The 114,340-nt window shown below is 51.2% G+C and overlaps 3 protein-coding genes and 1 long non-coding RNA gene across 4 annotated transcripts; 2 read left to right on the forward strand and 2 right to left on the reverse strand.

Annotated features, from left to right (window-relative positions):
* The first annotated feature begins 2,257 nt into the window (after window positions 1–2,257).
* On the forward strand, window positions 2,258–13,669 carry CARD8 (caspase recruitment domain family member 8). The gene is made up of 16 exons (XM_048314723.1): window positions 2,258–2,346; window positions 4,426–4,457; window positions 4,674–4,739; window positions 5,274–5,324; window positions 5,778–5,807; window positions 6,724–6,771; window positions 6,860–6,903; window positions 7,017–7,066; window positions 7,752–7,972; window positions 8,050–8,300; window positions 9,374–9,508; window positions 9,746–9,884; window positions 10,636–10,689; window positions 10,798–10,881; window positions 11,454–11,723; window positions 12,762–13,669. The coding sequence occupies exons 1-16, from the start codon at window positions 2,318–2,320 to the stop codon at window positions 12,779–12,781; spliced, it is 1,524 nt and encodes a 507-aa protein (XP_048170680.1). The 5' UTR covers window positions 2,258–2,317; the 3' UTR covers window positions 12,782–13,669.
* Window positions 13,670–14,314: 645 nt separating this feature from the next.
* IL12A (interleukin 12A) lies at window positions 14,315–22,574 on the reverse strand. Its single transcript, XM_048314674.1, has 6 exons — window positions 22,513–22,574; window positions 17,986–18,118; window positions 16,846–16,953; window positions 16,683–16,724; window positions 16,480–16,584; window positions 14,315–14,964 (listed from the first exon to the last, which is right to left on the reverse strand). The coding sequence occupies exons 1-6, from the start codon at window positions 22,572–22,574 to the stop codon at window positions 14,773–14,775; spliced, it is 642 nt and encodes a 213-aa protein (XP_048170631.1). The 3' UTR covers window positions 14,315–14,772.
* A 6,150-nt stretch (window positions 22,575–28,724) lies between these two features.
* Window positions 28,725–112,919, reverse strand: SCHIP1 (schwannomin interacting protein 1). The gene is made up of 12 exons (XM_048314675.1): window positions 112,896–112,919; window positions 97,575–97,639; window positions 96,660–96,740; window positions 93,910–94,081; window positions 64,599–64,844; window positions 64,383–64,547; window positions 34,293–34,411; window positions 32,113–32,230; window positions 31,368–31,565; window positions 30,663–30,786; window positions 30,337–30,430; window positions 28,725–29,350 (listed from the first exon to the last, which is right to left on the reverse strand). Exons 1-12 carry the CDS (start codon window positions 112,902–112,904, stop codon window positions 29,299–29,301), a joined length of 1,443 nt encoding a protein of 480 aa, XP_048170632.1. The 5' UTR covers window positions 112,905–112,919; the 3' UTR covers window positions 28,725–29,298.
* Window positions 45,380–46,670, forward strand: LOC125330669. The gene is made up of 2 exons (XR_007205676.1): window positions 45,380–45,583; window positions 46,236–46,670. It is a non-coding gene; the product is annotated as an uncharacterized LOC125330669 (long non-coding RNA).
* Window positions 112,920–114,340: the final 1,421 nt, after the last annotated feature.

Here is a 114,340-nt window from a genome sequence, read left to right on the forward strand (position 1 = left end):
CCCTGCTACCCTCCACAAATTTGGTTCAGGCTCTGGATTTCTATGATTTATCCCCATTTTTAAAACTGGGATGGATGTGGTGCTCAGGAGATGGACCTGCAAAAACAGAGGGGCTGTAGGAGGATGTAGGAAGCACCTCTGGGTGATTTTTCCAATCCAGAGGCTGATTTTTAGGTGACGAATGTCTGGCAACCTGAGGCATCGCAGCCTCTGCTTTCCAACCCCTCCCCAGGGGAGCAGCAGGAAATCCCCTCGGAGCTGCCTGCAAGGACCTGTCCCGGGGTGCCACCAGCAGCTCCAGTTTCCCTTTCACAGAAGGGCCTGGTTTATAAAGTGCCGTCAAAGCTGTGACTTAAATCTGCCCCTGGCCTTGAAAAAAAAGCTGATTTATGCTTTCAGAAACGGAGTCCAACCTCCCTTCAGCACCTCGTGACTCCAGTCAAACTGGGGAAGGGTTGTTGATGTCAAACTGGGCCAGTTTTTGCCGGGGGGTGAATCAGACCCTCAGAGGAAAACTCTAAATTGGAGAGGTTTGGGCTGAGCTGCCGCAGCTCCACAAACAACAGGCGCTGGGCTGGGGCTGCCCCGGGGGAGTTCGTGGATCCTCGGGCTGTGACAGTTCACGGGATATTTACATTTACGGCTGGGAAATGATGGCTCGGCCATGCTTAGGAAGCTCTGAGCTGCATCCCAGGGATGGAGCTGGGAGAGACAAACCCTCCCGACCCCCTCTGCATCACCCCCACCTTCCCCTTCTCCTTTCTCTCCTGTCTTGCTTTCCTTTCCTTATTTACTCTCCATCGTGGGCAATTATTTGCACTCTCAACTGCCGCTGTGCCATGAACTTTTCCCACTTCCTTCACTTTGTTCCAGGCTGCATTTGCCGGTGCCTGGACAACGCCAGGGTGTTGTTTACAGGGGATTTCCTTCCGTGGCACTCCCATCTCTGCCCAAACCCATCCTTTAGGTCCCTTTTCCAGGGTGTCCCATTAAAAGCTGGTTCATTAGGTCGGGTTTCCATCAGTTTTACACACTCCCTCTACAGCCCAGCCATGACAGCTCGTTCCTGTGAGCTCTGCACATGGATTTTCTTGGGAATAGGGGATTTTCCAGAACTGTTTGGTGGCCTGGGACCCCAAGGATCTGCAACTGGGGGTAAGGGGCAGCTTCCAGTCCAGAATATTTCCAGGAGCTGGGAGCTGAGTGCTTGAAAGGCACCTGGAGCAGCGTTCTGAGCCTGTGTTTGCTCAAGTCCTTACGTTTGTTTATAGAGCTTATTTCTGTTTCTGCTCTGGGCCCTGGGCAGACGCACAAAAAGGGGCACCCCAGAGCCCACCTGCACCCCAGAGCTGCTCTGGGGTCGGCATAGGGGGACGGGGGTGATGCTGAGATGTGGATTTGGGCTGGATCAGCTCTTGGAATAAGAGAAATATCCTTAAACCAGGTATCTGACCCCACCCCTTTCCAAAGGGTTTCTCTGGGTACAAACCGAGGTGACTTTGGATGTTTCCAGTCTGGGAGGAGTCGGGGGACAGGGTAAGGGTCGAGAAGGGGTGTGAGGGGGGGGTTTCCCTGTCTGGAGCTCTGGAATTCCCCTCACCAGGGTTTGCAGGGACGCTGGGCTGCCCTGCAGGGGTGGGGGGAGGCGGGTGCCCCTCACTGCCGGGGCTCCGGGGTTTATTGCGGTGCTGAGATCCTCCAGGAGCCCTTCCCTACCAAAATGCTTCTGGGTGAGAAGCGTTTATTCCCTTTTTGTTTAAAACAAACAAACAAAAAAAACCCTGAATGTGCTGCAGTTTTGGGGCTGGTTTTTTCTTTTATTTTAACTTTTTCTTTTTTTTTTTTTTTTCCCCTAAGCAGCTCTGCCAGCAGGAGGCAGATCCTGGCGTGTCCAAGGCCAGGTTGCACAGGGCTTGGAGCAACCTGATCCATGGAAATTGTCCCTGCCCATGGCACCGGAGGGGGTGGAACGAGATGAGCTTTAGGGTCCCTTGCCACCCAAACCATTCCAGGATTCCAGAATGATCTCCTGTGTGTATAGAACACTAATATCCCAACAGATAACACCCAGTGCGCCCAGAAATGAACATCATCCATATATTTACGAATCACACCGTGTCTATCTGTACCTGTACCGAGGGAGGGTGTGTGCAGGAGTGTCATGTACCCACAGCACCTCGAGTTCGAGGCGGGGGGGACGAGAAAGCGGCGGCCGATCCGGAGCTCCGGGGTGGGGGGGAGTGTCCGGGGCGGGTCCGAGCGCGGCCCCGCCCCCACGCGCTGTTCCCGCGCGGTGCCGCCGAGCGGATCGGCCGCGATGTCCGGCCCGGCCCAGGAGCCCGACAGGTGAGCGGCCGTGGGGTGCCGGGGCTCCCCTTGTCCCCCGCCATCCTCCTGCAGCCTCCCCGCCGCCCCCGGGGCTGCCCGGCGTTCCCCGCCACTCTCCCCGCTGTCGTCCCCTCCCGCTCTCCCCATGCACCCCCTGCGCCCTCCCGCTGCCCCCCAGCCCGTCCCGCTGTCCCCCTGCGCCCTCCCGCTGTCCCCCAGCCCCGCCCCCGCATCCTCCCATCCCCCAGCCCACCTGCATCCCCGCATCCTTCTGCTCCTCCACCCCCTCCCGACCCCCCATTCCTGGGCACCGAGCCCGGAGGTTCCCTCCCGTCCCCAAACCCCCGTCCCCGGGCAGTTTGGGTGCCCGTGCCCGGCCGTGCACCTGCAGCGGGGGCTCCGGGCCCCGCCGGCCGCGCCGCGCCGCGCATCCCCCGCTGCTGCAGACAAAGCACCGGGCGAGGCAGCGCCGGCCCCGCACCCCCCGGCCCCGCTGCACCGCCCCCGGTGCCCCCCGGTGCCCCCCGGTGCCCCCCGGTGCCCCGAGCCCGGGCAGCGAGGCTCGTGCTTATCTCCTTCCCCGCGTTATCGCGCTCTGGGAACCGCTGCCCCGCCAGGCTCCTCCGCTCGGCAGCGCCCGTTGCCCGCCGCAGTTAATGGCTGCAGTTAATTAACTGCACAATGCCCGGGGCTTTGCCCGGGTGGGTTTTTTGTCTCTTTTTGTGCTTTCTCCCCCCGCGCCTGTGCGCTGCCGGAGCTGTTTGCCAGCGCGGGAGGAGGGAGATGCAGCTGCGAGGGGTTTGGAGGCGGCGCGGAGGGAAGCGATCCCAGTTTAGCAAGCCAGCACTTGGTGCAAGGGCTGCAGGGTTGCTCAAACATCGCTTGGCTCCCTTGCCGGCCCTGGAGAGGGTCCAGACTTCATCCAAATCCTCCAGATAAATAATTCTTGTGTTGTTTTTTTTTTCACAAGATACAGTTTGGAAGAGCAAACTGTTGTGTAATTCCTTGTGGGGGAAAAACCTTTCCCACTTCTTCCTGCCCTTGACCCAGAAACTTCTCCAGCCCCGTGCAGCCACTTTGCTGTGCTTTGCCAGGACGCCCCAGCTGACATCGCTTCCCTGAGTTCCTCAGGAATCCTCACTCGTTAGGGATTGATTTTCCTGCCTCTGCCATTCCCATCTATTTATTTATTTTTCAGTTTTGTGTCTGAGTGTCCCAGCGTGGCCCCGAGGCTCTGACCCCCGTGGTGGTGCCCACTCATTCCAGGAGCATCCAGGATGGCCGAAATCAGCCTCCTGAGCTGAGCAACTCCCACATCTTGGCTTCACCATCCCCAGCATCCCTCAGCATCTCTGGGATGGCCCTGTGACCCTCACCTACCTCCAAAAAAAAAGCGGGCTGGGTGCTTTTTCCCTGCCTGCTGTTCCAGCTGCCCCTTGGCAGGGCGGAGGTTCTGGAATATTTCCCGGTGCCACCACAGTGTGGGAGAGCTGGATGTCACCTGCTGGTTTATGGTGACTGCACCCAGGGCCATTCCTGTCCTCAGGGCAGCTTTTCTTTGCTGGATCTGCCTGACAGATGTTGTGGAGCTCTGTGGAGCTCCAGGAAAAGGTTTCCGAACAGGATCATGATCTGTGAATGATAAAACCAGCAGATTTCCCCTTTCCAGGGTGGATGGAGGCTGGAGGTTGGTGTGAATTTGCCACAAATGGGTCTGCTGGAGTTGTCTGCCACAGCTGAAGGCCAGAGTTTATCCAAGTTTCCTGCCTGGCTGGAGATGGTTGGATTGCACCCAAATCCAATGGGCGCCTGGCACGAAGTCCAGGGCTCGGCAATGGGGGCTGGAACCAGGAGCTTGTGCCAGTGGGAATTGTGTCCAGCAGAGCCAGGTGTCCTCAGAAGGGCCAGGAGAGAGCCAGGGTTGGGGTGATGCTGCAGGAGATGGATGTTTACTCACCAAGCCCCATCCCAAGTCAGCTCCCAGATTCCCGAGGCTGGGAGCGATGCCAGCGGGCTGGGAGTGGGGAATGCTGCCCCTGTGGAAGCGTGGGAAAGGGCTGGCACAGCTGCTCACGTGTGTCTGCTTTTGTCTTCCAGCGGAGCAGAGTCCCTCTCCTCGGATGAAAAAGGTACAGGGATTTTGGGAAATGCCCCTCCTTGGGAATGGGAATGGGAATTCTATAACTGGCTTTAAAAACCTTGGTGTAAACCCTTAGTTTATGGATTATTTTGGTTGGTTGTGCTGGTTTTTAAAATGCCTGTTCTTTTGTTGTTTATTCCCTTTCTCTGAGTACAAAATTGACGAGAGCCTTCTCCAGCTTTTATTCCCTGCTTTTCTCTGGCAGAGATGACACCCAACGGCATGGAGGGATCGGGATCGGGATCGGGATCGGCCGAGGAGCACCCGGAGGGTGAGCACACCATGGCTCAGGGATTTCCTCGCTCCTGCGGTGGTGTGGCTGGTCCTGCATCCCAAATTCCCCCACATCCACATCCCAAAGCACATGCTTGACTTTCCAGTGCTGGTTTCTGTTCAACTGACGTTTGTGAGAATAATTAATTAAAGCCACATTTGGTGCATCCGCACGAGCCACGCCTGGTGGGACACACAGCTCCCACCAGGGCTGCTCCCACCTGCCATGGAAAACCATCATTTAACTGGGATGTGCCATGGCTGAAGCTCCAAAATAATCCCAGGATGCATAAAACATGAAAATTAAATGTTCTAAAGACCCTTCAGAAGGGCCTGGGTGACCCCAAAGTCTCCCCTGGAGCTGGGATTTGATGCTCTGATGCTTCTCTCTGCCTCAGTGTTTTTTCTGCTCTGTCCCATTATCTAACCTGCTGGCTGGCCTGATGGATCCCAACCTGTGGATGGATCCCAACCTGTGGATGGATCCCTGCGCTCCCATCCCACCTGTGCCTAACGGGGTGTGGTTTTTAAGGAGAGGCCAGTTCCGAAGGCAGCTCCAGCAGCGGCTCGGAAGAGGAGTCAGGTGAGCAGAACATTGTGTTTGATCTGTAATCTCTTTTATAAAACTGCTGTTCAGTTTAAAGCAGCTGCTTCTCCTGGGAACAGTCTCGCAGTTATTAGGGAATGCTAACTCTGATTGCTTTCCCAATAAAACTTTTGGGAGCCAAGGATTTCCTATCAATGATCGAAGGGCAGCAGCTCGTGCTGCTTTCGCCTCCCAGACACAACACCCATGGATGTTGCAGACACAATGCCCATGGATATTTTTACACCACAGCAGTTGTCCAAACACCAAGAGGCCATACATTTCCTCAAAAGTTGGCAACAGAACTGGCCAAACAGGATGGACAGGAAAAGAATGAAAGGAAGCGCTTGCTGTTGGTGGGTTTGCACTTCCACGGGTTGTGTGCCAGCAGTTTATTGTGCTTTTGTGTAATGCTGATAATTAAACAATTCCGATGTTTTTGCTCCCCAGATGCCGAGGAGTGGCATGGAGGCAGGCTGGGTGAGTGTGGTTTGTTGTCCCTGGTAGCCCTTGCTCAGCGGGAGGAAGCCAGCTCGGATGAACGGCACCCGAGGCGTGCTGTGGGATGGCAGGAAGGATTTCCAGCCACCCCCTCTGTATCTTCTGGGAAAAGGAGCTGCTGGAGAGCATCCCTAGGAAGTGGGGGGTGGAGGCCACGAGCTTCCACGTGCAGGGAGTGTTCCTGGTGCCGTTCCAATCCTGCTGCAACTCGGGGATGGGATAGCAGGGCTTGGGAAGGCAGCCAGCTGCTGGCTGCTGTTTGCCAGGCTGTTTGCTGCAGCAAGGCCTTCTCTGGCTCTCCCAGCCCAGGAGGGTGTTGGAGTCCCAGGATAGCTCTGGGACAGCCTCCAGGATCCCTTTTTCCTGGGAGGGAGGGTGGGATGGGAAGCAGCTCATCCTGCCTCTTGGCACGGCGGCTCTGCCACTCCCCTGCTCCCAAATCCACCCTTCAGGACACAACCTTTGGCCTGAAGTGTCAGCTCTGGTGGAATTCTGTCCTGTAGGATTCGGCCAGGAGAATCCAGGCACTCTGAAATCGTTTTAGGGACAAACACATGGCAGACAATGTGGTGGTTGTTCCCTGGGAATGCTGTTCCCAGTTTCCATGCCGGGGGTTGTACTTTGTCCTTGGCACCATGAGGCTCATCCTGAGGATGAATCTTTAACTCCTCTGAAAATTTCCAGCAGTTTGGGCAACTTAGGAGCTGTTGGCAAATTTGTATCCTGATGTTCAGCTTCACCCCCAGACTGTGCAAGGCCTGCAAGGACTCTCAGGAATGTTCTCCTTAGGATTTGCTGAATTTAAGCAAATGAAATTGTGGGGTTGTCCTGGGTGAGTGTGGGAGCAGAAACCCTCTGGAGACTGAGGTGTTTACTCCAAACTCCTTTTTCCTAGAGGAAGAACAGGAGGAGAAGGAATCCCCACCTCACTGCAATGAGTCAGGTAGGAACAGATCTCCTGAGGCCTTTTTTATTCCTAGCTCTTTAATTACTTGGCTGCTCTTGAGCTCATCTTCCTCTTTTCCCACCAGGAGGGAGCTGCTTGCCACCCTGTGAGCACTGCAGGAGTGAAAATGTAGGTTTGTGAGGGAAAAGCCACCCACTTCTTTTGCATTAGATCATTTGCAATCTGTAATCCTAATTTCTTCTCACCTTTTTTAAGATAATTTTTTTAAAATCTGTTTCCAGGACCAGAAGGAGCAGGTGACCCCCAGGAGACTTGCTGGAGGACAATTTATGTATGAATTTTTTGAATATAATGGGTTTAAGTTTACGTTGTTCTGACCAAGGTGCTTCAGTCTTTGGTTGAAGTGGGAGAACAGCTCACTGTCTGCACAAATGCACCTGGATTTGTACTGGGAGGTGCACCCAAACCCTTAAAAATCACGGTTTAGAGCCTGTACTGCCTCCAGATCCTGGCCCAAGAGAACTCTTGGGAGGGTTTTCCAGGATGCTGCCTTGTCTTGCTGCAATAATTAACAGCCAGCCCCTTGTTATGTGCTGGTTTCAGCCTGGATGCACGTGAGGGGTCTTGCCCTGCTTCACCCTCCCCTTTAGCCCTGCATTTTCCCTTGGATGCAGCGCTGTTCTCCCTCTGTCTGCCTTGGAATTGTCACTGTGGGATGTCCATGTATCCCTTGCTGTTCTCCACGCTGGCTGCTGTTGTTATCCACGGAAAATGTTGGCTCTGACGCTGAGCCCTTCCCGTGAGAGCAGCTCCCGGTGCAGGAAGTTTTATGCAAAATGCTCATTTCCAGCTGTTTTGCATAGGCTGGGTGGGCCCTCAGTGGTTTTTACCAGCCCAGTGACGGCTCAGACCCAGAGAGAGGAGCACACTGTGGCCGCTGAGATGAAGCGGGAGGGAGCTGCTCCGTTACCCCGCAACTCCCGGTATTTTTGCCGAGTGCCGGATGTCCCTTGCAGGGCGCTGCTGGATGCAGAGGGCTCCTACCAGTGCAGCATCACTGGGCTCATTTTCGAGGTGACAGGCGCCGCCAGGATCACGTATTCCCTGTTATCCTGGAGCAAGTACGCCCAGCTGGTGGAAAAGCCCTGGATCGTGGGCGGGCCCCTGTTCGACGTGCGCTGCGACGCGCCCGGCGCGCTCAGCTCCATCCAGTTCCCGCACTGCCTCTGCCTGGGGGGTGAGTGTGGGGCCAGGGGCTGGGGATGGTGCCTGGGGATGCTCTGGAAGTGCTGAGCTCCGGGATGTCCCCCACAGATCACGGCGCTGGCGTGGCCTTCAAGGTGCTGCACATCAAGAGCGGGGGCGCAGCCATCGAGCCCTCGGCCGAGTTCTCGGCGTCGCACGTCAAGTGGGTGGTGAGCTCCCTGTCCCCCGTGGGACCCCTGATCCAGAGCCAGCAGCCCCTGCAGTACCACGGGGCCGTCATCCTCTACAAAGCCATCGATGAGCACCCCTCCCTGTCCTTCTGGGTCTACGTGGCCACCAACAACGACTCCTTCATAAAGGTACGGCCCGGGCTGGGAGCTGGGCCTGGGGAGGGTGGGGTTGGGAATCCTGGTGTGCTTTGTGTGGGAATGGACCTTAAATCCCATCTCTTTCTACCTTCTGCCATGGACAGGGACACCTCCCACTGTCCCAGGCTGCTCCCAGCCCCAATGTCCAGCCTGGCCTTGGGCACTGCCAGGGATCCAGGGGCAGCCACAGCTGCTCTGGGCACCCTGTGCCAGGGCCTGCCCACCCTCACAGGGAAGGATTCCTTCCCAATATCCAATCTAGACCTACAGTCTTTCAATCTGAGGCCATTCCCCCTTTTTTCTGTCACTCCATCCTGTGTAAATCGTCTCTCTCCAGCTTCTCCATTTCCGTTCTTTGTCCTGGTCTCTTCTCCCAAGGAATAAGCGACAGGACAAGAGGAAGCAGCCTCAAGTTGTACCAGAGGAGGTTTAGATTGGACATTAGTGAAAATTCCTTCAGGAAAAGGCTGGTCAAGCACTGGAACAGGCTGTCCAGGGCAGTGGCAGAGTCCCCAGTGAAAATTTGGGAATTTGGGAAAGCAGCTGACAATGAATTCATCCAGGTGCCACCAACTTTCCTGCTGCCAAGGACCACGTTGGCAATAACCTCAGAGGAGAACAGAGCCTGTCTGCAGAGAAAAGAGAGGCCATGGAACTAACCCTGGATAAAATTACAGCTCTAGAAAGTTCCTTGCATTGCCCTGCAGTGGGTTATAATTAGGAAATTGGGTTTGTGGGGTCATTCAGGAGCTCTGGCAGGAGCAGGACTTGAATTTACCCTATTACAATGAGGACAGTGACAAAACCCTGCCTTTTATTGGGGTTGCAAACTCTCTTATCTCATTTCACCCCCATGGCACAACAGCTGGAGAGGTTTGGTGATGCTTTTTGAGTGTGGTTATTCCACAGCTTTCTGGGAAGTTTGGGGTCGTGGCTGTGCTGTAGAGCTGGGGCCAGAGAACAGCCCAGGCAGCCACATGAACACAGGTTTTAAATGTTAATTCATCTACTGGAATGAGTAACCTTGAAATATTAACCTTGAAGTGGTATTTTTTAAATTTTAGGACATCTCAAAAGCTGTGAAGCACTCAAATAAGAAATTTGTTAAAATTGACAAGCCCGCCGTGTGCCAAAAATTACTGCAGGAAGGAAAGAAGTACAGATTGATCTGTGAGCCAGAAGCTGAAATAACTCCTGAGGTGAGTCCCTTACACTCACCCTTGCTTCCTGCATTGCAGCTGCCCTGGAAATGTGGCACAAAAAGGAGCCATTTGCCTCTTAGAGCCCTAAAATTTTGGGATGAAATCCTGATGCTGAAGTCAACAGCAAAACTCTGGGAGATGGGAGTTAGGCTCGGATCTGTCCCAACAGCCAGTTGCCTTCTCTTTAGTTTATCTTAGAGAAATATTTATTTTTGACATATTTCTGTTGTGTAGGAGATTGAATTTGTTGATGGATCACTCTTGAAGCTGAAGAGTTACTTTGAAGTGTACTTGGAGAAGCCTGATGACTTCACCATGTCCCTGGTGGAGCAGGACTCGGATGAGACCGTCTGGAAAGCCAAACTCCGAGAGAGTGAGTCCTTGGGAACCAGGGAGTGGTCTGGGATGGGACAGACCTTAAAGATCATCCAGTTCCACCCCCAGGGACCCCTTCCACTGTCCCAGGCTGCTCCCAGCCCCAGTGTCCAGCCTGGCCTTGGGCACTGCCAGGGATCCAGGGGCAGCCCCAGCTGCTCTGGGCACCCTGTGCCAGGGCCTGCCCACCCTCCCAGGGAGCAATCCCTTCCCAATCTCCCATCCAGCCCTGCCCTCTGGCACTGGGAAGCCATTCCCTGGCTCCTGTCCCTCCATCCCTTGTAAGTTGTCTCTTTCCATCTTTCCTGTAGCTCCTTCAGGCACTGGGAGGCTCCAGTTAGGTCACCCTGCAGCTTCTCCTCTCCAGGCTGAACAATCCCAGCTCTCCCAGCCTTTCCTCCCAGTAGAGCTACTGGTCATGGAATGTTTGTTTTTGGAAGGGACCTTAAAGACCATTTAGTTCCAACCCCCCTGCCTATTATTCCGTGTTGTAACATATTATTCCATATATTATCCATAGAACTGTATCATATAATATGAAATGGCATATTTTGCATTATAATTTGCAATCTCTCTGGCCTATTTGGGCCTGCTGCAGCACGTTGAATAAAAGGGGAAAAATCTCATTCTGTCAAACCTCAGGGGTTGGAATCCACCCAACAGCTTTGCTTTGTGCCTGGGAATTCCTGGAGGTGGGGCCCAGCACTGGGAATTCCTCCCTCACGTTTGTCTCCTGTGACCTTTCCCAGGGGATTGGATCCATTATGACCAGAACAAGAACGAGCAGAGGAGGAGCACAGCCAGTGAGTGACTTTGCAGAGAACTTGGGGTTGGGGTGGTTTGTTCCTTGTGCCCCTCTCTGCCTCTGGGGAGAGGTGACACAAGTGACAGCGCCTCTGATCCCTTCCCAGGTGTGAAGAAGCGGAAGCCAGCCCTCAGCATCCTGGAGGAAGAGGGGCTCCACAGCAAAAAGCAGAAGACTGGTGGCACTGCAGGTGGGGCCTTGCTGTGGCCTTGGGAAGAGCCTGGTTGGGGTTGTTTTGTGTCCTGGGAGTTGAAACCCAGCTCACTTTTTAAAAGACTTTTCCCTCTGGAATGGTCCAGGCTTGGGGGAGAGCAGCTGGAAAGGTGTCTGCTGGAAAAGGAGCTGGGGCTGGTGGTTGGCAGGGCCTGGACATGAGCCAGGGGTGGCCAAGGAGGTCCCAGCAATGCCCACAGACCCAGGGCAGTGCCCATCCCCTGTGCTGGCACTGCTGAGGCTCCTCCAGCCCTGGGGGCGGGTTTGGGACTCTCCCAAGGACGTGGAAGGGCTGGGGCATGTGCAGGGAAGGGAATGGGGTTGGGAAAGGGGCTGGAGCGGCTGAAGGAGCTGGGAAAGGGGCTCAGGCTGGAGCAAAGGAGGCTCAGGGGGGCCCTTGTGGCTCTGCACAAGTCCCTGACAGGAGGGGGCAGCCGGGGGGGGTCGGGCTCTGCTTGCAGGGAACAGGGACAGGAGGAGAGGGAACGGCCTCAGGTTGCAGCAGAGAAGGTTGGGGTTGGATATTGGGGAAAATCCAATGTTTTTCAGATGGAACGGGCACAAAAAGCTTAACGGACCAACAGCTGCTGGCGATCGCCAAGCTCCTGGACCGGCACTGGAGGGAGGTCGCCATCGAGTGTCTCCAGATGGAGATGAAGGACATCGAGAACATCCAGGCCATGGAGAAGGACGTGAACATGCAGAAATTCCTGGTGCTGAGGAAGTGGAGAGACAGGGAGCAGGGCAATGGATCTGCAGAGGCTTTGCAGAGAAGCCTCGGGGAAAAAGCGACCTACGAGATCCTGCAGACGCTGCAAGGTATCAGCTCCCTGGTTACTGAATCCATCCCTGGCTCAGCTGGACTTGGGAATTCCCATCAGGGAATTTACAAATCCCCAGTGCGTGGTTTATTATGGAGGTCAAAATTGTGTCCCTTCTGCTTTCAGCAGTGACTTGATGTTTTGGGGTGGTTGATCCTTCCCTTCGGAAATGGATACAAAATGAGGAATAGTTTTGCCCTGAGGATGGAGAGCACTCAGCATGACCTGGGTGTCCAGACTGGTTCCTGGGATTCCCAAGAAGAGCTGCTTGGGTCTTTATTTCAGGAATGGTTGATTAACACCTTCCCTGCTGGATGACTTGGTGGTTCCATCTCTTATGGGAATGGGTTTCCCAAGGGAGCTCCCCCTCCTTTCTGTGGAGCTCTTGTGTTCAGTTCGCCTTCTGCAAATCCAAATTATTCAGGGAGCTGGGAATTATCCCTGTCCATGGCAGGGGTTGGAATTAAATGACCTTTAAGGTCCTTTCCAACTCAAACCATTCCATAATTTTATGGACTCAGCCAGCCAAGGGCAACTGTCCTGAAAAATTAAATGTGGGGGTTTTTTTGCAACAGCAAAACTTTGATCTTAATTCCTTAACTCAGGACAAAAGGAAACGTGGGACAAAACTCCTCAGGTTGTGCCTGGGGAGGGTTAGATTGGATATTGGGAAAAATTTCTTCATGGAAAGGGCTGGGTACAGTCACCACCCTGGAGGGATCGAGCAGACGTGTGGCTCCTGGGGACGTGGGGCGGTGGTGGCCTTGGGATGGAGTGGGGGCATGGTTGGACTGGATGGTCTTAGAGGGCTTTTCCAACCTAATTCCATGGCTCATTCTCCCTGGAAACAACCTGGCTGGCAAAGGTGGAGAGCTCTCCCTCCCAGACTCTGCGCCACAGCCTCGTGCTGCCTCGGGGGGTTTAATACATTTATTTCTCAACTTGAATATTTTTAAATTCAGTTTCTTTCTCCACTTGGGTCTTGCAGGCACTTCCGGACATCCCATAATCCAGGTGTGTTTTTTCCTTCCCTCAGGTTTCTCGGCTCAGAGCTGAGCCAGCTGAAGGAGGAGGAGGGAGGGAGCTTCCCAATCCAACCATTCTGCTCCTCTGGAATCCTGCTGGGATTCAGGGAGGTTCAGGGCATCACCACTCAGGCAGGATCCTCCAGGGAAACGTGAATGGAATTTTGTGTAGATAGAAGCCACTTCCAAGACCTTCAGGAGAGGTGGATCCCGGAATTCCGGGCTTCACCCACAGGGAAAGACACGAACACTGGAAAAAACCAATTTGTCTTTTTCATCACTTGGGAAAGGTTTTTGTTTCCATCAGGGAAAAACAGGGAGAAAAATCACCCTGGAAACTTTCATCCCCTTCCAAAAAACATGGAACTGCCAGAATCGTGAGGTGCATCGGATTTCTCATGGATCAGGGAAGAATGATCCTAAACTTGCCACAAATTCCTTTGGATAATCACTGTATATGTGGAATTATTGTGCATATCCTGTACATTCAGTCCTTGTTAAGCTATGCTTCTGTTTCCTAAAATTTCCAAAGAAGGGGAACACCACTCTGAACTCCAGGCAGCTCGGAATTTCCCCCTGGAATTTCTTCTCCCCTCTTTTCTGTATAGTTTGTCTCCATTTTTTACGTTGTATAATTCTTTTTTGTATGAGCAACTTTTTATACTTCTTTTTTTTACTTGATTTATCGGAACTTGACTAGAATTTAGGTGCTGAAAATGGGAGGAGCCCAAATCCCTGTGCTACAGGATCAGAAAAAAATTGGGGAAAATGGTATTTGCAGAAGAGAGGAGGAAGCAGATCAAGGATTGTCTTGTTTTTAAGGCCGTGGGATACTTGGGATCATCTTCCTCTGTGTATGTTTGGGAAAGGAAAACATACTTTTAAAAAAGAAAGATTAAAACAGGAAAAATTTCCATTATTTCCATCTGATTTTTGATTTTTTGTTTTAGTTGGATGAAATGTTGGGAAGTTGTTGATGTCCTGGGAAGAGAGGAGAACTGGGAAGAGAGGATGGAACTTGTTCCTCAGAACCTGGAAAAGCTGGAGGTGCCACCAAAGGGGTCAAAGGGGTTTTTTGGGATGAAAGGGACCTTAAATCCCATCCCATCCCAACCCCTGCCATGGGCAGGGACACCTTCCCTATCCCAAGTTATTCCAAGCCTCGTCCAACCCAATCCAAGATGGAAACTTGGATTTTAAAAGACACCAATTATGGGGATGTGCCTTCCCATGCCAGCAATATCCAAAGTATTTAAAGGGATTCGTGTTGGATCCCAAGGGACAAAAAAATCACCTTGGTTTTGGAGTAAAGTTTGATTTTATTAGGCAATAAATAGAATATATAGGGAATATCGTCATAAATAAATCAGGGAATATCATAAATAAATCAGGGAATAGAATGGAATATAAATAAATCAAGGAATATCATCATAAATAAATCAAGGAATATCATAAATAAATCATGGAATAGAACAATATCATTAAAAAATCATGGAATATCATCATAAATAAATCAGGGAATAGAAGGGAATATAAATAAATCAAGGAATATCATCATAAATAAATCAAGGAATATCATAAATAAATCAAAGAATATCATAAATAAATCAGGGAATAGAACAGAAAATCATAAATAAATCATGGGATATCATCATAAATCATGGAATAGAATGGAATATCATAAATCATGGTATAGAATGGAATATCATCATAAATAAATCATGGGGTAGAATATCCTGAGTTGGAATGCACCCCCGAGGAAATGGATTATCATGAATAGGTCTCAATTCTCTCAATTCCTGAGAAATCAGCTGGATAAATGTGGATAAATTAGAGTTAGGAACATTTTGGTGCTCGGATGGAGCTTAAGTTCCAAAAATCTGGGAATCTATCATGGTTTAAAAGGCACAACTCCCTAAAAACGAACTCTGGGAAATTCAGAATTCCTTTGGAAGCCGGTGGGTGTTGATCCCACTGTTTTTCCTCCAGGATCTCCTTGGCTTCTGGGTGGATTCCTGGGATTCAGAGGGAGCTCAGGAAGCTCAGCATCCTGCTGATGGTGACGCTGCGGATGCGGAAAGCCTGGAGGACACTGCAGAGCCTCAGCCTGTCCGGGAACGGGGCCGATCCCAATCCCGATCCCAATCCCGATCCCAATCCCGGTCCCAATCCTGCCAGTGCCTCCGGAACCTTCCCAGTGCTGCTGCCCAGGGCCTGCACAAGGAAAAGGGTCACAGCCAGTCCAGAAAATGTCTAAACCAAAAAACCCCCTTGGAGTTTTACCCCCTCAGGGATGAATGGCAAAAGCGGGAAGTAAGGAGGCGTTGAGGGAAAAATTGGGGATGTTTAATTGGTGGTGAATAGAACGAGGGGAAAAATTGGAAATGTTGAATTGATCATTAAGAAGGTAAATGTTGAAGCATTGAATTTATCCTGAGTAGAGAGAGGGTAAAATTGGAAATATTGAATTGATCATTAAGAAGGTAAATGTTGAAGCATTGAATTTATCCTGAGTAGAGAGAGGGTAAAATTGGAAATATTGAATTGATCTTTAATAGGATAAAGTCTTAAATACTTAATGTTAGCATTAATGGGCTGGGGGTAAAATTTGGAGTGCTAAATGATAGCATTAATAGGTAAATTTTGAAATATTTAATGATGGCGTTAATAAGGGAAAATTGGAAGTGTTGAATGATATCATTATTAAGGTAAATTTTGAAATATTTCGTGTTAGCATTAATAGCCTAAGGGTAAAATTTGAAGTATTTAATGTTATCATTATGAAGGTTAAAATTTGAAATATTTAATGATTGTGTGAGTAGACTGAGGGTAAAATCAGAAGTTTTTGATGATATTATGAAGGTAAAATTTGAAATATTTCATGATAGCATTAATAGCCTGAGGGTAAAATTTGAAGTATTTAATGTTATCATGAATAGACTAAAATTTGAAATATTTATCATGAATAGAGTGAGGGTGAAATTGGAAGTATTTAGTGTTATCATTAATAGGGTAAATTTTCAATTATTTAATGATTGCATTAATAATCTGAGGGTAAAATTTGAAATATTTAATTTATCATGAATAGACTGAGGGTAAAATTTGAAGTATTCAACGATAACACTAATTTACTGAGGATGAAATTTGAAATATTTAATGATATTCTTAATAGGGAAAGTTTTGAAATATCTAATGTTAGCCTTAATAAACTGAGAGTAACATTTGAAATATTTAATTTCTCATGAATAAACTGAGGGTGAAATTGGAAGTATTTAATTATCATTAAGATAATTAAGATCACGAAAAGGGTAAATTTTCAAATATTTTATGGTTGGATTAATAGTCTGAGGGCAAAATTTGAAATATCAAAAGTTATAATTAAGGTAAATTTTGAAATTTCTCATGATAGCATTGCCAGACTGAGGGTGAAATTTGAAATATTTAATTTATCATGAATAAGGTAAATTTAGAACTGTTTAATGCTTGCATGAATAGACTGAGGGTAAAATCTGAAATACTGAATGTTATCATGAATGAGGCAAATCTTGAAATATTTCATGATAGAATTTATAGACTGAGGCTAAAATTCGAAGTATTTATCAACCTTTAGTCCAGCCTGTGTCACATCCAGTGCAGCAGGTCTGTTATATCTCAATATTTGGAGGAGAAATGGAGCTTTTTATTCCCTATTTCCTGAATTTTTGGGTAAATCCAGGCGGGAATCCTCACCTCCATCATCCCATCGAGAGTCACCAGGAGCTGGGGGTCGTTGAGGTTCCTCAGCTGTGCCCTGTAGGCTCTGAGGTCCTCAGAGATGCCCTGCAGGCATTTGCCCTGGGAAAAAGGGAATTGTTAGGAAATGTGGGAATGTGCTGCTCATTGAAACACACAACGAGCCAAAAGAAGGGATTTTGTGGGGAAATTGCATTTACCTTATCAAAAGTTGATCTTTCCAGGGCTGGGCAGTTTCCAGGCTGCAAATTAAACGAGAAATAGGATTTGTGATTTAATGGAGGTGTGGATTACGTATTGCATGAAACTAGGAGGTAAAAGTGACATTTTCTCTCGATTTCTCTCTATTTCTTGCTGGTTTACCCCTGGATCCTCAGCTGTGCAGGCTTTGATTGTGTTCATTTGGTTCTCCGTGATGTCCTCCAGATCCACCTCTTCAAGGGTGCACTCAAATCCCAGGGTGCCGAGTTCCTGTGGGGAAGAGAGAATAAAAAAGGGTCACTGACAGCCTCATGATACAGTTTATATATTTATATATATATATCTGTAAATACACAGAATAATTTGATGTATCTCAGCTGTCTGTGCTCAGATGAATCCCAGGAATGAGGCTCTGTGAGGACTGTGGTTAAATATGAAATACAGGAAATAGATTGGGAATAATCCCAGGTTTTGCACCAGTTTGTTTTATGTTTTATTGCGAATTGCTCTGCCTCCATGGCTTTAAATGATTCTGTCAGACGTGGAATTTAGGGAGAACTTTATGGCAGTAGAGTTTCAAATGGAAAGGATCTCTTAGAAAGAGAAAAATAGCAAATACGGGGTGGGGAACAGCACCTGTCTGGTGCTGGGGCTTTTGGGATCCTCTGAGATGAAGGGTGTGAAAACAGCAGGGAATTTTAGTAAAACTTTTAGCAAAAAAATAGGAAAAGAAAGAGACCTGAGCAAATCAGTCCTAAAGGGCTGATCAGGGCAGCATGAAAGCAGGGACAGGGATGGAGACTTGAAGGGAGGCTCCAGGGAGCGTCCACCCTGCCGGTACCCTCAGCAGCCTCTGGGTGCCCAGCTGGTGCCTTCAGCACCTCCTGGGGACTGCCCGGGGGCCGAAACTGCCCTCCCGGGGACCGAAACTGCTCCAGCATTTCCTGGCTCGGTAGCACCGCTGCCCCATCCCTGCTTTCCTGGGTGCCATCCCTACCCCATCCCTGCCCTCCTGGGTACTTCCACTGCTCCATCCCTGCCCTCCTGGGTACTCTCAGCAGCCCCTGGGTGCCCAGCTGGTGCCTTCAGCGCTGCCTGGGGACCACCACTGACGTCCTGGGTACAATAACTACCCCAGCACTGCCTGGCTTGGTACCATCCCCACCCTCCTGGCTCCTACCACTGCTCCATCACCGCCCTCCTGCATCCTCTCACCACCCCCATCCCTGCCCTCCTGGGTGCCCCCGCTGCCCCATCCCGGCCCTCCCGCATCCTCCCGCTCCCGTCCCGTTCCCTGCAGACCTTCAGCCGATGCAGGGAGGCGTTGGCGGCCTCCAGCAGGTCCCGGGAGCGGCTGAGGCGCTCGGCGGAGGGCTGGCGGTGGCGGGCCGGGGTGGGCAGTGCCCGGGGCGGGGTGGGCAGTGCCCGGGCCGGGCTGGACACGAGCAGGGGCAGGAGCAGCGCCAGGCACAGCAACGCCCGTGCGGCCCCGCCAGGCGGCGCTGCCCGCCCGCTCCCGGTGCCGCTCCCGGCGCCGCTCCCGGTGCCGCTCCCGGTGCCGCTCCCGGTGCCGCTCCCGGTGCTTCTCCCGCTGCTGCCGCTCCGCTCCATCCCGCTGCCGTCGCACCACGCCAGGGACAGCTCTTATAGGGGCGCCGGACGAGCGGGAGTTCCCCCGTGCGCTTCTCCTCCGCCCCCCGGCCGCGGAGAGCCGCGCTCATCCCGAGAGCGGCGGGGCCGGGAATCCCGGCGGGGCTCGCAGGGCGGGGATGTGCGGGGCACAGCCGGAGCTCCTTCCCTCGGAGCACAGAGCTGACAGGAAAATGGGGTTGGCTGGGAGTCCGCGCGCGGCACGTGGAGAAGTTTTAGCGGAATCACGAAAGCACGGAATGGTTTGGGTTCGAAGGGGCCTTAAAATAATCTCATTCCCATGGGCAGGGACACCTCCCACTGCCCCAGGCTGCTCCAAGCCCCAGTTTCCAACCTGGCCTTGGACACTGCCAGGGATCCAGGGGCAGCCACAGCTGCTCTGGGCACCCTGTGCCAGGCCTCCCCACCCTCCCAGGGAACAATTCCTTCCCAAAATCCCATCTAAACCTCCTGAATTTGAAGCCATTCCCTCTTTGTTCTGTCACTCCATCCCGTGTAAATAATTTCTCTCCAGCTTTTCCATTTCCATTTTTATCCTGCTCTCTTCTCAAGGAACAAGCACCAGGACAAGAGGAAACAGCCTCAGGTTGCACCAGAGGAGCTTTAGATTGGATATTAGAGAAAATTCCTTCATGGAAAGCGCTGGAATAGGCTGTCCAGGGCGGTGGTGGAGGGACTGAACAGCCCTGTGGACGTGGCAGTGCTGGGGATGGTTGCACTCGGTGACCTTTGAGATCTTTCCCAACCTAAACCATTCCATGATCCTCTGATTCTATAGTGACAATGTTTCATTCATGAATATTTGTGAAAACCTGCCTGGATATTTGATTCTGCTGAAATATTTGGAATAATTAACCAATATTTCAGTATTGGCTCCTATTGTTCGTGGCCATTCTCAGCCGGACCCAGAAGGCTGCAGAAAACCTTTCTGTGCATTGGGGATGCCGTGAAGTCACTGGGATTTTTGCTGTGAAACTGGGAGGGAGCAGGATGAATCAAGAGTCTTATATTGCATTTTCAGATTCTTTTTATTTTCTCTGTTTCCTATAAGAAGCCTGTGGCGTGTCCTGAGACTTCTTTTTGCCCCGATCCCAGCAGTGCATCATTTTCCAATTTCTCTGGGCGTTTTTCACTTCTGCCCCGTCATTTCACTGCGGGCTGTGGTTTCCAGCTCGTGTAGGAGCCGCGTCTTCCGGGAGCCAAAAGCGAAAGAGAATTTTGGGATGTGCTGAGGGGTGTTCCTGAAAGGCACCACTTTGGCTTTCCAGGTTTCCCTGCCCGGCTCTCAGGCCCTGCTCCCAGCAGGACACGAGGTTTCCCAGCGGGATCAGCATTGGGGTGGGATTTGGGTTTAAGCTGCTGATAAATTGGGATATATCCTAATGATATCCTATATATCTCTCCTATAATCCTTGCTGTGCCTGCTGCCCCTGCATCCCTGGAAGTGTCCAAGGCCAGGCTGGATGGGTTTGGAGCAGCCTGGGATAGTGGGAGATGTCTCTGCCCATGGGATGGGATTTAAGGTCCCTTCCAACCCAAACCATTCTGGGATTCTGGGGCTTTTAATTCCGGTGAGTGAATTTTTTTTCCTAATGGAAGAAGGAATCCATCTTCTCCTCCTCCATCTCAAAGCATCCTCTACTTGACCAGGTTTAGCCTGAATCTTGATAATTAATATTTATATTAATAATATCAGAACAGAATATTTTACATATTATAATATATTAAAATAAGATAATTACTCCTTGAGCAGCTTGGGGCAAGTGCATTCCCAGAGGAATGGGAAGCAGTGCTTGAATGGAATGGGAATAATTCTAAATCTGTGGGCTGGGCTGTGATGTTCCTTTGTGTTTATTCCAAAGAAACATAAAATCATGGAATGCTTTGGGTTGGAAGGGATATTAAAGCTCATCCAATTCCACCTTCCACTATCCCAGGCTGCTCCAAGCCCCGTCCAGCCTGGCCTTGGATACTTCCAGGGATCCAGGGGCAGCCACAGCCTCTCTGGGCACCCTGTGCCAGGGCCCCCCAGTATAATAAATATAATAAATACCATAAATATAATCTATAACTGTTAAGTTTTTCGAAGTGTTAGCAGCTGTATGATTTTCCACAAGAAAATGTAATTCTGCTGCCTGTATTTCAACCAGAACTTGCTCTTGTTGGAATTATCCTCCAGAGAAAAATAAGGACCGTTCTGGGTCTCTGTAAAATCGGATTTGATCTAATGCAGGCAAAATGAGGGGAATCCCTGCTCGGGGCCGTGCCCTCAGCCAAATCAATACCTAAAACTCCTGCCTGAGAAAGAAAGGGAGAACAGCAATAAGAAAGAAACCCAGTGAGAAAAGCCCCAAAGCCCAAGCCCTGTGCTCAGTTTGGTTTTGAGGCCTGGAGAGTCGATGATGAGAAACGGGACCCGCTCCAGCCACGCTCTTCTGAAAAAGCGGGAGGTTCCTGGAAATCTAACAGAAATCTCCTGGCTTTTTGTTTCAGTCTGGGCTCCTCTCCCCTCCAATAAATAGAGATTGAATTTTGGGCTTTCTTTTGGCCTAGGGAAATCCTTGTTTCCTGGTTTCCAGGTAACAAGCGTGGGCATCACCCTGTGCTTTGAGGGAAATGAGCTTTAGGGACATTTCCTACCAGCTGTGGGATGTTGTAATTTAAAATTCGATGGATTTTCCTCATTAACAGGCTCCAAACCCTTTGGGAAGGCCACGGAGTCACTTGGGACATCCTCAGTAGGAAGGGTTTGGGTCTTTGTAGGGCAGCCCTATTCCCTGGCACTGCAATTAGCAATAATTTGAGATATCTAATTAAGCAATAATTACAGAGAAATATAAATTAAAGCTGCAGGATGATTATATCCCACCCAGCTGTGGACAGGGATCATTGCTCCATTACAAAACTGGGAAAATATTGTGTGGGATGGGATTTCTGGATGCAATAAATAAAACCGATTCGATCCTATTTGCCACTCTCAGGACTTATGGAGCACTGAATCATTTTTTGGAACATTGAATAATTTGTTTTGCTCCTGGATCATTTTTTGGGGAAGATCCAGGGTTGGATTTATCACCAAAAGAGCCTCACTGGCAGAAGTTGCTTCTGATTTGGGTTGGGAACTGATGGCTCCATAAAATGGGAAAATAAAGAGTTGGGAGAAACTTTCCTGGTGTTTTTTGGGCTGTTGGTGCTTATTGATTGTGGAATTCCTGAAATTCCTAACCCAAATCCTCTGCTTGTGCTGGTATTTCACTGGGGGGGATTCAGTGGTGTTTCTGAAGCTTTTTTGGGGCGCTGGAACCTCTCAAATCCTGCCTCGATCCCCTGCATCTCTTGGCTCTTCTCTCTTCCAGCTGCCACCGGAATTCCTGAGATTTTCCCCATGATCCATGTTGGATTCCAGGGAGCAGCCTGGCAGCTCTGTGACCACCCAGACTTGGGATCTCCACATTCAGAGGTTATTTACAGGCTCCAAAGCTCCAGTCCTCCTGCCAGGGTAAGGGATTCATCCTGGGAAAGGGATGAAGCTGCTGGGAACCCCTGGATCAGGGTTGGGATTCCCTAAAAAGCACACAGGGTGCATTTTGGGCAGGGAATTTCTCCCACTGAGCTGGGAGGAGCAGATACCAGGGAGAAATTCTTCCCTGGGATGGTGGGGAGGCCCTGGCCCAGAGAAATTGTGGATTCCCCATCCCTGGAAGTGTCCAAGGCCAGGCTGGATGACGCTTGGAGCAGCCTGGGATAGTGGAAGGTGGAACTGGATGAGCTTTGAGGTCCCTTCCAACCCAAACATCCCAAAGCATTCCATGATTTTATGGTCCTGTGGAATAAACACAAAGGAGCATTGCAGCCCAGCCCACAGGTTTGGAATTATTTCCATTCCCTGCCCGTGGAACTGGGATTTAAAGTCCCTTCCCAACCCAAACCATTCCAGGATTTTATGGCTCCGTGTGGGTCCGTCAGCCCTGTGGGGTTCGTCTTAAAATTCCACAGAATTCATAGGAATAAAAACCTTCAGGAAGGGCCTCCACACCGCACAGAGAGGTGCATCCCCCATGGATTTTGGGAATCCTCTGAGCTCACCCTCCCTGCCCCAAAAGCACCCTGTGAGTAAGGAGGTGGTGCCAGCTGCGCCCGTGGTTTCGTGGCACTTTCGGGGAGATCTTTCTCTCTCACTTTCTGTTTTCACACTTGACAGAATTTCTCAGCTCCGGGTGCTTTTTCTGCTCTTTATCCATCCCTGGCTGTGGATGCTGGGCAGGAGGAGAGCAGGGATGGGGAAAAAGCTGGAATTTTGTCCTTGCTCGGGTTTGTGTTTGCCCTTTCAGCTCACGCTGGCTTTGCACGTGGAGAAAGGAAGGGAATTTGATACTGGGTGAGCAGGAGCTGATCACCAGGATGTTTTTTAGCATTTCTTTGCTGTAGCACAATTTTCCAAGCCCCGTTAATGATGGAATCCTCCATTCTATCCCCGGGAAGCACTGCCAGGCCAGCAGCTGGGAAACCCGAGGAGATGCAGAGCTCAGAGCCTGCAGTGCTTGGGGACACCCTGAGAGCTGCTGCAGTGACCCACGGGCAGAGAATTCCCCGGCTCCACTCCCAAGGATGTGGATTGGGCAGGAGTTATTCCCAGGAATGCTGTGCCCAGGATTTGACCAGCCTGGCACCTCCCCTCTCGCAGGCCGAGCACTCTCCTGGCAGGAATTTTCTCTGCAGGGCCACATTTGATGGTTTTGATGTGCCTTGTGAGGAGAAAAAGGAAATGAATGCAGTCCTGGTGAAGTGAGGGCCTGACCAAAAGGTAGAGTATGGCTCCCAGAGTTTTGTGGGGAAGGTGGGGAAGGTGGGGAAGGGACCAGTCCTATCCATTGAAGCAGTGGGTGGGAAAGCCGCAGGAAAGCCAGAGAGAGACCTTTGTGCAAGGGGGAAGGCTTCCCACTGCCACGGCTGGGTGGGAATTTGGGAGGAAATCCTTCCCTGGGAGGGTGGGGAGGGGCTGGGATGGAATTCCCAGAGAAGCTGTGGCTGCTCCTGGATCCCTGGCAGTGTCCCAAGCCAGGCTGGACTGGGCTTGGAGCAGCCTGGGATAGTGAAAGGTGTCCCTTGCCATGGGAATGAGGTGAGCTTTCCCTTCCAGCCCAACCCATTCCATGATTTTGGGATGGTTCCTGGAGCTGGGGGGGCTGCGGTGGCTCCAGCCCAGCGCGGAGCCCGGGGAGGGGCACTCGGGGATGGTTTGGGTGATGTGGAGGAACATCCAGGGCTTCCTGAGGGCACAGGGACATCCTAGTTTTAACACATCACGGGACGTGGGTGGCACTGGGGCCTTTGTCCTCGGCAGAGAGGCAGCTGCAGCCTCCAGAGGAGCCGGCAGAGCCCCGCAGAGCCCTCAGCCCTCGTGGCTTCCGCTGCAAAAATAAACACCGGGCTTTATGCAAAGCGCAGAAAACGAGAAGGGTTTCGCTCACGATCCCGTGAGCCGGGCACCGGGAGTGCCAGAGCTGCGGTGGCATTTCCCCACCCTGGGCTGGGTGCTCAGCGTGTGAATAAATCCAAACCTGGAGAAGAAATCCCATTTTTGCCGTGTCCAGAGGCGTTGGTGTCTCCTGGAGACATCCAGCTGTGGGGGTCTGTGGGAAACCCAAACCATTCCCAAGTGGGCTGAGCTGAGCTGAGCGGAGCAGCCCCAAAATGACTGCACAGCTCTGGTCCCATCTCCCAGCCCCAAACTTCTCCTGCAGGGCCCTGACCCTTGTGGGGACACGGGGATTGTGTCCCTTCTCTTCCCAGATTCCAAGGCAGTGGGAAGGTGCAGGATGAGGGGTCTGAGACAGTCATGGGGATCCCTTTCCCACTCCCAAAAAATCCATCTCCGTGTGGTTTGGGAGCTGCAGAGCTGTTTCCAGCTCTTATCCTTGCTTTGGGGGTCAGTCCCCTCAGCCAGGACTGGTTATTCCAGCAAAATCCGTGAACGTCCAAGGGGATTTTTCCCAACTAGTGTCTGGGGGGTATCAGTCTTTGTCCACGGCGGGATGGGGAGAGCCCCTGGGGAAATTTCTCCTCCCACAGCCCTGCCTGGAAGCAGAGGAGAGCTGAGCTGCCTGGAAACCGCTCCAGAGATCCAGCAAAACTCTGCAATTCTGTTTTCAGACGGATGGGGACACTTCCGTCTCCATTCAAGGTGAGTTTCTCCCCCAGACGTGCTGCCCTTGGGAAGCTGAGGGGCAGGAGGCTGTGGACACGATCGCTGTGGTGCCTGGGCTTTGCTCCCAGTCCTCCCTGGCAATTTCGCCATCAGCAATCCCAAACTAAAATCCATGGACCAGGAGAGGCTGGGACGGGTCAGAACAGTTTGCACCACCGAGAATCGGGGTAAATCCTTTTCCATCGATCCTTTTTTCCTTCCCTCCACAGCCAAGAGACTTTAAGCAATACTTCCCCCACTGGAAGGAGCTGCTGGTGGATCTGAGGGAAGAGGGAAGGGCTGATCCCACCGAGGCACCGGGAAAAGAGGCTTTAGCAGCACATTCGATCCCGGCTGGAAAAGCCCCTGGAATTCCTGCTGCTGTGGGATGCGGGATGTCCCTGGGCACCCCTGGAGCAGCAGAGGAGGAGGACGAGGCCCTGCACATGAGGCTTTCCTTTGGTTTATGGTAAGAGGGAAGAGAAACTCGGCGGGAAGGGCCGTGGGATGTGGGGCAGCGGGAGCGGAACTCAGCTCCCGCCCACGGAGCCGCCCTGGGGCTGAAGGGTGGCTTTGCTTCGGAGAGGGAAAATCTGCGAGCTGGTCACCTTCCCTGGAAGGCAGGAGAAGCAGCAGGGATGGTCTGGAGCGGGCTGGGGCAGGAGGCACCCGGAGGGAGGGTCCCCCCATCCCAAGGGTCTCATCTGAGCCTGCACGAGACTTAATTATCACAAGTTCATTAGTGCTTCTCCCTTGGAGGGTGAAAAGGGAGAGTGAAAGGCCATGTGTGTGGTTTTTATGGAATCATTGAATGGTTTGGGTTGGGGAGGGACGTTGGGAAAATCCTCTCATCCCACCCCTGCCATTCCAGGGACACCTTCCCCCATCCCAATATCCCAGGTGGTTCCAAGCCCCAATGACCAACCTGGCCTTGGGCACTTCCAGGGATGGAACAGCCACAGCTTCCCTGCTTTTCCCTGCTCCCACTCCATGGTGGTGCCCGTGTGTGTGGGCAGATGTTGCTCAGCACACCCAGGAGCCGCTGCGGGGGGGGGGGGGGGAGGAGGAGCCAAAAAAAGGGCAGAAAATCCCAAAAAGGGGAACCCAAACCGCAGGGCTTCCCTGACAAGAAGCAGCTGGGTCACAAAGCTCATCCCAGTTCCCAGGGGTGATGGAATCCACGTCAGCAGGGCCTCCTCTAGGGCATGAGGATGGTTTGGGGTTATTTTTTATTCAGTGCGGCAGTTCAGGCTCTTCAGGCACCCATGGGTTTAGGATGAGACCTAAAAATGTTAAGGAATGTTGTGGTGTGAGACCAGCTGGAAGCAGGCGAGGAAAAGCAAGGAGAATTCCTCCTGGATGGCCAGGATTGACTCTGGAAAGGGGCATTGGAGGGCAGCATGGTGGGGACAGGACAGGGAACACCAAGGAGCAGTTCCTGCCCTGCCCAGGCAGCATAAAAAATCCAAAATTATTTCCAAGCTTCACAAGGCTCTGCTCCCATCCCTTATCCCAAACTGTGGCCTTCCAATGCCTAAAGGGGGCTCCAGAAGAGCTGGAGAGGGACTGGGGACAAGGCATGGAGGGACAGGACACAGGGAATGGCTTCCCAGTGCCAGAGGGCAGGGCTGGATGGGATGTTGGGAAGGAATTGTTCCCTGGGAGGGTGGGGAGGGGCTGGGATGGAATTCCCAGAGCAGCTGGGGCTGCCCCTGGATCCCTGGCAGTGCCCAAGGCCAGGTTGGACATTGGGGCTTGGAGCAGCCTGGGACAGTGGAAGGTGTCCCTGCCCATGGATAAATCCCACCACTGGGTGGGATTTAAGCTCCCTTCCCTCCCAAACCGTCCTGGAATCCCATGACCCCTACCCTGGTCCAGCCCATCCAACTCTCAGCTTTCCTTGGTTTTTAAGTCTTCTGAACATTTTCTCCAAATGAACACATTTTCCCCCCCCCCCCCCAAAAAAAAATTCCAGGCAACGGGCACTGGGCACGGGGATTCCTTGGATCCAGGGGCTGGGTGCCAAATCCCAGTCCCCAGCCTGGAGCAGTGGCCGCTGTCATACCAAAAGCTGCTTCTTACTGTCCCTGTGAGCTCATCCCAGGGACCTTCTCCCTTTGAAATTCCAGTGGGGAATTCAGCTCTGAATTCTGTGGTTCTGAGATTCACCAGTGGAACCCTGTAAATGCCCCGTTCCTGGGAGAAAAGCATCCAAAAAATAAGAACAAAATTAAAAATTAAAGCTAAGTTGGAAAAAAAAAACCCAACAAATTCTCCACAGGGATGGGGCTCCCAAAAATCCCATATATTCCCTGTGGATTTCCACAGCTGCGTGGAGAGCAGGGAGCTGGGAATGTGGGGTTTGTGGGATCTCCATTCCCACAGCAGGAAGCAGGGCTGGGAGGTGTTTTTGCTGCCTCAGCCAGGTGGTTTTGGTGAGTTTTGGAGGTGCTTTTCCTACAGCAAAAAGGAAAACAATTCCCAGCTGGAGGATCCAGCACCTGTGGGAGACAGTTTATGTTTTTCTGGGAATCAAAATCCCACCCAGGAGGATGCAGGAGGCTCCAAGCAGGACCGAGACCCAGGAATAAACCACAAAACCAAAATCTTGCTCAGAAACCACACCAGACCCTTCTCTTTTGGAAATATCCTTTAATCCATCAGTTCCAGCTTTGCCCCCGTCCACAGCACCCCTCAGAACGTGGGACACGGAGCCAAGGAGACCCAGAACAGGATTTTTTTCCAGGGAAAACCCAATCCCCCAGGACAGGAGGGGGAGAACCAGCAGAGGGTGAGTAGAAGGACAAATTCTCTCCAGCAAGTCAAAGGTACTTAGCAAGGGAATGGAATTCCAGCCTTCCCGGATGCCTCATCCTGGTGCTCCAGAGCTGGATGGTGCCAGGGGGAGCTGTGGGATTCCCCAGGAGCAGCCAGGGGCTTTCTTGATTGTTTTTCTAATTTTTTATTCTTTTTTAAATTTTTTTTTCCTTAAAGCTGAGAGCGAACTTTGTGTGTTTGGGGCTTTTCATGCTTTAAATACAGCAGGAGGCAGCTCCTCCCTGAGGCCCAGAGCTGCTTCCGAGGGAGGCAGCGGACCCACGGAGAGGTTTTGGGGTCAGACACTGCAAATTTGGGGTTTTGGAGAGAAAATTCAAACCCAGCAGCTCTCCCCACATGCAGGAAGCCACCCAAGGGCTGCAGGGAAACCAACACCCCACATTTCTGTGTGTTTTCTGCACAGATTTAAAAGTGAGGAAGAAAAGGGTTGATGTGGATGTGGGCTGCAGGTGTGGGCTCCTAATCCATCCTTCTGCTCCCTGATCCCACTCAGGGCACACTGCCCAGCAAGAACACGGGATCCCATCCCCGTGGGAGCTGTGGGACAGGGAATAGCACTGGAAAAGCCTTGGGAAAGGCAGAACAGCCCTAAATTAAACCAACCCCCCATCCCAGCCCCCCAAACCCCTCCAGGGCTGCTTCCAGCCCTGCCCTTTCCGGGAAAAAAAGGGGGGGGAAAAGTCCTTTAATAAAAAAAAAAAGTCCTTTAATAAAAGACATTCCTGGCAGGGGATGAAGTTGGAATGCAGCTGAGGCTTTCTGCAAACACCCTGAGTAAGTCACCAGGCAGAGCCTTGGCTGGGATGGATTTGCCCCCAAGGAAAGGAGAATTAAAAGGTAAAAAGCTGCTGGGAGCACCAGGCTGGGGCTTTGGAAGGGCTGGCTGGGTTCTTCCAGCTTTGGAATCCAATAAAGGAGGGGTGGAGATGGACTCACTGTGTGCCAGTGTCCCCTCTCCTACGGCCAGCACTCAGCTCTGAGCCTCCCCCAAAGGCAGAGGGAGGGATTCCACGTTTAATCCATTTAATTTGCTGCCTGGTTTTTAACATAGATTACTCTTTTTCTTTCTAAAATTTCATTTAAATGTTCAGCCCAGACAATAAAATATAAAAAAATACCCACCTGGGCTATGTGTCTGCTGCTTCCAACCATCACAGATTTGGGGCTCAGTGTTACAGAAGAATCTTTGAAGTCCATGTGATACAGAATTCGGAACTTCCAAATAAATAACTCTGCAAAAACCCTCTCTTCTCTCAGTTTGATGTGATCAGCAGGGCCAAAAAAAAAAACAAAACAAAGCCTCTTTCTGGTGATGATAAATTGCACATTTTGTTGGAGGATCCACCAGCAACAAACAGACGTGGCATAGGAAACAATGGTGGTAATTTTTATTTTACAGCTTTATACAGAAAACTTCCAACTCTCTGCACCCCACCGAGTGTTAATAGCACACCTAAAAATGAATGTCAGGTAGTCAACATTCCCAAAAGGTCGAGAACTGAGTAAAATGTACAGATTACTGAAAGCTACGACGTCACTACGAGGCAGGCATGGATTTTTTGTTGACTTGAATAGCACCGTCAAGAACAGGTTCTTTATTTGAGAACTACAGTGAAGAATAAAAAAGTAGTCAATGGTAAAATATCATCCAACCCAAAAAAATCTCTAAACAACCAAAAAATAAAGTTAAACTACCCTCTCTTCTCGCCCATGATTTATAATGTTTTAAGTACTGTACAATTCTCTTTGTTTCTGTAATAATATTATTATTATTATTATTAAAATGCCTGATATTTAGTGGCACGAGTAAAAAAATTAAAATAAATTAAGAAGCAGAGGCCAATCACCGGACAGAAAGCTTCGGACATGGTCAATGAGCAACACTGGAATTCTGGAATTCCCTGGACACGGACAGAGGCAGGAGGAGGGCGCTCCGGGGTTCACTTGGCTGGCATCTTCTCTGCCATGTGCTTCTGCTGGCTCTCGGCGTGTCTGGGGACAGGGAGGGGCTGTTATTCCCCGTGCCAAGGAAAAGATGGAAAACCCAACCCATCTGCTCCGGCACCGAGCTGGGAATTGTGTTTTCCCAAGGAAAACACGAAGTTTTCTGGATCTCTGCCGGGGCTCCTTCCTGGCAGGAGGGTGGGTGAAGGGCCAGGCCTTTGGGTTTCTCCAAACCCCAAAGTGGTTTGGGGCAGCTGGGATTTTTCCCTTCCTTCCCACAGGGATGGCCAACACCTCTACCCCAAAAAAAAGAGGGATGGGAACAGCCAGTGCCCCACCATTCCCAAAAAATGCCATTTATGAATTGCAGGGAGGAAGCAAAGCACTTCCCAAAACACAGGAGGAGATCCCAGGATATGAGGTGGCACTGACACAGCTCCAGCTCCCATCCCAAACTTCCCCCTCACCACTTGCTCTTCATTTTTTTTCTGAGCTTTAATGCTTCAGTCTGGAATCACAGTCCTGGTGTGCTGATGCTACCCAGGGCCTCTTCTTTCCCAGCTCCTTTCATCCCACACCTTTACACTTCTGAATAAAATACTCAGAATATTTTGGAACACTTTCTATTTCAGAAGCGCATCCCCAGTCATCCCAAAGGAAAATGCTTCCTGAGCCTTGCTGCCAGAGGATGGAGTCCTTTAGGGAACCTGCCCATATCCTGCAAGGCTTTTTGTTTTAGCAGTTATTAAATATTAATATTTAAGTGGTTCCAAAGTTCTCCCCCTTGTCCAGCCCTCCTGATGGCAAAGACAGATCTCTGTCCAGCCTGGCCTTGGACACTGCCAGGGATCCAGGGGCAGCCACAGCTTCTCTGGGAAATCCATTCCAGGGCCTCCCCACCCTCTCAGGGAACAATTCCTTCCCAATATCCTGGATGGCAAAAGCTTTAGTCCCAGAATTCTGCTGGAAGAAAAGCCCCACACGCTGCTGATGGTAAATGGGGAGCTGTGAGGGGAAAGAAATTCCTGCTTCACCTGGTGAGATCCTCGATGTCCACCAGCATGGCATCCTGCTCCGTGTGCAGCTCGTCCCGGATCAGCAGCAGCTGCACCAGCTCCTCGTTCAAGCCTGCTCCAGGGAGAAATGGGGTGAGTTTGGGATGTCCTGGGGGGACCCCAGGTTGAGATTTTCCCCACCAAGTGCCACATCCACAGGGCTTTTAAATCTCTGCGGGGTTGGGGGCTCCATCACTGCCCAGGGCTGCACAGCCCTTTCCACTGAGAATATTTACATTTATCCCAGAGAACTGCTCTTAATTAAAGGAGACTGACCCCAGAATAATTAAGCAATTACCACTTACTTTCTATCTGTGAGTGAAGGTCATTGACTATCACCTGTAGCTGCCCGATGGTCATGTCCCTTAGGTCAGTGGGTTTTAAACTTCTCTTCATCAGGCATTCACTGATATGAGGCATATGTGGCAGCTGGAAAGAAATATTCACTATTTTACTGCTTCCTTCCAATATTTTAGTGTTTCCTTCCAGCATTTTACTGTTTTCTTCCAATTATTTCTATTTTTGAGCATTTTGTCCCCTCAGTTTTGCATCCCCCCTCACAAACAGGCAGCAACGACTCCACCAAATGGAGGCCAAGCATCAACACAACACTGGGCCCAAGGCGACCAGAATCAGGAATGTTTGATGGAATGGGGGGGTGAGGGTGATGGTGACAGCCCTGGACGAAGGCAGGAGTGCTCAGGGATGGGATGGGATGGGATGGGATGGGATGGGATGGGATGGGATGGGATGGGATGGGATGGGATGGGATGGGATGGGATGGGATGAACAGACTCCAGCTCAGAGGATGAGCAGCCTCAAGGCAGCACCAACCTCCAGCATCCCATTCCCTGCACCCATCCTGCTCCCACAACTCCTTCCAGCTCCTGAGGCCAATCCCTTCTCCACCTCTCCTCCCCACGTCTCTCATCCCTGTGAGCCAGAGCCACCAGTGGTGTGGATGTCCCAGGGCTGGAGTCCCCCCTGGGGTCACCCCCGGCCCCACTCACAAGATCCGCTACGGGCGACTTCTTCCTGTTCTGCTTTTCCACCTCCACCTGCATCTTGGCCATGGGCTTTGCCATAGCCAAGGCCATCTTGGCCTCAGCCTGGAGCTTCTTTTGCCTGGTGAGGAAGTCCATGTCATCCAGGGACTCCGACTCCTCCTCCGTCGTGTCTCTGTCAGAGTAGGATGAGCTCTGCTTGCTCTGGGGAAGCAAAGAAGCCACAGCAAAGTTTGACCTATTTTTGTGCTCTTTTCTACAGAACTGTGAAGAGCATGGGTTTATTTTTTTATCTTAATCTGCAAGATTATCTTTGAAAATCAGAGTGATTCCCAGATAGGGCTTCTGGGCTTTGAAGGGAAAGAGGAGCTAGCAGATCAGTAGGTGCTGAAAGGCCACACAGGTTGAGCTGGAGGGAAACACCTGGGGCTGTGGTGGTGTATCCACTAAGGAATGTCATATCCAAGCAGGAAAAGAGAGGGAAGCTGCTGGGAGCTGATACCACTTCCTATCCATTCCCTGATTGTTCTCAGGGCCAAAAAGAAAGGCAGGAAGGCAGGAAGGCAGGAAGGAAGAAGAAGGAACCTTCATGTGAAGGTCCACAGCAGCCAGGGGTGTTTCTTATCTGTCCCTCAGCATCCCGCACTTTACTGAGGGCTGAAAATGCTGCTCTGGGGTTTAGAGTTGCTATTTTAACAGGATCAGCTTCCTTGTGGATTCCCTGTGGCTTGGGTTGAGTTCCCAGACCCACCATGGGTGACAACGGCGTGTCCAGGCTGGTCTCTGTCTTGCTGTCATCGCCATCGCTGTCCTTGTCACTGCCACTGTCGTTCACAAAGCAGATCTGCAGGTTCATCCCACTCTGTAACCTGGGGGAGGACAGGGAGAGGTGGCCCCGCCGTCCCCTGGGGCTGGGACTGCCATCAACCCCGTGCTGGGGTTCATCAGGTGACCGGTTCAGCGTGGCACTGGGAACTCAGTGTCACTTAATGCCAGGGCTGCTACCACCATCTGCTGATAAACTGCAGAATTACCCCCACGCTGCAGAGGTTTTTGATTCCTTTTTATGATCATTATTTTGGAATATCATTCCTCTTTTTGATTATTCAGCTCTGATTACATTAAATAAACTATGTAAAACACAACAGAAGATATGGAATGTGTTGCTATAAAAAGTGCATAAATTATTGGCAAATAAAGAATAAAAAAATTACAGAGAAAAGTATAAAGATAGAATTAACATACACAGTAATATATATTATAAAGTATTTTGTCAGTGGTGGAAATTATTTATTCACTGTTTGTATCCCACACACTCCTGTAACACAAGAGTTTATTCCGGTGTTTTCCAGACCTCCCTGCTCCATTGCTGGATTGGGACTGATTAACCCCACCCAAATTCCCCTCCCCAGGAATGATTTTCTCTGGATACAGTGGATCAGGGAAGGGCATCCCAGTGCAGGCTGAGAGAAGGGAAAAGCACTTCTCCAGGTGAGAGATCCCAATCCATCACCACCTGCTGGAGATGGGGAATCCTCCACATCCTGCTGCCTGTTATTCCTCATTACCAGTGTGGTGGGAGCTTGTACTGGTCCTTAGGAACAGCAAACTCCCATTTTCCATCTATTTCTGTGGAGTTTATTAGTTACTACTACCCTAAAATAAATAGGATAAATAATTGTTTGTGGTTAAGGAGATGAGGCCCTGGCAGAGCAGCTGTGGCTGCCCCTGGATCCCTGGAATTGCTCCAGGCTGGGCTGGACAGGGCTTGGAGCAGCCTGGGATAGTGGGAAATGTCCCTGCCCATGGATAGGGAACTGGATGAGCTTTAAGGTCCCTTCCAACCCAAGCATTCCACGATCCTGCTCTATAATTCCATACAAAAACATGGGAGCCACATCCTGCAAAGGTTCCTGCAGGTCCTGGAACAGGGAATACTTCTCCTGGATTATAAATATTAACAAACACCAAAGCCTTCAGGCACAGCTGGCAATTTCTGGGAGCACAGCTGCCAGACCCCGATGAGCTGCGTTAATTAGAGCCGTGCTCTAATTATCAGACAGCAGCTCCTGGTTCAGCTGTAACTACACACAAAGCTGTTTTCCCTTTCACACGATCAGAAGCTCAAATTAATTCCACAACTGTACCTGTCCCCTGGAACAGCAGGATTCCTCCTGGATTCCTGCCTCCCTAAGACTCCTTTCTTCTCCCACTCCATGGCAACAGGCAGAGCTTCACTCCCAGCATGGGAGGTGTTTGATGCTTCACCCAGCTGAACACAAACAGGACTTTCTGGAGTGTATTTGATGCAAAAATCTTAAAAATCCAAGTGAGGAACCCATGAGCAGCTCCAGGGATGGAGCCATGTCTGAAGCAGAGCTTGGGGATGTGGCGGGGAGGCAGGAGGCCATGTTAGAGCTTATTTTGTCCATTCTCTGGTGCTTTCTGAGCATGAATCACAGAATCCCAGAATCATCTAGGCTGGAATTCCCAAAAGGTTTGGGTTGGAAGGGATCCTAAAGTCCATCTTATTCCACTCCCTGCCATAGGCAGGGACACCTTCCACTATCCCAGGCTGCTCCAAGCCCTGTCCAACCTGGCCTTGGATGCTTCCAGGGATCCAGGGGCAGCCACAGCTCCTCTGGGACACCTGTTCCAAATCCTGAATGAAAACCTGAAGGAAACCTCATCCAAAAAACTTCACCTCATTTCCTTTATCCCCTAAATATCCAAATACCTTTCTACCCACTTTGAAATGAGGATTTCCCCACATCATTTACGAGTATCCACATAACACACAAGTACTGCAAAGAAAACAAGGAAAACTCAGGAATAGGGCTGAAAGCAAAGAGTGAGAGATGGTCCTGGGATGTTCCACCAGAGAGATCCCCCACTTCCCAGGCTGCCCTGAGGTTTTGGGCTCTGGCTTACCGGGAGGACAGGCTGGGCTTGCCGCTCTTGCTGCAGCTCGTGTAGAGCCCGGGGCCATCGTCGAAGAAACTGCCCAGAGCCAACTTCTGCCGGATGGACTCGCGCTCATTCTTCTGGGCCTGCAAGGGAGGGACAGTGAGGGATGAGCTCGGGAAGGGACAGCGAGGGATGAGTTTGGGAAGGGAGAGCGAGGGATGAGTTTGGGAAGGGACAGTGAGGGATGAGCTCTGGGAAGGGAGAGTGAGGGATGAGTTTGGGAAGGGAGAGCGAGGGATGAGTTTGGGAAGGGAGAGCGAGGGATGAGTTTGGGAAGGGACAGCGAGGGATGAGCTCTGGGAAGGGACAGGGAAGGATGAGTTTGGGAAGGGACAGGGAGGGATGAGCTTGGGAAGGGACAGGGAGGGATGAGTTTGGGAAGGGACAGGGAGGGATGAGTTTGGTAAGGGACAGGGAGGGATGAGCTCGGGAAGGGACAGGGAGGGATGAGCTCTGTAAGGGACAGGGAGGGATGAGCTCGGGAAGGGACAGGGAGGGATGAGTTTGGGAAGGGACAGGGAGGGATGAGCTCTGTAAGGGACAGGGAGGGATGAGCTCGGGAAGGGACAGGGAGGGATGAGTTTGGGAAGGGACAGGGAGGGATGAGCTCTGTAAGGGACAGGGAGGGATGAGCTCTGTAAGGGACAGGGAGGGATGAGCTCTGGCCAGGCCAGGGCACGGGAAGGGGACGTGTCCCACCAGCCCCACCACCACGCTCAGATGTTCAGCGTCTCCCAAGCATTCCACGCTTGGGTGAACCACAGAGCCCATCCCAGCCGGAATCTCCAATTGCATCTCTCTCCACATGGAATCATAGAATGGTTTGGGTTCAGAAGGACCTTAAAGATCATCTATCTGATTCCAACCCAAACTTGCTGACAGATACATCCCTATATATTCGCCAATACCTGTACCTATATCCACACACAGCCACCCCCATCAGCATCTTCCACCTCCCTGAGCAGCTTCCAATCCCACATAAATCCTGCCAGCGTGCCCAGGGATGGATTTTGATGGTGGTCATCAAATTATCCCTGGGTTTTAAGATGGATTTTTATATATAAATATATATATATTTATATTTATATAAATAGAAATATATTTCTATTTATGTATTTCTATTTGTAGAAATAGAAATAGATATAGAAATAGAAATAGAATGTATGGGGGGTTTAAAATAGCAATCAACACAATGATTTGAAATTAATCCCTGACCAGTAATTCTGTAATCAATGTACAGTCAATGCAAATCTCAGATCTAGATTCAAAATCCCCCCCAGAGTCTGTCACTAATGGATCACGTGCCACCCCTGACAACAAATTCAGGAAGTTATTGATGGAAGGAACACTTGGAAGGCCTCAAACATTTAATTACAAAATAACACTTAATCCCCAATCCAGAAAACACAGCAAAAAGAAACATTGCAGGCAGGGCTGGGCTGCTTCCATGGGGTTAATTCATGGAGTTGTGCTTCCCATATCCCACCTCAGGAAAAATAAAGCACCTTTTTGTACAAAGAAGTGTCACAAAATGCAAATTATTAACCTAAAATAACTAATGATTTAATTCCAGCTCCAGTGCTGATTACACACATTATTACCCTGCCCATTAAATTGTCAATCCCTTCCCTAAATACTTCATTTACAGCCTAACTCCTTTTATTTCAAATCCTTAAAATAATAAAAGAAACCCCACGACACCAAGCGGTACCGAGTTTCTGGGTTGAGCTCCAGGTCTCTGAAATTCTACCAGACCATTGCGTTTTTAGGTTTCAATAATCAATACCTCAAATACCTACATGGAGACGGATTTAGGATTAAAAATAGCCAGCCCTGCTGGGCACGGCAGAACAGGGGAAAAAAAAAAAGGAAAAATGAGGGAAAATAATTTTTAATGGATTGGAAGCAGAACAAGGGAGGTTGGTGCCAGCTCCTCGTGCTGCCCATCTCAGGATGCCCACGGCTGTGCCACTGCACCAATATTCCACCAAGCCCTGGAAATTTCCCCTTTCCCAGCTCAGATGATCCTCTCCCACATCCTCCCGTCTAAATTTGATTTTCCTTGTGCTCCAAGCGAAATCCAGCGCCCACAGCCCGTCCCCACCTCCTCCTGCCCAGCCTCCACTCCAGCTGGGACCTCTCCCTCCTCTGGCATCCCCACCTCCTCCGTGGGCACCAAAAGCTGCTCTTTTCCCATTAAAATACAGGCAGAACTGGACATTTTCCCTCCTTCCCGACGGATCTGTCTCTCCAGATCTGTTTTAATTCCGCTGTTTCCCACCAGGCCCCGCTGCTCCCAGGCTGACATCTGTACATTTAATCAATGTGCAATTTGTTTTCTCCACCAGGTCATTACTGAGGATTCTAAATAACTCCGCTCCCAGGACTGAGCTGGGAAGATCCCATTTTCCAAGGCAGGCCCAGGGTAACGACCATAAAGAAATCAAGAGTCCTATTTGTTATTATAAAATGGGGAGCAGTTACTGAGGAATAAAATACACCTGAGGGAACTGGGCTTTAGGCTTTGGATAAATTACCTGACAGCTGAAATCCGGAGCTGGGGATGGAAAAATATAAATGGAGAAGGGAAACAGCAAGGGGGGGGTTGACTATCAAATATTCTGGCTTGGTATAGAAGGAATAATGGACAAATCCTCAAAATGCAAAGGTAATTCCAAGGAAAGCATAACCCTGTGGTACTTAAATGTGTATTTTGGCACTGACTCAAAAAATAAAAGCATTTCTGCTCTGTGCAGAGTGAGGACAATTCGGTTCTCACAGTGATTTTAAACAAAAAAGCTGCTTTTGATTTTTAAGGGAAAACAGAACAATCCAGGGCGGATGTTTTCCTTCTTCCCCCTGACCTTCCCGCTCGGAAGGGCAGCAGCCACCTGTGCCGGAGCCCAGGAATGAGAACACAATGTCAGGTCTGGCTGTGGCTGCTCCAGGGAAAAGGCCAACATATCCCAGAATCCTGGAATGGGTTGGGCTGGAAGGGATCCCAAAGCTCATCCCATTTCCTGTCCACGGGCAGGGACACCTCCCACTGTCCCAGGCTGCTCCCAGCCCCAATGTCCAGCCTGGCCTTGGGCACTGCCAGGGATCCAGGGGCAGCCCCAGCTGCTCTGGGAAATTCCACCCCAACCCCTCCCAGGGAACAATTCCTTCCCAACATCCCATCCAGCCCTGCCCTCTGGCACTGGGAAGCCATTCCCTGTGTCCTGTCCCTCCATCCCTTGTCCCCAGTCCCTCTCCAGCTCTCCTGGAGCCCCTTTAGACCCTGCAAGGGGCTCTGAGCTCTCCCTGGAGTTTTCCCTTCTCCAGGTGAACACCCCCAGCTCTCCCAGCCTGGCTCCAGAGGGGCTCCAGCCTTGGAACAGCTGCATGGAATCCCTCTGGACTCTCTCCAGCACCTCCACATCCTCCTGCTGGGCCTCCAGCCCTGGTGCAGCTCTGCAGGAGGGGTCTCAGGAGAGGGGAGCAGAGAGGGAGAATCCCTCCCCACACATCCTCCAGCACCAAACACTGCAGGAGCACTGGGACACCCAGCAGGAGCACTGGGATACCTGGCCAGGAGCACTGGGATACCTGGCCTGGAGCACTGGGACACCTGGCCTGGAGCACTGGGACACCCAGCAGGAGCACTGGGACACCCGGCCAGGCCACCAGGGCTATTTTTGCCCAGCTCTGTCATTCCCAGCCCTGGACCAGGACTATATTTAAAGTCCCAGAGCCACAGGCAGTGCCTCGTTTTATCTCTGCCCAGCACAGGGGCTATTCTGGGATTTACACACAAATGAGAACCACAGAAAACGTGGTTTTATCTCCTTTTTTTTTTTTTCCCCACGGGATAAAAGCAACCCCAAGTCAAACTCGTGCGTTTTGAGCCACGTCACGAATTGCTTTAAAATCCCGGGGGTTTCCAGGTAGGACAATGCCTTTGGAAACTTCTCCTGGTATTCTGTTTATCACCAGGAGATAGGGAAACAAGGAGGGAGCTAGCTTTGCTGCCCTGTGCCAGCACTTCGAAAACCATGGAGTTTCCCTTGCTGCAGCCCCCGAATCCCACCGGCCTGGGCGGGATTTGGGCAGCATTCCCGCAGCATTCCCGCGGGTCCCGCCTGGTGGCACACAAAGGCCCCTTTCTGTCCCTTTTTGTCCCTTACCTTTTTATAGCTCCCCTCCCCGGGCGGCGGGGCTGCTTTCCTGATGACGTCACCCATTCCATCATCATCCCCCTCCCGGCTCATCTCCCTCGCTCCCGGCTCCTCAGGCGGCCGCTGGATCGCTCCCGATCCCGAAGGGACATCTCAGTCCTCGCCAGCCGCCACCATGGGATGAAGGGCTCGCTCCACAGGCGCTTTCCAGGCCGGGATGCTTTTCCAGCACCTCTCTGCTCCCGGCCGTCCAAGGAGCACCTTGGTTTTCCCAAATAAAGTCAGGGAGCCCCAGGCAGCGGAGGATCGGCGGGGCTGGGAAGCCGCGTCCTTCTGCAGCCACTGCCAGCGCCGGATAAAAATAACCCCGAGCCTGCACAAGGGCAGGAAAAATCCCGGTGTCTGGTGTCAAAATCCCGGCCTGGCAGCGCTGCCCGCCCGGAGCAAGGGGCTTTCTCCTGGGGCTTTTCCCCAGGGAAGGTATCCCGGTGAATTCCCAGCCATGGCTGGGGGTCCCGGTCCACCCATCACAGGAGGGGCAGCGATGGGAACCACGAGATGGAATTTTCGCTCCACGCAAACCCCACCAGCAAGGACCCCACGGAGCTCTTTCCTGGCTAAATCGGCTTTTGCAGGTGCAAAAAAAATCCTCAATTTCTTGGAATTAAATACCTGTGGGTGTGCAGAGGCTGGGGATCCCCAAAAACTCCAGCTCTGGCTCCTGGGGGGACTGGCAGCCCCCAAATCTGGAGCTTCCAGCTCCTGCCTCCAGCATTCCTGCCTGGAGATCCGGGCTTCCCAACGCCGCCACCGACCTCCTCCCACAAAAATCCCGCTCTGTCCTTGCCGAGATCCCATCCCAGTGGGAAAGGTTTGTCGGGATCAGCTGCAGGGAGAGGCAGAGCACAGCTCAGGGCAGGCATTCCCAAAAGGAATCCTTAGGAAAATGGAATTATGCCACAGTTTCTCCTCACAACCTGGCACAGCAGCAAGAAAAATCCTGATTTTTGGTGGAACACTACAGATAACTGATTTTAATTGCCCTACAACATTTAATGAGATATCCAAGCCATGACAACATCATTCCACCCCAAATGCAAAGTCCAGCTAAATTCCCAGCTCTAACAACACCCAAATGATGCATCCCAGCACAAATCTACTCCGAATTATCAGGGAAAAACCAGCAACAATAGATGTTCAATTCCACTCTTGTCCCTGGATTGTGCTTTGCAACTGTAATTCCCAAATGAAACAAAGTCATTCTCTGGATATTTCCTTATTTTCAGTTCCCCTCCGCCGCTGACTCATTGTGTCTTTTCCCGCTGTTGCTAAATCCACTTCCTCTCCCGGATGGGGATGGATCCTGACACAATAAATCCCAAATAAATAAATCATGGCACAGCCCCAGGGGAGCATGTGGTGGCCAGGAGCCCCGGGCCGGGGCTGAGCCTGGGATTTGTCACACGAGTCCCCTCCCGGTTTGTGACAACCCTGCATCACCCTGTCCTCATCCATCGGGGATGTCCCCACGTCCCCTCCCTGGCTGGGCTGTGGTGCCCACCCCTGCAAAGTGACACCAGAGCCACCCCCAAGGGGAGGAAGTGACACAACCCTGAAGCCAGAAATAGAAATAAATATATTCAACCCTCGTCACCCGCAGTTTTCAGGATGTTTTGTCCGCCATCCCAGCTCTCAGGCCAGCTCACCTCTGCCCTGCCCTCCTGGGAAGCGCCAGGACTCTGCACAAGGGCATTCCCAGAACTGATCCCAGTCTCCAGGGAAAACCCTGCATCCAGGAGCTATTCCAGGCCACGGGAGAAACCCCAGACCTGGCTGAGAAGCACCCCTGGAACCACGGCTGGGGGCACATTTGGTGCCCTCCTCAGTACCAGGACCTGCTCCCTTGGGATGGGCACCTCCGTGCTGGAAAAGGCCGATTTAAATGCGGGATATCCAAAGGGAAAGGGATTTGGGGATTCTCTCAGCGCAGGGACCAAACCCCTTGGTGTTCAGCTGCTTCCCCAGGGGCTGCCTGACCCACAGCCACCATTGCCCTCTGCCTGGAACATCCCCAAAAAGGGCTCCATGCTGGCATCAGTGCCCAAGGAATGCAGATCCCACTGCCCTCTCCATGGGCGCAGCTCCTGCAGCAGCCGCCGGCGATGCCAGAGGGGGAAGAGCCTGATTTCGTTTTTCCAGCACGAAGGGAAAGCTCAAAGCAGCAAAATCTGGAGCAGGTCAGCTGGGGGGTTCCTGGGATGGGATCACACGGAGCCAGCGCCGCCAGGAACGCCGGCATGGGCATGGAAGTGCTTAAATCATCCCTAAGTGAGGCGAGGAAATAGGGCACAGCCAGTTTGGGGTGCTCAGAGCACGCCCCGATGGCTCGAGGACAAGAAAGCAGCAAAATTCTCCTTTCCTGAGTGTAAAAGCATTGCTGGGGTCAGTGACATCCCCCCAGGGCTGGGGTGTGCTCCAGAGGGGAGGAATCCCCCCTTCCTGCTGGGATCAGCTCCCAAACACCACTGGATCCCAAGGGAGGAGAGGAAGCCCCTGAGTTCCCAGCAGAGATCAAGGAAAGCCCTCCAAGCTGCCCAAATTGTGTTCGTGGCCATGGAGCACCCAGGACAGAGGATGGAGGTAAATTCCAGGATTATGGAATCTCAAGTTGCCAGAACTACCAGGAGAGACTCTTTACAAGAGCACGGGGTGACAAGACAGGGGGAAATGGTTTTAAGCTGAAAGAGAGCAGGGATAGATGGGATACTGGGAATAAATTCCTCCCTGGGAGGGCGGTGGGGCCCTGGAATGGAATTCCCAGAGCAGCTGTGGCTGCCCCTGGATCCGTGGAAGCATCCAAGGCCAGGCTGGATGGGGCTTGGAGCAGCCTGGGACAGTGGGAAGTGTCCCTGCCCGTGGGGATGGGCTTTAAGGCCCCTTTCAATCCAAACTATTCTGGGATTCTGCGATTCCATTCCACAAAACCTTGATTTTATTGCAAATCTTGGAATAAACCTCTCCCACCCATTCCTTCTCAACACAAGGCACCTGTAAGTCTATAAAATTCCGGGATGAGCTGGCCCAAGGCCTCCTTCTGGTGATGCTTCCCTGAGCTTTAGCACACTCCAAGTGCTTTTCCACCACTTGGCAGAGCCTTTTTTTGGGATCTGTGTCCAAACAAGGCCCCAGAGCTCCCTGACAAAGGCTCTGTTCTATTGTCACTGCCGTGGATGTGGGGCAGTGGCACGGAGCTGTACCAGGCTGCAGCCTCTCTCCACGGGCAAGGGGCCAGGCCAGCAGCTCTCCAGCTTTTCCACACTGGATTTTCATGGAATCTGGGGTTTTCCCCAAGGCCTGTCCCTCGGGGTTATATTTTGCCACCAGAATTTGCACTCACTTTAAAGAAAAGGATGATGACAGCTGATTTCTGGACCCTCCAAACCCCTCCTGAGATCAAACCAAAGAAACCTCATAAAGTCTCCAATTCTTTTGGTTCTTTTTTTTTTTTTTTTTTTTTTTAAATGAGCACTCTGCATTTTAAGCCTGTGAATTTTATGGATTAATTCCATTATGCTTCAGTGGGATCCTGGGAGGGGTGAGGGGCACCCAGCCTTGCCCAGTCCATTCCTGGGGCTTCCAGCCTGATCCAGAGTGGCACCAGCACCTTCCCAACCCACAGGAACACCAGCACCTCCCTGCCACAGGGTTACCCAACAGATCCCTCTCAAAAACAGACAGACAAAGTCAATCCCAATAGCTGGACACATCTCACATCCCAGGAAAACCCACAGATCCAAGCAGGATCAACCACACCCCCTGCCCCACCTCAGAGAAAATTTCTAAGCCAATAAAATCTCTTTTCTCCTCAGATCTCTTTTCCTTCTTAATTTTCCTCGCACGTGTGGAGCCTGGAACCATCTCCAGAGCGACCCTGCTGCCAGCAGATAGCTCAGCTCGTGCCTGGTGCCAAAACACGGAGCCAAATCCCGTTCCCAGGGGCAACTGGGAGGCTCCTGCCTCAGGCACGGGCACTGGGTGCCCCTGCCTTCTCTGCTTTCAGTCGGGAATTTAAAAATCCACGATTCAGACACATCAGCTACTTGCACAGTGATGGCAAAAAACCATGGATAGAGCCAGGAGGAGGCTGAGGAGCCCAGCTCTGCTCCATGGACCCGCTGAAAATGCAGATTTACAAAGCAAACCGGAGGCCTGGCTGAGGCTGAGGGCCAGTAAAGCCCAGCTGAACCACGCAGCAGAATAAAACCTTTATTTCTGGGCTAAAGCCTGGATTTGCACGCTGGATTTTTATTCCATGTGGGCTCAGTAGCTCACGAAACATGGCTCAGTGGGCACCAGCCAAGGTTCTCTGGGTCAGACTGCAGGAGGAATTACAGAGCCCTGCATGAAATGTTCGATATAGGGAAATAAACTGGAATAAATAGGAAAAGAAACAAAACTAAGGGGAAAATCCATGACATGGATCAGCATCCAGCCTGATTCCAGGATGCATCTGTGGAAAAGACAACAGATGCTGGGACCTCTAGACCATGGAGGATCCGGCCTAAATTCAAGGAATTCACCAGACTCAGCCACATCTGAACCCCAGCAGAGCCCAGGGCCACCTGAATTTCCCAGCCCATTTCTGGGGGAATCAGGGATTTGAGGCAAGGAATGGCACACGACAGGAATTTCCTCCTCTTCCTCAGCACCTGCCCCATTCCCAGCTCCCTCCCTGCCACGGATTTGGTGGCCCAGCCGTGACCTGGGCACGTCAGAGTTTTTCTGCCAGAATCCTTCAAAACAAACCCCTTTTCAAGTTTTCCCAGGCGCTGGCTTGTTCCTCTCTTTGATTTATTTTTAGTTTCTTTAACAGCTCCAAAAAAGGGGTGTGAGGAGGGAGCAGAGCAGATTAAACACTGCCACCCCCTCCCGCGGGCAGCCACCAAAATCCCATCATTGCTGCCTTCCATTGCTGATCCCAAACCCCGGGACTGCCATCCACAAAAGGATTAAAGCTCGGCCTTCGGGTTAATGGGGTTGCGAGGGGGCTGGGGTTGCTCTTAATCTCTGCAGCGCCCTAGAAAGGTTTGGGAACAGATTTAAATTGAAAAGATGTTTCCCTGGATGGTTTTTTTTTCTTAGGATTTGCGTGGTTTCTGGCTGGTTTCCTTCTAATATTTATGGGTTTGGAGGGCACCGATCCATAAACAAGCAGGGGATGGAAGCAGGGAAAGGCAGCAGCGCTGTCGCAGTAACACCCAAGGATTTTAGGCCAGGCCTGTGCCGCAGCTCGGCATCATCATCACCATCACCATCATCATCATCACCATCATCATCCCACCCCCCGGAGCCGCTTCCAGCCGGGAGACAATGCCCAACCTTTAACCCGTGCGTTCCTGAGTATGCTGGGAAAACATCCGCTACTCCCAAACAATGGCACCATTTATCCCGGCTGTCCAGAGCAACAGGCTCGGAGCTGCCGGGAAATCAAAAGGCTGGGGCAAAAAAAGAAAAAATCCCCAGGATATTTTTTCCCGAAAGTGGAAATTCCCTTCCAGAATTGCTAGACTGAAAACATTCCGTGAAAAATCCTTTCAACTCTTCTCTCTGATTCATATCTTTTCCCTTCATGAGGTATTTTGCATCTGAGATATTCTGTTGGAAAGCACGGCTTGAAGTTGGAATTAAACACGGGAATGGAGGAAAAACAAGGATGGGGCGCTGGTCCAGACAAGGCCCTGCTTGCTGAGGGTCTGGCTCTGGGAATGTTTGGGAATGGGGGTTTTCCGAAACACCCTCACTGCACGTAGGCAAAGGCATTTCTCAGCATCGCCGTGCCAGAGGGACAGATGTTGGTGCATTTAATAATCCGCCGGTGCCATCGAGCCCCTAAATGAGCCATCGAGCCCCTAAAAGTGCCATCGAGCCCCTAAAAGCGCCACCGAGCCCCCAGTGAGCTGCTTCCCGTGCAGGTGCACCCACAGCACCCATCCTCTCTTGGGAGGGAAATGAAGCCACAACCCCAGCCCAGCCCAGCTCTCATTTTGGCCACTAAAATAATCGCGATGTTCCCCAAACACGGGGACCCCCGGGGGACGGGGGCGGCCGTGATGGATGCTCACAAACACCCCCATCCCCAGCTCCTGCGGAACCACGAGCAGACCGCAGCCGGTGAATCACCATCCTGCAGGCAGCTCTCGCACTCGTGAAATGTGGGAAGCGCAGGAAATGCTCTAAACCAGACATCCCTGTGCTGCGGCAGCTCCGGGAGCGCGATCCCGCGGCTCTCTCGCTTCCAGGGAGCGGTTTTATCCCGGCAGGAGAGCAGCGGGATGCAGGCAGAGGGATGCGGGCAGCGGGGCCCGGGCAGGCAGCGGGATGTGGGCAGCGCATCCCCGGCCCCGCTGCGCCTCCGAGCATCACATGGCGAGCACAAAAGCCCCGGGGCTGCTCTGGCTGCCTCGCCCCGGGGTGCTCGGTGCGATCCCCGGGGTGCTCGGTGCGAGCCCGAAGCGGCGGCCCCGCGCTGCCGCATCCCCCGGGGGTGCCACACACCGGGGCCGGCTCCGGCCGGGGCTGGCCCGGGGCTGCCCGGAGCTGCCCGGGGCTGGGCTCCAGGCCGCTCTCGCCCCTTACCTGGTAGGAGCAGTTTTCCTGGTGAACCATCTCGGTGCATCATCCGCCGCTGCCGCCCCGCCGGCAGCGCCCGCAGCCGCCGCGGCCCCGGCGGAGGAGAAGGAGGAGGATGGGGAGGAGGAGGAGGAGGATGGGGAGAAGGCAGGAGGAGGAGGCAGCCCGGGAAGATGGATGCGGCCGCGCTGCTCCGCCTGCGCAGCGGCGGCCCCGGGAGCTCGGGGGGGCCGGGCCGGGGCCGCCTCCGCCCGCTCCGCTCGGGGCTCCGGGCGGGGCCGCTGCGGCCGCGCTCCGCTCCAGGAGGGGGGGAAAAAAATCCCTCAAACCCCCACTGGACACGGGGAGGCTCCCCCGGCCCCGGCGATGCTGCGGCGGCCGCAGTTCCAGCCCCCCCGAGCCCCCCGGGACCGGCCCGGAGAGGGATGGAGCGCGGCCCCGAGGCACCCAAAACCAGCCGGCCCTGAGGTAACAGCTCCGGACACCTTCCTTGTGCCTGCTGCCTCGGAAACCCCGCGCGGGAACTGCTGGGAGAGGCTCTGCCCTACATTCCCGGTTATTTTTACCTCGTGCAGCCGGCAGGGAGGGAGCGGAGCTCTGCCCCAGCGCCCACCTGGCCCCGGCCCCACCCGGCCTGGCTTGGGGCAGGGAGAGCCAGAGGACACGGGGGAAAGGCCGAAAGTTGCGCCAGGGGAGGGAGGTTCAGGTTGGATTTCAGGCGAAATTCCTGCACTGAAGGATGGGTTAGGCATTGGAAGAGGCTGTGGTGGAGTCACATCCCTGGAAGGGTTCAAAAATCGAGTGGATGGGGCACTTGGGAATGTGCCCATCATTGGGGTTGGACTGGGTGATCTTGGGAGGCCTTTTCCAACCACAACATGAACCCAAACATCCCCTCATTTACAAGAGTCTGGCCCTGGCCATGGCTGGAGGGCGAGGACACACAAAATGTCATCTTCAATCCCTATTTTGTCTGGAAAGAAGCTCATCCAAGGGGCACGGTGGGGTCACAGCTCGGGCTCACACCATGTCCTGGGCACTCCCAGCCAGGCAGGAAACAGCAGAAATTCCATGCCTCCCCTCCTTTCCTTCAGCAAACAGGGATTTATCCTGTTCCTAGGCCCAGCTGTTCAAGGATTCACATGACTGAAATCCAGGAACACTTGCTCAGGGCAGCTCGGATTTGATTCCCCACACCAGATGTGCCTCTAGAAAAAAAAAAGGCCTTTGTGGGATCATCACCCTGCCCCAGCTTTCCCAGCTTCCCACCAGCACAGACAGGCTGGAGCAGCTGTGGGAGGATGGATGGAGAATCCCTGGAGTCGCTGTGCAGCTGGGGCACGGGTGGAGAGAGCCCTCAGACCCTCCTCCCCAGTGCTCTCTCTCCCCTGCAGCAGCAGAGCTTGAAAAAAAAAAAAGATACTCCACTTAAAAAGAAAAAATTAATATATTCTGCATAAATTTTTAAGAGAGGGTGAAGTCATCCTTGGTTTTTCCTGGCGCTGCAGAGAATCCCATTCAAGCAGACATCAAAATAAAAATTCATCAAAATAAACCAGCCCCGCTCCGCAATTTACTGCGTAACCTTGGCTTTGTTTGGAGGAGGATCTGTGGCAGGCTAAAAGCAGCTCCCTGCATTACACAAACTCAAATTCCATTTACTCTCAGGAAAACTCCCCAAATTCCCTCCCTCTTCCCACAGGCTGCAAAGCCACCATTCCAGTGGTGCCTCAGAGCTTGGTGCCAGCCTCCCCACTCCCAGGGCTGGGCTGGCACAGGGGCATCCCCCTAGGAATCAACAGCTTTTCCCTTTGGAAAAATGATCCCAGAGAGAGCCACGGTCACCTGCTGCAGGAGAGCCACCTGTTCCCAGCCAGGCTCTTCCCCCCAGGACATGGAGCCAGCCGTGGAGGTGGAAAAGGCCAGGAATTACCCTCGACCTCTGGATTTGCTCCTCTGCTCTGGCTCCATTTGCATTCCCCGGCAGGAGCGAGATGGGCAGGCAGGTAATGATTAAAGCACAGGGGGATTAAACCGAGGGAAAGGCTCCTGGCAGTTTTCCAGGTGGGTCAACAGGAAACGATGCTCCAGGGTGAAGGATGAGCACAGGCTGCTGCTTTCCATGGAGCCACAACCCAGTGGGAAGCTCCAGGAAAACCTCTTGGACCCCCAACAGCCCCTTCTCAGCTGGGAAAAGAAACCCAGGGAATACCTGCCCTGCCTGCTTTGCATTTCTTAACGAGGCACCCCCTAATTGAGGGTGTCTGGTACCACCTGGGAGATGATCCAGACAAGTTTTCCCGAAGTTTTCCCCAAGACCAGCTCTGGACTAGGAATGTGTGGCTCAGAAGTCCCAGGAGAACATCTCCAGAGGGTCTGACACAACACTGGAGTGAAACCCTTCCCTTCAAACCCCTCCAGGGCTCGTCCAGAGGGATTGGGAAGGTGCTGTTCCGGGCAGGGCCTGTCCTGGAGGTGGGGTGGGCACCAGGAATGAGCCAGGCCTGATTCCTGGATGTCCCCAGGGCCTCAGGACACCGGGAATTCCATCCCACGGCACAGGCAGCACATCCCTACCCACGGACACGCAGAGACAGAAAGCTCAGCTTTACCAGGCGCTCAAATTCTTCCACTGAAACAATGGAATTTCCTTAATTATCCCTCTACAGAAGGAGGAAACACCTGGTGTCTCCAGTTCTGGGGGGAAACATAGAATTTCTGCTTCTGTGCTCACATTTTTAGGTATTTTTTCCCTTTCTTAAGCTCACAGGAGGCCCCTGGCACATCGCAAGCCTTGTCCCTCTCCAGCAGCCTGAGGTGGCAAAGGCAGGCAGGAAATTCCCAGGCTTTCTGCTCTCCCTGGCTGCCGCAGCTCCAAGGAAATCATTAACAGGGCGGAGGGAGGAGCACCGGGAGGTTATCGGCTCTCCCATCCTCATTCCCGCTGGGGAAAACGCTCCTTCAAAGGAATAACGCTGGGCAGGGAAGCCGATCCCTCCCATTCCCAGCGCCTGGAACCGAGGGCAGCCGTGGGAGGGAGGGAAGGAAGGGAAGGATCCCGGGTTATTATTCACGTCCAGCCCTTTTCCCGACGCGTTTGGCATTTCCCTCTGTCCCACACATTTATTTTTCCACACCCGTGTCGTGCTCTGCGCCTGATCCCCCCCAGCTGCAAGGGCATCATCCCAAAGCTTGGGAACGGGGAGGGGGAAAAGCAGGAGCAGCAGCAGCAGCAAGGCAGCCCAGACGTGGAATTCCTGCTGGAAACACCAGGAATGCTTTCCTGCCCACAGGCATTCCCAGAGGGGCCTTATCAGGTGGGAAGGTTTATTTTCCAGGCTGGTGTCGGCCAACCCACTCGGCTGATACAAAAGCCAGGCTCAATTAATGTTTGGGGTTTGTTTTTTTTTAATTCCAAAATAAACACGCAGCCGGAGCTTGGAGCAGGTGAAAATCAGGGAGGAGATGAAGACCTGGGAATGTGTTTTGTCCCAGTTTTCAGAGAATTGCAGGATCGTGGAATGGGTTGGGTTGGAAGGAATTTAAAGCTCACCCAGTTCCACCCCCTGCCATGGGCAGGGACACCTTCCACTGTCCCAGGCTGCTCCAAACCCTGTCCAAGATGGCCTTGAACACTGCCAGGGATCCAGGGGCATCCTCGGGGAACTCCATTCCAGGGCCTCAGCACCCTCCCAGCCAGGAATTCCTGCCCAATCTCCCATCCATCCCTGCCCTCTGGCACTGGGAAGCCATTCCCTGGGTCCTGTCCCTCCATGCCTTGTCCCCAGTCCCTCTCCAGCTCTCCTGGAGCCCCTTTAGGCCCTGCAAGGGGCTCTGAGCTCTCCCTGGAGCCTTCTCCTCTCCAGCTGAGCACCCCCAGCTCTCTCAGCCTGGCTCCAGCTCTGGAGCAGCTCCATGGAATCCTCTGGGATGATGATCCTCAGGGAGAACATCCATCAGAGGCAGAGACAGGGAACAAGCCCCAATCCAGCCCCCCCAGCACGCCAGGAGGGTCCTGCTGGGCTCCCAAAGGCTTCCCAAGCACAGCAAGCTTGTTTGGAAGCAGGAATTATATCCAGCATCCCGGGATTTCAGCTCGATTTGCTGATGATTTCCTGGGAGTGAGGGATTTAGCTCCTCTTTAAGCCCAGCTAAAGCTTTCCCTAGCTTTAAATCCAGCAAGAAAAATAAAGAAAAAAGTGATTATTTTTAATCAGTTAATACTCGACATCTGCTTGGAAAGGAGAGTGTTTGGATTACATCCATGGATAATGCTCTGCACTATTCCTTCTTTATTTAAGGAAGAGGACGCCGAGGGGTTTTTCATCATTTTGGATGTGTTACTGTGCTCCACGAGGGGATAAACCTCCAATGGGTTAAGGACCCAACATCCTTCCCTTTTCCATGCCCTTTTCCCTGGAATTTTCTGGAGACCTTTCCAAGCAGCACCTTTACAACACCCCCCCCCCCCCCCCCCCCCCCCCCGAAGCACCAGAGATTGATTTGGGATAAAAACACACAACCAAACCAGGATTTTCCCTTCCCTAAAAACCCAGAACAGAAGGATACAGCGATTTCCCATCCCGATTCCTCCCGTGTCAAACGCTTCCCAGGGAATTGCAGGCACTCATTGAAGCCACCCAAGTATTTATAACTCTCCAGTGATATAAAAGCCACCAAACATATGGAAAACAAGCAGATTTTTCCATGGAAGCCATCCAGGGAGGCTCAGTGGTACCACACAGGCTTCATTTCAGTTGGACATTTTATGAGCTGGATCAGAAGTGCTTAAAAGGGAATTTCGAGGAGCTCTGATGGTGAGGGCTGAACCCACCAAGGATTCACTGCTGGGAACGGAGAAGGGAAGGATCCCAGGAAACCTCAGAGCCCCTTCCAGTGCCTAAAGGGGCTCCAGGAGAGCTGGAGAGGGACTTGGGGTAAGGGATGGAGGGACAGGACCCAGGGAATGGCTTCCCACTGCCAGGGTTAGGTGGGATACTGGAAGGAATTCTTTCCTGTGAGGATGGTGAGGCCCTGGAATGGATTTCCCTGAGGATGCCCCATTCCTGGAAGTGTCCAAGGAGAGATTGGACAGGGCTTGGAGCACCCTGGGATAGTGGAAGGCGTCCCTATGGTGGGGGGTGGGACTGGATAACCTTTAAATTCCTTCCCACCCAAACCATTCCCTGTGTCCATCACTTTATCTCCAGCACTTCAGGAGCATGGGGAGACAGCACCAGAGAGGCTCCAGCTGCCTCCTTGCAATTTGATTTATTTCTACTGTTAGGAATCAGCGGTTCTTTTGGAATTGCAGCATTCCCAGCCTGCAGAATCTATGGAGAACATGAGCTTTTTAGCAGAGAAATCAGGTTTTGTCTGAGCACCCACAAATTCAAATGTTCCTCGCTCTGCAGCACAATCTGGGAGAGGATTTGTAGCAAATCCCATCAGCTACAAACAATTTTCCCTAGTTTTGGCTGGCACACACAGACAGTGCAGACCTGGCATTCCCGGAAAACAGAGGGATTGGGCTGGGTGGGATCTGCCTGAGCTGAACCCAAATCAAACCTCCCCCAGCCCAGAGCAGGGACAGCTGTTCCCTCAGAATTCCCAGTCCCCGAGGATCACAGTGTGCCCCTGCCTGGAGCAGCTGTGCCCGGGCTCATCCCTGTGCCTTTGCCAGGAGCATCCTGGCACTGCCAGCCGGGACATCCACCCCCGGCACGGCCCCGCTGCCATTAGGGGAAACAGGTCTGCCTCCAAATCCCATTGTCTGCTCCAAGCTGGGCTGGGAGAGGGATGCTGGCACCAGAAGGATGCACCCATCTGCCCCCAAACCCATCTGGAAAAGATTCCCAAAGTTTCAGCTGTATCCATATTGATCCAGAATAGCCCCAAAGCATTAAAAGTGACCCATAAGTGACCCCCCCATCTGATTTCTGATGACAAATTTAGGAGAAGTTTTTATCAGCCCTGCTCCAATCCATGGGCAGCACATCCAGGCTTGTCCTGCAGCTCCCAGGCAGATTTCCCTATCCCTCCTCTCCCATTTATTTGGTTCCTTTTCCTTTTTCCAGTATAAATTTGCTATATTTGAAAAGTATGGAATTGCTCCCAGCCCCACGAAAACAGCAGCAGGGAGAGGAATTAATGGAGTTTTTCCAAGAGGGCAAAAACGGCCCAACAAGGGATTTTCCCTGAGGATGAAGGCCAGGGTGGGACAGCAGGAATTGTGTGGAAACCTTGCTGGATTGGAAGCACAAGCAGAAATTTCATGTTCCGTACTCAACCCTTCAGTTCCTGGTCTGGGGAATATTTCTGGATGGAATACGAAGCTCTTCGAATTGTGGCAAAATCCCTGGAATTGCAGGCTGGTCATGCAGTCAGAAGGAACCGAGCTGATTTAAATCCAGGGGACTAATTAATTAATTAATCCTGAGTGTGAGGTGTCCAATGGGCTGCACCTGCATTTATCCAACCACAAAATTCCAGTTATTAATTACAACCAAGCATTGAGCCAGAGGGCAAAACCTGAGACTGGGGATGAGGATGGGATTATCCCACTGCTATCACCTCCAGCCCATCCATCCCTTCCTCTTCCCTTTGTGCTTCCTGGCAGCAGCAGCTGAGAGGCCTCATTTCTTTCTGGCTTTATTTTGTAATTTTAATTGCAAAAGGGGTGGGAAAAGCCCAGCACTGGGGCTTGCAGGCTGAAAAAACAAACACAGCACACCACAAAGTCGGTGAGGAATGAAAACTTGTCTTTTTAAACACCAAAAATAGGAATATCCTGAGCCCAACAGGTGATGGCAGCAGCCTGTAAATGCCTCCTCAAAAAAGGAGTGACTTTGCAGGGACAAATCTTCCTCTGAGTCATGGTCAGGACAGAAATAGAAGGGGATTTTTCCCTCAGCTCCAAAGGCTGATGTCCGTAACTCCAAGGTTTTGGCAGAAATCCGCTCTTTTTGAGGGGCCTCCTTAAAATATGCACCCAAATCTGAGAGGTTCCAGCCCTGCCACTGCTGGGATCAGGGAATTTGGGAAGGATGGAGCAAACACAGCTTGGTTTGTGTGGCTGGATAAATGCAGGTGCAGCCCATTGGACACCCCCCACTCAGGATTAATTAATTAATTAATAAATCCCCTGGATTTAAATCAGCTCGGCCTGCAGTTCCAGGGGTTTCACCACAATTCAAAGGGCTTCATGTTCCATCCAGAAATGGCTTTTGGCTCCAGACCAGGAACTGAAGGGTTGCTAAGTGGAAGATGTGGGATTTCTGTACCTGCTCCCACCCCAGTGACATTTCCATATAATCCCTGCTGTCCCGGGCTGAATAAAGCCCTGCTCTTGCTTCAGGTTTATTTTCAATTCCCAGCCTTTAAAAAGTGGATGCAAAGATGAGTTTTTGGAGTTTGCCTCCCAACCCCAGGGTCACTGGAAAAAGGAAAAAAAAATGAATCCTCTCGTCTGGAGCTGCCGGGGTCACAAAGGTGACTCCTCTTCAATGGGTATCGCTGCCGACTCCAAAAACAATTCCCTCAGGGATAAGAAATCCCATTTCTGGCCCCCGAGGGAGGCTGCCAGGTTGCAGACTCAGTATTTCAAATAAGACAGGGCAGGCACGGCGAGCAGGAGGCTGGAAAAAGCTAAAAATAACAGGATAAGCAAGGGTGGATCCCAGCTGAGCCTCATTAGTCATGGAGCGAGGGAGCTGCTGGTGGCACAGCAGCACCATATAAGAGCAAGAAAACAACTCTGCTCTCTTCAATCTCCTTTTTCCCCCCTCGTGTTCTACCTCAGGCATTCTTTCCCTCCTGCTCCGGCAGCCTGCAGCTTTTCCTGCTCCTTCAGCGCCTGGTTTTCCTGGAGTCTTTCCACAGGGTGGAGATCCCGGGTGGTTCATTGTAAGGTGTCTGCTGGAACCGGGCCAGTTTTTCCAGACAGGCACGCGAGGGGGTTATTGGAGGTTGGATTTGGGATTTTTGTTTTCCATTTACACCACCAGATCGAGCCTTTGAGTTAAGCCGTGGAGTTTCTGGTGGCAGGAATGCCCAGGAAAGGCAGAGCTCACACCCGGAGGATTCACTGGGATGAGCACTAAGGATAAGGTGTAAGTTTTATCCTGGGATGAAGTCACAGGACAACAGAGGGATTAGGAAGGAGGAAATTCCTCCCTGTGAGGCCTTGGCACAGGGTGCCCAGAGAAGCTGTGGTTGCCCCTGGACCCCTGGATCCAGGGATGGATGGGGCTTGGAGCAGGGATGGAGAGGAGAGGGTGTCCCTGCCCATGGAATGGGATGGGATTTAAGGTCCCTTCCATCCCAAACCATTCCCTGCTTGTATCATATAAACACAAAGGAACACCACAGCCTGACCTGCAGCTTCAAACGTGAAAATTCCTGGGAGTGCTGAAAACACCTGGAAGCAGGAGCACCCCGGGGGCATCCCATCATCCCAGGCTGCACTTGCACACAGTCACGCCTTGTTCCCGAGGGCAAAGGGCAGAGAATTCCTGATTGTTCCCAAGCCAGGGGCTGTCTGCTGAGCTTCCCTGAGCATCACATTCCTGCAGGGCACAGATCCTCGCTCCAAGCCCTTTTCCAGCAGAACCAATGTTGTGTCCCAGCCCCGTGCACTACTCCAGGATCATTTTCAAGTTCAAATAATGGGAATTAAGCAGTGAAAAAAGGCTTGGAACACTCGTGAAGACAACTGAAAAGTCAAATATAGGGCAAAAAGAGGGACTGCTGCACATAAACCCCTCCCTGGCCCCACTGCAGCCCCTGCAGGTGCTCCATCCCTCTGCGTTTCATGTCATGTTGGACTTCTCCATTTCATTCCAGGGAATTAAATCCCCCATTCGACCCCTCCATCAAAGAAAAAGCCCCATTCCTGCAAACAAGCCCAGGGATGTTTTTCTACAGCCTCAGGATCTCCTCAGCAATCAGGTGTTGGCACCAGCTCTGGCCATGCCATTAAGCAGAGGCTGTTTCTGGCCTCAGACGACTCCTCCAGAGGAATTAGGGCTCGGATTTCTGGACTCTCCCAAACTGTCAGCACAAAAGGAGCTGGGGACAAGCTGTCCATGGAAAGAAAAGCCTCGGAGCAGGGGCTGTGTCTCTGCTCACAGCTTCTCTCTCCATCACTTCCACCAGGAGCTGCCGGCCTGGAGCAGAGGGATAATAAATGGAATTTTAACAGGAAACGGGAGCAGCAGCTAGGCAGGAGCCCTGGTTTGGAAACCTCAGAATTGTGGTTGTTTGCTCACAGCCATCGACCATGGAATTGTTTGGGTTAGAAAAGCCCTCTCAGACCATCGAATCCAACCATTCCCAGCTCTGCCAAGGCCACCACTGCCCCATGTCCCAAGTGCCACATCCACAGGCTGTTAAATCCACCCAAGGATGGGGACTCCTGGGCAGCTGTGCCAGGGCTGGACAACGCTTCCCAGGAAGGAATTTTCCCAATATCCAACCCCAACCTTCTCTGCTGCAACTTGAGGCCGTTCCCTCTCCTCCTGTCCCTGTTCCCTGGGAGCACAGCCCGACCCCCCCGGCTGCCCCTTCCTGTCAGGGACTTGTGCAGAGCCACAAGGTCCCCCCTGAGCCTCCTTTGCTCCAGGCTGAGCCCCTTCCCCAGCTCCCTCAGCCGCTCCTGGGGCTCCAGCCCCTTCCCTAGACACACTCCAGCCCCACTGTTTCTCCATGTTCCCCTGGGATGTAGGACATCGTCTGGTGTGGCTCAGGCTGTGCTGGAGCTGAGGCTGGCTCTGCCTGAAACCACTGGCACAGCTGGATTTCCAGGAGAAAATGGAGAAAGGGAACAGGGGACACCCAATCCCTGAGGCATGGGAGGAAAGGGAGATGGCAGTGGGAAGACTGGGTGCTACAGCAGGGAATTCCAGCTCTAAGGGACAAAATACACCTCCCTGCTGTGTTGGGGAGCACAGGACACTCTGCTTCTCCAAGGAATTCTCATCTCCGTGCTGGAAACAGCAGCAGCATGTCCAAGGCACTGGATACTGCTGGTGGCTTTCCCTGGGGAAAGTTTATTTTCCAGTGAACTGTTATTTCCCCACCAGTTACATGTTTACAGATTTCCCTCCATATCCTATTCCTGTAACCAGCAAAAATCCTCTTCCTAAAGCTGCAGCTGCTGCCTCACTGACACTTCATCCCTGGGATTCTCTTGGGAATCAAGGCATGGAAAGCTTCGAGGTTGGATCCAGGCCTCAAACTACTCCGGTTTGTTTTGCGTTTTGTTTGGTCCAACACAAACCCCAGAGTAATTAAAAGCCATTAACAGGGCCTTAAGCAGAGTGTGGGATCCTCCAGGCAGCGCTGGCTCTAAGCTCCAGCATTCCCAAAGGCCTCCAGTGTTCCCAAAGGCCTCCAGCATTCCCAAAGGCCTCCAGAATTCCCAAAGGCCTCAAGAACTCCCAAAGGCCTCCAGAATTCCCAAAGGCCTCCAGCATTCTCCTGCACAGCTGTGGAAGCCCCTGGAATTGTTTTTGGATGCTGCAGGATCTCTCCTTAGTAGCAGCTATTCCAATTCTGCATCCCAGTCGTTCCAGGAGTATGAAATGTATGGATAACAAGGAAGGAGGGATGGGAAATGGAGCACCAGAATTATCCTGAAACAGCAGCAGAGTTTCCTGGGAATAACACATATTCCTGCTCCATGCCAGAGGGAAGGGATGGGGAACAGCCCAGGATGAGCATTGCCAAAACTCACCTTGCATCTTATATCAAGCAAAATATATTTATTTATATGGAATACGGCACACGGGGACAGGTGTAAAATGTGGGAAACCCTTATCCATGTGACTTATGGACAGCCTGGATTGGGATTTCCTGGGAATAGGCATAATTCCTGTAGCCTTTGAGCAGGGAGAAGGGCTGGCTGAGCTCTGGGCACCTATTTTGAGCTGTTTAAATATTATTAATATATGGAAATATCGGCCAGTTTGGTCACTGGAGGATGGATTTAAAGGAATCCCAGGAGAAGAGGGGGTCAAGGCTGTATCCAAGGTTTTCAGGAGCACATCCTGCTTTTCACCTACTCTACCCTTCCCAGCAACAGACACTTGGAAAAGGTCCTGGAGGTGTTTTCCCAGCAGGATGTTTCCCTGCTGCTCCCAAGAGCTCCCAGGTCAGCCTAGGGAAGTCACAAGCTGGGATTCCTTTTCCCAGGAAAAGGCCTCTTGGATCTTTGCAAGGCACAGCTGAAAGTTGCCTTTTAAACTAAGAAATAATAGATGAGAAAGCAGCAGAAGAAAGGAAAGGCCAGCTGCAATGTGCCAGGAGAAATGCAAAGAGCCTGGATATTATGAATTAATGCAAATGCAAAACAGAGGGAATTCCAGATGGAAAAATGATTCCCAGAATTATTTTTTTCTTAACTACTAAGAACAGTTGATCATCTAACACCTCCCAGGCCAAGGAGCCAGAGAAGAACATGACCCTGGGTTCAGAATGCTGCTATTTCCTCAAATCCCTCTTTAATAAATCCAATCTAGGAATTACACGGAATAAAAAGTTTGGATTCAATTTTTAATAACTCACTAAAAGCATTTGGGTTCCCCATGGGCCACACGCGCCAGCAGCTTTTGTGTGCATAAAGAATTCAGCGCTTCAGTAGAGTTCTCTTTTCTTTTTGAATGTTGCCTCTACCAGGGAGAGGATTAAATCTCAGCCTGGCACTTCTCTTGCCTTGGAAATCCTATTTCCTCTCGGATTTCCAGAGGAAGCAGCAGGAATAAATGGCCCTGGGTGTGATTTTCTCGTTAAAGGAGATCTATAGATCACGGAGCTGCACTCCCAGATGGGGGCTATAAATAAGATCTCCCACTGCCGTGACGCAAACGACTCCACAGGGAAAGATGAGGTGCCCCAAAATGATCCGAGGGCCTGGAAAAGCTGGAAAACCTCCAGGGACAGAGGGATTATGGAGCACCTCGTGTGAAAGGATAATTGGAAGAGGGAAAATCGTTTTCCACTGAATCCATGGGTGCTCTGCTGGAGCAGGATTGATTTCAGAGTGAGAGCTGGAAGAGAGATTTTTAAATCTTCTTAGTTCTGACTAAAGAAAAGCTCACACAAAAGCTGAATTATTTGGGATTGAAGAGCCTAAATACACCAAACTCTGCTTCTCCTCAGCCCCCTCAGCAGTGTCACTGTGCCCAGCATTCCACAGGAATTCCGGGATCACGGTGTCCAGCCTTGGAAAACACCGAACTGAGCAGAGGACGGGATTATTTTAAACAGCTTCACTTTCATAAAGTAAAATTAACACCTACAGTGAGGCACTGGGAAATCCCATTTCCTCCCAGTGGGGATTACAGCCAACTCTGGGGAATTAACACTGGGATTTTATGTATCCTTACAAAAGGTTTTCCCCTCAAAAAAGCCCATTTTCCCCACTAAAACTGAGCTCTCTTGAAGCTCCCTTGGGCTGAGCCGCATCCTGAGGAGATGGGGACACAAACTGATGTCACTGGTATTCATCTTCCTGATTTTTTGCTGTTAGGAGTAGGAAAAATGATGCTTTGAGCAACTTCTTCCCAGTTTCTCCACAAACTTTATAAAATAATCAAGTGCTGCACCTGATTTTCCAACCAGTTAAATCCAAATCACCTTAAATCCAGGCAGAGAGGAAGAAGGAAATAAATCACAATTCCTGCTGCTCTTATCACTGCTGAGGCAATCCTGCTGCTCACAGAAAGACACTCTGAAGGGTTTGGGGGCATTTGGAGCATTATTTAGAATATTTAAACAAATCTTTGAATATTTAAGCAATATTTAAATCATTTAGAATACTTAGAACCTCCCAGAGGTCCCTGGAATTTTGGAGTCAGGACAATCCTGGCTTTCCAGTGCTCCTCAGCAGATCTTCAACACGGTTTGGGTTGAAAAACCCCTTTTCCTCTAGTTTTTAAATATCCTCTGCCTGCAATTTCTCCCTCCACGTGCACCTGGATTTTCCACAGCTCCAGGTGTTCCAGACACCCCATCCCACAGGCAGAGCATCCATAGGAAAAATTACAGGTTTTGCACAGCACAGGGCAGTAGTGAGAATTAAACCCCCCCGCCTTGCATTTATCCCACTTAATAAGCGAGGAATATTTGCCTAAGCACATAATTACTATCCCAGGAAATCAAAATTCCTGTTGCCTGCTGCTATTCCAACCTGAGACACTTCAGTTCAAGTGGGAATTTGAAGGATTAGGGGAGGGGTGCAGGGCTCCAGAATCTCCCTCTTTTTAAAAACAATGTTCTGAGATATTCCAAACTTTGCCTGGCATAAAGGCTCGCTCCTCTCCTTGGAAATCCTTTGGATTTCCTACTTGTGATTCCCAAACACCAAAAATACTCATTTATAACAAACTTACTGGTTTTACAGAGCCGGATCATGGATATGATCCCTCAGCGTCACATTAAAGGGAGATTTACTGCTGCCTGCACCACCATTAGTGCTAGAAAAGTCCAACTTTTCCAGCTTTTCCACATCCCACAGGAAGCATTCACTCACCAGCCGACTGGGATCCATCAGCTGGAGGAATTCACATTATAGCAGCACTGGGATAAAGGAGAATCATCCATCCCCACAGAACCCAGAGGCTGTTCTCCCTTGTCTTTGGCACTTCCTTCATGGAAAGGCTCAGCAGCAGCAGTGGGAATCAAGTTTTCCCTCAGGATTATGAATCCTTGCAGTTTTGCCTGGCCCGGGTTTGGAAGCGGCAAGGGCACATCCCTCCAATCTATGGAATTACCACCAGCTTGATAATTCCTACGGATGTTTTCCCAAGGGAATGGCACTGCTCACTGGGGCAGGACCAGGAATCTCCCAGCCAACCTTTGAGCTGGGTGGGAAGCGGCCAAAGTCCAGGGCTCTCCTGCTCCACCAGCAGCAGGGATGGATCATTCCATCCCTGGAACAAAGCCGTGTTTTGACTGGAATTACAGCTTTTTCCACACTTTTCCACATCAACGCTTCACAACAAATTAGGTGCCCTGGAGAACCTCTCTGATCCCGACTTTCCCTTTTCCAGGTGAGGAGTTCAGTGCTCAGGTGCAGCAGGGACAGGAGCTGCCGGGTGGACAGGGAAGGTCTGCCTGAGCAATGACAGAAACACAATTTCCTGCAAGCCCCAAGGCGGATTCTGGAAAGCAGAAATTCCCACACTGACAGTTCCTGGCTGGAAAAATTCCTTCCAGGTGTTAATCCCTGGCTGTTCCCTGCTCCCAACACTCCCATCCCAGACAACACCACATCCCTGGGGAGGAGGGATCTCGCACTTTGGGCCGGCTCGATCGAGCAATTATTGCTTAGCTGAAGTGAGAGCCAACCCACGGACAACCTCCAAGCCAATATTTGCTCCTGAATGTTTGGGACAGCGTTCCAAGGTGGATCAAGGCTTTACACCAAAGGTCTGGGCTTGATCCCGGCCCACATTCCCGAAAATCCTGCTGCACCAATATTTCCATAAGGCTCAAACAAGCACCTGCTGGCTCCACTCCTCTCCTCCCTCTTGCCAAGCTGCTCCATACATTTCTGCTTCCATTCTGGCTGCTCTGATCCATGAAAGTCAAATCCCTGCCCATGGCCAATTATTCACTTATTTCAAGATTTTAGCCCCCGCTTTGAATTAAGTTTCAAATTTTCAGAGAGACACAGGCAGAAGAAAGAGCTATTCACATGTTCCATGCTAAATTCCATCCTACAGCTTCCGGAATATCCTGGGTTGAAGTCTTTCCATGGAATCATTAAGGTTGGGAAAGCCCTCTAAGACCATCAAATCCAAAAATTAATCCACCACCAGCGTGTTCACTGTTAAACCACGTCCCCAAGTGCCACTTCCACGCTTTTTGAACACTCCCAGGAGGTTTCCAGCTGCTCTCAAATGCAGAGCTGAAACTTTTCCAGCCTCCCCAAGGTGAGTTCAGGCCTCTGGATGCTCTTTGCTGCCCTTCAGGGCCGCTCCCAAGGTGCTCCGTGGGCAGCCGGATGGAACAGCTCCGATGGAAGCAGGAGCACCGTGCCCACCTCCAGAGGCTCAGGGCAGCCTGGAGGACCAAAGCAGTCAGAAGGATACAAATTTAACTTCCTGACACACTGGAAATGCAGGAGTCCAAGCACCTGGACAGATGTGTGATCCCTTGGATTCACCGCCACAGGGACAGGATAGGCGGCATCGATCCGTCTCACAGCACAGGCAGGAACATTCCAGGGATGAAAAGGTAAAACAGAGACTCCAGCACATCCTTCCCCACCTGAAAGGCTCCTGCAGAAGTTCTGGAAGCTGCAGGGATGAGCTTTTAGCAGCACTAAGCCTTGTGGGCCGCAAAATTCCTTCGGCAATTCCCTCCCTCTCTCCCTGCCCAGCCTGTCACAGCCGAGTCTCTGCCCGAGCCACTTCCCCTCCTGCGAGTGTTGCTTTAATTGACTCCAGGATTTGCAGATATTCCTCCCAGCCAATCCATCCCATTGATTGTAATTCCCATCCTCGGAGAGGCGATGGGAGGAATATTAAAGCCATTAAGGCTGATTTGGATTTGATTCGAGCCATTAGAGGCACGGCAAGCGGAGCCTCGCCACTTCCCCGGCACCTCCATGGCTCCTAAGGGCTGTAAATCATCCCATGGCACATTTGGTGCCACTCTGGATGCAACCAGGGGTTGAGGAAAGGAGGAAAAATTAAAAACTGGGAGGGGGTGGCTTCCTGCAGCTGGGGGAGGAGATTGAGCCAAGCATCTCCATAGGAACCTTCCGAGCACCAGGTGCCTCCAGGAAAGATGTCTCTCCTCTTAGGTGGAGTCCAGAAAACTCAGGAGTCATCTGATACAGCTCACCAGGCTTGGTGGGACCTCGTCCACTCAAAGCAGCTCCAAACCCACCCTTATTTGGGGGAAAGAAGGGAATATTCTCCATTTCTAGACATCCTCTGCCCACCTGGCCCACGGGACCCTCCCAGAGGGCATCACAGAGCTGGAGGCATTCCAGCCACCCCACACAACCTGCCCATGGACATGGAATGTCCAGGATGGACACATCCATGGCCATCCCACCCCACTGGGCCTGGGGTTCTCTCAGGGCCAAGCAGAAGCTGCCAAATCCTTCCCAAATTTCCTGGTAGGAGTTTCTCAGGCACCTTGACCCTGAGGGAGCAGCCCTGGCCCTCACATCCCGTCTGTGCCATGTAATCCCACCTGGAAGCTGAACAACAGCCCTTCCCATGGCATTAATATTCCCTTTTCCAGCCTTCCCAGCAACTCAGGGCACATCTCTGCACCTATGGATGGGACTGAAGGTCCCTCATCACTTACACTTTTTATTTAGTCCAGCTGCAGCATTCCCAACCCCTCCTTGCATTCCAGCCCAGACCTTCCTGGCTGGGAAAACCTCCTAAAACAAATGGTAGAGCTTCCTTAGGAGTGGGAATTTCCTTCTCCTGTGACTCCAGCACGATCCATGTCCCTCAGCAAGGCCTCAGCACAGTCAGTGTGGGCTTGCAAGGGCATGGGATCAGCAGAAATTCCTGAATCCAGGTCGGGATGCTCAGTCAGGACCAGGGAAGAGGGATGGAGCAGGGAGGGATCTGATGGAAAGGAGCACAGCCCCAGGGAGCCAGACTGACCCCTGACGGGTCACTCCTGTCCCCGTGGTGACCCCTGCCCCACCCTGCCTTGGGGCACGATAAACCCCAATAAAACACAGGTCCTGCCAGCAGAAAGAACTCGATTTTAATCATCCTCATCAATCATCTGCATAAAATCATCTCAGTGAAACACCTCTCTGGATTCCTGGGAACAGCAACCAGCCTAGGAAACACCTCCACTCCAAGCTGCTTTCACATCCCACCCTGATTCCCTGCCCCAGCCAAGGCCTATCCTACTGGAAATTCCCTTTTCCTGAGATATCCTGCTAGCAGTTGGAGCAATCCAGTCCATCTTCCCTGTATTTGCTTCCTGGCTGCCTTCTCTCCATGATTCCCATGTTTACAAACACTTGAGTTCCCAGCAGGGCAAGGCAGGGGTTTGTTATAAACGCTGAACCGCGGGGGAACGTCAAGGGCAGGGAAAACAAAAATCAAAAGAGGGATTTTCACTTCAATCTGGTTCAGCCTTGAAGGTTTTAGGTCCACACAGCTCGTGGGACACGCTGGGTGCCGCAGACACTGTCAGGGAGGCACAGGAGGTGACATGGGGACATCAAACCCTGCTTCCCAGCCAGCCAGGAGGGGAAATGTCCCTGCCCAGCAGGGGCTGCGCTGCTGCCAGCAGCCCTTTCCCTTTGATCCAGGTGGGAAGTGGAAGGAGCAGAGCTGGAACACATCCTCCTCCTCCCTGGGAGCCAAGGGAAGGGGAATCCTGGAGCAAAGGTGCCTCCAGGACAGCTGGGGAGTTGAGGAAAGTCTCTCCAGGGCCACAAACACTGGAAAAGTCACATGTGCAGAGGGGAAAACTCCAGCTGCGGGGAGCAAAGAGACCTGGAGCTCAGTCCCAGCCACGAGAGAGGCTCTCCATGTCCTGGCTCATCCATGCCCACAGTGGAGCATCCATACAGGCTCATTCCAGCCCGGGATCTGCACGGTGGCACGAGACTCTCCACAAGGACTAGTCAGGGCATGAGGCAGCCCGAATTCCTCTGTGCTTGTAGGAGGGAATGGGAGCATGGAGGAGGAAAATCCTGACAGGGGTAGAATTCCTTCGGTGACAGCTCACCTGGTTAAGCTCATGCCTGGAGGCAAAGAGTTTCCAGCAGTGCCAGCAGAGCTGAGCAGATAATGCTGGGGAAATCAGCTCCCAAACCACAAAAATGAGGTGAGGAGAGGAGAGTTTGGTGGGTTTTTTTTTCCTTTTTTCAGGCTGAGTTCCTTCACAAATGACTGTAATTAAAGCTGTTACCTGTCAGTTCCTCAAGGCACCGAGGCTCCAGCATTCAGGCTTTGGAAAAAAGCATCCCTGCATGGCAGCAGTCCCACTCATCCCTCAGCTTACTCATCCTGCCCAGCACCCACCCAGATTTGTCACCAATTAGTTGTAACTCAAGGATTCAGGGGGAAATCCCCACCTCCCTGAGCGAGGTGACTTCACAGGAAGTTAGGGCATGGAATGCCTTTTAAATACCAAAAAAAATCATGGAAAAAAATCCTGTGTGCCAGAGGCAAGGCCACGGGGTAGGGCTGGTGAGGCACACAGCGTTTATCAGCCTTCCAAAGGCTCCTGCAGAGCTTCCAGGAGAGATTTGGTGGATTCCTTTGGAATTCATACATTATGGAAGAGCCTCAGCCCTGCCGTGTCACCGGCGTGTCTGCAGTGCTTGTTCCTCTCACATCACTGCGGCTCAGAAGTTCTGTGCAATTCCCAAACCACCCGAAATAATGGGATCACGCCACAGTTTCCAGGGGTTTCTGTAAAACAGCGCTGGGGGGTTCATTCTGGCTGACACCGGCTCCTTGCGAGAGATTCTTTCCCTCAGGAAAGGGCAGCACAGCGCCAGCCTGGCACTGCTCCCAGCCTGGGAAAAGCTGATATTCCTTGGCCTCGCCAAGGGGACCCGGCTCTGACACAGCCTGGTGGTGGCACCTCGCTCCTGCCGGGAACAGGCACCAGCCCCTGCCACATCCCTGGAGCAGCAGGGAACCAGACCCACTAGTGCCCGAGGATGCTCCGGGAAAGTTGAGAATCATGGAATGGTTTGGGGTGGAAGGGATATTAAAGCTCATCTCATTCCCTGCCATGAGCAGGGACACCTTCCACTGTCCCAGGCTGCTCCAAGCCCCGTCCAACCTGGCCTTGGGCACTGCCAGGGATCCAGGGGCAGCCACAGCTGCTCTGGGCACCCTGTGCCAGGGCCTGCTCACCCTCCCAGGGAACAATTCCTTCCCAATATCCAATACATCTACCATCCTGCAGCTTAAAGCCATTCCCTGTGTCCTGTCCCTCCATGCCTTGTCCCCAGTCCCTCTCCAGCTCTCCTGGAGCCCCTTTAGGCCCTGGAGGAGCTCTGAGCTTCTCCCCGGATCCTTCCCTTCTCCAGGTGAACACCCCCAGCTCTCCCAGAGCAGAGGGGCTCCAGCCCTCGGAGCATCTCCGTGGCCTCCTCTGGCCTCTCTCCAGCACCTCCACATCCCCCTGCTGGAGCCGCCAGCCCTGGCAGCATCCCTCCAGGTGGGATCCCAGCAGCCCAAACCAATCCCCCGCTCCACCCTCCATCCGCGCCCCCCCCCCCCCCCCCCAGCCGCCCCCCCCCTTCCCCACTCACCGAGGCGGGGCTGGCCCGCGGGTTGCGCTCCTGCTCCCGGCACTGCAGCCCGGCCAGGTGCCGCTCCAGGGCTGCCCAGTCCATGGCCGGGGGCTGCGGGTCCCGGGGGGGCCGCGCCCCTGCGCTCCGCCGCCCGCCCGGGCCCGCGGCCGCTCCGCGCCGCCGCTGCGCGGGGTCCGTGCGGGGCGGGGGCCGCGGGCGGGGGCAGCGCCGGGCAGCGGCCGCGGGGCCGCTCCGGCCATGGGCGGCGGGGCAGCGCGGCGGGGACGGCGGGGAGCCCCCGTCCTCCTCCTCCTCTTCCTCCTCCTCCTCCGAGTCCTCCAGCGCCGCCAGGTCCAGGCTGCTGGGGGACGGCGAGGACTTGCCCTCCGAGCACGGCGTGGCTTTGCTGGAGTTGGATTCCGAGCTGGAGCGGCTGCTGCCGGCGTCGCTGCCTAAATCCATGCCATCCTCCCGGGAATCCTGCCGGAGAGAAGCGGAGGGCAGCCGTGTCAGAGATGCCCGGAGCGCTGCTGCCCGCCGGGCACGGGAAACGCCGGCCCGGGGCCGCCCCCGCGCTCCGGAGCTGCCGCCGGCGCGGGGCGGCCCCGGGCGGAGCGGGCGGGGGCGGAGCGGGGCCGGGCTCCGGCTCCGCCGCTCGGGAGCTGCGGGAAACGCCGGCTGGCTGCGAGAAAACACCGCTCCGACGGGCACAAAATCCCATATTCTTGGTATTTTTTAAAAATTATTCTTGTGGTTGGTTTTTTTTTTTTTAATTATAACTATGCTATTAGCTGATGTCGTTGTAGCTATTGTAACTGAGGTTTTTTGTTATATAAAAAATGGTTATTCTTTATTTCCATAGTTGTTGGGTCGGGACAATTCCAAGTGATCCCAAGCATAAATACAGGCTGCTTAGAGAATGGATCCAAAGCAGCCCCGAGGAAAAGGATTTGGGGGTGTTGGTGGAAGAGAAGCTCAGCCTGACCTGGTCACAAGCACTGACAGCCCCAAAATCCCCGTGTGCTGGGCTGATCCCCACAGTGTGGGCAGCAGGGGAGGGGGGATTCTGCCCCTTTGACCCACTCAGAGCTGGCTCCAGCCCTGGGATCCAACACCAAGAGGGCGGGGAGCTGCTGGAGAGAGCCCGGAGGAGGCCCCGGAGCTGCTCCGAGGGCTGGAGCCCCTCTGGAGCCAGGCTGGGAGAGCTGGGGGTGCTCACCTGGAGAGGAGAAGGCTCCATGGAGAGCTCAGAGCCCCTTCCAGGGCCTAAAGGGGCTCCAGGAGAGCTGGAGAGGGACTGGGGACAAGGCATGGAGGGACAGGACCCAGGGAATGGCTTCCCAGTGCCAGAGGGCAGGGCTGGATGGGATCTTGGGAAGGAATTGTTCCCTGGGAGGGTGGGGAAGGGTTGGGGTGGAATTCCCAGAGAAGCTGTGGCTGCCCCTGGAATGTCCCAGGCGAGGTTGGATGGGGCTTGGAGCAACCTGGGACAGTGGGAGGTGTCCCTGCCCATGGCAGGGGTGGCACTGGATGGGATTTAAAGTCCCTTCCACCCCAAACCATTCCATGATTTTATGACTGGATTTGACGAGGGGGTGGCATCGTCTCTATGTGGGGCTGTGGGTGACTGCAGGGAGTCACAGCGAGTGACATCCTCCCTCCCACTCCCCCAGGGACCACAGGGCACCCGCGACAAATCCCCACTTCCACCCTCTCCCTTTCTTTCCTTCTTTAAAAGTAATTTAAAGTAACTCGTTAACAGTCGCCTATAAATACCTCTGCTAAAAAAAACCAATCTAGTTTCGGTATTCTGGGTCACTGGAGCCAAGTTTAACACGCAAATGTTCCCATTCCCAAACCCACAGCAAGGAGACCTTTTAAGGTGATGTGGCTGAAATGGGGAGCATCAATCGCAGGGATCAGGAGCTTCCACACAGGCTTTGGGAGATGTGGCAGCACCCAGCTGCCCTCTGATCCCTGCAATCCCAACCCTCTGGATACAGAGGGGGAAAGTTCAGGGGGAGAACCAGCAACTCTTAATTAGAATGAAGCTGAAGCACTGAATTGGGTTAGGAGCTGATCTTGTGGCAGGATTTTGTGTGAGGAACATCCGTGGGGTTGCCCAGTGAGAATCAAAACATCTGTGTGTCATCAGCTCTGTTTCCAGCACAAATCCGAAACGTAATTCCAGCCTGTCCCAGCCACTGGGAGAGAATTAACTCTGCCCCAAAGGCAGCACGGGGGGGGGTTAAAAATGTCCTGTTGTTGTGTAGGGTGGGGAGGCGATGCCCAGGGCCAAGGTGGGCATGGCACAGACACCCAGGGAGCGGGCACAGCCCGGGGGCAATCGCCCCTTCGTGGCTGCCCACAGCCCAGCCTGGCTTTGTCTGCAATTCCAGAGGGATGAGGGGGAGAAGGGAAACACCTGCAGCCGGGTGACTCCTGGGGCTTCTGAACCCATCTGTGCAGCTCATCCCGAGGAGACCTGGCTGGGGAGAGGGGAGGAGGTGGCTCCTGTGCCCCGTCTGACCCCACATCCCCCTCCTGGGCAGGGAGGGGCATCCTGGCAGTCCCGGGAACCCAGTGCCAAAACCCACCACCATCAGATGGGAAAAACATCGGGAACGGGGCATGGACTGGGACTGAAAGGTTTTAGTATCCTGGGGAATCCCCTCTTCTCCCTGTGGGGTGGGAATCACAGAGTCATGGAAAGGTTTGGGCTGGAAGGGATCCCAAAGGTCACCCAGTGCCACCCCTGCCCTGGGCAGGGACACCTCCCACTGTCCCAGGGTGCTCTCAGCCCTGTCCAGCCTGGCCTTGGGCATTCCAGGGATCCAACTCCCAGCTGCTCTGGGAATTCCTTCCCAACATCCCTCTGGCAGTGGGAAGCCATTCCCCCTTGCTCCAGCACTACATGCCCTGGTTAAAAAACCCTCTCCAGCTTTTCTGTAGGAGACTGACCCCCAGGCACAGCTCCAGAGGGATAAAGGGGTTGGGATCCACAGGGAATATCACACAGCTTATTTGGGATTAACCTTTCCCCCCGAGGTGTCTCCTCCAGGTGCTCAGCCCAGATTATCCCAATTTACCCTCCTGACCCCCAGGAGCAGCTGCATCCCTCCCTCTTCCCAGCTGATCCCTGCTTCCCTCCCAGGCTGCCTGGTGGTTGAAACTCCATAAAATCAGGAACTGCAAAGTGCAGTTTTAAAAATAATCCCAGCAAATGGCAGGAAGGAGCAAAATCCTGGAGATGAATTCCATCGGGAAAAGGTTCCACCGCGAGGTTAGGAGGGGGTGGCATCGGACGCACTGTGTGGGGTGTCATTCTTTATTTGGGGCTGGTTTGATGTCACCACCAGCCCCAGAAGGGATTTCCTGCTGAGCAAAGGAGGAGCTGCCTTGCTGCTCCCAGTCTGGGAGCCACAGGCTGTGGGAAGTTGGATTTACAGGATCTTTATCAGGGAATTTTCTTCCCTTCAACGCCATGAGTGCACTGATAACATTTTGTGGAATGCAAGAGCGCTTCCCTCTCCCTGAATTTCCCAGTGTGGGCACCTGGAATGGCGTGAAACGAGTGGCAGGCACTTCCCATTCCAAATTTTCCAGTTTTAGTGGGATAAAGCTGTTTCAGCCTTCATTCAATTAATGCTTTACGGTGCCAGCACCTGAGAATCCCTCCCTGCTGCCCTGTCCCCAAAGTTGTTTTCCCGTGAGGTTTAACACATCATGCACGGGATTTTTCCAAGTTTCCCTATTTTTTTCCCCCACTGCAGACAGATCCAATCCTTTTTGACCTCGTAGTAAACCCTCCCCACTTCTAATTATACCTGGGGAACAGATTTCTGCTCGACCCTGCACAGGAAGGACCCAGCTCTTGCTATTCCAAACACAAATGTCATTTATGTGTTTCACAAGCCCACATCAAACAGGTCCCTTCTCCAACACCACAGAAAACTCGGGATTTGTAGGAATTTTCAAGGGCGAGAACACAAACCCTGGCAGATGAAAGAATCTGCTTCGACAGCTCTTTTATTCAGTGCAAAGGAGGTTCTGCACAGACCTTGTGGGGTTGATTCTGAGGCAGGAATCCACCACAAACATCAGGTTCTTACTCTTTTCCCAGTGCTGCTTTAAAGGCAGTTTGCTGATCATCATGAGCCACTAAATTGATTTGATTTTTCTATTTTGGCACTGCTGTAACCCCATTCTAAAATGGGTTTCGTGTGCTACCTCCTGCTAGATTGCAGGAGTTTTTGTGTCAGAGAAGGAAGGAAAGCAGGGAAGCCACAACCACCCTTAGAACCCCATAAATCCCTAAACATAGGAACATTTCTGCCAGCTGGGTCTTTGTCCCACCACCTTCACGTCCAACCAGAGCTCCCAAATTGTGTTTTTACCTTAAAAACGGCGCTTTGGGGTTTTTTTCTTGAACTGATTCCCACCCAGAGCTGAGCATTGTCCCTACCCCGGTGGGATTTGCCAGGGAAATGATGCTGGGATAAAGATATCCCTGGGATAAAGCAGGAAAGGGAAGTTTCCTCTGAACACAAAGAATTCCCATCTCCTGACAGGAAAAGGACTGCACTCAGATCAGGGCACATTTCCTTTTCCTGCTGCAACCCCTCTGAGAGTATTCCTGCGTTTTTTCATCCCATGGGCAGGAAAAAAGCTGTGAGAGTTCACCTGGAATCTGCACCAGACCCCAACACCCAAAAATGAGCTCAGACCTCCAAAAATCAGATTCCCTCTACACCAGATTCCCTCTATACCAGACTCTCTCCACATCCCCTGGGCATTTTTATTCAGGAATTGGGTTGTTTGGCTTTTTTCCCCCATTTCTCCTCTTCTATAAAGGTTTTCTGCCACACATCCCATGGAGGGATGTGGATCCTTCATCCCAAATAATCCATCCCCAGCCTCGCAGGGGGCACAGGCCGAGTGCAAGACCTGTGGTTTCTTCTTGCATAGCCTCCAGAGCCAGAAGATTCCCTGGATTCTCTCAGATCTCTGAAATATTCCCTGTCCCAGGACCCAGCATCCTGTGGATCAGCCCTGGGAATGAGGAAGAGGAGGAGGGGGAAGAGCCCACGGCTGTCTCCATCCCTTGGCAGCACCATCCCATTCCCACTCCCAGCTCTCCCCACGGCTCAGAATGGGCATCCCACCTTTTCCAAGGGAAAAATAAACGGCTTCTTCTGGCTGTGGGGACAAGCCTGGATCTGTCCTGCAGGTGCCATGGTGACAGACACATTCCAGGATCAGGAAAGCAAACGGGGACTCGGGAATTTGCATTTTAAGGGAAATTATATTTGGAACAACACAGGCTTGACATCTGTCACTGTTTGCCTCCCCTCATCCAGCCCAGTTCCTGCTGAGAATGCTGCTCCCACTTTCCAGGCTCTCCTGGAGGGATTTAACACATTCCTGCTGCCTTCCCAGGCCAGGCCAGCCTCCCACACCTTGCAGCCCGTGGGAGAAGCCGGACGAGCCCCGAGGTCCCACCAGCAGCTCCCAGGGATGAGTGCAGGAGGATGGATCCGTGACCTGTGGAGCAGAGCATTCCCTGCAGCTGCTGTTTTCCCTGTTTTCCCAGCTGATGCTGAGCCCCAGATTCACTGAGCTGGCAGACTGGTGCCTCTCAAATGATTTCTGCAGGGGAGGGAAAAAAGGTCCCATTTCAGCTGGAATGGTGCTGGGAACACGAATGTGTCACGCACACCGGAGTGACAACTGTGATAAATATAAATATTGGGAATAAATCCCTCCCTGGGAATGTGGGCAGGCCCTGGCACAGGGTGCCCAGAGCAGCTGGGGCTGCCCCTGGATCCCTGGCAGTGCCCAAGGCCAGGCTGGACATTGGGGCTTGGAGCAGCCTGGGATGGTGGAAGGTGTCCCTGCCCATGGCAGGGGTGGGAGGGATGAGCTTTAAGGTCCTTCCAATCCAAACCATTCTGGGATTCTGGGATTTGATGATTCTGGGATAAGTATTCTGGCAGAGTGGAATATTCTACAGTTTATTCATACAGAAAAGTTGTCTCCTCTTTAAAAATCCCAATAACATCCTGCAGTCCCTGCACAATCTGATTATCCCAATCCCTGCACACTCTGATTATCCCAATCCCTGCCTTTGGGATTAGGAGCACTGGGATGCTGCATTGCTCCAGGTTTCTCAGCCCTGCATCCCTGAGACTCCAGCAACAAACCAAACACCACCCCCAAAATGCACAAAAAAGGCCACTTCACTTAAAAATCGACACGGTGGGGACTCACCTGCAGCTCTGTGGGGTGCAGGGACAGGATCCATCCAGCTGCATCCCCCTCTGGAATGCTGCATCCTCCCTCGGGGAGCTGGAGGGCCCAGGGCTTCAGGCAAAACCCCTGTGGGCATTGTTCTTGTACCGTTTGGATTTGCAGCTTTAACTCTTTAAATTCAGCCAATTAAATTTAGCAAATTAATCCTTTGCTTAATTTAGAGGGGGGGAGGAGGGGGAGGGAAATCCCAGCAGGACTCTGAGTGATGGCACTGCCACCAAAGCTCCTCTGGTGGCACAGGAGGGCACAGGTGCAGCAGGGGGACAAGGGCAGCATCCCAAAATCAATCCCTCTTAGGCCATGCACAGCATTTTGGGTTCTGGCAGCTCCCAGTTCTCCAGACTGGGATTTGATGTTTGCTGGGATGGTTCCACCTCTGCCAGGGCTTCCCTCACTCCCAGAAGTTCCCCCATGTCCTAAAGCACCCAGAAAAGTCCCCGTTGTCTCCTTTCCTTTGTAAAATCTGGCTGATGAAAGAGCTGCTCCTGCCCAGACTGGTTTTCCTCTGAATTATTTGCTCCGGGATGGATCACAGAACCATGGAATTGTTTGGGTTGGAAGGGACATTAAAGTTCATCCAGTTCCAATCCCCAGGGCAGGGACACCTTCCCCCACCCCACGTTGCTCCCAGCCCCTTCCAATCCATTCCAGGGATGGAGCTGCTTTCCCTGTGCCTGTCCCAGTCTGGAAGCACAGGAAGGGCATTAAAATCCTTGGAATAAACAAAAGGAATCTCTTTATCTGTCCAGTAGCCTCTGGAATTCCGTGTAATCGTCAAGGCCAGGGGGGGAAAAAAAATGCCCTTTAATAAAGTGCTTAGGAAGGCACGTGGGTAAGGAATGCGAGCAGGGAAATAGCTGGAATATTTCAAATGCAGGAATCCACAGAGCCCGGCCGAATCTCGCTTTTTCTGTTGCTTCCTCTCAATGCATCAACTCCCGAATTCCAGCGTGTGCAGAGAAGCTTTCGCAGCGTTTCTCCCCCAAAATTCCTCCTGATCCTTCGGGCAGAGAGGAACCAGCCCCGCAAGGAAGTTTCAGGTTAATTAAGGACTGTGTTAATCACCTCGGGGGCCTCTGGTTATCTCTGGGAGGGGCTGAAGTCCAACAGAAGCGGGAAGGAGCGTGCCCAGCTCCAGAGGAATCCAGGAAGATTGATCCCACCTGCCTGAGCTGCAGCCGGGAATGTTTGGAGCGAAAATCAACCCTCAGCGATTTCTCCCAAGTTTTTGTTGCCTCCTGGATGATCCAGCTCACTGCCTGATTTAGGGCTGAGCACTGTGAACTTCCTGCAGATATCTTCCAGCGGATCATTTCTTGTCCGAATCAGTTAAAGGAGAGGCACAGAAAACGGTTTGGGAAAATGAAGTTTGGATATTCCTCCCGCAATCCGCAATCTCACGTTCCCCAAGATTCCCCTCCCTGGCAGCACCGCCTGAGCTCGGCTCAGGGGTCGAGTCAGGTTACAGATGTTTAATCCCAGCCTAAAGCAGCCAAAGCCGGGCACACGGAGCGAACCGGGAGAGGGGAAGGTGCAATTCCGGCTGGAAAAGAAATTCCTGCAGGCGCCCTTCAAAGGGCGGGATCAAATCCCGGCAATCTGCTCCGTTACCGGTGAATTCTGAGCCGACAGCTGTTGCTGGTTCCCGGATCCCGTCAAGGACAATTCCCCTTTGCTGTTTCTGGACCTTCGGGTCCCGTTCCCCCCGGGGTGCGGTTCAGCTCTGCACGAGGCTTTGCTTTTCCCGCATGATTTATGGGATCCTCAGTCCAGCCCTTCCCAGGAGCCGCCTGACCGCGGCTCAATAATCAGGCTCAGAGCAAAGTGCTCTGAGTTTAACTTTTGTTTTTCACTCTAAACCTCAGGGCCAGGCCCAAACTCCCTGCGCTGCCTTCTCCTCCCCAGCTTTTCCTCTCATTCCTCTGCCAGAGGCGGAGCTGCGTGTGTGGGATGGGCCCTGGGATGCCCACAGCGTTCTCTGGATGTGTGGGGGGGGGGATTCCTTGGCTCCCCTCCGGCTTTGGGTCGTGAAAAGGTTGGATTCGATGGGCTGGGAGGGCTTTTCCAACCCTGGTGATTCTGGGATTCCAGGAGCTGCTTTTGGGAAGGTGTCTCTGAGACCCCTGGCCCATTTCTGGTGGCCTCCTCAAGCATCTCCCCTCAGTTATCCCCCAAATCTGGCTTGCGGTGTTGCACCCATGGAACAGCCCCAAAGTTATGGAATTCCAGGATCACTGAGGTTGGAAAAGATCTCCAAGATCATCGAGTCCAGCCTGTGACCCATCCCCACCCTGTCCCCAGCCCGGAGCACTGAGTGCCACCTCCAGCCCTTCCTTGGACACCTCCAGGGATGGGCACTCCAAACCTCCCTGGGCAGCCCCTGCCAAGACCTGAGCACCCTTTCCAGGAAGCAATTTTTCCAATATCCAACCTAAACTTCCTCTGCTGCAACTTGAGGCCGTTCCCTCTCCTCCTGTCCCTGTTCCCTGCGAGCAGAGCCCGACCCCCCCGGCTGCCCCCTCCTGCAGAGCCACAAGGTCCCCCCTGAGCCTCCTTTGCTCCAGGCTGAGCCCCTTTCCCAGCTGCTCCTCCCAGGATTTGCTCCCTGAGAAGCCGGAGGAGCAGCACAGGAGCCCCAGGAGCAGCAGAGGGTGCAGAAATGCAGCTGCACAGGCACAGATCCCTCTCAGGCACTCCAGAATCGCTCTCCAAAATGAACGAGTGTGGAAGAGCCACAGGGAGGGGGGAATTGCTGGGGGAAAGCTTCCCTCCCCCATCCCTTGGGATGCAGACTGCACACAGGGAAAGGGCAGGAAAGCCATCCCTGTTATCCCCCAAACACCTCTGCATTATCCAAAGGCTCTTTCCCAGCTTTTCCCTGCTTGGTTTTCCCAAACACATCGAGGAGCTGATGGATGGAGGTTTAGAAGCGTGGTCACCCAGCCCAGGGAAGTATTTTTATACTCATTTACATTCCAAGACAGAAATGCAACTTCAAAAAAACCCCAAACTCCTTCATGACACGCAAATCCAGGGAAAATAAAATCTGTGGCTGCAGCAAATGGAGCAGTGAGGAAGGAGCTCTGCTCCCTGATGAGGAATTGTACTAAGCCTGCAACAGATGCAGCTCTTGATGTTTGTTTTCTGCATAAATCTACATTTTCGGCTGGAAGCAACTGCTCAGCCTTTGTCTCACTCTGTTCCCTCCCTCTCTGCTCTTTTCAGCTCCGTGCCTCATGCAGACAGCTCCAGTTTGGGCTTTTCCAGCCCCAAAATCCCAACCAGGGAGACTCTGGCCACGGAATAACTTTGCTGCAGGCCTGGTAGAGCACGGGATGTTCCTTTTTCTGTGGTTAGCAATTCCTGCCAGCAGGGATAAGGCCTGGGAGCAGCTTTCCAGGGAATAAAACCTAGTTTTATAAATCATCCCACCTCATATGGAAGGAAAGACCCAAGGCCAACTCCCCAGACCAACACAGATAAATTATATATATATAAATGATATCAGATCTAAAGTAGCTTCCAACCCTAGCCATTCCATGATTCTTCCCATGACTCCACGATCTACAGCTCATATTGCAGCCAGGGCTTTGGGAATGGCCTCGTGCTGCCGGATTTCCCCCTGGGAAGCCAGGGAGACAGAAAGTGGATAATCCTCTTAGCGGGGCTGGCACAGCCGTGCTGGGCTCCAATTAACACCGAGGGTTTGGTATGAGTTATGGGAATGAGGGAAAATTGAGGATGTTAGTGCTGGGAGAAAGGAGACAGCACAAAATAACTCCCAGGGAGGGAAAAGGGAGTGCCTGGAAAGCATCCCTGGATCAGGGATGGAGGATGGAGCCCTCCGGCCACCCCAGTGGTGACAACACATTCCCACACACCTCCCAGACCTGGGGCACTCCTGAAATCCTAAAGCTGCCTGGGAATATCCAAGGTGTTGCCTTTTATTCGAGGGGGTGCTGGAGTTTAACTTTTGCTCTGCCCCCAAACCAAATCCCAAATCCCGAATCCCAAATCCCTCCCCATCCACTATGTCCAACCCTCCACAAAAGCCGGCCCAAGCAGAGTTTTAAATCCAGCCAAGATGAGTCTGAAATCCAGGGAATTTCAGGGGAACGAGCCGAACACACGTTATCCGAACGTGTGGGAAACAGATCCCAAACAGATCCAGGGGACTGGGGGTTCCTGGCGTGGACACGCCTTTCCCAGGCCCTGTGCTCCCCCGCTCCCATCCCTGCGGATGGGTCGTGACCGTGAGGGGCAGCACATCCATGGGGCAGCTCCTTCCCTGCCTCCCAGGGATGGGAAACAGCGGCTGGAGCAGCCCCTGGAGCCAGGGACCATCCCAAGAGACCCAGGGAGGGATCCTGGATCCAGGGGTGCTGCAGGGGGCTGCACATCCCAGCAGATCCCAGAATTCCTGGACACCACATCCTGCCTGCCTCTCCCTGCTCCCAGCACATCCGTCCCTGGGCTGAGGATGCTGAGTCACAATCCCAGCCCAGCATCCCGAATTCCCTGAGACCCACAGCTCTGCCTGCAGGGTCTCACACCCCCGGCTTAAAATCCCTCCTGGAATAATTCCCTATAAAATCCCCAGCCCCACAAACTCCCAGCAGGTCACTCCAAGGAATTTGCTCCCTCCCCTCTATGGCCTCCGTGAGAAATCAACAGGGAAAATTCATCAAATAAATCCAATTAAGTTTAAAAATAATGACCTACAGTCCACTAGGATCCCTCCCAAGGATCCAAGATTTGCTGGTGGAGCTGTTGCTGCTGCAGAGGAATAAAATCCATGGATATTTTGGGCTGCTGAGCTCAGACCGGAGCCTGGGATGCACTTGGGGGTGTGGAGAACGAGCCAAGATATTTATTATTATTAATATTAATATTATTCTGGAATGCTGTGTATCCCTTAGTAACAATAAATGTCTTAATAAATGAATAAATGTCTTAGTAAATAAATAAATATCTTAATAAAGAAATAAGTAAAAGTCTTAAGCAATAAATACCTTAATAACTAAATAAATGTCTTAATAAATAAATGAATAAATCTCTTAATAAATAAATGTCCTAATAAATAACTATACATATCTTAATAAATAAATGCGTATCTTAATAAATAAATGTCTTAAGCAATAAACATCTTAACTAAATAAATGCCTTAATAAATAAATAAATCTCTTAATAAAGAAATAAATGTCTTAATAAATAAATAAATAAATAAATCTCTCCATTAAAAAAAAAAAATGAAATAAATGTCTTAATAAATGAATGAATGAATAAATAAATAAATAAATAAATCTCTTAATAAAGAAATAAATGTCTTAATAATCTCTGTGAGCTGCTGAGGTGGCTCCAGGCTGAGCTGGGCTCCGGAATCAGAATCCCTGGAGTTCTTCCCTATCCTGCGGCTCCTTCCCCAGTGCCTATAAAGCCCTGCTCATTCCAACGTGGTGCAGCAGAGGTTTTTTGGGAATTATTGAAAGGATCTGTCCCCAGGCTGAGGTAACACCGAGCAGAGCTCAGCCTGAGCGGATCCGATTTTCGGGTACTCACATTCATCTTCCACTCCCGGCTCCTCTTTCAGGCCATTTTGGGAGAAATCCCAGGGATTGGCGTGTCGGGATCCCGAGCCCCGCTCCGGCCGCTTAGGGCTCCGCTCCCTGCTCGCCCTTCCCGCTGCCCATTCCTCCGGGCTTCGCCCGTGGAGCTGAAAAATCCACTTTGAATTCCTTTGGCATCCGAGATTCCAGCCGAGCCCTGCGTCCCGCCGGCGGAGCCGCTTCCAAAACAATCTCCCAAAATCCAGACGGTCCCTGAAGTCTCCTGACCCCTCGGGGTGGACGGAGCTCTCTTCCCAAAGAAAGCAGGTTGCTGCTCTCTCCCAAAAATCCTCCCCTTCACACGCCTCGACCTTGCCAGGGAAATCCTGTCTGCCTTGAATTATTCATCCCTCTTCCCTTGCTGCTCCAGCGGACAATTCCAAGCATTAATGTGCCATGACTTTTTATCCGTTTGGGGTTTTTATCGCCTCTTTCCAAACTCACGCCATCCTGGAGGTGTTCCTCAGCATTCCTGGGGTTTCCCGAATCAAATCTGCGTCTCCAGCTTCTCGCACGCCCTTCCTGGTGGGAAGCACCACAGGAACAGCTCCGGAACAGGGAGAGCAGGGCTGGATCCGGCTGGAGCTCCTGCTTTCGGCAGCACTTGCCAGCCTGCCTGGGCATGGAATGCAGGGAAAGCTTTCAGCTCCGAAAGGAAAAGCCCGGAGCGAGGTAACGGTGCTGGGAATTCCAGGAAAAACCTCGGGATTATCCTGTGTAAGGAATGCTGGTGGCAAATCCTGGCGGTGTTGAGGTGGAGGCCAGGCCAGGCTCTGCTCCCCGCGGTGCTGCCTGCTGGGCGCCTCCCACCGGGATCTGCCCCTGGAATTCCGCTGTTTGGGGCAATCCCAGACCTGCTCCGGAGTCTGGAAATGGATTAAAGTATCCAGAGGATCCTCTCTCCTTCCCCAGGGAGATCGGTTGGAATCTGGGGTGCCTGAAGCTGCTCCACAGTGGCCAAACCCCAAATCCCCTCAGGTCCGCTCTTTCCCATGGAAAACCCTTTCCGTTGGAAGCGGGATGAGCAATCAGCTCAGCACTAACGCTTCCCTCGGCTCCCGCTGCTCACATCGGGGCTGGAAAAGCTGGAATTCCTGCCCTGTTATCTGAGCCAAATGACATTCCAGCAGCAGGGAACTCCAGCCAATGAATTCCCGGCCTCGATTCCTGGCGTTTCTTATCCCTTGGATTCTTTTCCATGTTTAAGGTGGGCTTGTTGCTGCTCTGGGCTGTGTCTGAGGAGAAGGGTGAAGGGAGCCATCCAGGCATTCCAGCATGGAATTCCCAGGCTCCTGCAGCTCCAGTTTATCCTAAATAGGAATTTCAACAAAATCTCCTCATTCATGGATTTTGGGAAGATGGGAACTTTGGGAGTATTTTCCCTCCGGCTGAGAAGGTGAAGCTGCGCTTTGGGATGGGCTGTCCTTGGCTGCAGCAGGAGCCAGCTCTGGGACTGGGAACTCTGGGAACTTCAGAGTTTCGTGGGATTGGAAAATCCCTGATTTCACCTGGGAAAAGATCCCTAATCCAGCGTTGCTGGGAGCTGCATCCTGACTCACCCGGAGGGGACTGGAGGGGGTTGTGGGAGCAGGACCTTGTGCTTTGTCCCTAGAATCTGTTTCTCTTCCCTCAGACCTTCCCCCCTTTAGCCAGGACCAGTTTGTCCCTGGCTCCCTCGGCGCTAATTAGTGAATGAATTAATTAATGAAATGTCCATGATGTGCTGCAACCCCAGGCACGGACAATTCCTTGGATCCCTTAATCCCCCTGTTCCAATACAGGATCAGGATTTTCTCTGATGGGTTTCTGCTAATTCCTCATGGGATTGGAGCACAAACAAACACATCCCTGATCCCACCATCCTCCTCCCATCCCCATCCTTTGAACACATCCCTTGGAGAAGCGAGTGGCAGGAAAAGGGGGAATGGCTTCACAAGGACAGAGGGACAGATGGGATTTTGGGAAGGAGTTGTTCCCTGGGAGGGGCTGGGCTGGAATTCCCAGAGCAGCTGTGGCTGCCCCTGGATCCCTGGAAGTGCCCAAGGCCAGGCTGGACACTGGGGCTGGGAGCAGCCTGGGACAGTGGGAGGTGTCATAGAAACGTAGAGATCATCCAAGAAAAAACTGGGAATATTTCTAGCAGCCAGCAAATTGCAGGAAGCTCAAAAATGGGGATTCATTTCCAAGCACCAATCCTGGACATCTCTCCAGCCTCTCCTCATTTCCACAGGCTCCGTGGATGGCCGGAAAAGGCAGGAAATTTTCCCCCTTTTCCCAAGTCAGACCACAAATAAAGCAATCCCAGATGAATATTCCAGTCCTTCCAACCCCTAATTCCATCCTGCCTGGCGCCTTTGCAATTTTAACTTGTCATAATTCGCTTTTCCACAATAAAGCTTGGAAATCTCACCTCCACCGGGGGTGACTCCCTTGAATAACCTGTCCTGGCTTTTCAAATTCTCTTTCTAAATGGATTAAAAAGGAGCTGTGAAAGTTCCAGCAGCAGCTGTGGGGATGTTCTGCATCCTGACAGGAAATCCAGGCTGACTCTTGGAGCGGGAGAATCCCGGGAGAGGTGTCCTCAGCGCCCTCCTCGAGTCTTTCTTTAGGTAAATTTGGAATTTTTTCCCGGATCAGCAGCTGAAAAATGGACACAAAGCACTCCCTGCAAGTCTCCTCTGGGGAAAAAAAATGATTAAAATAAAAAAATATTTATTTTCCATCGGTTTTTCCTGTTGCAGTTCCTCAGGGATGTGTTAATCCTCAGGGGATTCCTCCCAGGAAGAGCCACAAAGGCAAAAAACTCCTTCAAGGTTTAAAGAAAAAAAGGTGGGGAATGTTCAAGAGGGAATTTTTCATTTTCAAGGATTAAATTATGCCCGACTCAAACAAAACCAAGGAAAATAAATCCCAGAATTTGGCATTCTAGGTCCATCTGCTGTTGGAAATATGGAAAGGTCGTTGGGATATTTTGGCTGTGGAGTCCCTCCAGCAGGGGCAAAGAGTGGGGAACCCTCCTGAGCAGAGCTGGAGTGAAAATCACACGGAGAGAACGGAGAAAACTGAAAAAAATGGGGTGAAAATTATTCAAAAAGGAAAAAAACTCCGAAAACTCTGTGGGGGTGGTGGCACAGGAAGTAAAAATTGGAGGGAAAAGCCCCAAAAAAATGAGATTAAAGGGAAGAAAGTGAGCAGAGAGGAAAAAAGGACTGGGAAAGGTCCACGGAGGAGCAGAGTGACAGGAAAAAAACCACCAGAAAGTGGAAAAAATACACTAAAGATGGAAAAATACATCCAAAAGGTGAAAAAATGCACCAAAAAGTTGAAAAAATGCAACATTCAGTTAAAAACCTGAAGTTATTTCCCAGCTGGGCAGTGGTGGAGCCTGAGCAGGAGCAGGATCAGCCTCGCTCCCTGTCCCTGAATCCCTGCTTGGAAAAAAACAGATTCCAGAGCCAGTGAGGCCATTAATTATTAATTAGTGGGGGGCATTAAAATGGAAGGAAACCTTGGCTAATTTAAAACAAACCTAAAGCAGAGCTGAGCGGCTCTGAGAGGGGGAGGGAGGGCTCTGGAAAAGCTGGGAAGAGCCGCTCCAGAGGGATAAATAATTCACAGGGCTTTTCATTTATTCAGCTTTCTTTACTTTCCTAATGTTCCAGGGAGGGAGGGAGGGTGGGAAGGATGGGGATGAGGGGCTCAGGCGGGAGGAGAGGGAATGTGGCGAGCCCAGCAATCCCTCTCCTGCAATTCCAACATTTCAGGACACGTCTCAACCCCAAATTTACATTAAAAATGGGATTTGAGCTCTGTTTATATCCATTCATGAAGTTACTCCTGGAGCCGCAGGGCTGTGCCTTTCCTGGTGGCCCTGGAATGAGCACTGGGTGTTCCCAACCCCCTGCTCCAGGCTGCTGGGTCAGGAATATCATGGAATGATGGAATAGGGAGAGCTCCAGGCTCTCCCTGTTCTGGAGGGGATGTGGAGAGCCCAGGAGAACTGCTGCTTTCCCTCTCCTGCAATTCCAATGGCACAGAACACATTGCAATCCCTATTTTACACTGAAATTGGGATTTTTGTATCCATTTATATCCATGAGGTGGCTGAAATCAGCCCTCATTCATTAAGTTATTCCAGGAGCCGCAGGGCTGTGCCTTTCCTGGTGCCTCTGGAATAAACCTGGGATATTCCCCACTCCATCCCGTATTGGTTTCTCAGGCTCCCTGATCAGGAGGAAACAAGTTATTAGAGCTGATGGGAGGCTAATCAAGCGATTATCAGCGAGGACAATCAAATCAGCACCGGGAGACAAAAGAAATCCCTCCTGGAAATGCAAATTCCGGCTGGGACAACAACGTGCTTTTAGGATCTGGCAAAGGGATGCATTTGGGATGGGGGGACTCAGGTGAGCTCAGCCCGGGCCGGAAAAGCAGAGTCGGCTTTAATGCCGTGACTTAATTTGCATTTCGAAGGTGGCATCGCTCGGCAGCAGTGACACAGCAAAATTAGGGATTTATTCACGGATTTGGGAGAACTCTTTGCTGGCTGTAGTGTGGTTTTATGGACAAGAGTGGGATGGCAGTGATGTAGCTGAGCCCTGGAGCGAAGGGAAGGCTTGGAATCCACCCCAGCTGGGATTGTCCCAGTGGTAGGAAGAAAACCAGTCCCAGGAGTTGCTCAGGTACCATAGGTGCCTCCCATTTTCCTTAGGAAAATCTGCTTTCCTTCCACTTCTCCAACCAGCAGCTCTCCAAAAATACCCCGAGTCTGGAGTAAACCTCCTGGGAAGCTCCTAAAACTTCAGATCACCTTTAAGCAAAGCTGTCCCAAGCAGGAAGTGATCCAAGCTTCACAAATTCCTTGTCTGAGAGCTCCTGCTGCCAGGCAGGAGGGAAAGCCAGCTTGGAAATGGGATTACAGTCAGGGAATTGTCTGGAAGCACAGCAATGAGCATTCCCTAAATTGCTGGGTCCCCAGAGGCTCACGGATTGGGGGCAGTTTCCCTTGCAATCTGCTCCCTCAGGGCGGGAATACTCTCCTCGATTTTATTAAATATTATAAAAGTCTTGCTGGCTGATACAGCACCACGTCCTTCACATGCTCTGAGTGATTAAAAGACTTCAAAATTTCCCTGAAAACCGGGATAAAAGCAATTCCTGAGGAGATTCCCCCATCCCAGGTGGCTCCAACCTGGCCTTGGGCACTGCCAGGGATCCAGGGGCAGCCACAGCTTCTCTGGGCACCCTGTGCCAGGGCTGTGGAGTTTTGGAGAGACATTTCCCAGGTATTCCTATCTTTAAGGATATTTTTAATATTCCAACCTAAATTCTCCCAATCCTTTAGAAGTGAAGCAGAGCTGAGTGTTACAGGCAATAATTAACATTTCTATTTTAGCTTTTATTGTTAATTACGGACAAAAGCCACTGCAGGAAATCGTTGTGTCCCCACCTCTGTTTTTTGGCTGTCTCTTTGGGATTCCTGTTGACTGGCAAGGAGCAGAGAATCAAGGAATTGAAAAGGAATCCAGGAATCTGGATCCATGCAGGGCCTGATCAGGTGTTTATGAACTCGTTTATTGAGCGAATTTATGATAAGAGATAAGAACATCACCCAGCAATCACAGCAAATAAATACCCACCCACAAAGATTAAACTTCAGGCTGCCTCGTTTGGAGAAAATCATTGTTTTCCTAAAATAAGCAACCCATTCAAGTGGGAAAGAGCAGGAATAATTCCTGGGAGAGCCCCCACAGCTCTCCCGAGACTGATTTTATAGGCAGCCAGGGGAGCGTGGCCCCCCTAATGGGACAATTTAAATGCATAACAGCTCCAAGAAACCCCTTAAAAGGGTGTCCCCACATTCCTTATGTTGACGTGGCTCTCCCAGAAAATCCTGGATAACTCTCAGGCCTTTAAAGCAGGAAAAAAACATTGTCCTGCCTGCCTGGGGCTGGGCCATCGTCACCAGCTCTGCTCCTCAGGGTGTGAGGGAAGGCAGAACTCAAACCCACCTTTCCTTCCACAGGGCCCTGTTGTAGTGGGGATCCTGCAACACGCATATATCAAACCAGGAGTCCCGTGGAAAGGAAATATATATGGACAGACAGATTCTTGATAGCTGTTTCAGAGATGTTTATTTCTCCAGCCGCATGGCCGGAGCTCTGCCGAGGAACTGTTCCAGTCACGGGACCAAGGGTCCTTCTGCCCGCGCAGGGAACACAAACCAACCAATGGGAACGAGGCTGAGCAGGGACAGGGAAGCCCCGTGTCTGTGCCCTCAGGGCCCCTCTCCCAGGGCTACACGGCGGGGGAGGGACCCCAACAGGGCCCTGCTTTAAACAAACCTGAAAAAAACCCCAAACTACTTCTGTGACCAACAGCAACCTGCAGAGATGGGACAAATGCAAAGTTTGGGAGAACATCTGTGAGAGGAAAAGGTATGGATTTCATTTTTTTGGGAGAAAATTCCTTGGGAGCAGCTCCTATTTGTCTGATTGTTTGAAGGCCGCCCGGAATCCTGAACAATTTGGGTGTCCAGGCTCTCCTGAACCAGGAGATTTCAATTTCCCCTGATCAGACTGTCCAAAACCAGGCCAGTTTTTCTTGATCCTATTGTCCAAATTTCCCTGGGGGTGTAATTAATCTGTCAGGTTAATTAGGCACTTTGGGGCCCTGTTGTAATTTATTTAATTTTTCCCCAGTTTTTGTGTTGAGGTAACAATTATCTGAGATTTAACAGCACCTCCAAGTATTTGATCACTCCCAGTCTTTCCCCACTGGGATTTTTCTCCTCACAAACGTTGGCTCTCGGAAAGCCACAGCTGAAATGCCCAATTTTCTCCTGGAAAATTAAAAAGTAGGCCCTGGCTTTGCTCAGCAGCAAGACTTGAGGTAAATTAACTTTCACTTTGGGTTTTGATGGATGTACAATGAACCCAGCATTGTTCAGCTGGAAATCTTGGAGCAATTTCTCATCCCAAACCTCTCCTGAGCAGCGCCTCTGACAGGTTATTAAGATTTTACTGTCACTGTGGAAACATTTTTCCAGGCGTCTTGGCTGTGATCAGGAGAGGTTCACGGCTCCTTCTCCAGCTGCTGAGCTCCCAAACCAGCTAAATTTAAAAATCCAGCTTTTTTTTTCAGGAGTGCCCAGGAAATATTTAATAAGTAATCATTTCCAATCCTGGATTTTTCATCCTAATGGCCAAGCAAGGCTTTCCCAATGTTTAATTGAGGTGCTGAAGAGGAGGAAGTTGAGTTATCAGTCCCTGGGGAAGGTCAGGCTGCTCGGATAAATCCCCAGCTTGTGGGGGCAGGGAGAGGCTCGTTCAGGGACTGATCCCACAGCACCCCTCTGCCAAGGGATGCAGGAGTTGGGATGCAGATGGATGCTGGATATTTGTGTTTTGCACGTGTCCATCCAGGTTTTGTGGAGCAGGAAAACACCTGGATCATGCAATTGTAAGTTACTTCACACATGGAAATGTTTATAGTAGGATACAGCTACATTTCCCCATCATTTACATCACGGTGAATTCCCAAAAACTGGGGCAATTTCTGTGTTTTAAGTGAAATTCCACAGGAATTAAATTTATCTCCGGCACTGATTTAACCAAGGAAATAAACAACACACTGGGACAACTTCCCCATCCCTGGGAGTGTCCCAGGCCGGGCTGGATGAGGCTTGGAGCAGCCTGGGATAGTGGAAGATGTCCCTGCCCTTGGGATGGGATGGGATTTAAGGTCCCTTCCCACCCAAACCATCCTGGAATTCTAGGAAAACACAGGAGGAGCAGAAGATCTGATGCACTGAGGGTTCACTTTTAGACATCCAAGTTTCTGACATGGGTCAATCCAGAATATCCAGCCCTGCAGCCAAACCAGCGCTGGAGTTACAAACACAGCTCATTCCCACTGGTTGGGCTGCTCTGTGACTGGAGGAGACACTAAAACAAACCTTTCCCAGGGAGAACCACCAATTATAAAAACCCTACACTCAAGTTCCTGTTTAGTCCTAGTCAAGTGGAAAAAAGAACAGCAGGTGATGCTAAAATTGAATTTTAATTCAACTTCAACAAAATTTTAATTTAATTGGAGTTTAGGCTTGCACAAGGCTAAACTTTGACTTGAATATTTTAATAAAAATCCCTCTTGGAAGAGCCAAACTTTGAGAGTTTGGGATTAAACCCCGATTCACCTGAATTAAACCTGTCCCGACCTGATTTGTTCTGTCACACTCTAAGCAAGACCCTTCTCCAACCATGCCTCTCTTTCTGCTCCTGAGGCTGTAATAAAACCTTATTTACTGAGGCTCATGTATCCCAAAAGAAATTCCATGAGTTTTTAGGACCTTTTCCACCGCTGGCATCAGCCCTTCCGGCACACAAAGTTCCACTGTGTGGCCAAGGCTGGGAACAAAGCACAGTGGTGCTGGAAGAATCCAAATAAAGCCCTTCAGTGCTGCTGGAAAAGGCATCCATTGAGAGCCAGGAGCTCTGACATTCCTTTCTCATGGAGAGAGGAGTCAGTGACAGCCTCTCATTCCTTCTCCGTGATTATCTCATGGTGGGCACGGCCCCTAATAAATGAAATAATACTTTTTTGTGTGTCAAAGAGCTGGGTTTAAAATAAGAGCATGGAAAAAATAAATCCCAAAGACAAGGACAGCTGAAAGGACATTGCCACAGAAAGTCTGAGTTTATGCTCCGAGGGAAATTAAGTAGGAATGTTTGGAATTAAAATATCTCCTTGCTGGAAAAAAATGTGAATATTCTTAATTTTCTGGCTCATTAAACTCCTCCTGGAGAGCGAGTTAAGAACTCTGGGATGTTTTTACGCATCGAGTTGGGTTTGGGGCTTTCTGATGATGTGATGAGTCAGGCTCAGATTTGCAGGGAATCAGTGCCTTCCCAAAGATTTCTCCAAGAGGGAGCACGAATCCTTAGGGAAAGGTCACAATCCGTGCACAAAGGTGTCCAGCTCCCTTTCTTCTGGGATAAGGATCTGTTCCATCAGAAGGGAATGAAGGAGTTGCTGCAGATGGGCTTAACAAAGAAGTGTGTGAGGATTAAAGGCAGGGAATGGGAATTGGGACATGGAAAAGCCAGACTGGGATTTGTATGTGCAAATTCCAAGCTCCTCTGAGCCTCGCTGCTGCCCTAGAGGAGATTCAGGGCTCAATCAAAGGTTTGGGGGTTTTATTTCCCAGAAATGGGAAGGAACAGACAAATGTCCAGCCCTGCCCTACAGCCACCCATGAAACTCCACCCCACAAAACAAATTTAGAATTAATTTGGAAGAAAATCCAGGAAATATTTGACTGTCAGGAAGAGAAACATCAAAATGGGCCCCAAGTGGGCAGGAAGCCACAGCAGCATTCCCAGTTTGGGAAGAGACGCCAAGGCCTCATTTCATGGAATCACAGAGTCCTTAAGGTTGGAAAAGACCTCCAAGACCAAGTCCAACCATCAACCCACGTTCACCACTAAATAACGTCCTCAAGTGCCACATCCACACATTTTTGGAACACTTCCAGGGATGGTGAATCCAGGAATCCACCACTTCCCTGGGCAGCCTGTTTTAATTGCTGTACATCCCAAAAAATACTGAATTCCCCACAGCAGCTCCATGTTCCATTTCCTTCGAGGTAGGAAATCTGTCCCTGAAATTTGGCTTCAAGATTTCATATTGAAGTTTGCATCTCAATTTTGCATAATTAAACACAGGAGACAAAATAAATCCCCAGCATTCTGGGAAGCGCAGCAGGTTTTTCCGGGAGAGGGGGAAACAGCACTGCAGTGTTCATAAATACCATGAATTCAGCACGGGAAATATTATGACATCTTCATCTAATTTACATCATTTACATAAAAATAAAATTACAGGGGAATATTCTATTCCTGCATGCAAAACCTTCTCTTCCTTTCCCTCCCTAAATGAGATTCTCCTTTTGCTTCTCAGTGGATTTTATCCAATATCTGGGATTTCTGGACATTGCCATAATCAAATCTAACAATAATTTGATTTTCTTCTGAGCTCCTCAGAGCACCGAAGCGATTTTATTATTCTGAAGATGGTTTGAAAGCATCTTTATTGAAGGCCCATAAATGCCTTTAAAGCTCGGTGCCAATGGATCAAGAATACTCCTGAAATTCCTTGTTATGCCTTGTACCTGAAAAATCCATTTGGAACAGCTTCTCCTGTATTGAATTCCTGTCTGGAGCAGCTGATTTAAGCAGCTGATAGAGGATGGCAGGTGGCCCATGCATTGCGTTATCATTTTATACACTCTGTCCATAAAACCCCCAGGAGAAGGATGGACTGTCTGTCCATGAAAAATAATCCACTGGCTGAGGTTTATTGGAACAGCAATGGAATTTTAAATGCCTTGGAAAAGCCAAAGCGTGGCCGCTGACGCAATGGGAGCGGCGTTTTCCGAGCTCCACGGCCACGCTCAGGCTCGGAACGAGAGCAGTTAATGCAATTAAAGCAGTGCCTTAATTAGGAACCGGAAACAAGGGTTTAGTTGGGAAAACAAAAGCTCCCAAATTTTCAAATAATGAAGGACTGGTGCACACACGATGTGGGGAAGGTGTTATCAGAAGGGCAGGAAAATGTCAAATGTAATAAACCCCAGGAATATTCCAGAGTTCACCTCTGGCTCTGGTGTTCCCAGGTGGGAACTGCTCAGCTCCCAGCATTTCCCTGCCCTGTCCAACGGGAGGAGAAATATTGAATTCAGTGTGGGCAAAGAAGGGCAAAATAAGGTCAGAATTTCAGAAGTCGCCAGCGAAGGGGAGTTTAAAGCACAGTCCGAGGGACAAGGACACAACTGGGGTGTGAGGTGATCCTGGCGCTGGTAACAAAATCTTACTGGAGAGAAGAGCCTGAGAAATGGGAAACCCCTTCAGAATTCACTGTCACATGGGTAGAACAAAGGAATTTGGGGGAATTTGGGGGAGTTTGGGGGTTCATAGAGGTTGATATTTCAGATGAAAGGGAGAAAGAGCTCAGAAGTTTAAAAAAAAGGAAAACCAAGTGATGCAATCAAACAAATCATGGAAGCAATGAATAATCTGGAATAAACCCCAAAGTTCACTGCTGGATTTGGATCTCCTAAAGACCTTTGCAAAAGGGTGGCTTTGCCAAAAATTATTGGTGTGAGAGACGGGGTTTGGAGAAAATCTGAAGACCTGAATAACTCCAACATTGGAATCTCCATTAACACAGGATTTAATCAGGTTTTGTTGAGGACCAGAATAACTCCAACGTGGGAATCTCTGTTAAATGGGATTTAAGGAGATGTTCTTGAGGAGCAAAGCTGCCCGACCTTCCTCCCAAAAGCATCACCTGTGGTGGGACTCAGCTCCAGGATGGGCAGAGCAGGTGGGACATGAACCACCACCACCAGGGCGCTTCTGTGCTGCTCGCTTTGGGATCTTTGCTGAAGTTAAATGGCTTTTTTTACCCCCACTGTGAAGTTTTCACTCCACTGCAGAAATTCCCTAAGAAAACACAGCTTTTCCCTTAAATACATCCCATTGGCAGAAGTGTTCAGCACATTTACATTTCCCCCCCCTAAAATGTCATTTACGTCTTCCTAATGAACTTTATCTGACCCTAAGAAGTCATTTCACAGGTGGAAAATTGCCTCCAAAAACGGAGTGACTGAAATAGAGTCAGAATCTCCCACAAACCAGAATTATTATTATTATTATTTGCTTAAATTCCGAGCGGTGAAATAGCCCAAATCATATTTATTCCCACCAAAATGCACTTTTCCGGTGTGTTTACTCTGAAAATTCCTTTTAAGAGCAGGAATCAATACTCTGCCCTTTGGGAGGAGATAACCTGGATATATTTGGGAAGATCCACTGTTCTGTAATAGACCCCATTAAAGTGCTGCTGCTGCCACATTTCTTTGGTGATAGAGCCACTAAAATAATTTAATGGCTCAGGATGGGGCAATTTCCATCGGATTTTCCCTCCATCCCAGGAAGTTTCTATTAAATATATTTTATACATCAAATTCCTCCTGGTCCAATCATGACTTTATCATCCATTAGTTAAATTTCGTACATTTTCCCCTCTTTTTTGGTCACACCAAAATATAATTCATTCCAGCCAGTGAAGATAATTCCTTGTGGGAAACCTGTGGTTGGAAATCTCCCAGTCTCAAATAATTCCGTGTTGGGGGCACACCACCATTCCCACTCTTCCCATTCCAAACCCACTCCCATTTCCTGCACTGCTCCAGTATTTGACTCTGGATTCACCTCTTGGATCTCTGTCATCAGCAGTGCTGGGGAAGGGTGACAATAAAAGGTCTTGGCGTTTTGGATTAAAAATGGGATCTTTTCCAGCCTAAAGAGGTCAGGTCATTGTCATCATTCCCAAAGATTGCAAATGCCATCAGCAAAGCTCACTGGACACAGGGTGGAGAATTATGGAATGTCTGGGTTGGAAGGCACCTCAAAGATCATCCCATTCCACCCCCTGTCACATCCAGAGACACCTCCCACTGTCCCAGGCTGCTCCCAGCCCCAATGTCCAGCCTGGCCTTGGGCACTGCCAGGGATCCAGGGGCAGCCCCAGCTGCTCTGGGCACTCTGTGCCAGGGCCTGCCCACCCTCCCAGGGAACAATTCCTCCCAAAATCCCACCTATCCCTGTCCTCTGGCAGTTCCTTGGACAAAGAAAATTCTGGATTTTCAGTGTGTTGTCACAGGGCTGGAGAGAAACCCCCCAAGAACTTTCTGTGATGGTGCAAATCTGCTCTGCACCCCCTGCTTAATTAAGCATTAAATCCTCCATTGATCTGATTTTCATTTTGGAGCCTGGCTTTGCAAAAGGAAGGTGATGCCGTGGGAATAAATGAGATATTGGAGATCAAATTAGCTTAGAAAGGGGTTATGAAGGATTTAGCCAAATTTCCTGAAGTGGGACTTAAAATAAACCTATTTTTGAGACCTCTCATTGGTACCCACCAGGGCCATCTCCTTCTGAACCTTCACAGAGCTAAACCCACCCCAGAGCTCAACAAAACTGTTCTCGAGTGTCTCAAGCAGCCAAATATTCCCACTGACACACCAGCAGAAATGTCTTACCAGACATTTTATCGTCAACCAAGATCATTCCTGGATTGATTTTGCTGCTGCTAAACCACAACGACTCAAATCAACATCAGTGGTCCCATCAATACTCAACCTTCAATACACACAACATAAAAAAGAAGGAATTATTGGTGTTCTGCTCCCACCAGCAGAAAGGCTCAAGAGGGTCCTTTTGTATCCCAGCAGTTAAAATCCCATGGGATAATATTTGCAAGAGAGTTAAACTTGGATAATCATTCCGGATGATTATGTTCACAAATATTTCTCCATAAAAATCCCTTTAAGAGAAAAATTCCATGTTGGGCCACAGTGCTGTGAATCCCTGCTCACGTTTAGAGCTGAGATTATCCAAAGCCAATGGGAGGGGTTGAAAACAACATTTTTTCCCATGTTCCCTTCATTCCAAGTGTTGTCTGACAGCCACATCAGCGTTAATGTTTCTCCCCAAACCATCAAATATTTTATTTCTAATTAGGGCCTTTTCATCTCAGCGCTGGATTTGTCTCCCTCATCTTTAATTATGTTTCTATCCCCGCTGCTCAAGGGCAAGATTTGCATTTTTACATTCTATAGAAATCACACTGTAAATATTTATCAGATGGCTCCCTCTCGGCTGCTGATTTGGGAATCCAGGCTCGCAGGAAAGAGGGAATGTTCCCCGTATTAATGCCCCGCTGATCGTTAGGATTTCACTGCCTCCCATACGTTGATATTCCCTGCCCCTCAGCTTCCCATCGCCCCTGCAGGTGCAAAACACCCCTGGGAATGTCACAGACAACAGTGGAAAAACAGGATTCTCCTGCAGGTGGGAGACCTAGGAACACCCAAAGGCTGCAGAGAGAATTAAGGTTTTAGAACCAAACCTTCATAAATCACTGGGAAAAGCCCCAGCTGTGAAGGCACCACACAGGGCAGGAATGATAAACAAACGGGGGTTTAGGAGCAGAGGAGTTCAGTCCTGGCTCTTTTCCCCACTGGATATTTCTGTGGCATCAACAAACGGAGAAAGGGTGGGAAAAGAGCCATTCCCGTTTGGAAAAGCAGGTTTTGTGTGGTTACACCTCTAAAAAGAGCATTTCTTGGTAGAAAGTCCCCTGTTGGAGCGACTTGGCTCCAGCAAAACCTGGGAATTTTACGGATTCGGTTCGTGCCATTCTCATGAGCATCGCAATGATTTTTAGGAGAGGAAAAGAGGTGCCTTGCCAGGGTGGGCGATCGGGAGTGACAAGGTTAGGGAAAGATCCTCATCAAAGGGCAGCGAGCCCCCAGTCCCGGCCGAGGAGCGAGAGGACCGCGCCTCTGTCCGCGGTGCTGAGCGGCCCCGGCCCCGCCGCTGCCCGCGGTGCTGAACGCCCGAGCACCGCCACCGCATCCCGGGGCGCTCCCGCTCCTCTCCCGGGCAGCCCAGCGGGGTGGGAGCTGGGACAGCGCATCCTCCCGGACACTGAATGCTGCCCGAGGCCCCGCCTGGAACGCTGCACCCCGTTCTGGTGTTCCCAACGTAAGAAGGACACGGAACTGTTGGAGCGAGTCCAGGACGGGCCACGAAGTTGATAAGGAGACTGGAGCACCTCTCCTGTGGAGACTGGATGGGAAAGTTGGGGCTGTCCAGCCTGGAGAGAGGAAATTTATGTGGAGAGCCCAGAGCACCTTCCAGGATCTGAGTGGGGCAATGAGGGAGACAAAGAGAGACTCTTCGTTGGGAACTGGAGTGACCGGACAAGGGAATGGCTTCAAACCGAAGGAGTTGGAATTTAGATGGGATATTGAGAAGGAATTCCTGTGTGTGGGGGTGGAGAGGGGCTGGGATGGAATTCCCAGAGCAGCTGTGGCTGCCCCTGGATCCCTGGAAGTGTCGAAGGCCAGGTTGGGTTGGAGCAGCCTGGGACAGTGGAAGGTGTCCTGCCCATGGCAGGGGTGGGACTGGGTGACCTTTGAGGTCCCTCCCAACCTGGACCACTCTGGGATTCTGGAGGAAAAAAGCAGAAACCCATCCAGGAAGGAAGGTTTTGGCACCTTTCTACACAGTAACAAAATTGGAAACATTTACAAGGAAGAGCATCAGTTCAAATCTATTATTTGTCTGTCTTCTAATTTTTTTCTTTAGCAGAAATTAACGTGCAAAAGGAAAATGAAAGCAAGTGACAGCAGCACAGCTACAGCCTGAGAGCTCCTCACGCCATACTCTGATCAGTGATCGATAACAGATCTTCTCCAACAGTTAAAACCACTTTGTACTCCACGCCCACAAACCTTTCTGTGCTACAGAGCAGCAGCCCAACAAGAATTCTCCATTTCCAATCTCATCCCTCCAGCTCCGACATCCCGCCCGTTCTGTCAGTCCTCTCCAGGGAGAGGCGCAGGGGAACCCCGCTTCCATCCCACAAACACTCGGAGGTGGAGCCATCGCTCTCTCCCCATGTCAGGGATGATTTATCTGCTGGTAAAGGGACAGCAGGATCCATTCCCTGATAAGCTGATCTGCTTGGAGGTTCTTGGATTTGGAGGGTAGGAAACATCCAGGAGCCTTGGGAACAGCAACTGAGCACAAATTCGTGTCTTAGAACAGAGTTGGGAGAGTCTCTCTAGGACTGGACAAAGAAAGCCAAGTGGCAAGAAAAGGGGACCTATTTTCGTGTCAGGTGGGATGTTCCTAACATGGGAAATCTGGGTGAAATCAGGAGACTCCAATCCGTGCAGCTCAGACAGTTTGGCCTCCCTTTCTCAGGGAAAATCAATTTATTGCAAAAAGAGATGAAACCTCTGTGTGAATGTTCACAGATCTTCCCAAATTTACCTTCAAAATACTGACCAGAGAATTTCTGGATTTTATCAACTCATGAAATATTTTGGGGTTCACTTCATTCTCTCTGAGTGTGAATTTCCGATTGTTTAACACTTTTTTATTCCTCCTCTGCCTCTGACAGGGGACTTCCAGCGCTTTGCTTTGTGCCCTGCTTTATTTTGCGCCTGTTTTATGTCTCAGCCACCAGAAAAATTCCCTGTTTTTCCGAGGGTTATTAACAGGCTAAGCACCAGGAAGTGTAAGGAAATATTCCCCTTTTCCTTTGCACGCCGAAGTGGGATGAGTGGGCGCCTCATTAACACAAATTAAATCCCGACCCCAGTATCCAAGCTTCATTTTCCCACAAACATAGAACTCCCAGCTGCCCTTACTGAACTCCCAAACACTCCAAAATTGTCATTTTCCAACCGAGATTAGTGCTGGAAAGCTCTGGAGCACCCGGGAGTGTCCCTGCGCAGGGCACGAGGGACCTCTGGTGGAAGTTGATTCCAGTGGCAGATAAACATTTCCATCCCATTGATTCGTTAAAGGCACCAAACCCCTTTAATCCGTGAAACTTCAGTGTCCAACCCGATATTCCAGCCCACTTTATCCTCCTGCTCTCCAGCTCCCAACTAAAAACAAACCACTGCCCTCAGGGATATTTTATTAAATTCTGTCAGGCATCGCGTCCCACAATAAACCTGCTGGGAACAGCTTCCCTTTGGGCCTGGATCAACACTGGAAAAGAGTCAAATTATCCCCAGAACTCCAAGATCAGAGTTTTTAGCATGGAAAAGCTCTGTTGGGTCAGTACCCTGGGCTTCACATGATGAAAATCGCTCCAACTTTGCAAGTCAAGGCAGAATTAAATTAATCCAGCCCGGAGAACACCACTAACAATGACTCCCGAATTTTTGTAGGGATTCAGAAGCCACCAAATGCTGTCCTGTGAGTGGCAACAGCCACTGACAGTGAGGACCCAACCAACCTGTTCCCTCCTCAGGAGCAGGGAGACACCTCCTGCACCAGGCAGCACCGCAGTTCCTGCTCCTGGAATTCCTGAGTTATTCCATGCACTCCGGTCTGTAATTCCCTCAAATCTCGTCTTCTGTGACAAAGTTGAAAACAACGTTTCCGGGCTCTGTATTTGCTTATTGACCTAATAATCCCAATTCAGAGGCAGTCACAGCATTTTCTGTGTTCCAAAAATGGCATCTGCATTAGGGGTTTGTTTGGGGTCACTTTAAAAAGACAAATGCAGCCTCCAGCCACTGGTCACGGTGGAATATTTATTCCAAAAATCAAATTTAATTTTGAACTCCTAAATCAGCTTCCAGCAAATATAAAAATCAACCAACAACCCCCCCAACAAAATAAAACCAAAAAACCAACCAAGAAACCACCTTTCTTTGCTGGAAAAGCACCACAATTTGGGGGGTTTTGGGAACACAATATTCTAAACACACAGGAGAACACAAGACCACCTGGAAGCACCTTTTTCCAGCAAGAACACCTCCAAAATCTGCTGAAATCCAGGTCTGATACCCACAGTGGCACATCCTGGTGAGGCGACAAGAGGCACCTCTGCCTGAAGGTCATTTGAGACACCTAAAAATCCCTTTTTAACCCGTTATCAACCCATTGAACCCACAACTGAGCTTGCACTTGTCCCAAATCCCAGAAAGGCAGCCAGGAAAGGAAAAAGGGAGGGATTCCAGCCGGACTCACGGGGGTGCTGCTGTCGGAGAAGGTGTTCATGCTGACGGACCTGCTCATCTTGCCCGAGGCCGGCGACGTGGAGGACGCTGGGGACACTGGGGACGGGCTGCGCTTGTCCCGCCGCTCCGGGGGTGGGGACAGGTCCTGGCGCTGCAGGTGCTCACGCCATGCTCGCTGGATGCTGAGGGAACAAAGGATTTCAGTCCAGACCCCCGACTGAAAGCACTGGGGTTGGGGGGTCCCATTTCAGGTTTCCTCTCTGCATAGGGAGCACACGGAAGCACCTCTGTAGGGTTTGTGTAAGGCACGACTGGGGTAATCTGGGGCGGTTTGTTAAAGAGGGTCGAGGAATCCTGGAGCGGTTTGGGTTGAAAAGGACCTTAAAGATCATCTGGTTCCAAACTCCTTCCACGTTACTCAGAGTCCAACCCAATCCCAAAACAGACGGAAATGATTTTGGTTTGAGAACGATTCGGCACCTTGCAATCAAAATAAAAATACACATTGGTGCATTTAAAGGACTTCAGAACCTTCAGTGTTGTGTACTTATAGCACACTTCGGATTAAGACCAGGTGCAGCTGGAGGGGAAGAGCCAGAGCAGGGTCATGGAATTATGGAATCCCAGAATGGTTTGGGTTGGAAAGGACTTGGACGATCATCTGCTTCCATGGGCAGGGACAGCTCCACTGAAACACCTTACTCAGAGTCCAAACCTATCCCAAAACCGACAGAAGTGATTGTGGTTTGAGACCGATTTGACACCCTGCAATCAAAATAAAAACACACATCTGTGCATTTAAAGGAATTCACAACCCTCGATGCTTTATATTCATAGCACGTTCCAGATTATCATTCACACACAATTGGAATTTGAGAGCCAGATCAGTGTTGTGGAGTTATGGAATCCCAGAATGGTTTAGGTTGGAAAATCTCATCTTGTTCCACCCCCTGCCATGGGCAGGGACATTCCACTATCCCAGGTTACTCCAATCCCCATCCAGCCTGGCCTGGAACAACTCCAGCATCCACAGCTTCTCTGTAGGAAGAGTTCCTTGTAGGATTTTTAAGCTATTGAGGGTTTATTCAGTGGGACGAGCAGTATTTACAGATTTGCATTTATATATTTATATTCACAGATTTATATTTACATGTATTTCTGTTTTAAAGCTGCAGAATAGACTGAGCTTCAGTCGTAATTACCCTGCTAGCAAGCTCCCCGAAAATGGATTCTTTCGTCTGGCTTTTCTTTGCGTGACTAAAAGCTGAAAAGACCCTGGGTTTTAATTGGAAACTTCGTGTCCTTTTAATATTTTAATATGCATTAATATTTTAATGGCCTGGAAGTGAGGGAGTGCTTGCTGGATGGAGGCAATTCCTGCTCCAGGGCTGGAGGATCCACGATGGGAGAGGCTGCAAAAGGAATCCTGGACTCTGATAAATACGTGGGAAAGTTTTAATTATCCCAAGTCAAGACTTTTAGAATAACTGACCCTAGGGGGAACTCCACGTCGTGTAATGTACAGCAAAAATTAAAATTATTCTGTAACTCCAAAAGAGGCTCGACTTAGGATAGGAGGAAAGATTTTTTTCCGTGAGGGTGGCGAGGTGGGAGACGCCCCATCCCTAAAACCACCCAAAACCAGGCTGCCAAGCTGCCCTAATTGAGGCTATCCCTGCTCAGGGCTGCACTGAAAGGTCTCTAAAGGTCCCTTCCAACCCGAACCGCTCCATGATTCCGTGATTCGGTGGCATTTGGAAGTTCGGGAGCTGATTCCCGGCGCACCGGGATGCGCACCGCTCCCTTCCCGTCGGTGCAGCCAGGTGTCAGCGTGTGCCTTGCTGAGTGCCGGCAGCTGCCCGGCTTCCCGAGGAAATCCCGCTTTTCCCGTGCCGCGGGACTGGGCTGCACCCCCAGAGCAGGAATTCTGCTCCCGTCTCCAGCCCCTGCACCCCCAGGGCTGCTCCATCCACGGGGTCCCTGGGAAACTGATGCTGGGTGGGAAAAGCACCAGGGAAAAGGCTCTGGGCTGCCCTTCCCTTCCCTGGCTTCTCTGCACACACGGGAAATCCAACAGATTCCCAAATATTCCTTTAGTTACACACAGGAGATGCCAAAACTGGTGCAAAACTGATGTTTACCATTGGAAACTTGGTTCAAAGGGAATGTTCATCCCGGGAAGGGAAGGGAAGGGAAGGGAAGGGAAGGGAAGGGAAGGGAAGGGAAGGGAAGGGAAGGGAACTTAAAGCCCACCCAGTGCCACCCCTGCCATGGCAGGGACACCTCCCACTGTCCCAGGCTGCTCCCAGCCCCATCCAGCCTGGCCTTGGGCACTGCCAGGGATCCAGGGGCAGCCACAGCTGCTCTGGGAATTCCATCCCAGCCCCTCCCCACCCTCGCTGGGAACAATTCCTGCCCAATCTCCCATCCATCCCAGCCCTCTGGCACTGGGAAGCCATTCCCTGTGTCCTGTCCCTCCATGCCTTGTCCCCAGTCCCTCTCCAGCTCTCCTGGAGCCCCTTTAGGCCCTGCAAGGCCACAATTCGATGACCCTGGAGCCTTCTCTTTTTCCAGGCTGAACAATCCCCATTTTCTCAGCTCCATGTGCTTAAACACAGAGAACTCAATCAATTTGCTAACTGAAGCTCTTTCATCCAGTTACACAGAAATCCGGGATGGATCCAGCGTGGATCCTGCAGCTCAGGAATTGGGCACCCTCAGCTGCATTCCAAGGCAGAGCCAGCACTTTTCCTTACTCACATTTTCACTTTGGATTCCAGGGGCTGGAGGTTGAGAGGATATTCCTGGATATTATTTTCTTCATCCATGGTGAGCTGGTGGCTACGGGAGAGGAAAGGAAATGAGTTTGTCATGTCCCAGCCTGACATTCCTGCAGTCCTGGGAATTAATTCCGGAATCGGGACAAGAACAAACAAGAGCTGCTGATCAGAAGGTGTTGCTGTCTTTGGAGGAAGTTGTCTGGACCACTGTGTCCAGCATCCATCAAAAAATGGGAATTTGGATCCAGTTTTCCAGTGAGAAGCTGCCTGAATCCCTGTTTTAACCTCCCAGCTGCCGTGGCTGCAGGGACAGGCACGGCCAGCGAAGGAGCTGCTGTAAATAAAATAAAACCCCACTGGTGAATCGAACAGATATTCCTGCTGAATTAACTTCCATCCCTGCACCACGCTGGGAAAGCTGGAGAGGGAAACGGAAAGGAACAATGGGAATGCTGGTAGCAAATGAGGTACAGCAGCAAAAGCCACGTGGGGGGTGAAGAATGAATTCTTTGTAATAAATGATGGCTGAGGATCTGCTGCTGGGAACTGATCGCTTCGAGAAAACAAAGTGAAAATGCTGGAATATCCAAATCCAGCACCTGGGAGCACTGCCTGGGACGGGAGCAGCAGCAGGGGTTGCATGGCAGCTTGTGGCAGGGAAATTCGGGACATCAGACCCCAACCTGTGGAGTGATTTTGAGACTTCACTGGGCACTCAATGACATCACTGTCAGAAATCACCCTCCTGTAACTACAGCTGGGAATCGTTTATGGGAGACAGGCAAAACTGGGAATATTGTCCGGGACAAAGAGGATCCCTCAGCAAAGGTTTCAGTCCTTAAAAAACCCATTTCACTTTATCATGGGCGAGACACTTTGGAAAAGGCACATTTACCTTTGGAGCGAGCCTTTGCCACCATTGACCTGTTCCAGGGTGTGCTGGAGCCTCCTGAGCTCTTCCTGCAAGGAGAGAGAGAAAAAAATTCATTATTTTTATGGGAAAGCCCTTGGATGACATTGGAGATCCCCTCTCAACCTCCAGACAAAGCAAGTTTTGAGTCAACCCTGAAACAAAACAATCCACCAAGTGCCACCTATGAGATTTTAAACTTAGAAATCCGAAATAGTGACAGAGAAACCAATATTTTATTGATAATCCAGCACGAGCTTGGAAGGAAATATCAGAGCATCATTTTCCATGAGCCCTGGGATGAGGGCTGAGCAGAGAACAAAAAAGCAAAAGCCAAAATCGGCTGTGACATTTTTGACCATTGCGAATGAAACATCACTGGGCAGCACCTCTGAAGGCCGGGATAAAAGGGACAAGAGGCAGCTCTGGAAGGGCCCGGCAAAGTTTGCATCACTGGGAAGAGGAGGAGACAGGAAATCGATCCTAATTGCAGCTGGGCATCATTAACCGTGGAACACTGGGCGGTGCTCCTCGCCACTGGATGGATGGAGCTGCCCGTGCTGCTGTGCCCGTGGAAAAGGGGTTGGGTGCTGCAGGGGCACTGCGGGCACAGGGACAGCCAGGATGGTGCTGGGCCACCCCCAGCTCCACATCCTGCCCACAGCGACCCAGCTGCAGCTCCAGGGAATTAAACTGGAAGGGCTCCGTGCTGCTGCCGGAATCCAGGATGAGTTACAGCACCTCTCTGGGCCTGGATATAACACAAACACAGTGGAAAACTTCCTGAGCTTTTCTCTTCCCTCATCCAGTGGGATACAGACACAGACAGGGATTGGGCAGCTCCAGACACGGAGACACTGAGGGGAAAAAAGCCAGGAAAGCTTGAGGAGCGCACTCAGAGCAACCCAAAGTGTCTTCTTCCCGCTCGTTCCGTTTATCTGTTAATTATTTTTCAGCCTGAGGGTACCCAGCATCCTGGGCTTTGTTAATTTTGTATTTCCTCGTTTTTTATTGCTTTAATTGCACGACACTCTGGAGTCTGGATTACTTTGGAGAGGAACACGAGGAGATGGTAACGCAGGCAGGGTGAATTCCAGCATGGAAGGGAGGGGAAATCTCATATGACAGATCCATTTCTGAATTCCCAGGGGAGGGGTTTTCCCCAGAAAAAGCAGGAAGCTCCTGTTATAGCTCCTGAGCCTGTTAGTTCTAGTGACAACAACAGAGGAGTGTTTGAAAACTGAGAGGAAATCCATTAATCCAATTTTCAGCTTTCCAGCACGGGGGACCGTCTGTAATTTTCACAAAAGAGGGATGAACTAGTTTGGGAATCAGAAAGTTCCTGTAAAAAATAACCTCCCTGTCAATGAGGAAATATGATTTCTCTATTATTTTCTACACTCTTCGAAGCCCCGTTTAGGCCAAGCACTGTGGGTTTGGAATATAAGCAAAGGAATTGCTTTTGGGAAAGGGTATGGGAGTATCTGCCACACTGCTCTGTCCCCAGCATCACAGCAAGGGCCTTTCCTCGGATAAACTTCCAGGGTTTAATGCCAGGATCCTCCAACACTCCTGGGATTGCCCATCCCTGGGCAGGACAGGCATTCCTGTGCAGGGAGGGGAGGCAGAGGCATCCATCAGCTCCAGGTGATGGGTGAGGATGGGAATGTGTGGACTGGGCTGCCAGGGAGGATGGGCCCAGCCTGGCCTGGCCTTTCCACATGGGTTTATCCTCGGCCACAGCACCAGGCCAGGCTGGACATTGGGGCTTGGAACAGCCTGGGACAGTGGGAGGTGTCCCTGCCCGTGGAACTGGATGGGCTTTAAGCTCCTTTCAAGCCAAATTCCTGCATGTGTCCCTCAGTGCCAAGGTGGGGATCGGTCACTGGTGGGATTCGGTGATCCTGGAGGGCTTTTCCAGCCTCAGTGATCCCGGGAATCTGGGCATGTGCACAAATCAGAGCACCGGAGAGAGAAAAATCCCTGCCAAGCTTTGCAGGTGAAGCGAGCACAGATGGAGAGGAGGAGGCTCCGGAGCTCCCGAGGAGTGAAATCTCCTCTCCCAGACGCTGCGATGGCTCCGAAGATGTTTTTAATCGTGGGCGTTGCTTGGCAACCGCATCCCATGTGGGCAGTGCTGCTTCCACCTGGAGCAGGGAAACACCGGGATGGCTCCTCACAAACAAACACCGGGATGGCTCCTCACAAACAAACATCGGGATGGCTCCTCACAGACAAACACCGGGATGGCTCCTAAAAAACACCAGGATGACTCCTCACAGACAAACATCGGGATGGCTCCTCACAAACACCGGGATGGCTCCTCACAAACAAACACCGGGATGGCTCCTCACAAACACCGGGATGGCTCCTCACAAACAAACACCGGGATGGCTCCTCACAAACACCGGGATGGCTCCTCACAAACAAACACCGGGATGGCTCCTCACAAACAAACATCGGGATGGCTCCTCACAAACACTGGGATGGCTCCTCACAAACAAACACCGGGATGACTCCTCACAGACAAACATCGGGATGGCTCCTCACAAACACTGGGATGGCTCCTCACAAACAAACACCGGGATGGCTCCTCATAAACAAACACCGGGATGGCTCCTCACAAACACCGGGATGGCTCCTCACAAACAAACATCGGGATGGCTCCTCACAAACAAACACCGGGATGGCTCCTCACAAACACCGGGATGGCTCCTCACAAACATCGGGATGGCTCCTGCTTCAGCTGCCACTCAAAACCTGCTTGGGTTTAGTTGTGTTAAATAGGATTGGGAAAATAGATCCAGGACTGGGAAAACAGATCCAGGATTGGGATGAACTTCAGTGTGTCCTCCAAGGCCTCCTTGGTGTTCCATGCCCCACCAGCCTCCAACGTGAGCAGCATCTCCACATCCCATGGACACTGGGGGCAGTGTCATGCCATGGAATTCCAGACTGGTTTGGTGGGAAGGACCTTAAACCCCATCTCATTCCATCCCCTGCCAAGGACAGGGATACTTCCCGGACGCTTCCCCAGACTGGGATGCTCCTGTTAATCTGACACAGGCACTGGGATGCACAAGACCCTTAAAATCAACAGAGCTAAAAAAACAAACACTTTTCCCTTGGAGGTGGCACTCCAAAGTCGAAGCAGAGCCACGGCACCATTCCCAAGGTTTCCCGGCTCCTCAGTTATCCCATTCTCATTCCCACAGCTGCCTCATGTGCTGTGGGAAGCGCTGGGCACTGGGCACAGGGCAGGTTCTGAGTGTTTGATGACAGAATCCCCCAGCACCCAGCAGAGCCTTGGGATAAAGGTGATGCCTTGGGTTTTAACTTTTATATTTTTCAAATTCTTTACTGCCTGGCGTGTAACTCTGAAGTTTCTTGTAGCCTGTTAATTTCTGCTCTCTCATGCTGGGCAGACATAACAAAGCCTCTCTGGTCCTGCTCTCCAAGGACACCCAGACTGTTCTAGGCCCAAACAGTGTAAACCAAAAGCCTCTAAAGGGGGGGGCCAAGCTTGGGGAAATTACATCATTAACTGAAGCTTTAATTGGAGAATTAACCCTGATATGCAAATGAACCAAACCTATAAAAGGGTGAGGAACTCGTGACCTGTTGCCCATCTTGGGGTCCATCTTGGGGTCCCTCTCTGCAGTGGCCTCTGGCTCCCCAGGGGTACCTTTGAAAGCCTTTCAAATAAATACCTCCCTTTACTCCTGTCTAGTCTCTGGTTTTAGGTGGCCTCCTGAGGCATCAAAAGGCGTCCCAGGAAAACCCGAAATGCAAACAGAAGAAGCAGCACGGGAAAGCCTGAGATGGAACCTGGTCACATTCAGTCTGGGAAAGCAAAGAGCTACACTTGGTATGAATAATTCAAAACCAGCCTCAGACAAATGATCTCGGGTCTAGAAGGAAATGGGAAAGCCTCTGGAGGCTGCAGCTCTTTTTATTCCTGCCTGGTTGCTGCTGAATGCTGTTTTCTCTGGGGTTATTTTTTACCCTTTAAAAAAATATATATATATCTGGATATCCAAACAGTCAGCTCAGATGTTCAGAGAACACAGCAGACCCCAGAGAAATCCTTTCATTTCATATTCATCTCTGCCTGGTAAATTATTCATTAACAGGGATCGCTCAATGGGGGGAAAATTAAAAACTGGCAAATTAGTTTTCATTTGTTGACGTTAATTATTTAGTGTTCTTCCCTTTTGTTAGGGAAAACACAGAGGGGGATTGGTCTTGTTCTGACACTGCGAGTTTGCTCCCCAGACAACTCCTGGATAAGCATTGCTGGGGCTACTTCTATGGAAAATCCATGGAATTGTGGCTCCAGCGCAGGGATGTTGGGGCAGAGCTGGATTTCTGAATTCCAGATAAACTCCTGGATATTTTTCAACAGCACTTTGGAAAAAAATAGGTTGGTGGGGCTTTATTTCCAGAGATCACCCCAGGCATGGCACTAATGGAGATCCCATTAATTAATCTCCCTGAGCTCAGCCACAAACCCCCCACATTCCCATCAGCCTCGTTAGTGTTCAGCTAGTAAAGAAATATCCCCATGTTTAAGGGGCAGTGGAAATGGAATTGTCTCTGGAGCACTTTGGTTTGGAATTTGCAGTCGCTGCTCTGAAGAACAAGAGGCAGGAGGAGTGAATCAGACTAAAATCTCCAGCTCTCCCTAATCCTGCCCCTCAGCTCACAGGAGCTGCCAGGAGAACTCGTTCCATACCTCATCCAGTTTTTCTTCCTTCTGATTTCAGTGGCTGCTCCATCCTGAAAAGCTGGAAAAGCTTTGATTCCTCCCAGCTTTTCTACCCAGGCAGCCACACAGCTCCCAGCCTCAACTCTTATTTTTCTGGAATACTCTCTGAGTGAAACCTGCCACGGGGCCACTCATTTATGTAAATATGGATAAAATAATAATAAAATGATGATTAAAACCCTCCTGGCTCTGTGGGAGTCCCCATTCTGACCAAAATAAACTTATTTCAAGTTTTTTAACGAGTTCCTGAGAGAAAAAACTGCTCTTGCTGCTGCTCAGCTGAGAGCCTAAGAGCAAATAATCCCAGCTGAGCCTTCCCAGGGAAGTTGGATTCTTCAATCACAGAGCCAAAATCCTGGTTTTCTGCAGCAGCTGGTCCTGCTCCACCGAATTTCCTTGCTGGGAAATGTGCAGGTGACCCCAGGACTTGCAGCATCCTCAGTTAACTCAGTCGGATGGGGTCAGCTCGCAATGAGCTGCATTAAGTGATACTGGCTTGGCTGGGTTGCTCATTCTGCCCTGCCTGGTTTTTGGTGCATCTTTCCAGAGGGAAGGGGCCTTTTCTCAGTCCTGGTTTCCTGCAGACACATCCCCGGGAGCGTTGCCAAGGCACATCCACCAGGACAGGAAATTAAAGGTCTCAACTCCCAGACATCACAAGATCAGACAAAAAACCAAATCAAATCCCAGCGTTCACAAAGACAACCTGAGATAATGAAAGGAGGCGCTGGCCACGGCAGGGGGGTGGAACTGCATCAGCTTCAAGGGTAGGATCAGCAGGGCTGGCCCTCACTTAGGTCCAATAAAAAATAATGGCTCAGCCTTGCTCTGGAGCTCCATATCCGTCTTTTATAGCCACAGAATAGAATCCCAGGATCACTGAGGTTGGGAGAGACCTCCGGGACCGTCGAGTCCAACCTGTGACTGATCCCTGCCTTGTCCCCAGCCCAGAGCCCTGAGTGCCACCTCCAGGTGTTCCTTTGACTCCAAACCTCCCTGCGCAGCCCCTGCCAAGGCCTGAGCTCCCTTTCCATGGGGAAATTCCTGCTGCTGTCCACCCTGAGCCTGCCCTGGCCCAGCCTGAGGCCGTTCCCTCTCCTCCTGTCCCTGTTCCCTGCGAGCAGAGCCCGACCCGCCCGGCTGCCCCCTCCTGTCAGGGACTTGTGCAGAGCCACAAGGTCCCCCCTGAGCCTCCTTTGCTCCAGGCTGAGCCCCTTCCCCAGCTGCTCCTCCCAGGATTTACTCTCCAGACCCTTCCCCAGCTTTGTTGGCCTTCCAGGACCTGTCTCCAAATGAAACCAAAATGCTGCATAATTATTCAGAGCCAAAGGGCCCCCAGATGTGATGAGAATCCCCCTTCCCTCACTGCTCTCCTGCAGTCTCTGCCGTGAAGGAGCCTCTGCTTTGGGTTTCCAAGACCAAAACTGAATTCAAGCGTCAGAAAGAGCAACAGCAAAACCCTTCCTTTGGAATGCCTGGATCCTCCCTCCATCCAAGGGGCAGAAAGGACAGAAACTCCATTCACCAGGGCTTTGAACTTTCCTGTCATCCAAAAGCAAGGCAGAGCCCTTGGGCTCCCTGGCGGCAGAGTCTCGCTGATTAAATCTCTTCTTTCCCAGCTGCTTTTAGAACACCTTTTCATTTTCAAAGTTCACTGTGACACCAAAGAACTTTCATGGCTGAGCCTGGGAGTGAAGCACCCCATTTTTGCCAGGTTTGATGCTACAGAAATGTCAGGAACACCACTGAAACAACACACAACCACTGCCGAGCTGCGCCGAGGCCACGGGAGCGAACTTTATCCACTGAAAAGCTGCAGAAAAGGTCAAACGGGCACGAGGAGTCGCATCCCTGTGGATTCTGTGTGTGTGGAGGGGTGAGGGGGAGCTGGAAGGAAATGTTCTGGAAATGTTCTGTTGGAGATGCCGCTTTAACGCTGGGCTTGGACCTCTGGCAGCTGCAGCATTCACGGGAGGGACCTGTCACGGTGTGGAGCTCAGGCTTAAAGAAATACAAATGTTGGTGCTGGGTGTTCTCCTGCTCCCGCTGTCAGGGACTGCTGGAGCTGGTAAAGGTCACATCACGGCTCCCACAGGAAAGGCTTTCCAGGGAATTCAGCTTTGGCTGTGGGAAGGAGAGGTTGGGGGTGATGCTCTGTGATGTCTGCGAGCCGGGCAGCGCTCAGTGCTGCAAGTGGTGCAGAGATGCTTTGGCTGCTGGGTGCTCTGGGCGTGTTCCTGCCATGGGGAGGAATTCCATCCCTTCCATCCCTGTGCCAGGCTCTCCGGTGGGCCATAGAGCTGTGGGATGGGGGAATTTGAAGCGCATGGTTCCCCACCCCAGGTAAAGCATTAAAACCCCCACAAAACACCAGCCCTAAATTTAGGGATTAAGCCCAGAAAAACCAAGTGGGTCCTTGGTTCTGTGAGCACTTCCCTGTTGGAAAATCCATTTCTATGGACAGACGAAGCCAAGAAAAATCTCCAAGGCACCAGGACTGCAAAGCTGTGCCATGCCAATCCAAGGAACTCCTGAGAGCCAAGCTCTCCTGCTGGAGAATCCCGGGATTTTTTGGGTTGGAAGGGGTCCTAAGGCCCATCCAATTCCACCCAGAACATCTCCCACTGTCCCAGGCTGCTCCAAGCCCCAGTGTCCAGCCTGGCCTGGGACACTTCCAGGGATCCAGGGGCAGTCCCAGCTGCTCTGGGAATTCCATCCCAGCCCCTCCCCACCCTCGCTGGGAAGAATTCCTTCCCAATATCCCATCGACCAGAACAGCTCACTGGAAAGAGGCAAAGCACTCCCAGCATAGCGATGAGGATGGTGAGCAAAAATAAACCAGCCCTGAAGTGTTTCTCCCTTCATCACACAAATAATTAGGAACACTCGAGGTCGTGTGGTGCTTTTTAAACAGGGCCTCGTGCTGCTTGGGGGAATACAATTCCACGGCAGCAGTTTATCCTGGGAAGTCAGCTCAGCGGGGTTACAGCGTGCCAAGTTTAAATGGGAACCATTTGTTTCCCGTCTGCACTGCAGCAGGCGCTGGCAGGGTTTTTACGGAGCATCCCCGGCAGCCTCCGACTGTTGTTTTTCCAAATTAGCGCCGTGCCTGTGGAGTCAACGGGAGTGCAGGCAGTGAGGGGCCTCTCCACAGCCCCGTCACTGTGCTCAGGATCCTCTGCAGGAGCAGAGGACAAGGTCTGGCTGAGCTTTCTGTAATCACTGCTCTGCTGACGGGGACACGGCGCCGCTGCTGCCCCGAACCGAGGGGCGCAGAAAGGGCTGGGTGGGCCCTGGAAAGCCAAGAGGCTTTCTATTTGTGAGGGTGTCAAGAAGCAACCTCTGCCTTTCCAAGGAGTTCCACAAGTCCTTGACCCCACCAGCGCTGATTTCTGGAGAGGGCTCTGCAGAGTTTTACCTGGGGACATCCTGGGGACACAAGGGAAGGCAATTCTTGCTCATAAAGGGAGGGATTGCCCAGAAAACTCACCCCAGGAGGTGATGCAACTCCAAGGTGTCCATTCCTCCTGCCACAGAAGCTCTGGCTCTGGGAGAGAAGGAGTCACACAAGTCTGCTCTGACAGATCATAAAGAATCCTGGGATCTCCTGAGCCCCAAGGATCACCCAGTCCAGCCCCTCGCCCTGCACAGACACCCCAAATCCCACCCTGGGCATCCCTGGCAGCACCTTCCCAATGCTCCTGGAGCTCTGGCAGCCTCGGGGCCGTGCCCATTCCCTGGGGAGCCTGGGCAGTGCCCAGCACCCTGTGGGGGAAGAACCTTTCCCTGAGATCCATCACTAGAGAGGCAGCAAATCCTGCATCCTTCAACCTCTCCAATTCCCATTTATTACAGGAATATTCCACATCGGATGGCTCCAGGATTATCCTGTGCCCCAAAATTTCCAGGCCACGTCTCCTCTGGCAGCTCCTCCCTTTCATCGCTGACCCCTGCCCACCTCCAGCTCTGGAAGTGCCACCCTTCCCTTGGGCTCCTCCTTTCCTGCCTAACCTGCATTTTATCTCTCCTGGATAACAAGGAGTTCTTCCAGCTGCAAAGCAGCTTTAAACAATTATTTTATCCCTACTATGTTGATCTGGCTCCTGTGGAACAGCAGCTTTGCCACTGGGCTGGAGCACGGGAATCAATTTTCTAGCAGCAGCTTGTTTTTATTCCATCAGTTCTCCTCCCTTCCCAATGATCCCTCGGCCCTCGCCTTGCCCCGACAGATTTTTGCACGCAGAACTTTTTCCAGATGGCAGATCCAGTGCAGACAGCAATTTGCATAATTTAAATCTGCTTCCTGGCATAAATTACAGCACAACACACCGTGGGCTTTGATTTCCAGCTCCTCACAGCCAGGGCCTGGCAGTGCCCGGGAGTTGCAGGTGTCTCTGGAAAACCCAGGCTCAGCCACGGCACAGGGCAGGGGGAAGGGCTGAAATCAGAAATATTTCCTCATGGAAATAATAATTCCCGGTGGAATGTGCCCCAAACAGCACCATTCCAGGGAACTCCAGCAGCTCACTGGCTGCTCCAGGGTGAGAAGGTCAAGGAGAGCTCCTGGTGACACAGTGGGGTTTTCCCACAAGGACAAATACAACTTTGGGGGTGTTCCAAGAAGGTTGAAACAAATCCATGGTCAAAGTGAATCTCTTTTTTCCTGACCTCCCCATCCCAGAAGCCGGGCTGAGAGCAGGAATCACCTCTTCGGGATCCACAGCACTCACTGATCTGACACCTGTGTCCATGCAACCCCTCCAAACAGGAGCCTCCTGCCAAACATGGATTATTCCCCTTCCAGAGGCTCCACTTTAGACCAAACACGAATTTCTGCCCCGAAATATTCCCCGGGAACAACTGAGAGGTGAAAGACTCAGAGCAGAAATGTGCTGGCAAACACGGAATGCAAACAGATCCCTCTGACAGCCCCAGAACAGGAGCCTGAATCCCAAAATAATCCAACTAAAACACACACATTCCCCACATCTTGCCTTGCTTCCAGCAATTTGGTGGCACAGCGGAGCCGTTCCCATCCTTGGCACGTGCACTGCACTGGGGCTGGCCAAGACTGAGCATTCCTTTGTTCATTTGGCACCGGGAGAGGCACAATGGACCCAAACCCTACAGTCTGCAGCCAGCTGGGAGGCTGAAAACAGCAATAAACTCCAAAAGTGCTGCTTTTGTCTGTCAGCACTCCGAGCAAGCCGACGTCTTCAAACATTTCTGCCTCTTACATGTCAATTAATGCCTTCTAATTTCTGCACCAAGCGTTTGCAGCCCTCTCTCCCTGTCAGAGGAGCGTTCATTCTGCCGCTGCTTTGGGCTCCCTGAGCCCCATTTCCGCTGTCAGAACTCGTGTTTAGGAACGTCACCTGCTGAGTTCCTTAATTCTGTTATTTGTGGGGTTGGGACGGGCCCCACAAGCCTGAGGCCACTTCATCCCCAGGGAGGGAGCACATCCATGCCCTCATGAAGTGACTGTGAAATTCACACAATTAAGGCCTTATTTTCAATGAAAATTTGCACTGGAATATTCACATTCACAGGCTGCTCCCAGTGCAACTCCCTCCCCCAGCCCAGTGTGGATGTGTTTGCTCTGTCCCGATGGTGAATTCCCATCGACTTTCTGCCAGGGAAAAACCCTGGAAAAATCATCCCATCCATCACCCTCAGGCCTCTGCTCCAATTTTAATTACAACGCTCAGGATCCTTCCTTCAAATCCTAAACCTGAGGAGAAAGGAGCTTTTAATTTGCACAGCACCATGAAGTTCTCTGCTCCAGTGACATCCATTTGCTGCTGTCTCCTGTGCTAAGGGAGAGGTTCCCTCGCTTTCTCTTTTTCCATGGAAGATGAGTTTGCCCCAAGTCACAATCCCTTTACAATGAGTTGTGCTTTGTGCCCACTCTGAATTATAAGGATCATTTTCCATGGGCAGCTGTAAATGGATAATTCAGGCTCGTTTTGCTGGGATATATCGCAGTTTGAACACTCTGGTTTAATTTTAATTTCACCCAGTTTGGGTCTTTATTTTTAGGGTGATCCCAGTTTTGGGAGAACTTTGGGATGAGGAGTCTGACACAAAGCAGCTGCTGAAACGCTGACCTAAAATAGACCTGAGAGGGGCTTACACAGACACCTTCCCCCCTTTAGGCTGAGCTTAAACCCCACCAGCATTCCCAGATTCCTTCGGCACCTCCCCCTTTGCAAGTGGGCATTTTCCATCAGGATTCCGATCGATGACCACCACAACAACGTCACCGTCCGATGGAAAACTCCCATCAGGCACCATCAGGAATCATCGGATTCCTCATGGAAAGAGGGAAAGGGATGGGATAAAAGCTCGGGATGTTTTGTGGAGAGGGAGAACAAGACGGGAGAGGATTTAAAATCAGCCTGAAATTCAGGCACCTGGAGAAAAGCCCCATGTTTCTCATTCATTCAGTTATTAGCACACAAAACCCACTTTAAATACTTGATAATTGAAGGAATTCACAGGATTACCAGGAAATTAATTATTAATAAAAGACCCTCGTCTGTGCCTTTCCGAAAGCAGCTGCTCTGCGTTGTTTTCAGAGGCACCAAGCTGAGCATTCTCCAACTGCTTTTTAATACATGGAAATAATATTCCAAAGCAGGGACAAAATGCCAGCGGCTGAGGGGTGGCTGAGCCATCCACGGTGTGCAAACGAATTCCCTGCCTGGATATCGGGATGTGGATGTGCAGCCTTCGGGAACCAAGGGAGCCAAACCCGCCCAGGATGGCAGGAGGAAGATCAAGCCCAGCTGCCCCCGGTGCCGCAGGAATGGATGGGAAAATCCGTGCCAGGAAATGTGAGGAACGGCTGCAGGAGATGGGGGCAGGCCCTGACGGGCTTCATGCTCATCAAGGATAAACAAGGTGTTCTTAATTAACACTCCCGAGCCAGGACTCGTTATCACGGATCGATGTAGGGTAGGATTTGTGGGAACGGAGGGGAAAAGGTCACTCCAAAAGGATTTCCCTCACTCCCGATCATTCTCAGAGTGAGCAGAGCTGTAAAATGCAGGAAATTCCATCTTTTCTGTATTGCAGCATTGTACAAAGGTGTTTCTATTCCTTAAACAAAGCTAGTACAGAAAAAACCCTACAAAAGGGTCTGGGTTTATTCCTTAAAAAATTCAAGGTGTCTTTCAGCTTCTTGCAGATTGATCCACCTTTCCCTAAGGAGCTCCTCAAAACATTCTTATGGAAAAGCTGTCCTGCCTATGGGAATGCCTTGTAATTCCCACAACCAAAAATTGGCCACCCGGCATCGCTGATGCTGGAATTGCATCAACAGTCCCATTAAACACCCACATTTTATGGGTGTTTGAAACACTTCCCGTTTAACAGCCCCACTTAAACACCTCGTTGGAGTCTGGAAAGAACTCCGAGGTCCACCAGGAATTTCTCTTGCCACAGAACAGGAATAGAGATTTTTTTTTCAATAAAAGAAGAAGGAAGCCAGTCCCCAGTCCAAGATGTGCTGGAGATATTTGGGCACAGAGCTTGGCACAGATTTTTTCAGGGCTCAAGGAGTAAAACTTCCTTTGGCTCCCTGAAGGGTTTATTTTGCATCAAAATAACCATAAAAAACCATTTCCCATGGCAAAAAAAGCCCCTCCAACAGGAAAAATTCCCTATATTCAGCATAATCACCTTTAGCACCTCATTCATCAGATCCCTGTCTACTCCAAGAAATAATTCCAGGTAATTCCCATCTTTGAAAGCTGGAGTTTCACATGGGGGAGTGGTTTATATTCCTGATCCTTTCCCATTTATGGAATGACAGATGTTTCACTTTCAGCACCAGGGACTGGCTCCTCTGAGCCCTCCTGACCCAAGGTGGGCTGACTGCGATGAGGTCAAACCCCATCTCCACCTGCACTTTGAAGCCTCTCCCTTCCAGGTGTTCCTAAATCCATCAGAACTGCCTGGGAAATCATCACCCATTCCCAAGGGATGGGAGCTCCTCTCTGCTTTGTTCCCAGCAGCTCAGCCTGGATCATGCAGTCGGGTTCACTGGCCCAGTTCAGTGTCAGGTTGGTTTTCAAATTCCCATTTTCCCACAGTTTTCCTGTTTCCAGTCTGGGACCAGCTCTGTTTCCACCCCCTGGACATCCCCTTAAATGTGGGATTTTCCCAGCTCAGTCTCCAGATCTCACAGAGGAGAAGAGCTGAGCATTTCTTTTCCTCATGGATGTTCTCCCAGCACCATTTTTTCCTCAAATCCACTTTTTAGACCCTTCAAAGCCTCTGACCTTGCTAAATGGAAATATCCCCACATCAAGATCCTGCTGAAAACTCGGGATGAGCAGAGCTGCCCAAACTCCAGTTAAACCCTAGACAAGATCCTTGTTCCAGGAGATATTTCCATGTTTCCTCTGGCTGATTTTACTGTATTTACCGTATTTACTGTGTTTACCCTCCAGCCTGTTGTAAACAAGTGAGTTTGAACTCAGGTCCCGGCCCCTGTGGTTGGAGGACAGCACAGAAATCTGGGACAACACCTGGAGGTGTCCCACTTCTCCTGCCCACCTGCATCCCGCTGCTCCAGGATGCTGCAATCAGGTTTCCCAGCTGTAGGAAATGTGGAATATTGGCTTTGCTGAGTTTTCCCAGCTGGAATCGGGGCACTGAGAGCCACAGCTCCCCTGAAACAGGAAACCTTCCCCTCCAGAGGGTTCATCCCAACCAGTTTGTCATTTCTTCCTGTGTTTTCTTGGGCATCCAGGGAAATTGCTGGAAGTACCAACATTCCCTGGCATTTGATCTCCTCCCTGTATTTCAGGTCGGAGCAGGCTTTTGCACACAAAGGCAGGCCTTAGCCTTTGGGCACAGAAACAGTCTCCCTGGTTTTATTGGGATTCCAGGAGTCCCCAAACGGCCTGAGCAGGAACCTGCAGGAGCCTCAAGTGACAGAAAATCCAAGTTTTAAGAGATTTAAAGCAGGGAAAGGATTCCAGTTCTGTCTGTGCTTTGGAATGCTCAGGGAAAGCATAACTGGACACAATTCCAGAGGTTTGACAGTGCTGCACTGGGAGCATGAGGTGAATCCCAGCACCTCCAGCTCACGGAAATTCTTCTGGATTTATTTTATTTCTAAAACTCCTGCGGAGCTTCTCCAGCCTTTTGGGAAGCTGAACACCTTGAACCAGCAAAGGCAATCCAAATTTATTCAGCTCCAGGTAAGTGAGATATTCCCAATGCAGCCTTTTTTCCCCTGTGCAGTTTAACCAGTGAGTTTCCATTGTCTGACAAGTTGTCCTGGAAAACAGAGAAGCTGGGATTGATCCCAGCGTGGGAGAAACGGGAATCCAATATTTGCTGATTTCCAGCCACCCACTCTGGAACTCGGAGCCGTGCAGGATCCATCAATCCCAACGTGTTCAGCCTCCTCCTCCAGTGAGGAACGGGATGTGCAGGATGGATCCTCGCCCGAGGGTCGGCTCCCTGCCCTTGGAATGCCTGAGGAACCATTCCCACTTCCCTGTGTTGCCTCTGAGTGTCTCTCCCTGTTTCATTTCCACCCTCTGGTGTCTGTCCACGGTCACTCCCATCCATCACATCCTGGCCGATAGCCTTGGAATGAGCTTTGGAAAAGCCTCGTGGGCTGTCTGTGCCCTGTGCGCGGGGGATGGAGTTTGGGATGGAAGGAACCACCCTGTGGAATCTCCTCCCGAGGGAAGCACAGCTCCAGCGTGCTGGGAGAGAGCCTGGATGCCCAATCCAGCCGGCCCTGCTACAGCTGCTCCGGCAGGAGCGCCGAAAATAAACAATCAGTCCGGCACGGAGGAATCATCGGAGCCCTCTGCCCGCCGCCAGAGCCCGCACTGGCCCCGCACATTCCCGGGATGACTTCATCGGGATCCAGCGCTGAGCCGGCAGCGCAGGGAGCTTTTCCGTGCTGACAGCCAGCTGAACTCTCGGCTCCAGCAGCCCTGCATCGATCCGCCGGCTATTCCAGGGCTCGGATCGCCAGGAGCTGAGATCCCTGCGGAATCCCGAGGCTCAGAGCCGCGGGCCGTTCCCCCCAGGACGCCCAGCCACGTTTCCCCCACCCCCAGGAATTGCACAGCCGAAAGAAAAAAGGCTGTGAAATCCAGGGAAATTCTGCCACGGAGCCCGGCCACCGCTCGGCAGAGCCCTGGGAATCCTCAGGCATCTTTTCCAAGCACTGTTTGGAATTGTTATCCCCCGGAGCTGCTCCCCCCCTTGCCGAGCCGACAACAGAACCCAGCCTTAAATTCCCTTAATAAACTTCCAGCACGGCAGGAATCGCATCGCGTTTGCTCCAGGCTCCTTCCCCCGAGGCAAAAGTGCTGCTGGATCCCAGATTCCCTGAGGAAATCTGCCCGCGCATCCCCGGCTGGGGAGTCACACACAGCATCATCCATGTCCCGGCGGGCACCCCACAGCCCCGGCATCCCTTCCCCATTCCCGAGGGAGCTGCTCCATCCCAGAGCTGCCCGAGAGGGAGCTCGGGGCATTCTTTAGGGAATGCAATCCCTTACCAGCCGCATGGCGAAGTTTCCCAGGGAATAGAGGCAGGAACGCGGCTCCTGCCGGCGCTGGCTCCCGTGGAACGGCAGGAGCCGGGGAAGCTGCAACCCTCGGAGTTGAGCTCACTCTGTAGGCACCAGGAAAACCTCAAAGAGAGGGGGGAAAAAAATGGGAAGAGCCAGAGCGGGAGCGAGCAGCCCACAGCCAGCGAGATGGGAAACTTCTGGCACGGCTCCAGCGCGGGGATGGATCCGCTGTCATCCCGAGGCGCGCAGCCATGGGAATGAGCGAAACTTGGATTTACGGGCGGGTTCGGAGCCGGCAAGGAGCGTTTTCTAGAGAATCCAGGGAGGAACGACGCTGGGTCCGAGAGAGAATGGCGGGGTGGGTGTGTGCAGCACACAGAGAAACGCATCAGCCAGAGAGTCCCTGTCAGAGATTCTATTTTATAGATTCTGTATTTTATAGATTCTATTTTAGATATTCTATATTTTACAGATTCTAATTTATAGAGTCTATATTTTAGATATTCTATTTTATAGATCTCTATTTTATATATTCTGTATTTTATATATTCTCTATTTTATATATTCTCTATTTTATATATTCTCTATTTTACAGGCTTCTATTTTAGATATTCTATATTTTATAGAATCTGTATTTTAAAGATTATATTTTATATATTCTATATCTTGTAAATTCTGTATTTTAGATATTCTATTTTATAGATCTATATTTTATATATTCTGTATTTTAGATATTCTATATTTTACAGAATCTGTATTTTACAGATTCTGTTTTAGATATTCTATATTTTATCTATTCTATTTTCTAGATTGTATTTCCTATCTTTATTTTGATTTCTCTATTTTATTTCCTATTTTCTATGAACAGACCCAGGTGCCAGCACAAACCCCAGCCAGGCCATTCCATCAGCTCCTCGGTGGGAATTTTATTATGCGCAACTCCAATCCCAAATCTGCATCCAAGAGGCTTCTCTGGGGTTTATGATGCTCCTCAGGCACACCAACAAATCCCTTAAGGGGTTTTTCCCAGCATTGCCAAAAATCCATTTTCCAGAGGTGATTCCGATGATTTCAAGCACGTGGTGAAAGTGCTCTGAGCCTGAACTTGTGCAAAGATTTCTGCTTTGGCAGGCAATAAAAGGAAAATGAATAATAATCCCAAATAGTAATAATTGCCAACTTTTCATAGGCCAAAAGGCTCTATAAGGCTCAGAAAAACAACCAGGATCACTTGGAAAGTGTTTAAATCTGAATTTATAGCAAATGCAAAAATTTGGGGGTTTTAAATGCTGGTAGGGAATATATATTTAATATTTTAAAATAGATTTAGTTTTAAAATATAAAATAGTTTAAAGACATGTAATAATGTAATTTAATAAGATAAATAATTTAGATATATTGAATTTGGGGGCTTCCTCCTGAACCCCAGC

This window comes from Corvus hawaiiensis, chromosome 10 (genome assembly GCF_020740725.1).
Source record: "Corvus hawaiiensis isolate bCorHaw1 chromosome 10, bCorHaw1.pri.cur, whole genome shotgun sequence".
Lineage (NCBI taxonomy): Eukaryota > Metazoa > Chordata > Aves > Passeriformes > Corvidae > Corvus > Corvus hawaiiensis.

Excerpts from the sequence above, each read along its gene's own strand:
- CARD8 (XM_048314723.1), top strand. The coding sequence starts at position 2,318 with ATGTCCGGCCCGGCCCAGGAGCCCGACAG. Across the intron at positions 7,973-8,049 it reads GCACTGCCTCTGCCTGGGGG|ATCACGGCGCTGGCGTGGCC; the intron begins GTGAGTGTGGGG and ends TGTCCCCCACAG. Across the intron at positions 11,724-12,761 it reads GATCCTGCAGACGCTGCAAG|GTTTCTCGGCTCAGAGCTGA; the intron begins GTATCAGCTCCC and ends TCCTTCCCTCAG.
- IL12A (XM_048314674.1), bottom strand. The coding sequence starts at position 22,574 with ATGGATAAAGAGCAGAAAAAGCACCCGGAGCTGAGAAATTCTGTCAAG. Across the intron at positions 16,954-17,985 it reads CCTCCCTGCATCGGCTGAAG|GAACTCGGCACCCTGGGATT; the intron begins GTCTGCAGGGAA and ends TCTTCCCCACAG. Across the intron at positions 14,965-16,479 it reads CTCTCGATGGGATGATGGAG|GCCCTGGGCAGCAGCACTGG; the intron begins GTGAGGATTCCC and ends TTCCTTGTGCAG.
- SCHIP1 (XM_048314675.1), bottom strand. Across the intron at positions 64,548-64,598 it reads GGAGCGGCCCCGCGGCCGCT|CGGCGGCGCGGAGCGGCCGC; the intron begins GCCCGGCGCTGC and ends GACCCCGCGCAG. Across the intron at positions 31,566-32,112 it reads ACACGCCGTTGTCACCCATG|AGCAAGCAGAGCTCATCCTA; the intron begins GTGGGTCTGGGA and ends TTGCTTCCCCAG.